This window comes from Erigeron canadensis, chromosome 8, assembly GCF_010389155.1.
Source record: "Erigeron canadensis isolate Cc75 chromosome 8, C_canadensis_v1, whole genome shotgun sequence".
In the NCBI taxonomy this organism is placed as follows: Eukaryota; Viridiplantae; Streptophyta; class Magnoliopsida; order Asterales; family Asteraceae; genus Erigeron; species Erigeron canadensis.
Genome location: NC_057768.1, coordinates 7583225 through 7727403, shown reverse-complemented (window position 1 = coordinate 7727403; position 144179 = coordinate 7583225). Strand labels below are relative to the sequence as shown.

The window sequence follows — 144179 nt, the reverse complement described above, 5'->3', positions numbered from 1 at the left end:
GAATTTTCCACCTTAGTCGGGGTGTTACAATCAAGTATGTAGTATAAAAAGGCCAAATTACGTTAATAACAACTAGCATATTACCCGCGCAATACGGCGGTGGTTGTGGTGATAATGGTGTGGTGGTGAAGTGGGCATCGAGTGGTGTAAATAATTGATATAAAAGGTAAATTGATATATTTTTAAATATAAAGGATTGATAGTGTAATTTATCATTAATGTCAAAGGAGTAATATATTTTGGGAAATGATAATTGTAACCCCTAGGGCTATGTATACCAAGTTATTACCAATTGTTTTTTAAAATATGTAATTTAATAACTAATTTTTATTTATGCAAAACACATGTTTCTTAACCTAGTCAAGTTCTATCTTCCGCATTACATGGAACAAATAATATGATTATCTCTTTCCAGCTCTATATTTCTTTCATCTCTCTCACATGAAATATTATCATATACCAATCAATACATTGCAGGTTCATCATATTAAATTAAAAAATACTTATAAAAAGACAATGGACACTCAGTCCAAACTATAAAAGTTCATGAACTACCCGATTGCATACACAATTTTACATGATCTCACAAAAAAGTAAAAATAATTAAATAAAAAAAATCGTCTGTAAAGAAAATATATAAGTAGTAATGGGCATCTTAATAACAAAATTAAATCTCCAATGGTGACCTTCGTTTACTTGCGATATTGTTGCATCATCTTTAATATTCTTTACCCATAACTCGATGATTTTAAACTGATAACAATGATTTCTGGAGTGATACATAAGTGACAAAGTGTTTATCGGAGGAATATGAATATAATAAAGATTTAGAGAGAGATGATAAGCTTTATTTTTTCCATATAATGTGGAAAGTTAGGGATGAATTTAGTTTTTAAGTTAAATAATTTTAAAGATTAATGGTAATAACTTGGTATCCATAGCCTCAGAGGCTACAATTATCATTTCCCATATATTTTTTATATAATAAAGTTGAATATGTTTCCTATACTTTTAAAAATATATATTTATTGTCTGTGACCCGGTCAATGACCGGATATTGATCTAGTTTTTTAATGTGAATGCCGATTTATTTTTAAATTTAGCATGAACTTTATGATACAAACACATTTTGTGCATGAGTATATAAAAAAAAAGTAATTGAGGGAATCCTAACGCCGTTGGATACTTATCGACTCACCTCGTATGAGTCCCATATGATGCTGGTACAATACCTCCAACTTAATCCACACACGATCTGGGCAACCCGAATGATCGAACCCGCTAATTAAACCTCACAAGTGGGTCTAGACTTCATTGGTAACGGGTACCTTAAAAGAAATTTTTTTTTTTTTTGCCAAGCGAAGATCGAACCTGAGACGTTAAGATCACCAAGTGTTTTTCTTACCATTAGGTTAACTCTTTGGATGTATGAGTATGTATGTACTGACATCGTCGTAAGAAGTACAGATCAAATCTGACTGTTTCTTTGTATTGTTGTATTCATAGCCACCTAGCAATTAGCATGCTTAGATGAGTAACCTTAACAATTAATCTAAGATTAGGTCCTCATAGTATATGACTTTTTGTCATTTCATCATAATACTAAATTTAAAGTTTTAAAAGTTTTTTACTTTCGTTTGATCATTAACATTACTGGATTGAGTTAAGTTGTATTGTCTTACAACGCCAATTTTAATTTATTTTACATGACAATTATTCTCTTCCTTCTCATGATACAATTAATCATGACTCATGAGGATTTTTTAAATGATACATGTGCCATTGAATTTATTATTCATTTATTTTTGTACACATTTTCTTTTACTGAAAAATTAACAAATAAATTCTTTATTAAATGTATCCTTGTAATTAAGAAGGCTACAAACGTACTTTGGTTAGTTGAAAATATTACGCGTCCTATATGAAACAATGTAGTAAATACATAATTGCTGAGTTAATGACGTGGAGTGAATGAACTACCGAGTAAATGGTAACTAGATTAATACCCAGTCGGTGATCAGGTAAAAAGATAAATTCATATATGAACCGATCGGGTAAAAAGATAAATTGATATATGCATCATACATTGCAAAAAATATACGTCAAATTATTAGAAAATGTATTGTGAAAGAGAAAAAAAAACATATAGTTTAATTTATTTGTAAAGATTGTTCTATTGATATTTTTATGAGTCTTATGATATTAGTATTTTTTTTTTTTGGATGCTTATTGATATATGAAGTTTAATATGATAAATTGAATATAAAGTTCAGATAAAATTTTACACACGTGTAATTTTGGGTATATCATGTTAAGGTTGTCAATAGTCAATCTAACCCGATGCTCAATTTGAAGAAAACGTTTTTAGGTCAAGTATCTCAACCTGCCAACCCGACAACTTGATTTTTTTCAGGTTAGTTCGGGTTGACTCTTTTGGTTGTCAGGTCCACCTAGTGTACAAAATGGTTTTTACTCAATTCGACCCGGTTTTTTGGTCAATGAGGCCAAAACCGGATTTGACCCAACCCGGTTTGATACCGGTTTTTGGTCAAACTTTGACTGGGTATTGATCAGGTTTTACCAAATTTTTGTGACCAAAACCCGTGCCAAACCCGATCTCAACCAGATATAAAATCGAAAACCCAACCGGTTAGTAACCGCCGGGTTGGGTCAGACCCGATTGTTGACCACTTTTGGGTTCAGGTTCGGGTTTCAACCAGGTTTTTTGTACACCTCTAAGTCCACCTCCCAACCTGAAATAGTTTTATATTAATTTGTTTATAATTAATACTGATCCGTTTGACAAAAAACCACACATTTGACATTTCAACCCGTGAACCAATTTGTCTCGAAAACAACTAATTTGACTAAATTGATCCAATAACAACCCATTTAACCTAATAACACACAAACCTACAGGTTGACGCAAGTTGGGTCTTGGTTTTAATTAAAGATATGAAACTTTAGTGGGTCTGATTAAGGTTAAAGATTTATAACCTGTCATCCCAATTGGGGTGGTTCCAATTGACAAACGTATATTATATATAAAGCTTTCGATGAATCTTTATGTAGGCTAAAAAAACTCTTATTGTTAAAAAAATTTGATTATTTTAAACGAACTTTAAAAAATCACATGTTTAAAAATATATAGTAATAATGTTGATAAGCTACTATTTCTCATTATGTTTAACAATTGTGTTCTAGTTATATAGACTGCAGTCAATTTACCAACCCAAATATTAATTTGGTTTTTATTATGTTCAAGTTAAATTAAAAATAAATCAAAACTTTTATATTTTTTTAAATAATTTGTTTGTATCAAGTATTAAGCATCTTCTTTAAATTCCAAATATAATTACTAATATATTTGTTTTATATTTAACTTCATTAATGAAAAGATCCTTCTATAAATAAATTTTAAATCATTTCTAAAAATAGACTCAACCAATCAAAACACAAGAAAATAAAACCAACAGCCAATCAGAAGCTAGAGAATTCAATCTTTTTTTCTCTCAGCTCTACCGGCAATATATATATATATATATATATATATATATATAATATCGAACAACTAATGGAAACAGGATGAATGTTATATACGGTCTCAAGTATCTACTTATGATGAATTTGAATGATATCAATTTGAACCTTCACTTACAAAAGAGGCCAAACTATAATTGTGTACTTAATAGTGTAAATGTCGGATATTTTAGTATATTTGGGTTAACTTGTTTAATCAATAACGTCATAATAATACATCATATCGGATTGGTTGGGGTCGATCTTGGGGGACCAAAGGTGGCAATTCGAAATACCTAGTAAATAACTGTTGTTTTGGCAGTTTCATGTTTATATGCATTCCGTAATCAATATCTGATCATTCTTCTTTTCTCTTTTTCTGGTTCTTCTCTCAAATATCAACACACAGAAAATTCTTAATTCTCTGAATTGTATCCGATTGAATAGTTTGGGTGAACCGATAAATTGGTTCAATCTGAAAGTGATTATACGCCTTCCAGAGTTTGATTAATTAAATCCGATTATCTGTTCGTTATTCACGAATTTCTCCAACAGTAAATTATGGAAGCAACATATGTACAAAATGATGAAACAAAAAACATTAGAATATAACAAATTAAGATCTTAAAACATCAAAATTTCAATCCATTGACAATGGAAGATAAAAAAAATTAAACTTTCAAAAATGTGAAATAAAAGAGTTATAAAAAACATCAAAGTAATGAATTAATCTTCATCTATTAACAAACCTATTACTGCTCTTGAGTTTCATTTGATTCATTTCCTTATTTTTGATCAGTGGGATGCCATCATCAACTTTCCTATAACACAAATACATAATTAGTATACATTTAAGAAGAATGGGGTTAAAGAGCAAATGAATATAGACATTTTACATGAAATGAAATAATATGAATATGATTCGAGAATATGAATGTAAAACACATCATTTTTTTCATCTTGCTGTATTCAAATTGTGATGTATATTGAAATCAATGAAATGGAACCTTTTGTGGTATTTATAATAGTGTAATACGATCTTCTTAATATTTATAAAGATTTGTTATTAACTATCTATTTTTTTGCATGTGGTGTCATATGTTTGTATGTATTTAGCTACTATACCTATGTTTATAAATAGGGATAACCGCAAAAAATAGAAAGCACCTTTCGACCAATTCACGAAAATAGTAGTGACCTTTAAAAGTTTTGTTTTTTAGAAATGAACTTTTATTTATTACCGAAAATAGCAACATTTGACATGTGGACATGGTGACGTGGACATCTCTTGATTACGTGACATTTTTGTTTATTATGTCTATAATAAACATAAAATTTAACTGAATGTATTAAATTTTTAATTATTAAGTCTATTAAGTAGAAATAAATAAGAGCTCAGTGTATTATATTGTAATGTCATTTAGTTGTTAGACAATTATAGTTAGTTTTTTAAGAAATCATATCATATTTTATAATAAAGGAAAAAAATTAAAAATTTACCTTTTATTTTATACATTTATTTTATGTTTTTTTTTTAACAATAACCTGCAACGATGACCGACAGACGACAACAAACGAATGCCACGTCACCACTATTTGCGGCGACGTCGCCGCAAATAGTGGGCCCCCACCAACTACTACAACGTGGAATGGTATGGGAGAAAGAAAACTTATATTACGTTCCATATTCTTTTAACTCATTCATTATTTATATTTATATAATCTTTATAAAGCTTATATACCTTATATAGTTTTATTAAAACAGTACTTTTCATTATAACTTAGTGGTTGAGCACCAATTTTAAATGTTAGAAGGTTTCAAATTTGATACATGAGAAAAAATTTCACAAATAAAGTCTTACATTGAAACATGTTTGAGTCCTGCAGAAGGGGCAAAGTTTTATACCATCATGTCTTCGGGCGGTTTAGTTAGAGGTTTCCCCTCCTACTAGGTATTGAGGGTAAGTGGACTCTCTATCGCGGACCCGGTTAAGACAACGTAAGCTAGATCTACGGTTAACACAAATATCCTTTATGTTCATTCATACCAAAATGCTTCCAACAAGAAACCATACCAAATCAATGCACGACATCATATACAATCATTTCTTTATTAGTTGAATGTGTGAATGGCTTGAGCGGAGAAATAAAAAGTCAAAAGAACACCTGTATCTATATATATACGGTATGATTTTTGCAAATCGTATAGAAAGTATTTAAAAACAAGCGTTTTGGTTAATCATATGATTAATAAGTTTTAAAAAAACAGACAAATAAAATATTTTTTATTTTAAAAGTAGTTTTTTATATATATAAAAAAAAGTTTTTGAGAATGATAAATGTATTGTGTATCTGGTTCATTACTTTTTATATAGAAGATAATTTATGATTTGTTGTATATATATCAACGTTCAAATATTTTTATTATAAGTGCAAACAACGTTCAAATATTTTTATTATAAGTGCAAACCAATGTTAGTTATCAAATAAACCAAGTTAGATAAACAACTATGTATGTTTGAATATAAGTATACTGAATCAATCATATACTCATGAAATTTAATAATCTTTACGTTCCACCGTTGTCTAAAATCATACCAATTCAATGTGTGGCATCCTACAAATATACTCAAGTTGATAGCATGATAAAGTCAAAGAACAATATACGAGTGTATATATATATACATACATAATTTACCAATAAACTAAAACAGAATTGATATATTCTTGAAACGACACGTGATGTAATTCTTGATTGACACGTGTCCTTTTAATTTATTTATTTTGTTAAATTAGCTTTTTTAGTTGTATATAACTTCAATTTCCTAATTAGAATTAGAATTAAATTTTAACTCTTGACTTACTAATATAAAAGACATTATAACCTTATTTGATTGATCGTTTTCTTATTAATAAGTTGTCTCTTTTTCTCAATTCTTCAACTCCTATTACTTATATTCATTATAATAAATTTTTAATATGAAGACTTCAAAATTTTGAGTTTACGGTCCAAAATCAGAAAGTTATTTGTCATCATCCACTATGCTTACAAGTTTCGATCTTGATGTAGTTCTAAAAATTTAAGGTAAATCTAAAACTTTAACTAAATATATATTATATTTATCATTACTGTTTGTTAAAATTTAGTTTCGATAAACGATTTATTTTAACCACAATTTATTTCATACTCACAAATCATGTATTAGGCATATTCGAATATGTTTATGATATAATTTATATAGCTATCGTACATCATACGGGTATTAGGGCTAGTAGAATAAATATATTAACGAAACGCATAGAATATAAAGGATTTAAATATTTAATTGATAGTTTTAATTAACAAGATGCTATAGGAGAAGGAGATACAGAGAGTCATGTTTATCATTACGAGAGTCATGTTTATCATATCTGGAGGGTCACTATTTGCGGCGACGTCGCCGCTAATAGTGGGGTTCACGTGATTCGCTCTTTAATGCTGCGGGTCCCACTATTTACGGTGACGTCACCGTTAATAGTGGGTGGTCGGGTTACTCGCTTTTGTCTGGTCGAGTTACGCGCTTCGTATTTAATTCCTCGTCTTATTATTTGTCCGTTCTGCCATTCGCTGCCTGAAATGAAGGCAGAGCAGCAGGAGCCATAGGAAAATCCACTGACAAGCAAAGGCCACAATATTTGAGCTTTCAAGTTAGAGCAATTAATTAATGATGAATTGGTGTAATGGTTTAAAGTTTCTCTTGATAACTTATAGGTCACAAGTTCGAATCTTCATTCCACCAACTTTGAGATTTAGGTAATCATTCTATAAGGGTTTCACTTGGGTGTACTCGGGTTTAAATATGAGAGGACAGAGTTTACCCATATTAATCGTCGTGTCTTCGGACGGATTAGTAGGGAGTTTTCCCCTATTGGGTATTTGAAATAGGCATTTCTAGTTTAAGAGAGCTCTCTAGCGCGGACCCGGTTAAGACAACGTATGTTAGACCTCTCGCTAATAAATTGCGACACGAAGTTTCAAACGAAATTTACCTTTAAAAAAAATAAAAATTGAGCAATTATATACTTACCCGCTTGCTACAACTTATTCCATTTCTCATTTTCCTCAAGATTTCAAATCTACTACTTTGTATTCGAGTAAATTCGGATAGTAATAATAATATTAGTTTCAATCAACCGACCAGAATAAATCAATTAAAGCTAGAGTTGCTCGATTCATTGACAAGTTCTGGTATCGACCCACCAAGAGAAATGGTGTTGCTAGTAGTCAGCATTTGAAAATTAAGCGATTAAGACCAGTTTCTCATCAAGTATTTTGTATTTCACTATTTGTGTAACTAGGCTATATTACATATGATGTTTTGAGATTGCTCATTAAAAATGCTTATTTAAGTTTATTTAAGTGTTTAATAAAGGATTATATATATTAGTTTATTCAAGTGTTCAATGGTTGTTTTCATCTAGATTTTGTCTAAATAGAGTGAAACTAACAAAATTTGTTTTCATCTAATTTACTTATCATCTAATTTGCCTTTCATGTTGTTGGATGGTAACGAGAAAACCTCACAAGCTTGTCCCATTTAAGGAGTCGAATTCATAATCTCGAGGGTAAAATCTTATACCTCACCGCTCATCTAGTATCAAAACTAGATTTAAGGTTTAATCACTGAATCATCAATATACTTTTACTTTTGTATATGGTTACATGTTTAACCTTTTATATATATTTCCTACAAACTTCTAAAATTTGTACATGATTCTTTTTTTTTCTTTTTGAACGACAAATTTATATTAAAATAATTGCTAGCAAGGCGCTAGAAATAAAAATGTACATTTACACATCTAGAATAACAACAAATACCTACATATTCTAGACTCATTCCGAAGCTTTGACTACAAAAATTACATGGAAGAAAAATTTGTTCTTGATTCTATCTTAATTTTTTTTTATTGATGTATATGTCTCACAAACTTCTAATATTTGTACTTGTTGCATACGTGATCAATAACTATTTTATTGGTCAACCACATGTATCAACCATTTATAAATATAGGTCAACCAAGTATGAATCGTGTATAAATATTAGAAATATGTTAGTGATTCGATGAAATCTTTTAATGCATATGAATTTTACAAGTTTAGTTAGTGGCCAAAATGACATGGCCATATTAGTAAAGGTTAAATGTATAAACAAAAAGCTTATATGAGTTAAAAACTCTCATATTCCTTGCCAAGATCATTGAATTGTTTGTAAACATTCTTAAACTCTTGATGGATTAGAACAACACAAAACATGAACATCATTGACTATTATGAAAATGATATGAGTATATGACTCCATGGTTGGTTCAAAATTAATTAATTATTTTGATTGACATTTTGAATCTGATGATAACTCAATAAAAGAACAATTCAAGTAAAGAACCCAAAATTCAGACTAAGTGTTAGCAAATTTAAGCCCTAAGTGAACAATTTGTCAAATGACACAAAATTCAGCCCAAAGAAAAGTGTTAGCCCAACAAATGACAGTTATAAAAGAATTAAATAAAAAATATAGTGATATGCGATACTATGATGATTAGTTTTTATTTTTTAATATTTATTATTATTTTTTTTAAGATTGACATTGTGTTAAAAGTCTTTTTAATTTATAATTTACACAAGATATTATTTAATTTCAGTATCTTGGGTTTTAAATTGATAAGTGTATAAATTTAAGTTTATAACAATTTTTATTACAAAAAGTATAAGTTTATGTAACTAAACAAGTTTAAGATATAAATTTAGTTTTGTTACAAATTTAAAGTTAAAAGCATTATAACTAAAATCGTGATTTTATATAGAACATTTATGATATCACATAATAAATATTTCTCGTATGCATTTTGTTTTATACCGTTAATATGTTAAAATATGTTAATAAATAAGACTAAACATTTAATAATTTCTAAAATAATGATAAAATTATTATTTTAAATTATTTTATCTAAATCTGTTAGTATTTGATATTACGAAAGAATAACATGTCAATAATTATATATGTTACGTGAGTTAATAATCTCCAACAAAACAAAAAAATAAAACTATTCTACAAATTGTAGAAAGACTCGTTGAAAAAGTAAAAAAAATTTGAAAATATAAACAAGAGAATAAGTACTTTAACAAAGAAAAGAATAGACTTGACAATGCATTAAAAAAATCTGTCACACAATTCACGTGACTACTATAGCACAACAGTTCTCACATACGCTATCTAGTACGAGTAGTATTTACTATGACAAGGACTACTCAACACTATTTTAAAACAATTTCGAATTATATATTAAAAAAAAACTACTCACGCATGTATAGTAAATGCTAGCTAATTCGAGATCCAAACAGCTAATACCCTAATACGCGTGACTGATAATCTACTTTCACTAGACATGCATAGACACACTACACAACAACAGTCTTTGTATATACATTATCTCCTTTCACCTGTAACTCTTCTCCACAACACAATATTAACTCACTCATAAAAATTTCTGCATCTACTCTCTCTTATCACTCCTTGAAAAATAACAATGTCTTTTCTGTTTTTTGAAAGTTTTGGTTGATTTCCGAAGTTGAGCTCGGTAAATGAGGGTATGGTTTTGAAAATGTTCCAAGTAATCCCAGTTCGGTAAATTGGTGTTTTGTTGACTTAGAGAAATGGATTTTTGGTGATTTCGGTAAATGGCGTTTTTGTCGATCTGGTAAATGGCGTTTTAGGCGACTTGGGGTATTTTCTGAAAATTGCGTTTTGGCTTTAAAGTGGCGATTTAAAATTGGGTATTTTCTGAAAACGAGTTTTGGCGATTTACCGAACTCAAGCTCGGCAAATGGCGTTTTGTCTTTAAAGTGAATTTTGAACCACTTGTTTTTGAACCCCAATAAAACAAGATTTCTGAACCCTTCCTTTTGAACACTTTCTATTCGAACCTCCTTTGTGACAAAGTATAGAAAATGAAATATTGAATTTTGTATTTATGATTTGTGATGATCGGTACATAAACGAGGAGCCCCTATTTATACATCAATTTGAAAGTCTAACTATAGAAACAAAATCAAGTTTGATCCTTTGTTTGTTGATGAAGACTAATCTCTTTAATTTGGGAACTGATGATTTGGTCTGATCCCTAATCTTTAATTCTAACACTCCCCCTCAAGTTGAATAGTGGGATCACCAAAATTCAACTTGCTCAAACATTTATGAAACATTGTTGTCCCTACTGCTTTCGTTAAGATATCAGCAACTTGATCTTCAGATTTGACGAATGGTAACTTGATAACCCCATCTTCAAGTTTTTCTTTTATGAAGTGACGATCAACTTCCACATGCTTGGTCCTATCATGCTGTACCGGATTTTCTGAGATTTGAATAGCAGCTTCATTATCACTCATTATCTGAATGCTTCCTTTGGGAGCGAATCCCAACTCTGTCATAAGTTTCTTCAGCCATAATGCTTCTGCCAAGCCTTTAGATATACCGCAAAATTCTGCTTCAGCACTTGATAAAGACACAACTTTTTGCTTTTTACTTTTCCACGTGACAAGATTTCCCCCAACTATAGAGAAATACCCTGATGTTGATCTTCTATTTCCTTTGTCTCCAGCCCAATCAACATCTGTATACATTTGAATATTAAGATGACCATTTGCTTTAAACAAAACTCCGTGACCAGTAGTTCCTTTGAGGTATCTGATAATTCTTACAACAGCATCCATATGTTCTTCTTGGGGCTGATGCATGAACTGACTTACTACTCCAACTGCATACGCGATATCTGGACGAGTATGAGCTAGATAGATTAGCTTCCAACCATCCATTGATACCTATTTTTTTCAGCAAGTTTACCATTTAACTTCATAAACAGCTTTTGATTGATAACCATGGGTGTATATGCCGGTTTGCAATCAATCATTCCAGTTTCTGCCAGAAAATCTAATATATACTTTTTCTGACAAATGAATCTTCCTTGTTGTGACCTCAATACCTCAATTCCGAGAAAGTATTTCAGATTCCCTAGGTCCTTCATTTCAAATTCTGCACATAGTTTTTCTTTTAGCTTCTTTATTTCACTTTCATCATTTCCGGTGATAATCATATCATCGACGTAGATAATTAAACACGTTATCCGGTTTCCTCTATGACTCAGAAACAAAGTATGATCTGAATTACTTTGTTTGTACCCATAACTCTTCATTGCCAGTGTGAACCTGCCAAACCATGCTCTTGGTGGTTGTTTCAGCCCATACAGTGACTTCTTTAACTTACAGACCTCTCCAGGTTTGAAACTTTGAGAGAAACCAGGTGGAGGATCCATATATACTTCTTCTTTTAATTCCCCGTGTAAGAAAGCATTCTTAACATCAAACTGATGTAAAGGCCACCCTTGATTTGCTGCTACAGAGAATAAGACTCTTATTGTATCTAGTTTTGCAACTAGAGAGAATGTTTCAGAATAGTCAATGCCATATGTTTGAGTGTATCCCTTGGCCACCAATCGAGCTTTATATCGTTCTACAGTACCATCTCGCTTAATTTTAATGGTATAGATCCACCGACACCCTACTGGTTTCTTTCCTTGAGGTAAAACACATTTGTCCCATGTTTCACTTTTCCTGAGTGCATCCATCTCAGTTTCCATAGCATCATTCCATTTCTTTATTTTCAATGCTTGCTCTGTATTTGATGGAATTTCTTCTGAATATAATTTTGCTGCGAATGCTTTTGCTTCTTCAGAAAGACTTCTCCTTACCATATTTGCCACTGGATATTTAGAACCACTAGAAAACTTTTCTGGGGAATATCGTTTTGCAGGAATTCCTCTGGTGGATCTTGCTGGAAGCACATATCGTTCTGGAACCTCAGTACTTATCTGTTCTTCACTTACCTGCACACTTTCACTTGAGAGATCTTCTATTCTTGTTTCAAGTGTATTACCAGGTGAAGAAGTACTTACCTCGGATATCAGGTTAGGACTTATATTGTCGGTGACACTTTGTTCTTGAGAGGACTGATCTAGAGGGATCTGTTCTTCTGGAGGTGTCTCCGAATCAACTGTGGAATCTGGTACGGTGGACAAATTCTCTGAATTTTCTGGAACTGTGGACGAATTCTCTGAATTTTCTGGAGTGTGAGAGTACCCCAGTTAACTCAGTGTGTCACACTGTTCCTCCCCCTGGCCACTGTGTGGCAGGGAATAAAAATACTCTGTTTCCAGAAAATCGCAGTTCATTGTGGTGAACATACGACGAGTCTTTGGATGATAGCACCTATACCCCTTTTGAGATAGCCCATATCCCACAAAAACACATTTTTCAGCACATGGATCAAGTTTATCACGATATGATTTTGGAATATGGACAAAGACAGTACATCCAAAAACTTTGGGCGGAAGAGTGAGTGCTGATGGAAGTGTGTGGTATGTAGTAAGAGTTTTAAGAGGAGTTTTCATTTTGAGAATTTTTGTTGGGAGTCGATTAATTAGGTAAGTGGCGGTTGCTACAGCTTCTGGCCAAAACTGTTTTGGAACACAGGATTCAATTACTAGAGCTCTAGTCATCTCTAATAAGAGTCTGTTTTTCCGTTCAGCTACACCATTCTGTTCAAGTGTATGCGGACATGTGGTTTGATGAATTATTCCTTTGGACTGAAAAAATTGTTTCATTTGTGAGTTGACATATTCTCCACCATTGTCAGACCTTACAATTTTGATAGACTGTTGAAACTGAGTTTGAATCATTGCATAAAAAACAGTGAACCTATCATAAACTTTGGCTTTATTTTTTAAAAAATAAATCCAAGTCATCCTGGTACAGTCATCGACAAATATCACATAATATCGGAAACCTTGACCACCAAGAACAGGAGCCGGACCCTACACATCAGAATGAATTAATGAAAAAGGAACTTGAACTCTAGTATTAAGGGGTTTATAGGTTTGTCTATGACTTTTGGCTAATATGCAAGTTTCACAAGACATTGATTTATTTAATGGAAAAAGTTTGGGAAACAAAGTATGTAAATAACTAACCGAAGGATGTCCAAGTCTTCTATGCCACAACCAAGCTTCTCTTTCATTTGTTCCATGAGCTAGCATCACATTTCCACTTCCACTTACTTCATCAACATAGTATAGTCCCTCTCTCTCAGTGCCACGCCCAATAATCTGTCTAGTCCTGATATCCTGTAAAACACAAAAGGTCGGAAACATGAGAACTGAGCAGTTTAACTCTTTTGTCACATGACTTATGGATAAGAGTTTATGTGACAAAGCGGGAACATAAAGACAATTAGACAACTTAATGTTTGGTGAAATTTTAATAGTTCCCCCATTTTTTACATCCATTTTCCCTTTATTTGCTGCTTCAATATGTGTTTTCCTGGAATTCGATATATCAGAGAAATCTGAAAAATCGTAGGTCATTGTGTCTGTGGCTCCACAATCAAAGATCCAAGGTCCATTGGACCTTTTATAATCATTTTGGGCCATTAAAACTGATCCTTGAGACTTTTCCTGGTGGACTATATTCAAATCTGGCCCACTCGGCCCACCTAAAATCCTTCCTTTTTTCTTAACCCTATTTTTATATATATATGAAAAAAGGGAAGTATTTTTAGAAAAGGAAACACAATCAGGAGAGAGATTTACACCTTCTCTCTCTCTGTTACCTTCCACCGAAAACACCCCCTCATCCTCCACACCGTCGGCCGTCGCTACTCCCGCAAATCCACCATCCTTTTTCTGGTTATCATTCTTGATTTCCTTTGTGGTGTTGGTGCTGGTGGTAGGAACCCGTGTGACACCTTTCTTGTTCTCTGTCCACCACGCCGGGTATCCAACTAATCGGAAACACTGTTCCTTTGTGTGTTGTTCCATGCCTCACTCGTCACAAGATAGATCGGATTTATCATCTTTGATCTTTTTCTTGCCGTCAAATCGCCAGTACCCTTTTGTAACAAACCCGCCGCCGTTGATTTCTCCGGCAATCAACCCGGCGGCGACACCTTGGGGTTCGATGTTAGTTGCTCCCAAAATCTTTTGGTGAGCGGCTTCCTTTCTTACGGTGGCATAAGCGGCTTCTGCGGTTGGAATGGGTTCGGTTTAAAGGATTTCTCTTTTTATTGAATCGAATTTCCGGTCTAAACCATTCAAAAATTGAAAGAGTTTTTGATCAGATCGGATCTTCGCATATGTTTGTATATCATATGCACATTTCATCGAATTGGGATCTATCCGATCTATCTCTCCCCATACGCCTTGGAGAGAGATCCAGAAATCTTCGAGGGTTTTTTCATGTTGTTTCAACTCGTTGGCTTTTACATGGAGGTTAAAGGCTTGCAGTTTATCTTTACCACTACTGTATGTAGTTACCAAGGCATCCCACAATTCTTTTGATGTGGAAAACTCAGTCAGATTTCCGGCTATGGTTGGCTCGATGTTTTGAATGAGCCAAGAAAAAACGATCAGGTCTTCTTATTCCCATATCTCGTATTTTTCTAATGATGCTTTTTCAGGTGGGTTTTCGGTAAGATGATTTAACAGGGTTTTGGATTTACCACCTATGGCTACTCGGATCATTCGAGTTCATAAGGCGTAATTTTGATTGTTTAATTTAAGGTTGATTTGAAGGTTGTCGGAAAGTTTCGGCTGTTGATGATGATTATTATTTTGTAGTAGGTTTGCAATCTGAAGTGCCAACTCGGAACCCGAGCTTGAGCCGCCGGTTTCATCGGCCATGGTGGCTGCTCGATGGTTTGTGAGTATAGCGAATAATTCGGTAAATGATGAGAACCGTGTTCACGGCTCTGATACCATGACAAAGTATAGAAAATGAAATATTGAATTTTGTATTTATGATTTGTGGTGATCGGTACATAAACAAGGAGCCCCTATTTATACATCAATTTGAAAGTCTAACTATAGAAACAAAATCAAGTTTGATCCTTTGTTTATTGATGAAGACAAATCTCTTTAATTTGGGAAATGATGATTTGGTTTGATCCCTAATCTTTAATTCTAACACTTTGAACTTTTGACCAAAATAGCCAACGACAACAAAAATTTGACTTTTCTCCTATTTGTGACTCGGTAAATCCAACTATTTTGCAGAATAGATGAACAGAAACAGCCCTCAAGTGGGGCTGATCGGCAGCAGGAGGAAGGAGGAGACCAGCCGTGAAATGGAGACCCTATAACACCCTCAATCTTGTTATTTTCGTCTTCAAAGGTTGATAATTTGAACCCTTTTGATTGTCACTTTCTTTACCTTTCATTTTATCACTAAATACACACAGATCTACACATGAATGCATATTTAAAAGGTTACTTTAAAAGAAATAATCATGAAAGAAGAGTCACACACATAAAAGATGATAAGTTGATCTTGCTTAAAAGTGTTAGTTCTTGATATGCATGTATAGATTTAAGTAGTGTTATAGATTTGAATATGGGATTTGAGATGGATGATTGATGATTTTGGATTTGTTATAATCAGTTTATTTAATGTTAATAGCCATATAAAAGAGGGGAATAATCTTGTGGTTAAAGGTAGTGTGAATAATAAGCAAACTAAAGCATTGTTATGTTTTTGGTTGATCAGATTCTGAGGGGGTTTTGAAATGGGTAAAACACACTGAAATCAGCAAAATAACGTGGTGTCAAAATGAAAGTTGAAGCCATGTAAGTCTAGTTTTAGGACCAACTGGAACCACGTAAAAAGGATGAACAGAACTCAAGTTATGAATTTTTAAGTACATAGAGGGCAAACTTATTTTTATTCATAAATATGAGTCATGTTCATAGATTTTTAATTTTCAATCCATAAAGGTTTAGTGCTTTTCAGTTTATGATAATATTTGATGTGTTGAGAAGCTAAAATAAAATCAAAAGATTTTTCAAAAGTTGTTTCGACCATGAACTTTTATAAAACATTTGATTGCGCAAACAGCGATGATTTTGAGTAGTCTGGTTTACGAAATTTTTAAAAATACTAAACGATGCCTAAAAGTTTACCAAAAAATTCTAAAAATCTCAAACACATTTTAGTTTTAGTAGTAAAAATACAAAAACTCAAGTAAGTTAGCTTGACCTCAATTCAACAGCCAACATTTAATGGAAATAAGAGCCAAAAAATAAAATCTAGAATCTAGAAGTGATTCATATAATGACTTAAAATCATCAAATTTCAACTTTGATCAAATTCAAAAACTTTGTAGGAAATCATATGATAAACTTACTGAGAATATGTTATATAAACAAAACCAAACTTGGTTGGGTCAAGAGTGGTCAAAACAAGCTCAAACCAACCTATTTGGGTCATAATATCACTAACCGAACGCCCAAAGTTTATTAAGATAAAAAAAAATGGATGATGGAATTTTAAAGAAAGTGACTGATATATTATGGAATTAATGAGCAAAACATAGTTTTATAAGACATAGCTTGGTAGAAGAAAATTAACTAGCTAACTTTTTACTGAATAAGTTATTCAAACACCACAAATTAATATGGTGAATGTTTATTTATTATCCTTTTTTGTGATACTCGACTTTTGGTGCATCTCGTTGACCCGCCTTAGTTGAGGTGTTACACAACTTACTGTAACATTTTCACTACTCTTTCTCGCATAAAAACCTCTATTCTTCAAACTTACTTTCACTTTTTCTTTCTATGTTCTTGCTTTTTCATCGGGTGTTGCATTAAAAACCCGTTCTCTTCATAATCATGAAAAAGGAAAACCTTTCTTCACACTCACATTAAACACCCTGTAAACTTCCAAGATTCTCTACAAGCATCAGATAAATAATCAAAGAAAAAAAGTAGCTAGATTATCAATGCTCATCAACAACCACCATTCATCCAATACAAATACCCTTGATTTTTCTTTGTATTGAAACCACAACTTTTTGCACAATCATACATATGTTGTTCATACTAGCAACTCCATTACTCATATAAAGAAAAAATAAAATGTATCCTTTGATTTCCTAGGAAGCATACAACATCCAATATGAAACTGGAGAACTCCTTAACCAGAAATATGAACCTATATGTTTACCAACTAGCTTTACCACCATGACTAAAACAGGTGAAAGTAGGAAGAGCACCGATTGGTCTTTAGCTATCCACATAGCTTAATAGACTATGTTAGTGATTTCTAGTGCCCCTATTTATGTAAAAGTGTCATTTGTGATCCAAGCGTTGTAATTGGAACAATCCAAAATTATTAGTACATTGGAATCAAAAGAGAGTTCCATGAAGGCGATCAAAGTGTATGAAACGGGCGGCCGTTATTGGTTGGATGACATCTAGATTCTTGAGGTTGACGAACAAGAGAATTATGATTGGTGGAACCTGACAACCACGAGGAATACAATTAAAGAAAGAATCTGTGATATGTTTAAAGTGGGAAAGCTATGCTACCCTTACGTGGTTTCAATGGAAATATACCACTGTGAGGGGTCGGACTTGCATTTGAAGTGGATTCTGGAAATGTTTCTTTTTTTGTCATGCCTCCGAGGATTTGGTGAACCCTATGTATACTAATGAAGATGAACATGACATGCTAGTTGTGGGGGTTGACACCATGTATAAAAAAAATATCTGATTTTATCCCGCTAAAACACAGTCGGGGAACCAAATGGGGAGTTCCGAAGCATTCAAGTATACCATTCGAGGTTATTATAAAGTGTTATATTACGAAGGATAGGCACACCCTGTAATACCCTCGAATAGTATCCTTGATTGTCCCAGAACTCTTTGGTTCCCCAACTGTTTTTTACTCAGACAAAATGTTCCCTCAAATTTTAAAATCATGGTGTCAACTCTCATAACTAGCATGGCGTGTTCTGCTTCACCAATATACATAGGGTTCACCAAATCTTCAAGGGTCAAGGGTGGGACGACAAAGAGGAACAGTTTTGGATTCCACATCAAATGCAAGTTTGACCTTTTCATAGCGGTACATTTCCATTGACATAACACAAGGGTAGCGTAACCCTCCCACTTTAAACATATCAGAAAGTCTTCCTTTAATTGTATTCCCTGTGGTTGTCAGGTTCTACCAATCATGATTCTCTTATTCGATGACCTCAAAAATCTAGATGTCATCCAATCAATAATGGTCCCCCGTTTGATATACCTTGACAATGTTGCCTTCATGAAACTCTCTTTTGATTCCAGTATACTAATAATTTTGGATTGTTTCAATGCCAAGGTTTGTATTACAAATGACATTTCTGCATGAGTAGGGGCATTGGAAATCAATGGCATATCTATTAGGATCTGTGGAGAAAGCTTAAGACGAATCGGTGCTCTTCCTACATTTAGTTGGTTTTGGTCATGGAGGTGAAGTTAGCTGGTAAACATAAAAGTCCATATTTCTGGTGAGTAAAAGCTTATAACTTACTAGTTTTTTACACATTTGATTATTAAATGGATATAAAAGGACGGGCTAAGATTGTAATGATATATGCGCTATATGAAATGGTCATTGTCTGGAGGTGCGTAATTCTAGTTATGGACTTTGGTTAAAAAGTCCCATGGATGGTTTTGGTATTTAATCCTGGCAAAAGTTCTTTCGTCAACAATAAATTGTCAAAAAGCATAATGTAATGCATCAATATACATCGAAAAGGATAGACAATAATCTAAAGCAAAACTAAACGAGAACAAAAAAAGAGACAGAGCTACATTAAGATTTTGACTGCCCATTGGTTCAAGGGAGGACTGTGTTCTCTATCATTAAAAAACAAAATTAGCATTTAGGTTTTCAAATGAGCTAAAATTCTCTCTTTTTGCCGTTTTGAATCTATGTTACATGCAAATTTGGTGTCACATTAAACCAACCTAAAGAAATTCTAAAAACCTTCTTTAATACATTTAACTTGTCTAAAAATGTTTAATAAACAATCATACCCGATCAAGAAACACACTTTCCTTTTTATTGGTCGTAAATAATGTGGACTGAAACTTTTCTAGCATGAGAGTCAGATAGTTAGAACCCCATGCCACAACTAGATAACCAAATATAATTCACTTAAAATTCTATCCTTCTATTATCTCTCCTAACCTTGAGAATTATCATTTGAAACCTATTGTTGATTCAAAACCCCAATATGACCCTCTTGTGGTGTTCCTAATTCCGATCCATTGTGGTGGCCTTCTTCTAAATAATTTAAACACAATAAGTATAGGTAAGTGATGTCCACATAATTCAAAATTGTAGCTAAACAGTTCATTTGAAATAATATAAACTTGTTTTTTCCTTGTTCAGTCTATCAGCTTCGTTAGTAGTGGCAATGTTTTTTCAAATTTGTTGTCTTTTAGCTAGCCCTGTGCCTTGTCCAGTGGGTGTTGATGCTGAAAATCAGAGCCATTTGCTTTTATTGTCCATAACGGGCCAATATATCAATGATTTCCGAGGTTTCTTCTTAGAAAGGGAGTCCGCTCACAATGCCAAGGGCCGTTTTGTTGTCTCTTGTCAAGGCGTTCACATTTCTGTCATGGAGAAGTAACAGGTCTTTTACTATCTGCAGTAGACACAAATTCAACCAATAATTACAAGACATTGATTATGAATGTAAATCACGCGATTAACTCATTTCTTCAATGTATTATACTATTTGTTTTCATCACTAGCTTGTAAAAGCAACAAAATGGCTAAAGTTGAAACAGTGAAATGGGTCATAAGTCGTCCAAAGTGTATCTTTGGCGAATAAAACCTCATTAATAAATAAAGTACACCACCAAATATGCATTAACATATCTCTATAAAGTGATCCAAGAAGTTGTATATGCATTAACATATGATGTTATAAAATGATGTTATATTCGAAAAAGAATGTGACACACTGTATCATTACAGAATATAAAATGCAATAGACTTTTGTATATTAATTCTTAGATAGACGTGTTCTTAGGTATGGCGTATGGGTACATAATACAGGTAGCAATTCTACTCCAATTTAGTTATAATGTATAAATGGGTTGATTCAATTCAAGGTATGTTTTCTTTTCAGTTGACCAAACAGGCTAATGTCATATAATGTTGTAAAATGTATAGTTTTTCACCTCTGACCCTTGTGTAGTGAAGTCGTACTTATTCTCTCTGTTGTTGCATATCTTACTTGGTTCAGCCCTGGTCAGGTGTCACCCATATATTAATTAAAGCTTTTGCATCATAATCTGCTTGTGTAATGTGTAGCTACAGAATTTAACCTAAAGAACTAAACTAAAAGAATGAAAGAGTTGATGACCTATGAATCGGTAAACTGTAGTCTGTAAAGTGCTGCATACCATCTTTGAACATGATATGTGTGAAAAAATAAGGGGATTCTTTCATTGTCAAAACACCACAAAGTAGCTGCAACAACGACACAAATTTACATTTACCAAATGTTTTCTTGTGTCAACATCAAAACGCTTGATGATGACAAATACGCTTTTAAAAAAAATCAATGAGAAACTATTAGCCGCTTTCCTTTAGCAACTGTGGCAACTGACTTGTTTCCATCCAAATGGCTTCAAACCATCCGTTCTAAATGATACTTCGGAAATTCAATAACCATAAATCTAAACAAAATGAAGTTATACCTCTTTGAGTTTGCCAATTGAGATGTTCTTGTCTGATCATTCGCTTGTCTTGAACCTCCTACAAACAGGAGAATAGAAAATGAAGTTGCAAGTTTATAGTCTCTTGGTTTCTACAAATCAAACCTAATATAATCAAACCTTTAGACAAAGTGAATTAAGATTTTAGCCTACTTGTCGAACACCATTCTTGTATAACAGAATAACCGCTCGGATTACTTTAAACTTTAACTAAGGGATGCACTATGATAATCTTTTTAGTAGAACATCACGTTGTTGAAAGATTTCAATCCTATATGACAGTAGAGGAACCAATAATTATGACTACAAATTACCATCATAATTCATTAGACATTTTTAATCATCATGTAAAACACAATACATACATCTTCCAACAAAGAACTACTTTTTCTTTTGAAGAATTTATAGCCATCTGACATGCACCTATCTTTATGTTGGCATTTGATTTGTTGGGCTTCACTCCCAGTTTTCGTCTACAGTCTAAAGCACCACAGTGACAGTCCTACAAGGACTTTGCAGCTTGCACCAAACTGCACAAACCTGCAAATTTTGTTAATTACCAGCAAAAAATGCGGGGTGTAACTTTGACCCATTTACTTAATAGCATTAGGATGCTTCAAGTTAATTTTTATTTCAAGCGAGATCAAAAAGGTAAAAATGGAATAAAGGTCAAAACAAAATGGAAGCAAACGGGTCAATGGGTTGAATGCTGCCAAAGTGCAACTTTAATGCACATATTTTCCAACCAGTTGGAAAATCCCTGATTTTAAACAAAATTACAAAATTAATATCATAAAAACCCTCCTAAAAACCTAAATTAAGACTAATGATAAGTGTTGACAATGTAGATAACCATTGTTGGCTTGAATTTGTCAGACATGATTTCCTATCTCTAAAATGCCAATGGTTACTAATTCACACCTTTAGTACGTAGCCATTGAAATCAGCGAGGAGAATCATTGATGTAGACAATGTTGTGAGATCGACCCAATTATTCGTAATATGATATCAAATCCAAATAAAGGTTGCATTGTTTACAAAGATCTCGTAATATAGATAACACTTTAAGAAAATTATAATAAAGGAGATACTAATTCAATCCAAAGTTCTATTTGTGGGGAAAAAACTAAAAGCAAAAATCTAATAAAAATACACAAATACATAGCTTGTTTGATACTTACAAATTTCAAGCACACATGATCAACTAATTAGAGTCACTACATGACTGGAATGTTTTATATGTATCACTTACACTTGCAAGACTCCTCTTTACTCTCCACACTCTTTTCCTCCAACGCTCCAACCCCACACTCTTAAATCCACCACTTTACTCTCACACACTCTTTTTCCTCTCTCTCTTCTAGTTTTCGGACTGCCACATTAAGTGCAGAAAAACTGCCCCAAAACACCACTTTAAAGCATCAAATCTACATCTTTGGGTCACCATCTACTAAGGGGACAATAGAAGGTCAAGCTGAAGGGTCTTGTAGGTCTCCAAGTGTGTGAAAACAGCCCTCAAGTGGGGCTGATCGGCAGCAACAGAAGGAAGGAAGAGAACAGCCCTATGTTTCTATTTTCTCTTGATTCTTGATCATCAAAGGTTAACCATCATGTTCCTTTGTTTACTCTTCACTTACCCTTCCATCTTGTGACCTTTTTACTCATTTCTTCAAGATTTTACAGCCGTGAAACACCTCAAGAGCAGCCGTGAAATGGAGACCCAACAACACCTTCAATTTTGTTATTTTCGTCTTCAAAGGTTGATAGCTTGAACCCTTTTGAATATCACTTTTTTTACCTTTTATTTTATCACTAAATACACATAGATCTACATATGAATGCATATTTAAAAGGTTGATCTAAAAGAAATAATCATGAAAGAATCACACATAAAAGATGATAAGTTGAACTTGACATGCATGTATATATTTAAGTAGTTTTGTTATAGTTTTGAATATGAGATTTGAGAGGGATGATTGATGATTTTGATTATGATATAATCAGTATATTTGATGTTAATAACTATATAAAAGAGGGGAATAATCTTGTGGTTAAAGGTAGTGTGAATAATAAGCACACTAAAGCATTGGTGGGTATAGTATTTGGTTGATCAGATTATGTGATCTGAACAGAATCTGACTTCAGTTTTGAAATGGATAAAACACACTCAAATCGACCAAATCATGTGTTGGTGTCAAAATGAAAGTTGAAGCTATGTAAGTCTAGTTTTAGGACCAACTGGAAACACATACAAAGAATGAACAAAACTCAAATTATGGACTGTTAAGTACAAAGAGGTCAAACTGATTTTTATTTTTAAAAATGAATCATGTTCATGGATTTTTAGTTTTCAATCCATAAAGATTCAAGACTTTTCACTTAATAACAACTATATTTGATGTGTTGAGAAGCTAAAATAAAATCAAGGGATTTTTTAAAACTTGTTTCCACCATGAACTCATACAAAACATTTGATTGCGCAAACAGCTATGATTTTGAGTAGTCGGGTTCACGGAAATTTTAAAAATAGTAAGAGATGCCTAAAAATTTATCAAAATTTTATAAAAATCTCTGATACATTGTAGTTTCAGTAGTAAAAATACAAAGACTCAAATAAGTCAACTTGACCTCAATTCACTACCCAACATTTTATAGAAATAAGAGCCAAAACATAAAATCTAGAAGAGACTTAAATAAGACTTTAAATCACCAAACTTCAACTTTGATCAAATCCAAAAACTTTGTACCAAAATATATGATAAACTTTCTGAGCATAAGTTATCAAACTTGGTAGGGTCAAAGGTGGTCATAACAAGCTTTAATCAACCTATTCCGGTCATAATATCACTAACACAACGTCCAAAGTTTATTAAGTGATCAAACAAGAAATGGATGATGGACTTTTGAAGAAAATGATTTGGACATATCATGGATTTAATGAGCAAAACATAGTTATATAAGATCTAGCTTGGTAGAAGGAAATTAATGGACTAAAAGACTAGCGATAACCAAATTCGGTAAAAAGTTCATAATAATGATTTTCGCTAAATGATTAAGAACCACTAAGACTGTACCAAACATGTTTAAGTAAGTTAAAATAACATATTTTATCACAAAATGGTGAGCCAAGTTCGGTTATAGCATCAAAAATGTTTTTTAGACATAAAAACTGTGTTTTCAGTAAAAATAAGGCTTATTAAATTATTCAAACACCACAAATTAATATGGTGAATATTTATTTACTATCATTTCTTGTGATATTCAATTTTCTATGCATTTAATCGTTCCGCCTTAGTTGAGGTGTTACACAACTTACTATAACTTTTTCATGTACTCTCTCTTGCAAAAAACTCTTTATTCTTCAAACTTACTTTCACTTTTTCCTTATCTGTTTTTGCTTCTTCATCATATCTTGCATTAAACACCCACTCTCTTCATAATCATGAAAAAGAAAAACCTTTCTTCACACTGTAACATTTTCATTACTCTTTCTCTCGCATAAGACTCTCTATTCTTCAAATTTACTTTCACTTTTTCTTTCTCCATTTTTGCTTCTTCATCATGTCTTGCTTTAAACACCCATTCTCTTCATAATCATGAAAAAGGAAAACCTTTCTTCACACTCACATACAACACCCCAATAAACTTCACCCGAATCTCTGCAAGAAATAAGCAAATACCAGAATTAGCTAGATCATCAATGCCTATCAACTATACCCCCATTCATCCAATACAAATACTCTTGATCTTTCTTTGTGTTGAAACCACAACTTTTTACACAATCATACATATATCGTTCATACTAGCAATTCCACTACTCATATAAAAAAAATGTATCCTTTGATTTCCTGGGAAGCATGCAGCATCCAGTATGAAACCAAAGTAGTCCTTAACCAGAAATATAAACTTTTATGTTTACCAACTAGCTTCACCACCATGACCGAAATCACACCGGCGAAAGTAAAAAGAACTACGATTGGTCTTCAACTTTCTCCATAGAGCCTAATAAACTATGCCAATGATATCCAGTGTCCCTATTTATGTAGAAGTGTCATTTGAATGGATATTTTTCTTCTACTCAAGTTCAAATGGGTCCATCAATCATTTCTTCTATTCAACTTACTGTAACTTTTTCATTACTCTCTCTCTCGCATTAAACTCTCTGTTCTTTAAACTTACTTTCACTTTTTCTTTCTCTATTCTTGCTTCTTCATCATATCTTGCATTAAACACCCTTTCTCTTCATAATCATGGAAAAGGAAAATCTTTCTTAACGCTCACATTCAACACCCTAATAAACTTAACCCGATTCACTGCAAGCATCGGGTAAATAATCAAAGAAAAGAAGTAGCTAGATCATCAATTCCCATCAACTACTCCTAATCATCAAATACAAATACCCTTGATATTTCTTTGTATTGAAACCACAACTTTTTACACAATCATACATATATCGTTCATACTAGCAACTCCACTACTGATATCAATATATATATATATATCCTTTGATTTCCAGGGAAGCATGCAACATCCGGTATGAAATGGGATAAGTCCTTAACCAGAAATATAAACCTATATGTTTACCATCTAGCTTCACCACCATGACAAAAACCACAGGTGAAACTAGGAAGAGCACCGATTGGTCTTAAATTTTCTCCACGGAGCCTAATAGACTATGCCAGTGATTTCCAGTGCCCCTATTTATGCAAGAATGTCATTTGTGATAAGCAATCCAAATTTATTAGTATACTGGAATCAAAAGAGAGTTCCATGAAGGCAACAAGTCAAAGTGTATCAAACGGGTGGCCGTTATTGGATGGATGACATCTAGATTCTTGAGGTCGATGAACAAGAGAATTAATTATGATTGTTGGAACCTGACAACCACGGGGAGTACAATTAAAGAAATACTTTGTGATATGTTTAAAATGGGGGGGTTATGCTACCCTTGTGTTGTGTCAGTGGAAATATACCACTGTAAGGAAGCCGAACTTGCATTTGATGTGAAATTCGGAATGGTTCCTCTTTATTTTCCTACCCTTGAAGATTTGGTAAACCCTGTGTATACTAATGAGGCAGAACACACGATGCTAGTTGTGGGGGTTGACACCATGTTTAAAAACCCGAGGGAACATTTTGTCTAGGTAAAAAACAATTGGGGAACCAAATAGGGAATTCCGAGGCATCAAAGTATACCATTACAGGCTATTCCAGAGTGTTATATCACCAAGGATAAACACATAACCTATTCATTAGGGAAGTACATATCTAGTAGATCTTTGGTTGACTATAACATCCTAAAATAGCCTTGAATGATATCCTAGAATGTCCCAGAACTCTTTAATTTCCCCAACTGTTTTTTACCTGGATAAAATGTTCTCTCGGATTTTTAAACATGGCATCAACCCCCATAACTAGCATGGCATGTTCTGCTTTACTAGTACATATAAGGTTCACCAAATCTTCGAGGGTGGGACGATAAAGAGGAACAGTTCTGGATTTCACATTAAATTCAAATTTGGCCTCTTCATAGCGGTAAATTTCCATTGAGACAACACAAGGGTAGCGTAGCCCTTCCACTTTAAACATATCATAAAGTCTTTGTTTAATTGTATTCCCCATGGTTGCCAGGTTCCACCAATCATGATTCTCTTTTTCGTCGACCTAAAGAATCTAGATGTCATCGAACCAATAACGATCGCCCGTTTAATACACTTGACCGTGTTGCCTTCATGAAACTTGACCGTGTTGCCTTCATGAAGCTCTCTTTTGATTCCAGTATACTAATAAATTTGGATTGTTTCAATATTAAGGTTTGGATCACAAATGACACTTCTGCATGAATAAGGGCATTGCAAATCACTGGCGTAGTCTATTAGGCTTAATGGAGAAAGTTGAAGACTAATTAGTGCTCTACCTACTTTCACCCATGTGGTTTCGGTCATGGTGGTGAAACTAGTTGGTAAACATACCGGTTCATACTTTTGGTTAAGGACTTCTCCGGTTTCATACCGGATGTTGCATGCTTTTGAAGAAATCAAAGGATACATTTTTTTTATATGAGTAGTGGAGTTGCTAGTATGAATGATATATGTATGATTGCTAAAACTTGTGGTTTTAACACAAAGAAAGATCAAAGGTATTTGTATTGGATGGATGGGGGGAAGTTGATGGCATTAATGATCTAGCTACTTCTTTTCTTTGATTATTGTAGAGTAGAGAATCGGGTGAAGTTTATCATGGTGTTGAGTGCGAAGAAAAAGTTTTCGTTTTCCATGTTTATGAAGTGAAAAATGTGTTCAATGCAAGACATGATGAGAAAGCAAGAACAAAGAAAGAAAAAGTGATAGTAAGTTCGAAGAAGAGAAAGTTTAATTTGAGAGAGAGTAGAAGAAAGGATCAATGAACTACTTTGAACTTGAGTAGAAGGAAATCACTTGCATAGTCTATTCGGCTTTGTGGAGAAAGCTGGAGACTAATTGTTCTCTTTCTACTTTCACCAGTGTGGTTTCGGGTGAAGCTAGTTGGTAAACATATAGGTTGTACGCTACTACAAATTGAAGCTAAGGTCACACCCATAAAGTGTTGCATTAAGCCTTAAAAGTGTTGCATTTTGCTTAACGCAACACTTTACCAAGTGCTACATTAGCCAACGTCGCCTTAGATCTAAAGCTACATTTTTTCAAAGTGTTACATATGTTTGGAAATTGCAAGACTAAGGGCCCATTTTTTTTTATCATTAAATGCTGAATATATTAATTGACTGAATGTATAAATAATGGATTAATGTGTAAGTGTATTAAGTAAATAGTAAGTAACTGACGATTATTTTTGTTTATTAAGTAAAAAAAAAGAATATGAAATTTGACGAAATGCATTAAGTTTTTAATTATTAAGTATATTAAGTAAAAAAACAGAGCCAAAGTGTAACACTTTTAGAATATAGTGTAACACTTTTTATAGTATAATGCAACACTTAGTATAATCAAATTTAATGTTTTTAAACGCAACATTTTTAATAACCAACTACAACACTTCCAACAAACTATGACAACACTTTCGTCTATCAAGTGCAACACATCAAATCTCATTGTGGAGTAACTTAATTAATTGATAACACTTTTGTCTCATGGAATTAAAATTTCTATTTCATTCCATCATAGCAACCACTATATATTAATTATCGAATTCCAGATTTCCACAAATAATGATCCTTGGTGAAAATCTTCACTTGTTGTCTTGGTTTTAAAAAGCGATAGGCGCACAAAAGCGATAGGGTCCATTTCGGAAGCGTAAAAGCGGTGAGCTTTTCGTACGCAAGTCCTACACTTAGAAAAAAAAATTATAAATTATTTATATAGTATTTATAATACATAAAACACCAAACCAACATCAGTAAGATACTTGTTCCGGCTTTGATTAAATTTGGTGTTTAAAAAGAAATTCTCAAAAGATTGTTGTTCTTGTTGAGGAAAAAGCAACAAGAGATCAATCTTTTTGAAAAAGTAGAGGTAAGATTTTTTTTTTTTTTACCTAATTCCTATAAAAACTCCTCTTGTGTACAAAAAAGCTCACGCTTTAATTTTTAGCTCCTAAGCTCACAAAAAGCCCAAAAAGCATGCGCTTTTTTACACCATGCGCCTTGGGTACCAAAAAGCTCTAAGGCTTGCGCCTAGGTGCTCCTAGTCTGAAGCACACCTTTTTTTAAAACCAAGCTTCCTGTATACATTAGAAATGGTTACGGATAACATTCATTGACAAGTTTCCGCATCGCCCACCAAGAGAAATGGTGTTGCTAATAGTCAGCGTTTGAGAATCAAACGATTAACACCGGTTTCTCATTAGGTATTTTGTATTTGACTGTTGGTGTAACTAAGTTGTATTACATTTGATGTTTTGAGATTGCTCATTGAAAATGCTTCTATAAGTTTATCTAAGTGTTTAATAAGGGATTATTTATATAAATTTTTTTTTTTTGTGAAAGGTGAATTTGATTGAAAACTTTGTGTCGTGATTTGACAGCGAGAGGTCTAATAAATTCTTTTAAGTGTTCAATAAGTGTTCAATGGTTGTTTTCATCTGGATTTTGTATACATACAATGAAACTAACAAAATTAACCTATTTTCATTTAATTTACTTATCATTTAATTTGCTTTTCTTGTTGTTAGGATGGTAATGAGAAACCTCACAAGCAGATGCCAAACCAGGTTCCTAATTTAGGAATGGCCAAATTTTTTTTCACTTGGACACTAGTAAAGGAATGAGTTAGCTACATTAGCTACATTAATCAACAATTGGTAATGAATGAGTTAATTACAAAATAAAATCATAGATTCATAAGACAAAAACATATGTCAAAATAATACCATAGATTCACACACTATGATGATATATTTTATACTACCGTAAAACTAACAAAATTGATAATAAAGTTGAACTATAATAATCTAGTTTTTACAATAGCAACAAAAAACTACTACTAAATAATAATAAAATTCAATGTAAAAGTGATAATACTATTATAAGCCAACCACTGTTAGTCTAATATAGCAAACAAATACGATTTGCAACCGGAGAGTCTTAAATTAAGTGATTAACAAGAAAAATAGGATGAGCCATTTTATTTCAATGGATCAATAATATAGGTCATACATAATACTCAATATGTTAGTGGTTTGGTATTGGCAGTGGCCCTTTTTAGGCCTAGAGTGGCTCCTCAACTGCTCACAAGCTTGTTCAATTTTAAGGAGTCAAACTCATAATCTTGAGGGTAAAATCTTATATCTCACCTAGCTCATCTAGTATCAAAATTAAATTAAGGATTTAATCACTAGATCATCAATCTACTTTTACTTACATATTTGCATATTTAACTTTTTGGGTTTAGTATCCGGGGGTGTAAGTAACTTTTACACTTTTTCTATTGTGTGAATGTAACTTTCATTTGGTTCATTGTATGTAACTATCTCGCTAAATTGAACGATTAATGTAAAACTGTATACGTGGCACACCATATGAGCTGCCACGTAGAAGTTTTTGATTGGTCAACATAAAAATTTTACATTAATCGTTTAAATTTAGCAGGTTGGTTACATACAATGAACCAAATGAAAGTTACATTCACACAATAAGAAAAATGTAAAAGTTACTTACACTTCTAGATACTTAACCCTAACTTTATATATATATATGTTCTACACACTTTTAAAGTTTTGTACATAGAACATGGTTCTACCTTAAACTTTTTTTTATTGGTGTATATGCCTTACAAACTTCTAACATTTGTACTTGTTGGCTTGTTGCACACGTGGTCAACCACATATTGGTCAACCACATGTATGAACCATTTATATATATTGGTCAATCAAGTATGAATTGTGTATAAATATTAAAAATATGTAAGTGATCTAGTGATTAAATATTTTAATGCATATGAAATTTACACCTTTAGTTAGTGGCCAATATGACATGGCCATATTGGTAAAGGTTAATGTATAAACAAAAAGCTTATACGAGTTAAGGCTTTTGATGAAACGTTTATTTGTTAATAGAAAAAATGTTCTACTTTCAATAATTCGCGGGTTGTAACCTTGACGTTATCTTAGGCTTTGAAATCAACAATTATCAGTGATTTTTTCTTCAATTATATGAACCACAAAGAAAATTTGATGGGTATTTGTATTAGATTGATTGTGGAGAATTATTATGCATAGGTAAACAAAGTAAAAAGAGGTGAACTTGTGGACTTTGCCCGAGTCATCCGAGTCGATGTAAGTCACGTTCCATGTCGACTCGAGTCACATCTGAGTCGTGGTTAAAAAAATAAATAATTTATTTTCAAGTTTCGAAACATAATTCATTTTTATGCTTTTCAATTTGATTTTCTTTAAATAGTAACTTTTTATTTCTAGCTCAAGATATAAGTTTATATCATATTTATATAATAGATATTTACATATTATTGTAAAAATATATAGTATCTAATATACTGACTATTGTGATTCGAAATACGAGTCAAAAATCATGTTTTCGAGTCGAGTAATAAACGAGTCAACGGACAAAAACCACATCTATAAAGTGAACTTACTTTGACTTATTCATTCCTTTACATTAAACGCATACACAGACTTTCTTCTTTATTCTTCATCATTTCCGACAATAAACACCCTCTCTTCATAATGTTCGAAAAGGAAAAACTCTATTCACATTAAGATCTCTCACATTAAACACCATGATACTTTTGGCTTTCATCTAGTCGTAAACTTCACCCAGTTCTTCCCCTCATGTCTGGAAAAGCGTCTCATTACTCTTGATATGGCTATCAATTTTCAAAAAAGAAATATATGGGAGAGAAAAGGAAATGGTTGGCAATACCCATGCTCCTTTTAATGAAAATAAGAAGGAAAAGCGTCAGGAGTGGTACCTAGTTAGATCATAAATATCCAAGAGCTTTAGCTCAATGGTCATCAGGAAGTGGGATAGAGCCCCTGAATGTGCATACATCACGGGTTCGAATCTTGCAAACAGGGGGTTTTTTCCCAATTATTTGGGTTTATTCCTCCTGAAAGGTATTTGAGGATGATCACGTGGCTGTCATTAATTGCAAAAAATGGTGTCGTGAGTGATCTTAATAGCATTTCAAAAAAAAAGCTAGATCATAAATGCATTTACAGCCCATCAATTACCTATTCATAATTCTCCACTTCCAATTCAATACAAATACTCATTAATCTTTCTTTGTGTTTCACCTGATTGAAACTACAACTTTTTACACAACTATACATATACCATTCATACTATTCATTGTGAAGAAACTCCACACATATAAACACAAAATGTATTGTGCTATTGACTTGGGAGAATCCAATTTTTAAGATGAAACCAACAATGTACTAAACCAAAAGGTGAACCCATACGTTTACGCATGACCCTCACGAACATGACTGAAACAACCCTAGTAAAAGCAGGGTTAGTATCAATTGGGCTTCAACTTTCTCCACATAGCATCATAGACTATGCCAATGGTTTCCACCGCGCCTTTCAATGCATAAGCGTCATTTATAATCAAAACCGTGGCATTGAAGCAACCCAAGGTTATCAATTTAATCGAATCAAAAGAGAGTTCCATAAAGGCTACGTGGTCGAAGTGTATCAAACGGGCAAGCATTATTGGTTGGTGACATCCAGATTCTTGAGGTCGAAGAAGAAGACAATCATGATTTGTGAAACCTGACAAACACAGGGCATACAATTAACGAAAGACTTTGCGATATATGTTTAAAGTATGCCACCCTTGCGTTGTGGCAATGAATATGTACCGCTATGGAGAGTCCCAACTTGCATTTGAAGTGGAATCCAGAATTCGTTATCTTTATCATTACACTGTTCAAGATTTGGCAAACCCTAAATATGATCCTAAAGCAAGACAAAAAAGAAAAAACTATCCAGATTTCATGCACATTCAGTAATATCACAAATCAAAAATGAAAAATTATCCGCTTTTTTTCTCTCTCAACACCTTCGTAAAAAGAAAAAACTCCGTGTTTGGAGAAACTCCACTAGTGTGAGGTAGTCGAAGAAAAAAATATAAAAGAAAAGAACAATGAAAAATAAACAACAAAAGCATCAATGTATGACGCATGCATATGAAATGTCAATATACTTCGAGATAGTAAATTTTGGTGGACTTTTTTTTCTTCTACTCAAGTTTAAGGGGGTTCATCGATCATTTCTTCTACTCAACTTACCGTAACTTTTTCATTACTTTCTTTCGCTTAAAATTCTCTATCTTCAAACTTACTAGCACTTTTTCGTTCCCTGTACTTGATTCTTCATCATGTCTTGCATTAAACACCCTTTCTCTTGATAATCATGGAAAAGGAAAAGCTTTCTCATACACACATTCAACACCCTAATAAACTTTGCCCCTATACTCTGCAAGTGTCGGGTAAATAATCAAAGAAAAGAAGTAACCAGATCATGAATGCCCATCTACCCTCATTCATCGCATAGAAATACCTTTGATCTTTATTTGTGTTGAAACTACAACTTCTTACACATTCATACATATATTGTTCATACTAGCAATAATTGGTTATCCTTTGATTTCCTGGGAAGCATGCAAAATTCAGTATGAAACCGAAGAAGTCCTTAACCAGAAATATGAACCTGTATGTTTACCAACTAGCTTCACCACCATGCCCGAAACCACACTGGTGAAAGTAGGAAGAGCACCGATTGGTCTTTAGCTCTCTTCATAAAGCCTAGTAGACTATGCCAATGATTTCCAGTGCCCTTATTCATGTATAAGTGTCAGTTGTAATCCAAACCTTGACATTGAAACAACCCAAAACTATCAGTATACTCGAATCTAAAGAGAGTTCCATGAAGGCAACACGGTCAAAGTCTATCAAACGGGAGACTGTTATTAGGTGGATAACATCTAGATTTTTGAGGTCGACAAACAAGAGAATCATGATTGGTGGAACCTGACAACCACATGGAATACAATTAAAAGAATGACTTTGTGATATGTTTATAGTGGGAGCGCTACGTTATCCTTGTGTTGTGTCAATGGAAATGTACCGTTATGAATATGTCGAACTTGCTTTTGATGTGGAATCCAGAACTATTCCTCTTTATCGTGCTACCCTTGAAGATTTGGTAAACCCTATGCATATTGATGAATCAGAACACACCATGCTAGTTGTAGGGGTTAACACCATGTTTAAAAATCCGGGGGAACATTTTGTCCGGGAAAAAAGAGTTTGGGAACCAAATGGGGAGTTCTAGGGCATTTAAGGATACTATTCGAGGTAATTCCATATTGTTATATTACCAAGGATACGCACGTATCATATCCATTAGAGAAGTACATATCTTGTAGATATTTGCTTGAGGATGGTAATTGAACACCCTTAAATAGCCTTGAATGGTATCCTTGAATGCCCGAGAACTCCCAATTTGGTTCCCTAACTATTTTTGACCCGAACAAAAAGATCTCTCGGATTTTTAAACCTCGTGTCAACCCCCAAAAATAGCATGGCGTGTTCAACTTCACCAGTATACATAGGTTTCACCAAATCTTGAGGGGTGGGACGATAAAGAGGAACATTTCGGATTCAACATAAAATGCAAGTTCGGCCTCTTCATAGCGTCACATTTCCATTAATATAACACAAGGGTAGCGTAGCCCTCCCACTTTAAACATATTACAACGTCTTTATTTAATTGTATTGCCCGTGGTTGTCAAGTTTCAACAATCATGATTCCCTTGTTTGTCGATCTCAAGAATCTGGAAGTCATCCAACCAATAACGGTCTCCCGTTTGATACACTTTGACTGTGTTGCCTTGATGGAACTCTCTTTTGATTCCAATATACTAATAATATTATATTGTTTCAATGCCAAGGTTTGGATCACAAATGACACTTCTGCATGAATAGGGGCACCAGAAATTACTGGTATAGTCTATTAGGCTCTATGGAGAAAGCCGAAAAACCAAATGGTACTCATCCAAATTTCACAAATGTAGTTTCGGTCATGGTGGTGAAGCTAGTAGGTAAATGATGTGGCTAATTTATATCCATTACCCACATCGTTATTGGCCATTTTACTATATGTTTTAAGTCGTTTTTGTATGCATTTGGCGCATTTATGGTGTTTGTTAGGGGGCGTTTGGTTCACGGAATGTTTTTTAAGGAATTGAAATTTGTTGAAGGAATTGGAATTTAAAGGAATTAGAATCTGAAAGTTTTAAAATATAACATATGTTTGATTGACAGAATTCAATGGAATTCAGTTAATTGAATTAGAATTTTAACTATAGCAGATGACACAATTACCCTTTCTGCAAGTTTTTTTTCTTTTTGATAACCATAATAATAAAGATAATAAAAGTAATGTTAATAAATAATAATAATAATAATAATAATATTAATAATTAATAGATCTTATGTATAGATGATAATTACAATAATTGAAAAAATGATATATAGATAGATCGATGTATGCCTACAAGGTATACCACCAAAAAGTCATGATATCATTTTTCCCTAAAACTCTTCACCTGCAACTTCTTTCATCCCTTTTTCAGTCAATTTTTCTTTCGACCAACTCTTCTTTAATCTTCTATTCTAACAAAATATCTTTTTTCCAATCCAACAATGATGACTAACATAACAAGCAGTCAAGCATATGATAGTTTAATACTGAAAACGTGATGGAGTTTGAATGGTGCTGCCGGGAATCATAAGCAGTGGCGGCCGGAAATCCTAAACGATGGTGGCAGGGAGATAACTGGTCAGTAGATCAGGTGGTTGGTGGTGGTAGAACAACGGACGTCCCCTGATTACAGGGCTCAAGAGGAAATAGGTTTGTATAATTTGTGGGGCTTTTTTGTCAAATTGTTTCAATTCCATTGGAATTGGAAACGTTCCATTTGTTTAGTGAAGGAATGTTGAACTCTATATTTTAAGGAATTTGTAGGAAAATTTTCAATTCCAATTCCATCTTTTTTTCAACCAAACAACCTAAGTAATGGAATTTGAATTCCAATTCCTTTGAATTCCTATGAATTCCATTGAACCAAACATGCCCTTAGTGTTTACAGGCTCTAAACATACGCGTTCATTTGGTACATTTTCGGATGATTATTGGCCAGGAAGTACGTTATGATGATGAGAGTTGATTTGAGTGAAAGAAACGACGGAGTTTGGCAAGTAATCGAGAACGATATTAGATGGTTCTGTACAAGCAATGACTGCGCCGCAGTGGGGATGCACGTAGCCCACTGCGCCGCGACCAATATCCTCGGAAACAAATGAAGATTTCCCCACTGCGCCGCAGTGGGGGTCATAAGTGAATGACTGCGCCGCAGTCAAGAAAGGAAGTAAGGAGGCCGTGGATTCATACTGCGCCGCAGTGGTGGTCACACAAGCCACTGCGCCGCAGTCAGCCGAAGTCAAAGTCAAATAATACCTTACTGCGCCGCAGTGAGGGAAGTCTCAACCCCACTGTGTTGCAGTGGGTGCACGAGAGAATCAGACTTGCCTTGTTTCTGCATCAGATTTTGGAGGAGTATAAATAGAAAAACCCTAGGTCGAAAATTATCATCAAAAAATCTTTCTAGGAGCTGTTCTACAAGGGTTCTTCTTCCTCCAATCAAGATTATTTCTTAGGCGGATTCGTTGAAGATTCACGGGCACCCATCTAGATCGTATCTACTTATTGTCTTGCATTATATTTTCTTCGAGCGATTGGTAAATCATGTTTCTCTTCTATTTTATTTATTATTGTGAATTGATCATGAGTGGCTAAACGTTTAATCATCCACCTTGATGAAACTAGACGGATAATGTGATTGCAATATTTTTAACTCAAAAGGGTATATTTAATTATCGTTGTTCTGTGATCTTGATGATGTTAACTCTTTTCATTAATTAATTTTGATATTGGTTGCATATGATTCTTCGTTGGTGGTACCAGTTGAATGTGTATGTGATTTTAAAACGGTTACTTGTCTATGAGTAATTATCATTAGTTCATGGTATGATAGTGAATATCATTTTAAGAAAAGATTAATTTTGTCAACGTGATTGATATCGGTTGGTGGTACCACGCTATTGTCACATAGGTTCAATTGATAATTTGATAGTCAATAAAACTGATTGTTAGAAGAATTGTCTTAGTTTTAGTGGTACCGGCTTGGGTAATTCGACTAGTAGTTAGGTGATTCGATAATTTGTTCACGGTTGGTGGTACCACGTGAGTAGCTTAATCTTGTCACGATTATCTTTAAACTCTAGAGAATTTGTTCTTCATTAAATGTAATCACATTTGAAGTCGAGGGAAGTCAAGGTGGATGACTTTTAATTATATTGTCTGAAGTGTTCTTTTAAATTTATGCAATTATTTTGCAAACCCATTTATTTTATTTGTCAAGAGGATTTTCGAAGCAACACCCGTTTTCCAAACCATTTCATAGGCAACTAATCATTTCCAATCCCTGAGAGCGAACTCAGACTTATCTCTTAACTATATTACAAACGATCGGGTCCACTGCCCGTGAGTGCATAGTAGTGAGTTTTTGGGTAGTTTTAGTTTTATAAATTTAAAGCTCGATTTTGCACATCAAGTTTTTGGCGCCGCTGCCGGGGATTGTGTGCCGATTTAGTTGTGAATTTAGTGGTTTGATCCTCCCTCACGCGTGAGGGAGTTATTTGCTTTATTAGTTTAGAATTGTTTTCTTGAATTATCACAGGTGCATTTGACGTGTGGTGTTAGTTGTGTTTTGCAGGATTCTTTAATAGTTGATGATTTTGCGTTCTTCGGGGAGACCGCTTTTTAGTCCATTGAAAACTCCACCTAGACGCAGGATCAACTTCACAGCACCACTGGATTCGGACGAAGAAGGCTTCTATCTAGAGGAATTCTTTGAGCTTGCACTTGTGAAAGAAGAAATGGGTGACAATCCACCAAGAGATCCAAACGACATCCGGTATGGTGACCGAACCCGAACCATTCCTACGGCTCGTGGGTCCGCCATTAGACCACCGGGTGTTGATCAAAATTTCAACTTAAAGCCCAACCATCTTAAGAGCATTGAAGAGCAAAAATTTGATGGTAAGAAGAAATGGGATCCTTATAAGCATTTGGAGAGGTTTGAGAAGTTAGCTAGGCTTTATCAATATGGACAAAACCAAATGAGTGGAGTCAAACTTGAAACCTTTCCTATCACTCTCACCGGAGATGCCGAAGATTGGTTCAATGACCTTCCCGAGAATTCAATCACTACTTGGGATCAACTCAAAGAGGCTTTTATTGGAGAGTTTTATTCTGTTAGAACTCAGAGACAATTGGAGAACTTGATAAGATCCTTTGTGCAAGAAGATGGGGAAGATGTTGTTGATGCATGGATCCGATTCAAGGAGATGTTAAGAAATTGTCCGGGACATGAGTTGACTAAGAAGAAGTATGTTGAGCTATTCTTTGATGGATTGAATAAGGGTTCCAAAAGAGAGATGGGATATGCTTTCGGTGGAAGTTTTAGCAAGATCACTCCAAAGGAAGGTTATGACATTTTGGAGCGTATGGTGAAGGATAATGCGGCCATGGATGATAAGAAGTTTTTGAAGAATGAGAGCCGATTCAAGCAAAGTAAGGTTGCAAGAGCAGATGGAAGCAACAGTTCTAGTGTCATTGATGAGATTCAAGCTTTGTCGGCAAGAATGGATAAAGGATTTGTAAATCAAGAATCATGGTTTGGATATCAAGAACGAGATGTGAAGGTGCTTGCTGATGGGTGTGATCATTGTGGAGAGACACACTATTCAGAAGAATGTCCCAACCGGGGACCTGAAGATGTTAGTTTTGTTCAGAATCAGCAAGGAGGTTTTCAGAGAAGCACCGGTTTTCAGAACCGGTTATCAGGTAACAATTCTTATAACTCTTATTTTCCTGCTAATACTTCTCGTTTTTCTGGTAACAGGTGGCAAAGGAGCAATTATCAAAGTCAGCCACAGCAGCAGGAGACTCAACAAAACCAAGGATCGGGTTCTGCCTCTTCTACTACCGATCCTAATGCCGAGTTGAGAGAAATGATGAAGCAGATGATAAGCAATCAGATTGAGACAAACACAAGTATCCAGAATATAAGGGAGGATACTAGGGAGTTGAGTGAGAGGCTAGACAAGATTAATTGTAAGGTGGAGATGAATGCCAAAAATCAGGATATTAATTTTAAGGTTCTCGAAAGTAGGATGGCTGCTCTCACTAGGCCCCAGGGTGCTTTTCCTAGTAACACTCAACGGAATCCAAAGCAGAATCAAGGGTCTAACAGCGGGCAGAAGTACACTCCACCGCCTGTTCGTCAGGAGCAAGCGAAGGCCATTACTACTCGTACAGGTAGATCCTATGCCCCTCCTCCAAATCCTAATGTTATTGTTTCAGATGTGCAGTATACAGGAAATGAAGAAGCTGAAGATGTTGATGAGGAGATTGTGATGGAAGATCAACCGACTGTGAAGACTCCGGTTACTCCACCGAAACCGGCCGTGACACCCGAGGCTAAGCCATATAAGCCTAAGGTTCCATTTCCACAGCGGTTCAGGAAAGCTAAGCTGTAGGAACAGTATGATAAGTTTGTTAATATGATTAAAAATGTTCATATTAATGTTCCTTTAGTTGATTTGATACAGGGATTTTGAGACCTACTCGCATGAGTATTCGTTTAGCTGACCATTCTTTTCAGTATCCCATTGGGATTGCTGAAAACATGACTGTCCAAGTAGGTCATATAGTTTTTCTAGTTGATTTTGTGATCCTCAAGATGGAGGAAAATACTAAGTTGCCCTTGATTTTAGGTAGACCATTCCTTAATACCGCGGATGCTATCATCCGGGTGAAAGATAAGGAAATTTCTTTGGGGTACTGATAGAATTGTGTTTAATGTTGAAAGATCTATTAAGTATTCTTACTCTACTGATGAGACTTGTTTCAGGATTGATGTTATTGATGATGCTTTAGATCAAGAATTTCAGGAATTCATGGAAACAGAAGTTGATAGTGAGCTTGTTTGCTTAGGAGCTAGGGATATTGATGATGATGATTTGTTTGCAGAGGTGATGGCACTTAGTATGGATGAGACACCTCCAGAAGATGAGAGTTTTGAGAAGGTAGTTGCTGATGGAAGCTCAAGGATACCGAATTCGGTTGATGTACCACCTACTGATCTGGAGCTTAAGCCGTTGCCTTCACATTTGGAGTATGCGTACTTAGCAGGTAAATCATCTTTGCCCGTTGTTATCTCGTCCGCACTTTCGAGTGATGAGAAAAATCTTCTTTTGGTCGTGCTCAAAGCTCATAAGCGGGCTTTTGCTTGGAAGACTACCGACATTCCAGGTATTAGTCTTGATTTTTGCATGCATAAGATAGATTTTGTTGATGATGTAAAGCCCGTTGTCCAGAGACAAAGGAGGCTTAATCCAAATATAAAAGAGATAGTTAAGAAAGAAGTGATTAAACTGTTAGATGTCGGGATCATTTTCCCGATTGCCAATAGTTCTTGGGTAAGTCCCGTCCACTGTGTTCCCAAAAAGGGGGGCATGACGATAATTGAAAATGAAAACAATGAACTTTTGGCTACTAGGACTGTCACGGGTTGGCGGGTTTGCATAAATTACCGTAAGTTGAATGATGCCACCCGTAAGGATCATTTTCCCCTCTCATTTATTGATCAAATGTTGGAAAGACTTGCAGGTAATGAATATTTTTGTTTCTTGGATGGGTTCTCCGGGTACTTCCAAATACCCATCGACCCGAAAGACCAAGAAAAGACTGTAGATGCAATTTCTGAGCACCTTTTATTGTCCGTCGCAATGCAATTCTATGGGCTGATTATGAAGAAGAAAAGATGTCTTCAAGGTCGTGATGACGTCAGCATGAAGTTGCTAGTTCGTGTGAAGGAGCTTAAAGCCCACGAACGAGATTGAAGCCCAGCCCCTTTTGTACAACCTATATATACTAGAATTAGGTTACAATTTGAGGTTAACGATCTTAGTTGCAACAGATTTCGTTCATAGCGCACGAGGTAGAGATCTATACCTCGTGCCGGTCAGATGTATACTGATTTGGTGTAATATCCATATGATTAATGATATTCACGAGTTTTACATCTGTTCTTATCTCTTATTCTTCATGTAATTCGTGTTTATATGTTCGTAATTTTACAGAAACTTCAAGGACAAATCTAAGTGGATTCCGCACACTTAGATGTTGTTAGATCGTGATTTAATCGGTCCAAACCGCACTATCAAAGACCACTTTTACATGTACATTTGGTACTTTCGCCTACCGGCGAATGCCTTTTGGCTTGTATAATGCCCCGGGCACCCTCCAAAGGTGCATGATAGCTATTTTCCAAGACATGCTTGAAACCTCAATAGAGGTTTTCATGGATGATCTCTCGGTATTCGGGGATTCTTTTAGGTCTTGCCTGCATAATCTAGATAAGATGCTGACTAGGTGTGAAAGGGCCCGTCTAGTTTTGAATTGGGAGAAGTGTCACTTCATGGTGACCGAGGGGATTGTTCTAGGTCATAAGGTGTCTAGGGCTGGGATAGAAGTTGATAGGGCCAAAATTGATGTAATAGCTAAGTTACCCCCGCCTTCCAATGTGAAAGGGGTACGTAGTTTCCTTGGCCATGTCGGTTTCTACCGGATATTCGTTAAGGATTTCTCTAAGATTACTCGTCCGATGACCCACTTCTTGGAGAAGGACGTCCCTTTTGTTTTTGATGAATCTTGTTTAAGTGCTTTTCAGGTATTGAAGGAGAAGTTGACTAATTCTCCCATTATGGTTGGACCGGATTGAAATTTACCTTTTGAGTTGATGTGTGATGCAAGTGACTATGCTGTTGGAGCCGTGCTTGGGCAAAGGGATGATAAGCATTTCAAGCCAATTTACTATGCTAGTAAAACCTTGAATCTCGCCCAACAAAATTACACTACTACAGAGAAGGAGTTGCTTGCGGTAGTCTTTGCATTTGATAAGTTTAGGTCATATCTAGTACTAAGTAAAACTGTTGTTTTCACTGACCATTCTGCTTTGAAGTATTTGTTTTCTAAGCAAGATGCAAAGCCTAGACTTATCCGATGGATTTTGTTGTTGCAAGAATTTGATATTGAAATCAAAGATAAAAAAGGTGCCGAGAATTTAGCAGCTGATCACTTGAGCCGGTTGGAGGACCCAAACCGGGAGGAGCTTCAGGATGGGGAGATTAAGGATAACTTCCCCGATGAATATTTAAATGTCATTTCTAACTCTGATGAAGGTCCTTGGTTTGCTGACATTGCTAATTACGTGGTTGCAGGTGAAATACCAAATGATTTCTCGGGTCAACAGAAGAAGAAGCTCATATCGGATGCTAAGCACTATTTCTGGGATAACCCATATCTGTTTCGTATTTGTGCAGATGATATGGTAAGAAGATGTGTCGCAGGAGCTGAAACTAGGGAGATATTGGATGCTTGCCATTACGGGCCAACCGGAGGTCACTATGGTCCATCGGTTACAGGTAAAAAGGTTTTTGATGCAGGTTTCTAATGGCCTACAATTTTCAAAGAGGCTCAAACGTTGGTCGAAACCTATGACATTTGCCAACGACAAGGAAGCATCACAAGACAGGATGAAATGCCACAGCAAGGAATTCAGGTATGTGAAGTTTTCGATGTTTGGGGCATAGACTTCATGGGACCATTCCCACCGTCTAACAAGTTTTAGTATATTTTAGTTGTTGTTGACTACGTGTCTAAGTGGGCTAAAGCCAAGGCTTTGCCTACAAACGACGTGAGGGTAGTCATTAAGTTTTTGAAACAGTTGTTTAGTAGGTTTGGTTGCCCTAGAGCCTTAATTAGTGATCATGGAACACATTTTGCTAATCATCAACTAGATAAGGTTCTTAAGAAGTATGGTGTTTCTCATTTTATTTCAACTTCTTATCACCCATAGACCAGTGGTCAAGTGGAAAACACCAATAGGGCATTGAAAAGAGTTCTAGAGAAAAAAGTCGGGGATAACCCCAAGGTTTGGTCGAAATAGTTAGATGACGCCTTGTGGGCATTTAGGATCGCCTTTAAGACGCCTATTGGCACTACGCCGTACAAGTTGCTCTATGGCAAGACTTGTCATTTACCGATTGAATTAGAGCATAAGGCGTATTGGGCGTTGAGAAATTTGAACCTAGACATGATGGAGGCCGGTGAACTTAGGTTATTGCAACTTCATGAGGTCGATGAGCTTAGATTAGGTGCATATGAAAACTCAAGACTTTATAAAGAGAAAACCAAAGTTTACCATGATAAAAGGATCCGTAGAAAGGAGTTTAAGGTTGGAGCAAAAGTTTTGCTATTTTTATCGAAATTTAAAATTAAACAACCAAAGTTAACTTCTAGGTGGATAGGTTCTTTTGTGATTAAACATGTGTATCCGTCCGGTTATGTTGAACTTTTTAAAAGGGATGGAAATGGGTCTTTCATTGTCAATGGTCATAGGCTCAAGTTGTATTTGGAAGAAGAGCAGGAGGAGGGGATGGTTGAAGAAATCCCCATTTTTGATTCACAAACTTGAATATGGTGATCGAGTCTAGCTCACGACTCGTAAATAAATTAAGCGCTTCTCGGGAGGCAACCCGTGTTTAATTTTGTTTTGTCAATTTGATTTTCATTTCGTTAGATAGGTTTAATTTGTTTTGTCAAGAATGTGCAGGTTCGAATGTGGTGAGAAGCGGTTGGAGGTAAGTTGTGTTTAAAACCCAAAAAAAAAAAAAATTCTGGAAAAGTTCCCCACTGCGGCGCAGTGGGGGTGGTAACACCGACTGCGCCGCAGTCCATTTCCACGGCTTATATTGACCATCACCCCACTGCGCCGTAGTGGAGGTGTGAGGAGACCACTGCGCCGCAGTCCAAAAGCTTGGCATGAGTTGTAATAAGCCTCACTGCGCCGCAGTGAGGGAATGCCATAGCCCACTGCGCCGCAGTGGGCGTGTTGACTGGTCAGAGGAGATCGGGTGTTTAAAGTAAAAAAGGAAAGAGGGTAAGGTTTTCACCACATATATAACATTCAAAAACTTCTTATCTTCTTTCTCTAAGAGGCAAAAAACGAACTCCCCTCCAAGAACACCTTTGAGTCCTGAAATTACCCTCTAATCCACCAACATCTTGCACTTTTCTTTCTCTATTCTTTTAGCTTTTCATCTCTCAATCACTACCATGGGAAAGAATGCAAGTTTTTCTTGTTTATTTTCCTTTTAATCTTGCAAATTTGGTTTCTTGATTTTTAGGGTGTAATTGTTAAATTTGTTGGTGGGTTTTGTCAATTAAGGGGTATAGATGATAATGTAGTGTTCAATTTCACGAATCTAACACTTGTTCATCCAGATTTGAGTCTAAATCAAACCTAGGGTTTTGAAAAAAAAAATTGGGACTTTTTGATGAACAAGTGGGGGGGGGGGTTAATGGAAGAATTTGTAGTGCTAAATTTTGGAAAGATTGCTATTTAGTTGGATTAATGTACCCTTTTTTCTGGAAATTCGTGACGAACATCAAGAACTTGCCCAGAACTTCAAGAGACTGCACCGCAGTGGTGGTGGGTTTGATCCACTACGCCGCAGTCCAATGTCTTGTGACCCGCACGTGTTTAGAACCCCACTGCGTCGCAGTGAGGGTAGCTTCAGACCACTGCGCCGCAGTGGTAATCCTCAACCAAATTTTGACTTAGCCTCACTGTGCCGCAGTGAGGGGGTGTTGATGCCTACTGCGCCGTAGTGGGGCACTTTCCTACATAGATTTTCTTCGGTTTTAATACGGTTCCTGGTTTGTATTCCGCATTTAACATGTTTGTTTGACCGAATATGGACATTGAGGGCATTGTCCATCTTAAGTGTGGGGGGTTGGCAAATAGGTTTAAGCTACCGGGTTTATCATTTTTGTTGTTTTGCCATTGAGATTGTTATCAGTTTTGTTGATATGTCCCTCTCGTAGGCTTTTGGATTCTATCTAGGGGTTTGAGTCTCTCTTTTGAGCTCTTAACTGTGATGTGCATGTTTGAAACTGGTGCTATCAATTTAGCGGAATAACAGAAGTTGATATTGATTTTTAAACTTGAGTTGAACTTGTCCTTGTGGTAAATTGCTTTTGACACTTAATTGATTACTTATTAAGCAATTTTACTACAAAATGTTTCCTTGACAAAAATTTTTAATTGGCGAAGTGTGTCCTGAACGGTTATTTGGCTAGTCCTTCGAGATTAATAACATTACTTGCATACTCACATATATCCAAAACACCCAATTGTGAGATTTCATCATTTCATATATAGTGTGTCAGGTGACGGTTTTGGTTTGTTTGCTTCATAAATACGTCCTTCTCTTAGGCTCTTGGATTTATTCAGGAGTAAGGGTTTTCATTTTGATGCCCTGCACTAAGATGTGCGTGTTTGAGGTATTTCTAAGCCATTTCCGGGTTCTTTTCTTGATAAGAGTATACCGGTGATGTGTTGATTCTAGAACTTGGCCTGGTGATCGTGACGAGTACATTGGATGACGAATTGGCATTTAGGTTTGACCATATATATTTTATTTCCTTCTTTTCATTTTTCTTTTGTATATCCATATCCCTAGTATACAACCTTATACATATACTTGTTTATATTCACACAATTTTCTTTTCTTTTATACCTTAGCAATTTATACACATATACATCACTATAACTTACCTTTCATTTGTATAAATCCACTTATTCATGTAAACTTTACCTAATTATACCGTTAGTCTAATCTGGGGGGCCATTGATTGTCATTGGTTTGTTTGGATGGTTTGGGAGAGTTTCAATGGGTTGATTTGTGGAATATTCTTGTCTATGAGAATATGTTAATGGGTTAAGTTATTAAAGATTGACTTGGATTGTTCAAACAAAGAAAGTGAAGTGTTATAGGCATGTTTATCATTGTAAGAGAGTATCTACTAGTAGAGTAAAAATGGTTCAAAAAGAATAAATAGAATTGAAAAACAGAAATAAAAAAAAAAAAAAAAGAAAAGAAAGAACTTGGGCTACTAGTAGGTATTTCTCAACTTTAAATGTCTAGGAAGTTGTTGTATCATTAATTTTGGAAGATTTGGTTGATTATAAGTTGTTTGAAGTTGATGCACCACAATGGTGTCGGGCTTACTTGGTACTTTGGAGGTGTTCTCGGGATAACATCTTATGGGTTAGTGGTTTGTTGGCAATCAATGGTATGGGGTGATTAGACTAATTTGTTAATATTCAATTTATACTATAAACTCTTCCCTTTCACTTTCAACCAATAAATTTCCCATATCCTATTGCACATATTCCTTATACATAGTTTAACTAAACAACCACCCTTAATGCCTATTTTGACGATGTACTTGATCCTTGTGCCTTAATGGTGGAGTGACGATCCTGGTTCAAGCCTATGGTAAAAAAGTATACATCACGACTGAGCTATGAGTGATTCTTCATATATTCAACCCCGAAAGTAAGTTTGTTGGAGTATAATGATATTCATAGGATCGTTTGTTTTCATTTAAGCTTAGTTGATTATCGTGGCTTGCGGATTGTTTAGGTATTGTCAAACATTTCGAGTTTTCATTTAAGATTAAAACTGCTTCACCCGTTTTCTGTCATTTGACATGCTTGGTGTTGCTTCTTTTTGATACTTGTCACTTGTTTGATAGTTTGATTATCAAGGATTACTTTTTCTTAAATTCTGGATTTGCTTGAGGACAAGCAATGCTCAAGTGTGGGGGGATTTGATGTAACTAATTTATACCCATTACCCACATCGTTATTGGCTATTTTACTATATGTTTTAAGTCGTTTTTGTATGCATTTGGCACGTTTATGGTGTTTGTTAGTGTTTACAGGCTCTAAACAAGATACGCGTTCATTTGGTACATTTTCGGATGATTATTGGCCAGGAAGTACGTTATGATGATGAGAGTTGATTTGAGTGGAAGAAACGACGGAGTTTGGCAAGTAATCGAGATCGAAATTAGATGGTTCTGTACAAGCAATGACTGCGCCCTAGTGGGGATGCACGTAGCCCACTGCGCCGCGGCCAATATCCTCGGAAACAAATGAAGATTGCCCCACTGCGCCGCAGTGGGGGTCGTAAGTGAATGACTGCGCCGCAGTCAATAAAGGAAGAAAGGAGGTCATGGATTCATACTGCGCCGCAGTGGTGGTCACACAAGTCACTGCGCCGCAGTCAGCCGAAGTCAAAGTCAAATAATACCTCACTGCGCCGCAGTGGGTGCACGGGAGAATCAGACTTGCCTTGTTTCTGCATCAGATTTTGGAGGAGTATAATTAGGAAACCCTAGGTTGAAAATTAGCTATCAAAAATCTTTTTAGGAGCTGTTCTACAAGGGTTCTTCTTCCTCCTATTAAGATTATTTCTTAGGCGGTCCCGTTGAAGATTCACGGGCAACCATCTAGATCGTATCTACTTATTGTCTTGCATTTTTATTTTCTTCAAACGATTGGTACATCATGTTTCTCTTCTATTTTATTTATTATTGTAAATTGATCATGAGTGGCTAAACGTTTAATCATCCACCTTGATGAAACTAGACGGATAATGTGATTGCAATAATTTTTTTTATTAAAAAGGGTTGATTTGATTATCGTTGTTCTGTGATCTTGATGATGTTAACTCTTTTCATTAATTAATTTTGATATTGGTTGCATATGATTCTTCGTTGGTGGTACCAGTTGAATGTGTATGTGATTTTAAAACGGTTACTTGTCTATGAGTAATTATCATTAGTTCATGGTATGATAGTGAATATCATTTTAAGAAAAGATTAATTTTGTCAACGTGATTGACATCGATTGGTGGTACCACGCTATTGTCACATAGGTTCAATTGATAATTTGATAGTCAATAAAACTGATTGTTAGAAGAATTGTCTTAGTTTTAGTGGTACCGGCTTGGGTAATTCGACTAGTAGTTAGGTGATTCGATAATTTGTTCACGGTTGGTGGTACCACGTGAGTAGCTTAATCTTGTCACGATTATCTTTAAACTCTAGAGAATTTGTTCTTCATTAAATGCAATCACATTTGAAGTCGAGGGAAGTCAAGGTGGATGACTTTTAATTATATTGTCTGAAGTGTTCTTTTAAATTTATGCAATTATTTTGCAAACCCATTTATTTTATTTGTCAAGAGGATTTTTGAAGCAACACCCGTTTTCCAAACCATTTCATAGGCAACTAATCATTTCCAATCCCTGAGAGCGAACTCAGACTTATCTCTTAACTATATTACAAACGATCGGGTCCACTGCCCGTGAGTGCGTAGTAGTGAGTTTTTGGGTAGTTTTAGTTTTATAAATTTAAAGCTCGATTTTGCACATCACTAAACATACAGGTTCATATATTTGGTTTAGGACTTCTCCGGTTTCATACTGGATGTTGCATGCTTCCTTGGAAATCAAGGATATATTTTTTTTTTATGTGAGTAGTGGAGTTGCTAGTATGAACGATATATGTATGATTGTGTAAAAAGTTGTGGTTTGTTTGGGGAACATAAAGAAAGATCAAGGGTTTTTGTATTTTGATGAATTTGGGGGCGGGGGGGGGGGGGGGGGGGGGGGGTTAGTTGATGGGCATCGATGATCTAGCTACTTCTTTCTTTGATAATTTATATGATTGCATAGAATCGGGTGAAGTTTATCAAGGTGTTGAATGTGAGTGTGAGGAAAGGTTTCCCTTTTCCATGATTATGAAGACAAAGAGTGTTTAATGCGAGAGATGATGAAGAAGCAAGAACAGAGAAAGAATGTGAAGTCCCTCACTCGATGGTTTAACCCACAAATGTAGAATAACAAGGTCAAGTATGCACTAGATTGGACTAGTATTACCTATAATATAAATGCAAGTATATAAATAAAGCAATAAATAAGTAACAAGTATGTAAATGGTAGAACACAAATATAATTTTCAAGTGTATTTTTTTTATTGATGTTAAATAAAATACAAGGTTGTTGCGGAACCAAGATATTACAAAGTAAGTATCTAAACAACCTTATGAACTACAAGTGATCTATAATTTGCTAAATAAACTCCTTGATCGAAATACTTAAAGTTGTAAAGTATAACTGTTAAGATCAAGAGTATTTAGGAAAACACACCAAATTGCAAAAGTAATTTAGACGAGGGAAATGACTTGGTATTTATAGGCAAAAAGAACTAATATTTAATTCTTTTTGCCGTACAAATAAGGTTTCATGCATTTAAGGAATATAATATTTATTCCTTAAAAGAATTGGTTAAAGTACATGAATAAAGTCAATATGATGTGACTTGTAATACTTTAACCAACCACCTTTACACGCGTGTAAGAACGTTTAACAAAGGAAAAAAGGATTGTCCGGATAAAAGAGTGCAAAGGCAAATAAGTCAATTCCTCGTAACTAGTGTTCAGACTTGTAAGGTCTAGAATACTGACAAGGACTCCAGTCAGGAGATCTGGTAAGATTACCAGTAGGCTCCGCCATTTGTTCTTTTGTCTTCAGACTTCAGTCTTCGACTTTAGTGAGAATGTCTTCAGTGGAAAGGTTTTGACTGGAGTGAAGTCCAGTGAACCAATCTGGTAGAATCCAGATTCCTGTACAAGTAAATAGTTCACTGGGCTTCTCATAATTTCTGGACAAATCTTCAAGGGCTCTAGTCTTCAAGTCTGGAGCGAGTCAAGTAAATCTAGACCTAACAAATTCCCCTATTTATTTAGAAATTATGCAAGGATTTTCAAGCTTCTATCTATACAAGTTTGTACTTGAAAACACTTTATAGATCATTAGTGTTTCCAGTTTATACATTTTAATTTATGCTAGACTTAAACTGATCAAATACTTATGGAAATAAAGTTTGCAACTTATATATACAGACATTAACTGAAGAAAAGTTACAACTTTATACAATGAAATTACAAATACAAGTAAATAAGAACAAGAGTTAGGCCCTTCTCTTATCAACATGTCCAGAAGCTTCTTCAGTGGCCTTTCTCTTTGCAGATGGAGAAGATGGTGATGAATCTGAAACTCTTAAACCCAAAGTAACCTCCATCTATTGCTTATTAACCCATTCTTTCTCTATTCTCTTCAGAAAATACTTTGCATCTGGAGACACATCAGTCCTACCTCAAAAAGACAACCCAACTTCTTTCAGTTTACTCCAACCAAAGGCTTTGACTTATGTGTTATTTCTTTCATCTGTGAAGTTCCCATCTCTGAAGAGCTTGATATTAAACTTGGAGAAGTTTCCATGGTTTTTTGCAAGGTTGATCTCAGCACTGATGATTTTCCTTGCATTGGCTCTGAAGGACATCAATTCATTGTACTTGTCCTTTGTTTTAGCAGCCTGAATCATCTCTTCAGTTTCCCTTGACACTCTCCTTTGCTCTGCAGCCTTTTGTACATCTTTGTTTATTCTTTTAGAGAGGTCCAGAAGAATGAAGGTACTGAGATCAGCATCTCTGCCAGCTTTTGTTTTCCGGGCTGGAGGCTTTGGCAGACCCTTGATTTTCTTTCTGCACTCATTTTCAAAGGCTGCAGCATTCTTCCTTACTTTAGTCTAAAGTTCCTCCAGTGCTGCTCTAGGTCCAATATACTTACTCCATATGTTTCTGAATCAAACATTTGTTCTTCCTGAGAGTATATGGACCTCAAGTACACATCATCTAGAGTATCAAGGCATTGATGGACTCTGGGATCTTCCTTCATCTTTTTGTAGACTTCAATTTGCATTCCCAGACGTCCAGCATTATAAGAATCAAGAGTGTTCATTTTTGCCATATCTAATCTGTGGAAAACCATCTCTTTTCTTAAATTCTTTTTGAAAATATCAATGATAATGCCTTGTTGCCCCAGTCTATTAGCAGTTTCATCATCAGCAGAAGGAAACTCCTCTTCCATATTTTATCTACTCATCTCCAGATACCACATGTTTCTTTCTCTTTACCAGTTGTAGTTCAGTGGGCATATCTGGAAATGCTTCAAAAACTGGCTCACTGGCATCAGTACCAGTAGCCTCTTCTTCTTGTTCCTGGGCAATGGCTTTAGTACCAAGTGCCTCTTGAGCTTGTTGTGCACTGGCATCAGTACCAGTCACTTCTTGTTCTAATTCTTGAGCACTGGCATCAGTACCAAGCTTCTTCTTCTTAAACATTTTTCTTCGTACTTCTACCTTTTTCCATACCAGGCTTCAAGTATGAACTAGATTGGACTAGTATTGCTTATAATATAAATGCAAGTATATAAATAAAGCAATAAAGACTTAAGTAATAAATAAGTAAACAAGTATGTAAATGGTGGAACACAAATGTAATTTTCAAGTGTATTTTATTTATTGATGTTAAATAAATTAAAATACAAGGTTGTTGCGGAACCAAGATATTACAAAGTAAGTATCTAAAAAACTTTATGAATTACGAGTGATCTATAATTTGCTAAATAAACTCCTTGATCGAAATATTTAAAGTTGTGAAGTATAACTGTTAAGATCGAGAGTATTTAGGCAAACACACCAAATTGCAAAAGTAATTTGGATGAGGGAAATGACTTGGTATTTATAGGCAAAAAGAATTAACATTTACAAATAAGGTTTCATGCATTTAAGGAATATAATATTTATTCTTAAGAATTGGTTAAAGTACATGAATAAAGTCAATATGATGTGACTTGTAATACTTTAACCAACCACCTTTACACGCGTGTAAGAACTTTTAACAAAAGACAAAAGGATTGTCCGGATAAAAGTGTGCAAAGACAAATAAGTCAATTCCTCGTAATCAGTGTTCTAAGTGTTCAGACTTGTAAGGTCTAGAACACTGACAAGGACTCCAGTCAGGAGATCTGGTAAGATTACCAGTAGGCTCCACCATTTGTCAGTCTTCTGTCTTCGGACTTCAGTTTTCGACATTAGTGAGAATGTCTTCAGTGGAAAGATCTTGACGGGAGTGAAGTCCAGTGAACCAATCTGGTGGAATCCAGATTCTTGTACAAATAAATAGTTCACTAGGCTTCTCATAAATTCTGGACAAATCTTCAGAGGGCTCCAGTCTTCGAGTCTGAAGCGAGTCCAGTAAATCTGGACCTAACAAAGAAAAGGTAAAAGTACGTTTCAAGAACAAAGAGTTTAATGGCAGACAGAGTAATGGAAAAGTTACAGTAGGTTGAGTAGAAGGAATGGTCGATTAACCCCTTTGAACTCGAGTAGAAGAAAAAAAGCCCAGCAAATTCACTATCTCTAAGTATATTGACACTTCATATGCATATGTGATACAATGATAATTCTTTTCTTTTTCATTTTTTCTCCCACCATCTCACACTTCATATGCTTATGTAATACAATGATCGATTAACCCCTTTGACAATTTTTGTTGCCAACTCATCTTGACTTATAGTTTCAGACAATCAAAAATATATGTTATATATCTTTTTCATACTGATTTTCAGTTTTACATAATTAAAAATATATGTTATATTACTTATATCTTTTATGTCACCTGTAATATAAGGAGCAAGCAACTAAATCAACACATTAAATTGTGATTGTGTAAAGCTTCTATTTTATTAATAATTAATAATATATACTTTTATAACCCCTTATAAAACATATTGATCTTTAATATTTTAAGAAATTAAACACTTTTTTATACCTAAAATACGTTTATTTCTTAATCATAATTCCCTGATATACCTAACTTATACTTTTATACTATTTAATAAATAAAACAATTATCTCTTTAAAAGTTATGAAGTAATTATCTAAAACACCATTAAATATCATTCATTTATCCAAAATATTCTCATTAACCTTTTACATCAATTACCTTTACATCAATAATCTACAAAACTCGACGCCGCCTCCACCACCAAAAGTCACCTCACCACCACACCGTTACCACCACAACCATCGCCGCATTGCGCGGATACCGTGCTAATACATTATAAAAAGAATAACACTTTATTTTTGGAAGTGTTGGAAAATATGTAATATTTTCACTTAGCACCAATGTTTTAAAAACTGGCATTTTTGTCGGTATGGAAAATTTTTCCGGTATTACCAGAATTATCGGTATTGCCGTAGATACTGGCCGGTACGACTATTTTTAATATATTTTATTGTTTTATAAAAATTCTACAAAAATTGTTAGAAATTTAATGAAAATAGTCAAAATACAATTATAATACACTCAAAAATAATACTAAATAGGTATTTAATAACAAATGAAAAATTTAAAAACGCGTTTTAATTAGAAAACATGTTAGGGTTGTGAGAGGAAGGGGGGATGTAAAATGAAAATGGAAAATAGAAAACAAGAAAAAAATGTTTTCAAGTTTTCCATTGAAAAGTGGAAAATATTTTTTTTTATTTTCTTGGAAAATATCTTTAGAAAACTATGATTAGAACGCGTTTTCTGTTTTCTATGTTTTCTTGGAAAACAAAAATGAAAAACAAGGGTTGGTTGTAGAAAATGTTTTCAAATTTTTCATTTTTAATTTTCTAGAAAATGAAAGGAATTTTTATTTCTTAGAAAACAAATAAAAATTTTGAAAACGCGTGCTAATTAGAAAACTAGAAAAATGTTAGAGATGTAAGGGGGGGGATGAAATAGAAAATGAGAATGAAAAATGGGGGAAAAAAAAGAAAAAAGATGTTTTCAAGTTATCTATGGAAAAATGGAAAACATTAATTTTGATTTTTTTTTTTGGAAAACATTCTTAGAAAACTATGATTAGAACACGTTTTCTGTTTTTTATGTTTTCTTAGAAAACGGAAATGGAAAACAAGGGGTGTTTTCTGCAACCAAACGCTCGGATTTACGAAGCTCTCAAATATAGTAAAGAATTTGCATGCTATGAATTCCACTGAAAACTCCAAACACTTATTGTAAATAAAAATTAACTATACTTTAAGAAGGTATCCACAAAAGAATTGTGGCACTATTTATACAATAGAAAAGGCCGGTTGTCTTAAAATTTAAAGAAATAATTAAGGTGTTCTTAAAAATAACGTGTCGCGGACTACATTACTACGGGTAGCCGCTAGTGTTTTAACTATATCTCGGCTATCGTCGAGTAGCACCTTTAGAAAATATCTCAAAGTGTCCCTTCATAACCTTGAGGGTTTGGTCTCAAAATTAAATTAAATAATAAATCACTAGATCAACTATGTATTTTCACTTTTATATATGGTTACACGGTTAACTTTTTTATTGATACATATACCTTACAAAGTTCTAAAATTTGTGCATAGTTCTATATTAAATTTTTTTTGTTGGTGTATATGTTTACAAACTTCTAATATACGTACTTGGTTCATACGTGATCAACCAACTACACGTATTTTTTTTATTGGTGTATATGTTAAACAAACTTCTAATATTTGTACTTGGTTCATACGTGATCAACCATTATTTTATTGGTCAACCAACTACACGTATGAACCATGTACACATATTGGTCAACCAAGTATGAATTGTGCATATGGAATTTACTTATTTAATTAGCCGCCAATATGACATGGCCCTATGGATAAAGGTTGAATGTATAAACAAACGCTTACACGAGTTAAGACTTTTAATAAATTGTTTATTAGTTAAGAGAAAATCACATGATTATATGACATGGCCATATCAGAATCGCATTGCGATTATGAGAATTACGTTGCTATATATTATGCACAATCTCGTTGCGATTTTGAAGTTCTTGTTGCGATTTTGAAGATCTCATTGCGACTTTGTTGGTTATTTTGTGAAAATCTAAAAATACATGACTAATTTAGTATAATCGTAATAAAATTTGGCTAATAACGCGAATTTGTCATTTGTTAATTGCAAAATGTTCTACTTTCAATAACGTGTCATCTTGCGAGTTGCAACCTTGATATTATTTTAGACTCTGAAATCAATCATTATCACTAATCTTATTCTTCAACTATGTAAATTACCAAGAAAAATGAATAGGTATTTTTATTGGATTAGTTGTGAAGAACTAATTATTAATGGGTAGTTGACGGACAATAAATACATTGATGCTCTAGCTAGGTTGATAGGACTCACAACTAATTACCTATCTTTTACAATTAAGAGGTATGAAATTAAATGTATCAAAATAAGCAAGTAAACTTATAGGTTATAAAATGTTTATATACTATTTAGAACAACAAGGATGCCATGAACTAATAACAAGATTGAAACGTATACATTTAAAGAAAATATTAGCCAATAATAAGAGATGCAATAGAAACTTACAAATTATACATACATTTTTAATGGAGGTTTTATGGGTTTAGTATCCCAGAATGTAAGTAACTTTGTAATATATCTTATTGTATGTAAGTATTAAAAATTTTGTATATTGTATGTAAGTATTTCGCTAAGAAGAAAACTTAATGTAAAATTTTTACTTTGACCAATCAAAAACTTTTACGTGGGCAGATCATATGGTTGCCACGTATACATGTTTACATTAAGCGTTCAATTTAGCGAAATACTTACATACAATGTTCAAATTTTTTGATGCATACACGAAAAGTTGCAAAGTTACTTACACTCCGAAATACTTAATTCGGTTTTTATAAATCTTTTTATAAAGTTTTTTACTATTTTATCAAGCTTTTGCCCATGCTTTTTACCATTAAGTCTTTGAAAGAATTTTACATTCTCTTTTTCCTTTGTTTCATAATTAAAAGTATTTAAAAGACTTTTTGTTTAAAGTTTAAATTGATAAAAAGTTTTTAAAAAAAAGTTTTTTTTTTAACGAATAACTTGATCATCAGAAGTGGTGCTCATATACATTTACGTATACACAGGCAAAGCAAATATATTGCTTATACATCAACATTTTTATAAAAGTTATAATGTATAAAAATTTGAATTCTAATTTATAAAATATGGCACATTTAAAGTATGGGAGATAATTAATCATCTTAACTAAATAGTGTAAAGATTCTCCTAATCACGAGATGATGACATGTGGGAAAATCAGGGGGTAAGATTAAGAAAGAGAATTAGTGGATAGCACATGTAATGATTTGAAGATTTTAGGAGGATTTTTAGGAGGATCTTTAGGAGATCGATCATTTTCCTTAAAGTACGAGAGATAATGTCGCGCGTTGCGGCGGTGAGATGGTGGAGGTGATAGGCAAATTATAGAGTATGATAGCCAAATGCCTTAGTCGTATGGGTTCAGCCCTCGGATTTAAAAATTCGTCGAAAATATATTGAATGACATCTCTAATGAAAGAGCATGAAATTTTAAGAACACCATGCAATTTTTATAATTTATCGATATACGGTTTTTGAGATAAAAGATTTGAATGAATTAGAGGAAAAATTGATTTATGGAGAAGAGAGATCAAAATGAGTAGTTGAGATTGAAGGGTATTATAGGTATATTAGGTAAAGATATTTAAATTAATGAATAAATAAGAGAGGTAATTTAGATAGTTCAAATCCTTAATTGAGAATTAAAAAAAAAAGCAAAATGATTTATAAGATAGTATTATATATTAGATATAACACCTCCTTCGTACACAACTTCCCTTACACCTTTTTACACCGAAGCGTGTAACACGACCAGGTCAAACAGGGTACCCCCACCACCACTATTAGCGGCTACGTCGCCGCAAATAGTGGGTCCCAACTGACAAACTGCAGAGATTCAACGCGACCGTTTCACGTGCCATGGACCCCACTATTTGCGGCGACGTCGCCACTAATAGTGGACCCCACTGACAGACTACATAGATTTAAACGCGCAGATCTTTCTTTCCTTTCATCTATCTCTTCTTCTTCACACCACTCGACCTTCGGGAAAAAAAAATCCGGCTATCCAAAAAAAACCTCCGGGCCATCTATCCCCTCACCTTCTATATCAACAATCCGGCCACCCCCGGCTTCCGGGCTCCTTTTCCGGCTATTTTTGAGGCAATATATTGATGGAAAAAAATGTAATAAAACGTACTAACCGCGCTGCATGTACTCGGCAATCTTGCAGGCACATGGTAGCCCGCAACTAGACTGAACCTTGCACCCGCATTTTTTTACGTGTCTTTTAAGGACTTTGTCTAAGCGTACGATTTCACCAGCCATGATGTCCAAAGCTTTATGTGAAACCTTTCCCAACAGGTCCTTCATACAGTTGTAGTTATGACTCCCCTTCCAGGTCCCATTGCTGTACTCCAGTTGACCCCTTATTTCTGTCTCTTGACCGATCAGGACGGAATCAACACATTGCAGGATTCTAGTAAATGTGCATTTCCCCCTCAACTCTTCCTTCAGCAGGTGGTGCTCGGCCTCGACTCTGTTTATGGTGTGGTTCTGGTAGTTGAGGTGTTCATCGACCCAACATGACACAAACTGCTCTCGGTACGGGGACAACCAATTATCGGTCAGGTACTTGTAAACGCCTGGGAAAGCTGCCAGTTTATTCTTTAACTCCTTCTCGTATGACTTAAACTCGTCAAAAGTCCGAGATTGATAGACTTTTTTCCACCAAACGTTAAGCCTGTCAATGTTAACATCTTTCTTCATCCATAGTGCCAGTTCGCAGTGTTTGATTATGTTTTGCCATATGTGGTACCTACACAGCAGGTGTTTCGCTTCCGGCATAACAACCTTCAAAGCTCTCATCAGGGCCAGCTCCCTGTCAGTAAGAACGACACGAACGGCAAAGCTTTCAACAAGGGTGGACTTGAGACATCGTAACACCCATTGATAATTCGCCTCCTACTCGTTTACGATAAACGCATACGCTAAACCAAAGGTCTTGCCCGTTGAAGTCACGCCGATGATCTCAACTAGCGGCATGTTGTAGATGTTGGTTTTGTACGTGGAGTCTATTTCAATAACCCAGGGAAATGCGCGCCATAGGGTCATTGATGTTGGATGCATGAAAAACAGGTTCTCCAAACGTCCATTTTTGATATTTATGGTGAACTGGTAAAAATAGTTTTTCTCCTGCAACATTGAGAACATAACATGTGAAAAGTGAACATGATATAGTAAATAAGTCACTTCCAACAACGTAGTACATAATCACTAATTTGATGTTTGTACCTGCATTGGAGTACGCCGTGCTTGGCCCGACCTCTGTCTCGATTTCAGGAAGTTGGTAACGTCTCCTCTCCGAGTCAGGTTTCCCGGAAATTCAAGTTTGAGGTTTACCAGGATCTGACGTGGGTACAAACCGCGATCCGATTGGTTTCCTAAATATTCCTTTTCTTCATCCGTCATCCGTCTCGCGTACGCATTCCCTTGCAGATCGGTAGTTGGATCATGATCGTGTCTCCCATCCTTGACAGTTACCCTCCAACCACCATCACGCCCAGGGCGGCCTATTAAAGTGAAGGGACAACCTATCTTGGTGGACCGTTTGGGTGGCCCAATTAACCTTGCATCGCGCGCTCCACCGTGGTGACATATAAGTGTCACTTTATTGACCACCTCTTTTGAGTTTTTGTTCGTCCGCCGTATGACTAGAACATAACCCAACTCCATTGCTATTTTTTGAGCCCACTCCGTCAATTCTTCAACGGAACCGAACACCTCATCGGTTTCTAAGTCCCCAGCTTCGCATTCAAATTCACCGTCTGCATCAGGTTGCTCAAACACATTATCCGGCACTTCAATACGTACGTTTTCTGGGTCTGCCCAAATATCCTCCAAACTATCCATCTGAAACAATTCAAGTAAACATCTAGTTCATTAACTATTCATAATATACACATATGTATAATATCTATATTTATATTCATAATATATATATATACGTCAATATACTTGTGCTAAATATAATTGGAATATGGCTTTGAAAACGAAATTTGTGAATGAAAACGACTGAAAACGAAAGTTATGCCTTTGAAAACTAAAAGATTGAAAACGAAAGTTATGCGTATGAAAACTAAAAGATTGAAAACGAAAGTTATGCGTATGAAAACTAAAAGTTATGCGAATGAAAACGACCGCTACGAAATATACAATTTATACTGCAGAATCAAGATGGGCTTTTCTTATCCTGAATGGTGGGCTGACATACTCTGGCCAATAACGAATTTCAGAAAGGGCTGCCATACTCTTATCCTATCCGTGGCGAATAAGGATTCCCGAGACTTCCTAAACGTGAATTGTCAGAGGGGGCCCCACTATTAGCGGCGACGTCGCCGCTAATACCTCTGACGCGGCGACTCGTAAACGTGCTTTTGTCAGTCAATGTTGCAGGTGTCGGGAGACCGACTATTTGCAGTGATGTTGCCGCTAATAGTCTGGTGGTGTTACCCTGTGACTTTTACACACAACAGCCAATTAAAGAAGAAGCATGATGACGTTCTCTACATTTACATCACACTCCTCATTTACATTCTCAACGCTTTCTTCCCTCTTTTATCTCTCAGACTTTTCTGTTCTCCTCCTCTCTTTTTGCTCGTGAATAGCAGCCTCAAAACCAAGAAAAACAAAAACCAATAGCAACCCCAAAATCATCTTAAACAATCAACTAACAAATAACAATAATAATTTAACTTGTAAAGGAGCAAAGGATAAACAATACTTGGAGTTTTTGGAGGTTAAAGGCCACGGATCTCAGCCCTCAAAAGTCATATATTTGAGCCATTATAGGTTGTATACAAACCCTTTTTTCATTTCATAAACATGTTACTTATATGTAGATTTAATTGCTGAAAATGTTTTTATAAACATGTTGGTAGAACCCACCTCCAAAGGCAAATACATGTCTAGATCTATGAGATGGTTCAAAGATCCAACCCATATCAAAGAGATAAATTAAGTGGCCTCTATGAAATCATAAAAAGAAGCATAAATATTCTGTGATTTTTCAAAGAAAAGTGGTTTCCAAAAGATATACAAAAGATGGTTAAGTGCTTATGTGAAAAATAGTTAGATCTACACTTGTATTATGTATAGGTTTTGTATAGTTTGACTTGCTTAATTCGAACTTGGTTTTGATATGGAACATGAGATGGATCTTTATATGATAAATGAGTATATTAAAACAAGCTTAATATTCTGGATTTGTAAGAGTTATATGGGAAACTATGGATTTTTTTTATAAGACTAGCAATATATTGTTAGAATAATGAACCAAAAGTACATATAAGCACATGTATATTAATCCACCATTTTAATCCAAAAATTTGGTCTATAGAAAGTGTTATATATTCAGTAAAAACATAAAAATTGAATCATATCAAGACAAATATTATAGTGTTAGACTTGACAAACTAAGTAGTTGGAATACTAATTAATCTAGTTAAAAGTGAATTGGTGTTACAAAAAAAAAACTAACCAGAAAATTTATTCAACTTACTAAGGCAATAACTCGATAATCGGAATGGATTTTTGAACCATTCTTTTAACTAATATCAAGTTCAAGATGTCTAAATTTGAATGGCCACTAGTTTGAGGTCAAAATTTAACAAAAATGTAATTAAAAAACATATAAACATTGGTGTACTTTAAAAACTATTTGTCAAAATGGTGTATTTGTGTTTGAATTCTTTTTCATTCCTTTTATCTTTATCATTCATCCAACTCAATACATCCGACTCATTATATGAGTGTGAACTATGTCTAACAAATATCTGAGATTCGTAAAAGATACATTGAATGGCAAAGTCTTGGCTTTCTTTTGTTCGGTATAGAAATGGGAACAATAACTTTGTTTCTTATTGTGCATTAAAGAATCACAAACAACTTTGTTGTTCCTTAAATAATTAAAATGTTGGATAATGAGTTGGATGTATTAAGGTGAGTCATTTTTTAAGAAAGATATTGAGGTGTATATAAATAAAAATAAAAGAACAAAAAAGTGTTAAAAAATATAGAAACATAATTACACCTTTTTAGTAAATAGTTTCAAAATACACTATTTTATTAAATATATATTTTTTTAACCTCACTGTTTTGGTTGAAAACTCCAAAATTTTAAAAAAAAAGTTTGGTCAAATGTAGTTTTAAAGTTATGGTTGCAAAGCTGGATTTATGTTCTTAAAATAAGTCAACTTGGATGAATTTAATTCTCTCCATATTAAGCTTTTAATTTGGTGGGTAACAAGTTAAATATGTTGTAACTTTAAAATAAAATAAAAAGTTGGTATTTTCCTAAAGCTTGAGACAGAATGATCTTTTATCTACACTATATAATAAAAGAAATAGCCCCCATGTGAAAGTTACATAGAGGAAATGTCTAAACTACCCTCTCCATGAAAAACAACCCTATATCTAAAACATGGCAGCCATGAAAATTCTCTTTTTCACATACGCCGACTCCCTTACATGATTTCACACACGCCGTTCACACACAAGCTTGTACTATGATATCCGTTGTAATGCGCGGGTACCATGCTAGTAAAGAAACAACGTTTAGTGAATTTTTAAAAATAGTATACATTTCATTGAATTATGAGAAAAATCCAGTAAATACTAGACGTATTGAACTCAAGGGCGTAGCTACCATAGTGTGGGGAGGGGCACCCGACCCCCTGAAATTTTTTTTACGATGTAAGGGGTATATATGTTTCGTGTAGAAATTTTTTGATATATTCGGTTTCGACCCCTATTTTAATTGTGAAAATATTTTTATATACCAAGCAATATAATTGATCTATTACATTTTACATAAGCCCATTCAAAATTATTTAGCCCAAACTAAAACCCATAACCTAATTACTTACTTAGCCCATAACTTCATTGAATCAAACCAAGTACCAACTGTTTGTCTCTTTTTTAATGTTTATCTTTGTCTTGGACAAGTGTTTAGTTTTTGGTGATTGAAACATTTATTTTTATGATAATAGTATTTAATTTTTGACCCGGCCCGAATCGAATCACCGACCCGAACATATTACCCGAAAAATAGCGTTAGGAAAAAAAAAAAATTTAGATCCCGACCCCCCACTCAAAAATTTCTAGCTTCGTCACTGATTGAACTTATACTATGGTAAAAGATTGAATTCGACCATGAACAATTAATCAACATTAATATATATATTAAAAGCAAAAGGTACGGAAATGCGTGCAAAGAATAGTAACAGGCCATTTTATTTCTTTGGGCCCGTTTTCATTTTTTAATGGGCCACTTGATTTTCTTATGTTTTGGGCTTAATAAATTATGTTTTGATCTTTTAAATTGCTTTCAATTTGTTTACAAAAGATCACTTATTTTAATTGCATATTATTATTTTTTAAGTTTGTAACATTTTTAAGATTATCCCATCTTATTACAAGTGAACTATTACATAGTATATATACACATAACAATAGGGTGTATGTTTTGAATATATACACCTAACCATCTCCGAAAAATTTGTTTGCAATACTTATTAGTTTCAACGTTTATTTCGGTTGATGTTTTATTATTATGGATTATTTTTGTTTCACTTTTAATTTTCAATGATTTGGGAAATTAGCTTTAATTATGTTTGTATTATTATTATTTTTTATTTTAAATATTTTACGTTCATACTTATTATCTTTTAGAATTTATATAATATATTAATCTGTTATAAAATTATACTGTCGATTTTTTCTAATTTATAATTGCTTATTCATTAAAAAATCAATATCAACTCAGGTTTTGAGCTATATAATGTTTCTAAAAGCATGTAATAATTTTTACATAGCATGGAATACAATAAATATAATGTCTCCCGGGTGCCCGGATAACGTATCTCGTTTATTTAATAATAATATATACGAGTATATAGCAAAACAGAAAACCCAAGAACTAAAATATATTTCGTTTGAACGGCAAGAACTAAAACATTTTAAGTGCGCAAATGGCTAAAAATGTAAAAAAAAGTAAGTAACTGCTCAGTGCCTCCTTTCGTGGGTTTTGAGCCCCAATACCTCGACGGTGTATGGGAGAGGTTAAGATGTAGGCAGATTTTACCTCTACCTAAGTAGAGAGGCTGCTTTCAGTGTCTACCTAAATGGTAGAAATGGCTAAAAATGTAAATAAGTGAATATAGAACAACAAAAGCCTCAACCAAGTAATAAAACTTATATTTTTAGATGACTAGTATAATATTAATAAGAGTGATAAAATAAAGTATAAGTATAACCAAATAATATAAACGATATTATTTGAACATAAAACTTAGTAAATCACCAAGTTTAATTAAAAAGAAACATTTTTTGCATATAACTCTTAAGCCAACCATATAAACTAAGGTGACATTTTTTTTTTATGATGACATAGCTTAAGCGTAAGAATTTATATTCTTTGGTTAATGCTTAGTATATATCAACGGGCTGCTCCTTTATTAGGAGTATAGATAATTTATTATTTTGGAAGGTAAATTAGATATAGATGTACAACTACTCCAACTAAATATGATGAAAAAACTATAGTTAAACTCATCCGATTTTCGAGTGGAGTCAAAAACAACCAGCGTAAAAGAACATATCTAAAATGTGAACTTACTTAAACTTAATCATTACACAATCTCTCACATTAAACGCATACAAAGACTCTATTATCCATTCTTCATTATTTCTGGCATTAATCAAAGACCCGTTTACTTGCGACCCTTATTTAATCGTAAACTTCATCCGCATTTGTTCGTCATGTCTGATGTCTCGGTAAACATCTCACTAATCGCAATCTAATTATTAAAGTTTTTTTTTTTAAATAAAAAGGCAAAAAAGGAAGTCGTTCGTAGTAGCCATGCAACTTTCAACCAAAAAAAGAAAAAAAAAGGTATCATGCTATCAACCTAGCTCGATCATCAATGCATTTACCCTCTATGAACTACTTATTCATAGTTCTTCACAACCAATCCAAAACAAATACCCATTAATCTTTCTCTGGTTTCACATAGCAATACATATACCATTCATACCATTCATTGTGACACATTTCAGCAAAAATGTAACCTTCTATTGACTTGAGAGAATGCAATATTCAAGAAGAAACCGATGATGTACTAAACCAGAAGGTGGAACCTATAAGTTTACCCACGACCCTCACCAACATGACCGAAACAACCCTAGTGAAAGCATGTTTAGCACTAATTGGGCTTGAGCTTTCTCCACGGAGCATCATAGATTATGCCAATGATTTCCAGCGCACCCTTTAATGAAGAAGCGTCATATGTAATCCTTACCATGACATTGAAACAACCTAAAGTTATCAGTTTAATCTAATCAAAAGACAGTTCTGTCAAGGCTACACGATTAAAGTGTATCAAAGGAGCGAACATTATTGGTTGGATGACATCTAGATTCTTGAGGTCGAAGAAGAAGACAATCATGATTGGTGGAACCTGACAAGCATGAGACATACAATTAAAGAAAGACTTTGCGATATATGTTTAAAGTGGGAGGGCTATGCTACCCTTGCGTTGTGGCAATGCATATGTACCGCTATGGAGCGTCCCATTTGCATTTGAAGTGGTCCAGAATTCGTTCTCTTTGTCGTTCCACTGTTCAAGGTTTGGCGAATCCTAAATATGATCATAAAGCAAGACACTCATGCTAGTTGTGGGGATTGACACCACATCTTAAAATCTCTTTGAACATTTTTTCGGGTAAAACAGTTGGGGCATCAAATGGAGAGTTGTAGGGCATTCAAGGATTCCATTCGAGGCTATTCTAGAGTGTTATATATATATATATATATATTTTCATCCTCAACCAAAGGTCTACAAGATACATACTTATTTGATGGATGTGATATGTGCATACTCTTGGCTTGCAATGCAATGCATTGCAAAGCAAGGATGCATTGCAAGCCAAGAGTATGCACATATCATATCCATTAAGGAAGTACATATCTTATAGATCTTTGATTGAGGATGGGAATATAACACCCTAAAATAGCCTCAAATGGTCTCCTTAATGCCCAGAATTCCCCATTTGTTGCCCAATTGTTTTTTACCCGGAAAAGATGTTCCCTCGTATTTTTAAAGATGGTGGCAACCCCCATAACTAGCATGGCGTGTTCTGCAGTATACATACGGTTCACCAAATCTTCAGGGGGATGGGACTGCAGTATACATACGGTTCACCAAATCTTCAAGAGTGGGACGATAAAGAGGAGCAGTTTCGGATTCCACATCAAATGCACGTTCGGCCTCTTCATAGCAGTATATCTCCATTGACACAACACAAGGGTAGTGTAGCCCTCCCATTTTAAAAGTATATCTCCATTGACACAACACAAGGGTAGTGTAGCCCTCCCATTTTAAAAGTATCACAAAGTCTTTTTTTTAATTGTATTCCCGTGGTTGTCGGCTTTCACCGATCATGATTCTCTTGTTCGTCGACCTCAAGAATCTAGATGTTATCCAACCAATAACGGTTGTCTGTTTGATACACTTTGACCGTGTGGCCTTCATGGAACTCTCTTTAAATTTTAGTATGCTAATATATTTGGATTATTTAAATGTCAAGGTCTGGATCACAAATGACACCTCTGCATGAATATGGGCACTGAAATTCATTGGCATAGTCTATTAGGCTTTGTGGAGAAAGCTGAAGACCAATCGATGCTCTTCCTTCTTTCACCAGTGGTTTGGTTTTGGTCATTGTAGTGAAGCTAGTTAGTAAACATGTCGGTTCATATGGTTTAGCACTTTCCAGGTTCATACGGGATGTTGCATGCTTCCCAGGAAATGAAAGGATACTTTTTTTTTTTTTTTGAGTAGTGTAGTTGCTAGTGTGAACAATATAGGTATGATTGTGGAAAAAAGTTGTGGTTTCAACACAAAGAAAGATCAAGGGTATTTATATTAGATGAATTGGGGAGGGGGGGGGGGGGGGGGGGGGTTAGTAGTTGATGGGCATTGATGATCTAACTATGTCTTTTCTTTGATTATTTACTCGACACTTGCAGGTAATTGAATTAAGTTTATTACGGTGGTGAATGTGAGAATGAAGAAAAGTTTTCCTTTTTCATGATTATGAAGATAAAGGGTGTTTAATGCAAGACATGATGAAGAAGCAAGAACAGAGAAAGAAAAAGTTAAAGTGAAAGTTTGAAGAACAGAGAGAGTTTATTGGGAGAGAGAGTAATGGAAAAGTTAGAGTAAGTTGAGCAGAAGAAATGATCGATGAACCGAACCCCCTTGAACTTGTTTCTTCTTCATTGTTCTTTTCTTTTTTATTTTTTTCTTCCACCACTTCACACCGAGTTTCTCCAAACAGGGGTGTTTTCCTTTTAAGGTGTAGAGCGAGAGAAAAAAACGAATAGTTTTTCCATTTTGATTTGTAATGTTACCGAATGTGCATGAATTTGTTAAATGTGTGTAAGAAAAGCCCAATAAAACAATAACTTACTTTGATTAAAAAACCAAAACAAAAACCTCGCATATGGTTCTTAATAGTTTGATTGCTTTTTTCAGTTGTCTTCTATGATTTTTGATAAATTGATAAGAGGTTTCATGATTTAAGATTTTTTGTTTAAGCTCTTTTGAATATTTGGATTTATGGGTGATGAATATAACATCTTAACTTGAAGTTGCAGGGTGGTGGGTGGAATGTGGTTAATGTGGCGTGTTGCTTGGATGGACAATGGATGTATATGATCTCTATGTTTCGACCAATTGTAATTATGTTTATTGATGGAGTTACTTTTAGAGGAGTTAATGATCTTGCCTTTTTGTGTTCTTTGCTTTTCTTCTTGTTGGATGGTATCTTTGGGCATTTACGGTTTCAAAAACCTTATTAAATCGTAGGCAGTATCTTCGTGGTCGATTTTTACATTGATGGTATTCTAAGACTCTTTTTGCATGAAGATTTGGTATACCAATTGTTGTTTTCATCTAGATTGTGTAAATATAGTGGAACTTAGAAGTAATTCAAATAAAGATTTGCTAGACGCCTAGACTGATTATATTAGGATGAACAACTTATTAAAATGTACAATTCTATTCATTAACAACTTATAACATTCGTTCAAGGACGCGACATTTTTTATAGCATCGATCTTGTAATAATTAGTTCTATCGATGGCCGGATTATGATAAAAATAAATATAAGTATATATAGTAAAATTTGTAGTTTTTTTTTTTTAATTTTCAAATTTAGTTAAAATTGGGTATGGGCTTTTATTAGATGAAGATATGATGCATTTAAAATCATTAGTTACGATTTAACCTAATCCCAAAAAGAAAGGAGCATAAAGGGATCCTCTAAAACAAACCTAATTGAATATTTTATTTTACAAAAAATACACAAATATTACCTAATTTTATTGAGATTAAGAAAATGGGTGATGCAGGACAAGTGATCACTTGCCACACTGTTGATGCATGGAATCAACATATCCAGAAGGACAAGACAAAATTGGTACGTGTGATTATATATTTATTCTTTTATAAACTATAATAATAATAACAATTGTGATTTGATGCATTTATTCGATAATATTTTTTCCTTGATTTAATGTGTTTTATGATGTCAATGTCATACATATTGCAATATCGGTTGATCATACATACATGTACTTTATGAAGATTGTGATTAAAATCGATTTGTTTTTTTTTTTTTTTTATTATTATTGATTGATTTGGTTTTAACCTCATAATTAAGTTATGTGATTTTCTCTTGGCAGCCTGCTTTTAGGATCGTAACGGAACCAAAAACTTGTAATTTGTAAATCGTTTTGGACTTTTGGCTTATTACTAAAAGAATAATTAAATACACAAGAAAAATATTAATTGTTTGTTTGATTAGATATTTAGAGGTACGAACATAAATGGATCGAGGTTTCGTTTGTTCATTTTTGTCCTAAAAGGCTAAAATGGCATACAATATATGGTTAAAGCTTATGTATGTTTAGTTATGTTCAAAAATTCTCACATCAAATATGATATGTATTTTAATAAAACTCTTAATATAGTGTAAAACCATCGTCAATGTGGCCTAGTGGTCAGATGTCATAAAGTAGTGGTTCCAGGTTAGCATGAGTATATCAAGGGCTTAAGGCACGTGAATAACTTGAACCTCCCCTGACGTCATTTTTTCTAACAAAAGGTCTTGTTCAAAACCTTTCTTAGTAAACATCTTAGGGTTGCCAAGGAATGGTTGGAAACGATCACCTGATAACCTAATTAGGTGATGTATATCTAAGTCAAAAAACTCATCTATCAGGGGGAAAACTTATGTCGTGTTTGATTCACAGATTCGTATAGAATTTGATAGAATTAGAATTAAATTTCATTCCTTAGTGCGTTTGGTTGCTCAATGGCGAAGGAATATCATTCCGTTGGAATGTCAACATTCCTTCATTTGATAGAATCTCCATTCCATGGGGATGAAGGAATTCCTTCTCACTTAAACCTTAAAAAAATGAAAAACATTCCGTCAAATTCCATTCCATCAGATTTCAATTCCTTCAAAAGATTCTATTCCTTCTAAAAACATTCTGTAAACCAAACGCGCCCTTAATGCATCTACCCATTTTATTTTAGTGCAAATATTAGAAACTAAAAGATATTTTATTAAACTCGTCATTTAAAACATATTACGGATGAACGGAACTTGTTTGAATTTAAGATTTTAAATAGTGATCTGTGCTCAAGTCTAAACATAAAAAGTTAATTTTAGGCTTGTGTGTTGATTTACATGTTGGTTTATTCTTGTATATATAGTATCTTAAAATACAAAACTAAAAGTACAGATACAAATTTATTTATTTTTTTACCAAAGATGAAGGCAGAATGTTGTTTTTTTTTTACTAGTAAATGATCGAGCACAACATCTTTTGTTAATCTAACTTTGTTTTTGGAAAAAAAAGAGAGTGAACTAGATTATGATGTTTTAATTTCTGAATCAATCAGTTTGATGAAGATGTGATATTATAAGCTAGGTTATGAGTTTATAGAGAAAGATGTTTATTTTTGAAGTGGATCTAAAGGTGGTTTGTAATAGTACAGGTAGTGGTAGACTTTGCTGCTTCATGGTGTGGACCTTGTCGAGCTATTGCTCCATTTGTTGCAGAATTGGCTAAAAAGATGCCCCATGTTACCTTCCTCAAAGTTGATGTGGATGAGTTAAAGGTAAAAACATTTCTCTTTTACTTTTCAGAAAGACAAAATAAGAAAGGTCCTACTTTTGATCTTTAAGACCCATGTATATCTTTTTTTTCTCAATGAAAAATGTTAATCGTTAATAGTTAGTTAACCTCAAACTATTCTTTAAACGTCAATGCCCTTGGATGCTCAGACCAAACTAAGCTCGTTGGCCATAGTATATATCTTTTATTGGGATTAGTGCCCGGTAATCTATGTAACTAGAACCGAAAAATTATATTGTACACGAACTTTTAGAAACCTTTATTGTATGGACGAACTTTGTAAAAATTTTCAAATCATGTAACGTAGCACCTTATATGAGCTGCCACGTGCAAGTTTTTAATTGGTCGGTCATAGTGAGTTACATGATTTGAACAATTTTATAAAGTTCGTGCATACAATAGAGGTTTTCAAAAGTTCTTGGACACTATAACTTTTCGATCTTAGTTATCTACATTTTTACGCATTTATCCCATCTTTTATTTTGCTTGTTGAAAATGTTTCTATTGTGATGTGTTATACATTGTTAAGGAAAAAAAAAAAAAAAATCATTTTACCTTCATTGTAAACAAAGCAATATTTTTACAAGATGCGGATTGTAAAGGCTACTTTTTGTACGAATGTGTGATCATGAAATAGAAACATTTAGATGTATACAATTTGTCCTAGAATCTCATTGACCTACTTGCCTACTTATCTGATCTCTTCTTGTCTAGCAAATGAAAAGGGTCTAAAACAGTAGTGCTCGTAAAATGAAATAGAAACATTTAGATGTATACAATTTGTCCTTTTGTTTGTATTAGAGCCGTTAGGTCTTTGATTCTTGGCGAAAAGTAAAATGAAATTGTTTACAAAAGCGAATGCTTGTAAAACAAAAACAACAAATGACATTTGAAGCATTTGAATAGTTTTGAATTCATGATACATGAAAGTTTTCACATTACAGGAAATTGCAGCAGATTGGGGGGTAGAAGCAATGCCAACTTTCTTGTTTCTGAAAGATGGAAAGAAGGTTGACAAGGTCGTCGGAGCCAAGAAAGAAGAACTTCAACAGACGATCGTCAAACACTCTGGCTCGAGTTCAAGCGCATGAGTTCAAGTGCTTAATTTTTGTCATTCCATTTAGAATAGTAAGACTTTTTTGGGAAGATGCATAAGCAATTGATCCTTATGCATGATTTCAGTTGCCTTTCATGTGTTTCTTTTAAACCTTCGTCATTGATTGTGTGACATTGTTTATCAAAATATCTTTATAAATAAAGTTTGTGGTATCGGCAGCATTTACATTGGTTTCCTTGTTCGTCGACAAAAATGGCTTTCATTTCGTCTTAATCTATCTTTTTTTTTTTTTTTTTTGAAAACATGGCGTTATTGCTAGCGTACTATGAAGCTACATCTTTTTGTGAGATAAATGCACATCTGCAACTAGACTACCAAAAGTATTCAAACGTTATTCAAAATTGTCCCTTACAACAATTTCTGGGCTGGAATTACTTAAATAAAGTTCATTATATAATCACTGGCAACTGCATACAACAGTTGATGTTCAATCTGACCTTAGGATCAACTTCTAAACAATAACCTAATTTCTGGGGTTCCTCCTTTTGCCCCCATAATAACACAAAAAACTTACAGCAACTAGAACGACTGCACTATTTTGTGCCTCTCACATTCTAGCTCACATTATTAACCCTCTCCCTCACTTGGAGAAAAAGAAAACAAAAAATACCTTCACTCATCTATAGGAACACACTTGTAAGTTGTAACTTAGAATTTGAATTAAACATAAAAAGGTGTTCTGTTTCCTGTACCTTCACCACAAATGGGGTTCAGCCGATAACTGTCTTGTTTGGACACGATCTGGACCAATCTGTTTGCTACGGTCACTGCACCATTGATCTCTTAACTATTGAAACCTTAGTGGGGTCTCCTCCAAGTTCTTCAAATAGCACCAACAGGTTATTTGTCGGTTTTAACCAAGATCTAGGCACATGGTACCATCTTTGGGTTGGTTGACCACAACCAAGTTGACAAGTCAATGGACGATAGGTTCCTGCGTAATGGCACCCTTGGCAATCACCATTGGCATAAGTTGTCCAATATCTTCCAATGCTTTGACCATTGACCCATGCTTCACCCTTTCCCATACTATTCATGTCCAGCGCCAATGGCTCACCGCCATTAGGTGCATTGAAGTAAGCCTGCAAAGATTTTAAAATCCATATGGCTCATGAGCTTCAACCTTCACATAGAGGTTTTCTTTTCTGCTACTTTTTAAAGTACAATATGATTATAAAATATTAACATGAATAAAAGCTAACAACCTTGTGCCATGTTAATGGTTGCTGTTTCTGAGACATCAAAATATTTTGAGTCCATTTGATGGAAGATGTAGGATTCGAGGATATAGCATTCATAGCCTCTCCCCTTAGACCGACCTGTTCAAAAAAGACAAGCCCATAAGAAAATTTTGTTCCAAATGCTACATGTAGAACATGCCATTGTTTTGCTACAAGACCAATGGGTCAAGCTGGTTTGGATGGAGTCAAATACTTTTGACCAGTTGTTAAACTTTATAAGTAAATAACTCATTCAATAGAATTACAAAAACCACCTTTATTTCCAACAAAGTGATTCAGTTGGTTGTATCACTTGTATGCATACTATTTTTATTTTTCCCATTTGAACCTATAGAAATAACACATAACCGGGTCTTCCTTTTCCACAACTCAATGGGCTGAAATTGCAACCTCTACTAAATGCTGGAGCAAGTTGAGTATATAAACAAAGTAATCCGTACCTGGTAAGTCCAGCTAACCCATGACAAATCACGTTTCCCTTGGTCAAGACCATACAGAGCTACTGGACCTAAGACTCCAGTCTCCCATGCTTCATAATGTCCTCCCATGTTCTTCAAAAAAACAAAATATCAATTTTCTGTTGATTCTAGTATACAGAGAAGTAATAAGCATACTAACCGGCAATCCCATGGCCACACTAAGTAGTGCGATTTTGTTGCTTCCAGCACGCAGATTGATATTTTCTTTGTATGTAACTTTTCTATGTTTTCTTGAACCAAAAACAGAACCTACAAATGCTTCAATTACTTTATGACTCTTGATATAAACCATGCGTCTTAACTACAAAAATGATGTCTGAAAAATATACCCGAGTGTTCTCCGTTTATGAATACATGAAGAGCATGACCACTTGACTGTACCAGAAGCTTTGGGAGTTCTCCTCCACGTAAAAACGATTCAGATGAACCAATATCAACACTGTAAAAAGAAAGAGAAAAACATATTTATTGTTCAACTCATTAATGCTCATCTGACAACTTAAAAACAATACTTACCTAGTTGTATACCAAAGATAATCACTAATATCTCTTGTGATATTGATTTGCTCCAAGAGACCTGTTGCAGTGAACATAGAGCTTTCGCCACTTACTGTTAGATCTTCAGTATATGTCTCCCAAGAAAACATCTTGGCATCGCTCACTAACATTTCCATTTGTGTAGACTGAACTCCAACCTGTGTCAGTTCCACAAGAATTACAAAAAAAAAAAAAAAAACAAGAAACCGTCTAAAAGTACTTGCGTGGGCGAACATTATGAAAATTACATACCTGGGCTGTATTGAAAGCAACATTTTCGCAGTCAGGAAGGATACTGATGGACCAAGGAGGTAAAGTGTAATGCTTGTTATTGAATATCACTTTTGCAGCATTATTCGGGTCATAGTTTGAGAGAAAAGCTGCACAGGGCAGTGTGGTGGGAGAATACACATGGGCCTGGAACATGTCAGTTGGTTAGTAAGATAACTGTTCGGTTTATCGGGAAAATAGTTACATAATGAAGATATAACCTGTTGGAGGCTTCCTAAGGAGGTGACAACGGGATCTGCTGAAACTAAAGCAGGCTCACATTGCTTGATAGCCTTGTGAAGCTCCTTCAAATGATCATATTTTGGTTGCCTAATCAAGCCTATATGAGTTCAGAACAAAGTATAAACATTTAGATATCTGAGATGAAAATGGCAAATTGACCTATGTAACTAGTGGGTCAATTAGGGTTAAAATTTATCTCCAACGAGTCATATGGGTATGATTAAAATGTTTTCTAAACTGAGACAGGGCAAACGAATTGAAACATAACAACATTAAGATCAAATGCTAGCAACCTCTTACATCGGTTAATTCGACAAACATAAAACAAGAATCATAGAAACAAATTACTTACAACAATTTTCTAATACTATAGATTTGAGATTAGATTTAGTACAGTAAATAAGAAAAACAAAGTGCAGAAATTGTGGACACAACATAACAACAACACGTCTTTTTTCCAACCTAACCCGATCTAATCTATTACCCAATCAACCTGTTTTGTCACCTCCACATTAAGGACCTGGAATCAAGTCTTCAAAATGGACAACTCACACATTCAGTTTTAATTTACAAAACTAATAAATTTGACCTTAAAAGTCAAGGTACATATATTTAGTTTTAACCTACCATATTCATCAATTGGAGCATCATAGTCATAACTAGTAGTGATGAACGGGCCACCAGAGGAGCGACCAAAGTTTGTGCCTCCATGGTACTGTTTTGTTTCCATCCACGAAGATTTCAAATGTTACTTAAAAGTGATAGTATATGCTTATTAGTTATTACAGTAACAACTTTGCAGCCATTACACATACGATTGCATTATTAAACCATACCATGTAGTAATTGAAGAATGATCCACCCTTTTGTACAAATCGAGCAACACCAAATGCCAAATCTTGAACGGGCCTCTGGTAGACTGGCCCACCAAATTCGGTAAACCTGAAAAAAATTGGCGAGAAGGATGTTTCATCAATTAAGCACAATCTTTACTAATAATTAACAAAACTATATACCATCCACTCCAAGCCTCAGTCCAAAGTGTGGGTTTGTAAGGCTTGTTGGGCGAAAACTCATCACAGTAAAAGCCATTGCAAGTGTTTATCTGCCACCAATGCAAAGAAGTTTATCACAAATATATCATTTTACTCTCAAATGCAATAAAATCTGTCAGGCAGGGGGGCTTACAATAGGGTCAGGAGCATCATCTTGCTTGCACATGACCCATGGGACACCGGTCCCCAATCCTACAGCCATTTTTGCAGCCCAAGTCATGTAATTATGGCCATCGCCTCCATATGTCTTGCCAACCGATCCATACTCATTTTCAACCTGAACCAAACATTTAATCGCTCATTCAAACAATCTGTCATCAACCTAAACGACCCCATAAATTTATCATTTATCAACCTTTTCATAAGAAGTTTCGAAATGAAGATTAACAATCACTAAATCCTTGACTAAAGGCCGAATTACTCAAAACGAGATACAGTATACTTATACCTGAGACATTATAATCGGGCCTCCTTGCGATTCATACAACTTTTCACTTTTCATTAAATTCACAATTTTCTCAGTGAATCCTTTCATGGCCCTCTACAAAAAGCATATAGAAAACTAAGCTTTTGCATATAGAATTTCTTTTGTCATTCCTAAAAATTTTGTTCATACCCAATATTTAAGGAAAAAAGAAAAAGAGTATAGAATAATAACCTTAAATGGCTCATTATCAGTTCTAAAACTAATGCCGGGAACGTACTTCAACCAAACTGGAAATCCTCTGCATAAAATGATAACAATTTGACGTCTTAGTAACTTCGATTATTTACAAGTAAATCATATTATTTTCCTGATTCAACATTGTCCACATTCAGTCATTCCTCAACATCTTAATGCATGCAACTCTAAAATGGTTTAATTTTATATTACTAAAACTACCAAATGCAATTGCAGTTTCCATTTTTGCTTCCACCAATGCACACTTTATTAAACTTGATACTTTAAAAAAAAACTTTTTAAACCTTTGTAAAAACTACAACTAAATAATCAAGTGTTTTCAGAACAAAACAAAGAAAAGTATAGAAAATTACCCAAAATTCCATTCTGCACAAACATAAGGTCCAACTCTTAGATGAACATACATTCCTGCTTTTTGCACTGTCTTCAAAAACCTCACCAAATCATATCTCCCTTCAAAATTATACTGCAAAATTTCAACCAAATTTTTTAAAAAAAAAAAAAAAACTTTTTTGAATCATAAATCATCTAACTTACACAAACATACACACACAAAGTAAGTAGTGATAATCAAAGTACATTGCCAGGAGAAGGCTCATGAACATTCCAAAACACATAAGTATCAATCACATCTAGCCCTCCATCTTTAGCCTTCTTTACAAGATCTTCCCACATCTACAAAAAGTTCACAACATTTTCATCAACAAAAAAAAACGCATTTTCACTATAAAAAATATATGTATATATAAAACTACCATATATGAAAAAAGTTCACTTTTTCATCAAAATAATTAAAAAACCCACATTTTTCAAGTATAAAATACTAATCATATTTCCAAAAAATGTGATCTTTTTTAAAAAGTACCTCAGGGGTGCTTCTGGGGTAATGTATAGAACCAGAAATCAAGATTCTTCTTACACCATTGATAACAATGGCTTTACTATCATAAGTAACACTACAATGGATTTTTTGAAAACTACCCATTTGAGTTAACATCAAAAAAAACAAAACCCATTTTTTAAATTCCATGATTTTTGATTCTAAGTGGAGGGAATGTAAAAAAAAAAAGAATTCAACTTTTTAAAGAAAAATAAAAAACTGTCTTGAAAGAGAGAGAAAATGTGTGTTTTTGAAGAAGCCGCAAAAAGGGCCAATTTTTACTCGACAGGACACCATTGTCACTGAGATCTAGAGTGTGTGTATATATAAAGAGAGAGTGTGTGTGTGTGTATATATGTATGGTGTGAATGTATAGGTGTACATGAAAATGTTATGTATATATTTGTCACAACGTATACATACAGGATTTTATTTACATGTGTTGAGCGTGTCTTGACTGCAATGTGGGGTATACCCATTTGTAAAACAGTAAAAGCAACTTTTAATATCAATTTTTTAATGGTCAGGTAATTTAAATTAATCTTTTAAAAACCAGTATTTTAGTTATACCGGTATGGAAAAATTTTCTGATAGTATCGGTAATACCGGATGGTACGACTATTTTTAATTTATTATATTTTTTGTGTAAAAATCCTACAAAACTTATTACAATTTAACAAAAATAGTCAAATGCATTTATAATTTACTCAAAAATAATACCAAATATGTATTTCATAACAAAATATAGGTTTTAAAGTTCACAAATAACAAAAAATAACATTAAAGTATCATAAAAATAAATTTTTTAAAAAATCTAAATTTATTTTTTGAAAATACCGGAAATAACGGTATGGTAATAACGAAAAATACCGGGAATACCGGAAATACCGGCTAGTATTGAATAGTGAAAATACCGAAAAAATACCGGACTTAAAATACCGGCGTGGTCTCCGGTACCGGTAATACCGGACGGTATTTACTGGTATTTAAAACATTGATTTAAATATGTATATTACATTTTTCGTTATAGAATCGTGATATGAAACTTTAACCAAAATTCACCTGTAAAAGATCATACCAAACCGATTTATACTCACTCCAAATTTATAATCCGTAACATCTACTCGTATATTTCTGATTTTCTTTATGTCGAGAAAATGATATATTATGTTAGCATTGGAAATATGCATTATGCAATAAGCCAACAATATCAAACCAAAATTGAGTGTCGGTTAATTTGTTTATATTTTTTAGTCATCAAGTATTTGTTTTTACAAATCATATTCGCTCAATGTGCGTTCATAGTTGACTTTTTAACTTTTGAGATATTTGTAAGTTTCAAGAATAACAATATTTATAAGTGGTTATCGAACGGAGACAGGTGAGTCCGACTTTGAATTATCTAAAGAGAGTATTTACTTCGAATTGTCATTTGTATATATGAAACTTTAATCTTATACATTGTATGTAACACATTTTCAAATCTTGTATGTATATGAGTATATGTGGCAATTACATAAGATGCACTTGTACGTTTTTTTATTGCTCGAATACATACAATACACAAAATTTGAAAATTTATTACATACAATGCATAAGACTAAAGTTCGATACGCACTATAACAATTCGTATAAAGTTGTTTACATTTTGAAGTACTAATCCCTTGTCTAAAACATAAAAATTTAAGTTGTGTTTATTGTTTATTGGTGGAATATTTAAACATATATATGATTAAGTAAATTTAATAAAAATAAACAGTATAATCATGAAAAAGTTAAATATTTCAAAAGTTCTATATTCCAAATAAAAAAAATGTGATATGTGTTTTGTGTATTGAGATAGACGATACATGAGACGTGAGAATTATCACTTAATTACTTTTTTTTTAATGTGAATTACCATAAGTTTGGATTTAGAGAATGGAAATAACTTTCTCTACCCACTATCTTTTGAGGGTTTAAACCATATCTTTTAATGAGATTGGAAATCTCTAATCACCTATTTATAAATTTTTATAAAAATTATTCACCATTTATAAATAGAAAGTGTTACTTAAATGTTATATACGAAAGTACTAAATTGCAATTAATAAACACCTACTATGAAAGGAGTTTTTATAAATTACTAAATTTGCACTTAATGAATTAATTTTCACCTTAAACTTTTATTTTAATAATTAACACTTTAAGCTCTCCTTTCTTTAAATATTTCACTATCACATTTACATCAACCTACACCACTTGACACCGCCGCCACCACCACCACCACCAATAATACCGTCACCAACACCACTAGACCGTCGTCCCTTCTACTGCCGCCGCATAGTGCGTGTACCATGCCCATACTTTCTTATAAAAAGAAAGAGCCCACTTGTTAAAAGTTACGTGAGAAAAAAATATCTAAAATACCCTTAATAGCTAAATTACATTATCAGTCATTTATCTTTTAAATATATTCATTAACCATTTACATTAGTTACTTTTACATCACACCACTTAACGTCTCCTTTACTACTAACAGTCGTCCACAACATCATACTGTCACAAACACCGCCACATTATACAAGTATTGTGCTAGTGTTTGATTAATTAATTTGATATCTCTATGAGAATAAAAGTCATTCATTTATTCCCTTTCTATAAACCAAAGTACCAAACACCTTTCAAACATTTGTACACAATATTCCCTTTCTATAAACCAAAGTACCAAACACCTTTCAAACATTTGTACACAATATACACATTATGTCCAAAGGGATAACCACAACAAAATGTATGTAACTTAAACCGAAAAGTTATAGTGTGTATGAAATATCAGAACCTTATTCTATGCACGACCTTAGTAAAAATGTTCAAATCATGTAACATGGTATAAGTGGCAACCTTGCCACGTGCAATTTTTGATTGTTTGGTCATGATTACGTTATTCAACATTTTTACAAATTTCGCATACAATAGAGTTTCTGATGGGACGTTTACACTATAACATTTCGATCTTAATTATCTACATTTTGACGCATTTATTCTCAAACAAATGGGTATAATTCATCATAAAAAATATAATGTTTGACTATTTTGTCAAATACATCTACCGGGATCTATTCAATGCTTTCATCTTGGGGTCACAATGATTGGTAACTTCCGTCTTGTCTTAACAGTCGGAAAATACACAATTTGATCTTCTTCAGCAACCCAAGTGTAAGTCGTGACGAAATGGTGAATGAAAATACTGATTTCGAGCCTTGAGAATTCCAAACCAGGACACAACCGTTGTCCACCACCAAACGGTGTAAACTTGCTATTAACACTCGCTCCAGATTTCTACAAAGAGTTATGAGTTTTGTTAAAATGCAGGAAATGTATAGGATGATCATTTGAACACATTTACCTAAGCATGTTTCGATTTGGTCTAACGGAAGAAAGCAGCGAATAATAAGGTATGTTAGGTCGAGCCAACCTGTTTGACCCGCATTAGAAATTACCCAAATTGATCCTGTACCTAACCCGTTAAACTATACCACCCCTAGTATGAGAACTTTGAAAATACATAAACCATTAGTTATTTACCTCCCATCTCCAAGGATCAAAAACATCAGGATTTTCGTAGTTTTCTTCATCCATATGAACGGAAGTTAATGATGCCAAAACGCACCACCCTTTTGGGATCAAGTAGCCTTTGATTTCTACGTCTTCAAGAGCTTTTCTCCAGATGGCATTAATTATATTCGCCAACCGAAGTGTTTCACTAATTACCTAAAAGGTAAAATTGAGTGTAAGAAAACCAACACAACCTCCATTTACCGGGGTAAAACCCTTTACCCAAAAAAACAGAATACTAACATAACCTTAAGCCTTTGAAAACTATATTTGGTTATTTGGATATAGATCAAACTTACCCCTTGAGTAAATTGCAAGGACACATAATCAGTCCAAGCATACTCTTCACACGATTCATCCTTTCGCTTCTTCAATTCATCGTTTTCCTCCTGTCAGTTAAAAGGAACTCTCAAATCAAAGTCATAAGTCTTGAAAACACGTTTATTTGATAGAGTTGGCAATATCGATTAATTTACACATGAATGGGTCTGCCCGGGTAATGTTTATCCACCTCTAGTGGTTAGAAAGAAAATAGGTCAAAACGGAACCAACATGTACTAATTGTTGTTGGAAATAATGTTTTTAAATCATATATGACACACCAAGTATTTAAAGTTTTAAAACTTACAGGCTGTAGGTGTTTACCCAACCTAACCCACCCATTTTGCCACCTTAGTAGTCGCGACAAGTTACATACCACAAGACAAGCAAGAGCCACAGGATTATCACTTAGGTATTTGATCGCTAGTGTCATGATCATGGGCACCGAGTCCTCACCAGGGATCATCATCTCAATGATGTTCCCACTGATGAAATCCAACGGTAGCCGTTGTTGTGGCCCATCTGATTCACCTGTATCTCGTAACAACACATCAATGGCATCATTTGGCAAACATGAAGCTTTTGCTTCATTTTTCTCCATATCTGTTTTCCTATCATCTACAATCTTTCTCACCATCTTTAACATTCTCTCTTTAGCCTGCAAAACGATGATTTATAATAGATTACAAAGATTCAGAACTGCGTTATTTTATTTCATGATTTACCTGGAGTGATTTATACATTCTAAATCCAGGAAGTTTGATGGGTAAACAAATCAAGCCTTTGATGACTTCCATAAATTCTCTCTTGAGGAACTCCATATCTTCACCAGGTTCCACACTCATCAACAACCTCACAAGAATTTCAAAAGTGATCTGTGCATAAATAAATAAATTCACTCGTTAACTGGATAAACGTGCTCATATTTTCATGATTAAATCTTAAAAAAATTTAAAAGGAGATGTATATGTATGCAGATATTCATTATCCACATTAGACAACGTAACAATCGATTGAGATATTAACAGAAGTCTATTTTGTTTGTGGGATGATAAGGGCGTATTTAGTACAGCTAGGCCAAAGGCCTTATAATATAATCATATGTTTTAAGAACAATTTTTTGTGATATTGATGGAAGTCAAATGTTTTATCTATTTAGCTTCATCTTCCGTAGAAAGATCATTGTGGTGTTCTTTGAATCAATAAGATATACAATCACCAGAAAGATTGTAGGTTGTACCTTTTTGGTTTCATCTTGGAGGTAAAGAGGGTGGCGAGAGTTCCGACCCATCCAAGATGACAATGTGAGTTTGACAGAGTTCTCGATATCTTTGGTGATACGAGCTTTGAATTGTGGAGACCTCAAAAAGCCACCAATTATTGCGTGTAGTCTCTTTTGTAGGCCCCCGTTCATTTGTAGTATTGAGGATTCACCAAGCAACTCAATAACTGACTTAGGATAGCTTGGTATGAAAACATTGCCCTGGTTCTGTAAAACGACTTTGTTCACTTCTGGGTCAGTTGATACAAAGATCGGTCTACCCAGAATGTGTGTCTTGAACACTTTCCCATATCTATTATAAGGTAAAACACTTATGTTTTAGAACTAAAAATTAAAATTTCTGTTGAATATAGTAATCTTCAAGCATATCTAGCAAAAATGTAATAGGTATGGGACTTCTTAAGGACAATCTTAACAAAAAAACAAGTCGATCTAAATTTAAAAAAGTCAGAAGTGACTAAAACTTTTTCAAAAAGGAAAAATTTTACCCACCAAACTAGTTCAAGGGGCAATCTAAAACTTCCCAAAGCTGGAAAGGTACCAGATCCTATAAATAATCTCCATACAGTGTCCCACATGACAAACACAAAACTAAACATTAAAATGAAATATCTATAAACTGTTAAAAATATATATATATATAAAGAGTCAAGTCTTATCACATGTTTACATATACATTAGATCTAGATTCAGGAATTGAAAGTTATGTAAATAAATTCTCATAGTTTAGGCAAGAAAAAGTTTGCGTTCTCGAATCATTTAAGCCATTGTATAACTTTCAATATATAGATTAAAACTTTTTTTTAACAGACATAGATTAAAACTTAGTATAACAAGATTTGAGAATTATAGTTTTGGAGAAAACATAGGAGAACATAATAGAAGCATATGAATCATGATTCATGATTTTGTTTGGCACTCTTGTTAGTACTTTGTACACCCACAAGTTTCTACCTATGTCTAAACTCCAAAGTTTTGTGGGGAACTCCAAACTTAGCATAATATAAAAGGGAAGGAATTGTTTACAAGTCTTTATTTGATTTAAAAGTGATCCAGGTAATGTGATAACATAATCATAGTTATGAAGATGTAAGGATGATCAGATTCACTTAGTATCATTATTTTTTACTTATTTTGTTTTATAATAACATAATGTTCCTTTTCCCATGTTTATTTTATTTTGATTCTTTATACTTTTAAAGTAAAATAATACCTATCCTTCACTTGCTTTATACGGAGTATTATATTTGACCACTTTAATTTTTGAACCCATTAATATTATTGATTATCATTCCATAAGATGGCCTAAGGATCAATAAAATGTTATTTTATCATCACAATTTATACCAAGGTCAAGTGTCCAAAGTTCAAAATATATATTAGACTTATTTATACTATTGTATTATTTTGTTTTGTTTTTTTGAAGCAGTCTAACTACAATAATACACTAATTATATAATGCTATGACTACAATGAGGTTTGAACCCATGACCACTAAAACTGCGAGGTGTTGCTCATACCACTAGACCCAAGGCATGTGGTCATACTAGTGTATATTATCCATGTCTATACTTATAAAAGTTTTACTTCACTACTTAATCACTTGATATTTAAGACTTGATATTATATATATGCCCTAATTTATTTTTCATAAAAAAGTAATTAACTTTCATTTAGCCATTATAGTTAGGAAATACTTCAATTTGTTAATACAAATTTAATTCTAACAAATTTTAAATAAGTAATTGAGTATCTATTTTTAAGATACATTCTCATGTTTCAACACAAAGTTGAAGCTAATAGTTTGTAATATTTTATAAGCATACAAATTTCACGCATAGTCAATATTGAGTTCCAACATATCAAGAAATCACCAGAAACTATTAGACGTCGTCACCTTGCATGGGTACAATGCTAGTAATTTTATGTTAAACAATTGTCTCCTATACCAAGTCTACCTACAAATGTATCATCATTTTCTTACACCATACACGGAAAAACCGATTATCGTTTTTTCCATGGATATAAGGAGATTATTCATACAATTAAGCATATATGTATATTTATATTTCCTTGAACATGTAAGATACAACAAAAATAAGTAAATTGCATACACCATATTTTGATAAATAAATTTGGTTTATTTCTTTTGTTGAGTAAGTGAGTAACCAAAAGTCCAAAATAGCTTTCAACAAACAAACAAAGAAGCATGGCAACTTATTGACAAAAATATTAAAATGCAAAACAAAGTACAATTCAAAATGCAACAAGTCCAAGCAAGCATGCAAAAAGACTAAAACAAAGATATTATTAGAAGCAGCCGGGGTGTTAACAAATCAAGAATTTTAGGCTCGACTCATTTGATAATTACAAACTCGAACTCAAATAACTTTTAAAAAATGTTAAAAATTGAGCTCGAATATATAGTTATTGTTAACAAATGTACAGATAACTTACATAGACTTTCTTTTCTCCATGAAAGTGACCGGACGAGAAGTGTATCCGGCAGCAATGAACTCTATTGTTTCTCCGATCAACGGCCAACCTGAGCTTCCTCTCGGCGGTTTAACCCCGCCACTCTTTTCTTCTTCTTTTTCTTTTTCCTGTTTATTATATATAATTTTTTCAAATATCATCATCATATACTTGTATAATAACCATCCAAGAATCATAACTATGCAAATTATTTCCCATTTTCCAAATACCCATTTCATTTTTAATCCTATATGTATATATAATATAAGTTTTGTTTTGTTTTGTTTTTTTGGGGATGGAAGATGTGTATTTTTTTTTTTTTTATTTGTTAAATGCAAATGAAGCAGAGAAAGATTTGAAGACTTCCTTTGATACAATAAATAAGTGAGAGAGGGAGAACAGACAGTTGTGTCACTCATGCCTTTGGTTGTAAATTATGTCTTTATTTAATTTAATTTCTTTTTGCACTTGATTCATTCATTCATAATTTTTCCTTTTCTTACACATAAATCTTCGAAAGGTAAGTTATTGAATAAGGAAAGATTACATTATACGAGTAATATATTTTGGATTTTGTTAGCTACATGATATAATTCTTTATAGTTTAGTTATAAAATTAACAAATATTGCACATTTATCCTTGTTTTTTTATAGATATGATAGGGGTACCCGCGCAACGCGGCGGCGGGTGATGGCGGCGTTAACGTAAGGAAAAAAACAGTCGATGTTAGTAAAGGGTAATAGGTTTTTCATGGTGTGGGTTATAAGGATAGTTATAGAAATAAATGTATTTTTGTCTTTTTAAATACAGAAATTTTTAAGCAGAAAAAAAAGGATTTGCTTTATAAGATATATAGATATAGATAAAGATAGTATGATGTAAAAATTTAAAGATGATGTCGATTAACCAGTGATCTCTTCATGAAATGATAATTATAGGCATATTGTATAGTGTATATATAATTCTGGTTCCGGTCAAGTACGATGTGGTCTAGGTAAAAATTATGAACTTAATCCATTAGCCTACTTGTTCAAAGAAAAAAATTCAATTGATTAGCCTCCTTGGAACATTAAGGAAAAATTTAGCCTTAGGCCTCTCCTTATAAGGAACTACTTCTAACCCACTTCTAACACTATTCATCACTTCTAAACACACCAAGAACACCCTTCTTTATAACCCCCACTTCTAACCCACTTCTTTTCCTATTCTTCCCCTCTAGACACACCAAAAACGAACTTCTAATATTAGAAGTAACCCTCTAGACGCGGGCTAGACGCAGCCGGTGCTAATAGCGTCGACTGCGTCTGGTGCATTGGAAGCGGGTTAGACGTGGCGTAGAAGAGCTACAAGGAGCGGCCTTATGGGGTCAAAACCCACTTCAAACAACCTCACCATATACCAACTTATACATCAATACATTTTTAATACATCAATACATGTTTTAGATCGGCCAAGGGATACGCTATATAATTTTACTATTTGTGTGCAGTAATATTAAAGTGTAGCATGGATTCGATTAGATTAGGTTATGGCCTATACCATCCCAAAATCAAATGTAAGACACGAGTATAAAGCTTTATTTTGTAGTATTACATATTAAAAAGGAGATTTAATAAGTCTCAAATGATAAATTGATTGGTTAACTTGTTACAAAAGTGACTTTTAAGAAAAACAAATCAAACTCCGTCTCCAGTGAATCACAAACAACAAGACCCTACATGCGAGGAAATGAATCACAAACACGAACCTGAACCTATAGAAAGTATGAACTTGAACCTAGCTAGTAACACGAACCTGAGCCTAATGATATGAGCATTAACCATTTTAAACTGCCTCATTTATTTTCAAAATGAAAAACAAAATTCATAAAATTCTCTATACACAAGAAAGTTGAAGACTTGAAGGGATACTAAGTGAGGAAGTGGCCAAGTGGTTCAGTTTGATAAAAATTTCACACACGATACAACTTGATAACACTAGGCTAAATGCATGTCTAGTTGCCGGTTTGGGTTTCATGTGTAATTCTTTTTTAAGTTAGGCGTACAATCTATCGAGTGACCTTTAGAAGTCAATTCAATGTGGTCCCTGGGCACACATCATCAACCTATTCTTTCGTAAACAAATACCGACTCATAATTGTTATATACCATGACTTGAAGTAGAGAGACGACGCGAGTTTCAGACGCTTTCAGTAAAAGGGATTTGTCCACAAGAATACACATACTTCTGGCAAACCCTGGGGCCCGGACACCTCAAAAGTTGTATGTGATTGCTCATGGCCTTGCAAACATCCTTACATATCTTTTAACTTCAACTAAAAACAAAAATAGGTAAAGACAAATAAGGGCATGCCTTTAGGTAAAGGCGTTCTTCAAAAAAATTTTAATTATGGACAAACTTCAACGTCAAAGGATATCATCTTTAATTTTGGACAAGCTTCAACGTCAAAGAATATCCAAGGACACCTAAGAGAACCCAAAGAAAACCCCATTGGAGATAACCTTAAAAACTCATCTATGTGTGCCATTGTTTTGGCTGGTTCGAATGATTCGTATGAATTGTGGGGTTTCTCCCCTCACGCAGGTAAACAATTATTACCCTCACCAGAAGAGTCTAGTTTAAAAAACTTAACGACGTCAGTCAGTATCACAGGCTAATTATTCCGTAGACAAAAATCGTGAGGAAACACATCCAAACCAAGATCCAATTACAGGTATGTAATTAAAACCAAATACTAAGCCCAAGAAACTCGACAGGAGAAAATGTAGAAAAAGAAGTTGATACCAGACAGCAGATACTGACAACTAACAAGCAACCAGCAATTGAGATTTGTTAGAATAGAAATGCATTGCCAATGCATGCCAAAGGTCTAAATCTAAAACCAACTCAGTAGAATGTACACCCAACCCAACAAAGATTTAAGATTCACATATGAAACCCAAAGCATCAAGCCAACAAGTCCAATGCTTACCCCTAAACATCTATCTTTCAATCAGGAACTACAGAGCACGTGTGCACGCACACACACACAAAATTACTCTGCAACATGTCGGCTATCCTTTTATTATAAACAAAACACATCTTCTGTGAGTTCTGTCAAACTCATGTTTCCAACCTAGCACATGGACAACATAGGGTGGCCGGGTGGGTACACTAATAATCTGAAGTAAAAGAATTTACATAGCAAATACGCTGCTTTGAACTATAATTCGTACAGAGAGTTTTTTTTGGTAGCTCGTTGTGCAAACCTCATACTAAAACTGGCAAAACGACATGGTATATAAAGGCTATTTCACGATCGATTCACCCAAAACGATGTAACTTACAAAGATGCAACAGCTTCTTGTTGTGCAACATTGTAAAATGAGCTCATTGTGGTTATACCAAGTGCAGCTCCAAATAGTGATGCTCTTGAAGATTTCAATATTCTAACTTCTACGTAATCACCAACTTTTGGAATTCTATCACCATCAGTATCCACCCAATTGGGAACTGGCAAACTAGAGAAAATTACCCTATGGCCCCTATCACTCTTTCCAATAAGCTCGGTTTCAGGAGCTCTTTTATTGGGTCCTTCAACTAACACAAGCTGAACACTGCCAATTTGGGAGTCAAAACACTGGCCTGTACTTTCACGGAATGCTTCAATAAGTTCTGTTAGTCGTCTCTGCTTTACATCTTCTGGAACGTTATCAGAATAATTTCTATGAGCATGTGTTTTCTCCCTCATGCTATATGCGAACATGTATGCCATATCATAACCAACAGCCCTAACTAGACTCAAAGTGTCTTGATGTTCCTCCTCTGTTTCATCACAAAAGCCTGTAGAAATATAATTACAGAAGTTCAACATAATAGCATAAACTGATCGATAACTTATTTGTATACAAGTTTCTGAAAAACATTTGTTTCCTACAAAACATTTTGCAGAAAACTATCAACTTTGTTGCAGCAGGTATAAAACTGATTACTGAGAACTGATCATCTGATCTCTAAAAAGCAACATAGTAATAATAATCCTGAATATCTTTATCCAAATACTAAGAAATGATTATTAGTAGATGTCACAATAGTCAGATAATTAGATTCATAAAGTGCATCCTAACAACTAGTAACGCAATATAAACCATGAGTCTGAGGATTCTTACCACATATGAAATCACTGGTTAACCCGACATCTGGAACTATTCTCCGTATCTTTTGCACAAGTTCCAGGTATGCTTCACGTGTGTACCCTCGTCTCATTCTTTCAAGCATGTTACTATTGCCTGACTGTGCAGGCAAATGAATATTCTTGCAAATATTGTGTCTATCGCGCATTATATATAACAGTTCATCTGGGAAATCTTTAGGGTGTGGAGAGGTGTACCTAAACCGTATTTCTGGAAACTCAAGTGAAACTCTATCCAAGAGATCAGCAAAACGTAACCCCACCTTCTTAACTTTGCATTTGCTTGAAAATCCATCACTTAATTTCCAATCAACATTTGGTTCAACTTCCTCATCACATGCATCATTGTAGCTATTGACATTTTGACCAAGAAGTGTGACCTCTTTGACTCCTTCCTTTTGAAGTTCTGCAACCTCTTTGACTATGGATTCAACAGGCCGGGACCTCTCCCTGCCTCTAGTGAATGGAACTATGCAAAAAGAGCACATATTATTACAACCCCGCATCACTGACACAAAAGCAGAAATAGAAGTTTTGGAGATCCGAACAGGGCTAATGTCAGCATAAGTTTCTTCAAGAGAAAGAAGAGTATTGATCCCTTTTTGCCCATTGTCTACTTCTTCTAGTAAACGTGGTAAATCTCGATAAGCATCAGGCCCACAAACAACATCAACCATTTTATCCGAATCTAATATCTTATCTTTTAACCTCTCGGCCATGCAGCCGAGTACAACTACTTTTGGAGGACGGAATGAGTTTGACCTTCCAGTGGCAACATTACTCTTCCAGTGTCTCTTTAAGAACCAAAAATAATTAAGCCGTTGCCATACTTTTTGCTCTGCATTGTCCCTAATAGCACAAGTATTGATGAAAATAATCTCGGCACTTTCAGGCTCACTCACAATTTCATTATATCCGGCTGTTTTCATAACAGACAAAACGATCTCCATATCGTTGACATTCATCTGGCATCCATAGGTTTCTTGATAGATACGTCCTCTTGGGAGAACTTCAGAGGACGGAACATCACTAAATATAGTATATGACAAGAATATAAGTTGTAATAAATGACAGAGTCACCAAATGAACATTTTCTCTAAATTGTGCATTACAATACCGGCCATGAAATGCATTAAAACGAGGCTATGGACGACATCGTTAAGTGAACACAAAAATGCATTGAGGTAAACAACACATGCATCTAGCATCAACTATGTTTGTTGAAGAAATGACAGTAAGTCTTAACTTGTCATTCATTAGGATCAAAATAACAACATTTCAAGAAACTGCTATCATCACAACACTAACTATTGATTCAAATGTAATTGTAAAATGAGTAAACTATTTGTAAAAGGGTGTTCAGGTTAGCTTATTTGATAGGCTTGTTTGCTTATGAAGCCATTATTAGCTCAACTTATTGGATATGCTTATATACTTATTTAAGTACATTTTCATAAGCCTCATTTCTCTAGCTCACCCAAAGTTCCAAACCATAAAAAACAACTTGCTAGCCTAGAAATATAAGTCATAAGTTGCTTATTGTATATATGGGTATGTATTTCAGTTTAAAATCACAAAAAGCCCAAAAAAAAGAGACTTACTTAAGATTATAAGGAACAGCAGGTAGAGTGGTATCGGAAGCAGTAGACTGAGCTTGAGCAAGAAAATGGTGAAAGCTTGGGGGATTATTGTTTTTGTTTTTGTTATCAAAAAAAGAAATGGGGGTGGATTTTGAAGAGAAATAACAAGTGGGGATAGTTTTTCTGATGAAATGTTGATGGGGTGGTGTCAATTGTGGTTTTGATAATAATAAAAAGGAGGGGATGATAATAAGAGGGGACCTGTTATTAAAAGAATGTATTTTGGGATGGAGTTTGATGGTGAACATCGATGAAGCCGCCATCGGAGAAACAAAACAAGTTTGGTTTGTGTGTGTTTGTTACTACTGTGTTTTTCTTATCGATCCCCTCAGGTTTGGATAGACCACATACACACCGAGATCTTGGACTGCTTCAATGACCCGACCCAATACAACTTCCCTTTGTACAAACTAGCCAATTGTTACGTCGAAAAAGTAACATTATTCTGATACGATTGCGTTGAACTCTTTAACAGCCTAATTAAAAATGATTATGTTATTGATAAATTTGTTTATATATAATTATGTTACTTTTACGCATTATGGAATTCCAATTATTGTAGTTAGACTTTGTTATTGATGATTTATCGCTATAAATGTTAGTTAAAAAAATTAACATATGAAGTACATATTTGCTCAAAGTCAAAACCACAAACGATTACAAAAGTTTATATTAACTACATATATTTTATATGTACAATAACCCAAAAAACAAAAATGAAAGAAAAAAAAAATTTAAATGAAAGTTTTTACTCGTAATATATTAGTTAAAAACACCAAATAAACAAAAAAAAAAGTGTGAGACAGACTAAATAGTGGTCCATAATGGTTCGTAATATCACGAAGAAAAAGTAGTTAGCAAACCCAAAAGGAAAAAAGTGTGAAGAAAACCAATATGCAACCCATATTTAAACACCCAAACGAAATGCAGTATGGTAAAAAACCTTTAAAAAAAATAAGCAAGCTAGCAGACAGCTGCGCAGCTACCTGTCAGCTGCTTTACTGTTCATCACTCCAATTCTCTTAATAGAGTATATAATATTTTATTCGAATTTTACAAGTTTTGATCCCTAATTTTATAAATTATAGTTTTGATCTCTGATTTTAGACCCATCAATAATTTTAGTCAAAAAAAAACATAGACTTTTTGACAAAAATGTTAGACCTTTTAACAAGAATGTATTGAATTTTGGATCAAATGTATGGACTTTGGTCAAAAAAGATTTTTAACAAACCGTAAAGGCGATATTTGTAACTAACTCTTTTATTTTTAAATAATCTATGAGTATATTATTTAAAATGTCAAGGTATCCGATAAAAAACGACAAATCAATGAAATACATAACGGGTCTAATAATATGATGATATCATGTGGCATAATTAAAGACACGAGTTCGGGAGAGAATTTAATAGATTATACTTGTCATGTGTCAAAGCATTCTTTTAAATTGGTTTATCATTACCTCACCTAAAATTTATTAAACTCTACAATTTAAAATAAGATATTATAATATTTATGTTATAAATGTAAATAGACTTACAATCTATTTGAAATAATACTAAACAGATACAAATCTAAAAAAATATATATTTTTCACTTCACAAGGTTGGTGGCGAAATATCGGTCAAGATACGTCGTGCTGAAGAGCTCTTCCAAACATATAACAAATAATCAAAATCATTACACTATCTTCATATCAATTAAAAATGACATTTCAATGTATTAGAAGAGAACCCTTTCTCTAGTATAATTTTGGTACTAGTCAATCAAACACGTAAAAGATAGACACATGTAAAACACCTCCACAACCCACACATGCTAAGGCCATCTCCAATGGACAATTTGCTTGTTGGTTTGTTTGATTGAGAAAACTGTAGTTTGGTCCCTTATTATTACCAGTTTGCTTGCTAGTTTGTCGTATCGATTTGCTTCCAAACAAACTGAAGGCAATTGAGTTTGAGGCCAGCTTCAAAACTTTTTTTTAGAGTATGTGTATATGATAATGTAACATCTGAGTTTTGGTATGTTTGATTGGAGGTAAAATTAATTCAATGTGTTAATTTAATGTCCTGGAACAATTTGCTAAGGTGTTACTAAAATAACCGATTTGCTTTAACATTTTGTATGTATATGCAATCGAAGATAGCCTAAGGATAGAACTCACATGTTCTACATGGCACATACTTCACATGTATGCTTATGCTCCACACTTTAAAGGTAACGATGGTCACTTAGTCTATGACCAAATGATTTAATAATCATGGTTGGAAGATTCATTACATTCATCCTTCTATTCAAATATACCAAACACGATGTATTGATAGTTTATTTTATTCCAATATAATTACCAAACACGGCAATGGAATGATAATAATTTATTCAATTACCATGTTCAATGCATTACATTACACCGTCCATTCAAGTTTATCGTTATTTCATTCAGGTCAATCATAGACCCCAAAGTTAACCCATTAACATTCATGGTTTTTGCCGACACCCATTAACATTCGAAGGCCGGCATGGAGTCCGGCGACTTATGCTTGTTACAAAAATCAACCTAGGGAAGGAAACACTTTGGAAAGCAGAAACAAAAATATATTATATATATCCTTAAATATAGTATCCCAGTATCTTATAATAAGTCCAAACTCCAAATCTATACTAGTGGGAGAAGCTAAAAAAATATAATAATAAAAAAATTAATATGAAAAAACTAAACTTTAAAGTATTAGAAATGTTCCTTTGACCAAGATAAGCAAATTCAGCCTTTTCTTGATCAAAGTATTCTAAGCACAAACCTGTCCTAAAACAAACCTTAACACTAAGGCAAAAAGAGATGGAATCGGTGAAGAAAATAGGTGATATAATTCACCATAGAATCAAAACCAATGGAATATATATGCATGTAGTAGAGAAAAAGGGCCAAGGAGGAGGACCATGTGTGCTTCTCCTACATGGCTTCCCAGAAACATGGTTTTCATGGCGCCATCAGATCACTCACTTGGCTAGCCATGGTTACCATGTTCTGGCTCCTGATCTCCGAGGCTATGGCGAATCTGACTCACCACCCTCTCCAAATTCCTACACTATGTTCCACATAGTAGGTGATCTCATTGGTCTTCTTGATCACTTTGAGCAGCAACAGGTCCTCTCTTGTCAATAAATTTTTTCTGTCAGTTAATTAGTTTGTGTTTTTAATGTTGGTTGACATCCGATGATCAGGTGTTTGTGGTCGGGCATGATTGGGGTGCAGCAGCTGCTTGGCATCTTAGTCTTTTCAGACCAGATAGAGTCAAAGGAATGATTTCTATTTCGGTTCCTTTCTTTCCTAGGAACCCAGATATCAAGCCCACTCAATTCTATAAATCATTTGGAGATGATTTTTATATTTCCCAATTCCAGGTTCTATCTCTCACAGTCTCACTATGAGTGTGTATGTGTGATTGTTTTCGATTTCTAATTAATGTACAACAATTGAACTAAAGCAAATTAGTAATACAGGAAGTAGGAAGAGCAGAGAGGTCTTTTGCAAAGTACGATCACCTTACCGTAATGAAGAAGATCTTGTTAATGGATGTCGATTTAATGGCAGCACCTGCCGGCGTGGAGAGTATTGATTACTTGGAAGCACCTGAAGTGTTACCATCATGGATTACTGAAGAGGAACTTCAAGTATATGCAGACATATTTCAAAAGTCTGGATTCATTGGCGGGTTAAACTATTATCGTGCTATAGACCTGTAAGACTCGAGCTATCCCTACACTATAATTTCGAAATCTAAACATAGTACATGCCTACAAGAGTTTATACTTGATTACTTGCATAGAGGCTAGCTAAATATAGTCTGATTCAAGAAAATTGACTAAAGATAATCCAACTAGTCCATAAGTTTTGACCATGTTTGTTTATTTTTTTTATCTAACACGACTGACATGAGGCACGTAAGATCTTGTCCAGGAATCATTGATGTCATATTGCCAACCCATAACCAAATACTTTTATTTACTAGATTTGAATTAGATGCAATCTGTTATGATTGTCCATATCTATATATATATATATATATATATCGTGTAAAGTTCATGTAAGAACTATTCACATATGAACATCAGAACATAGGTAATTATAAGTTTAACTTGATAGTTCATATGTGAACGAATATGTTCACATATACTATACACATATGAACATTAAGTTATTATACAGAAGTTCTCATGGTTATTCCAATTCAAATGGATCTCACATGAACCTTTTCCTATATATATATATATATATATATGGGTTGGGTATTGTAAAATAAGTATTATAATAAAACAAATAGGACCATTGATTTTCGTAAGTTACACACTACCATCATGATCTACTACGATATACAAGACTTTTTGTAAAAACACTAAGACTTTTCAACGACGGACCTACAGAAAAATCATGTGTAAGTTAACTTACACGTGTAAGTTACAAGACTTTTTTGTACAAACACTAAGACTTTCCAGCGACGGACTCACAGAAAAATCATGTGCAAGTTAACTTACACATGTGTAAGTTACACATGTGTAAGTAACTTACACATGATTTTCTGGTGGGCCCATCGCCGGAAAGTCTTAGTGTTTTTACAAAAAAGTCTTGTATATCGTAGTAGATGATGATGGTGTACAAAAATCAATGGTCCTAGTTGGTCCTAGTTGGTCCTAAAATAATAGGTGGTCTTAAAATTTCTCACCCCTATATATATATATATAGGGGTGGGTTATTTGTAGTACATGTACTTTTTATAGTACATGTGTAACATGTGTAACTTAACTTACACACTTCTTCTTCCTTCTTCCTTCCAACTCCGACCACCACCATGATCATCTCCGACCACCACCATGATACTCCGGCGACGGCGACCATCTCCGGCGAAACTTACACATGTGTAAGTACAACTTACACATGCGTAAGTTAACTTTCCGGCGAGAATCAGGTTCGTTTTCGGGTGTTTACGGTACGGGCCAGAGGCCCTTATCCGTTCTAAACTTAACCGTCAAGGGACACTTTGGATTTGATGGGCGGCGATCCAAGAGATGGTGGCGGTGTGCTACGGTACGGGCTCCGCCCTTGCTGCCGACGCCGGCGCCGTCGCTGGGGTGGTCGGAGATGATGGTGGCTGGTGGTGGTTGTCTCGCGAAGGAAAAAACCTAGAAATTTTAAACGCTAAAATACTAAAAAAAAAGTTGTACTTACACATGTGTAAGTTAGTTACACATGTGTAAGTCTCGCCGGAGATGGTCGCCGGAGGATCATGGTGGTGGTCGGAGATGCTCATGGTGGTGGTGGTGGTGGTCGGAGATGGAAGGAAGAAGAAAGAAGAAGTGTGTAAGTTAAGTTACACATGTAGTTACACATGTACTATAAAAAGTACATGTACTACAAATAACTTTCCTCTCTCTCTCTCTCTCTATATATATATATATATATATGCTACATTACAAAATATTTGTTCCCTCAAATTTTTTCAACTAAATAGTTAGATAAACCTAAAATCCCCCTCTATTTTGTTCACTATATATATTTAGCATTTTCACATAAAAAACCTATAATATCTATTTGAAATACCTATCATACCCTTAATGGAATAAATTTACAGCATCTATATTTAACTATTAAATAACTACGTTACCTCATTTGCATCAATAACATACACTACTTGCTACCGCTGACGCCGCTATCGCCGCCGCCACTATACCGCCGCATCACGTGGGCATATGACTATTGACTAGTATATATACATATATAACCTTCATGTTCGACATGACCTTCTAAACAGCAGTTCTAGGTTTATAAACTACATATTCGAACCTTCTAACTTAACACGATTACATAATAGACTTAAAAATACATACTTAAGTCTATATACAATGTTTGACACATTAAACAGTCAAACTCGGGTTGAGCAATTAAGGGCAACATAAGACCAGCTATCTTAGGCAAATGATCTTAAATAGAAGTCATATCGAAGTAGGTTAACTGGAACAGAATTCAGACCAAAGTTGGTTCAATTTTTTTGCGATTTTCCTTAAAAAACAAAACCCAAGTTCTATAAGCAGGGGATACATGTATATCATCTGCTTCCTACATTTCACTAACCACATAAACTAATTTGCAGATCCTGGGAGCAGGAAGCACCATGGCAAGGGTCAAAGATAACCGTTGCATCAAAGCTAATTGTTGGAAACAAAGATATTGGATTCGAAAGTTTTATAAAGGCTTACATTGAGGGAGACGTTCAGAAAGCATTAGTTCCTGATATTGAAGTGGTCATACTCGACCAAGGCCACCATTTTATCCAGCAAGAGAAACCACAAGAAGTTACTGATCAGATCTTATCTTTCCTACAGAAACTAGCCATTGATTAGGCAGGCTATGTTGTTTTTTATTATCACTTACTTTTCAAATCGCCGAAATTGCTTGTAAACATACCAGTGATGATTATGTCATGCTTCTTTGAATAAATACAAGCGTTCAACTTTTATCTTCTCTATTCTGATTATACATTTGTGTTTATACCTGCAAACTACACATTTCTGATCCAACGTCAGAGCTTCTGTTGTGATCTTGGTGTATCTCTAATTGGAACCCAAGTCTGCCCTAAAAGACACGTCAAACCTTCCCCCTCCAAATCTTTCCTTTTCATTGTCCTGTATTAACCACCAGAAACCTACAATACTTCGAGGATTTAAAAAGAGGCGATTATGGACGCCCACGGGCTGTGGGATGCGATTTAGTCATCTGCCTGACTGGTAGTCGATGAAAAGAAGAGCAGAAAAGCCAAGGCCTTTATTTTTTAATTGATATCAGAAGAGATCTTGTCACTGGCTGCAAGAAAAAGGCAGCCAAAAAGGTATGAGACTCTTTAAAAATCTCGTTATGTTGGGGCTGACCGAGTCAGGAAGATGATACTAAGGATCTTGAAAAGTGAATTTAAATCATTGACTCGTGGAGAATGAAAGATAGAGAGACCATTTATAAATATGCAACAACTTGTTCGAAAGTTGTTTGGCGCCGTACCAGAAAGATTCATTAATTCAGTAGCGTCTATCAAGCAATATTTGGACGTGGATGACATGCCATTCAGAGATGCAGTAGCACACTTAAAAGTGTAACAGGTGAAAACACACTGTTACTTACCAAATCGTTCTCGGTTGGGAGGCAAGCAACATGTACAGGATGATTGTGGCCGGGAAGGTTATAATCATAGTAGAGGCAGGAGTGGCCATTGGGATAGTGGGACACTACGCCTCGGAATGTAAGCAAAGAAAGATATAGAGGTAAATGAACCCAAAAAAAGGAGAAGAGGCTACATTGCTATTAACTGTTTGTGGTGAAAAAGAGTCCATAATGTACTGTTAAATGAGGAGAATGTGCTGCCGAACAAGTATGATGAACTGGATAGTATAGCATAATATAGGGGTTACTTAGTGTAAAACAAGTATTAAAGGAAAACAAATATGATAAGAATTTGACCATTGGATCATGATAATATAGATGCACGAAAATTCATAAAACACAAGTATATAATTTATGCACGAAGATTTTCATGATGTACGACGATCTTAAGTTTTGAAACAAATGATTGTTTTATTTTTTTAAATTAATAAGTGTTTTATCTGAACCAGAACTATATAATATAGTAAAAAAAAAAATTAACAATCACCCAATCTCGTCTTTTACGAGGTACGGTGGAGGTAAGATGTAAATAGTCTTACCACTACCCAAAGATAGAGATACTGCTTAGCCATTTTATTGGAAATGAGAATCGAACCCTTGACCTCTATTTCCAAAAGCTAAGGGTTTTCTGAATGATCCAACACATGTTATAACATAAAGAGAAAAAACTACAAAAGAGAGGGAAGCTATAAAGATAAGAAAATAATAAACATAAATAATAACTAAACTTGAAAGTATTGGAAATGTTCCGTTGACCATTATAAGCAAATTCAGACTTTTCTTGATCAAAATTCTAAGCAAAAACCTGTCCTAAAAAAAACCTTAACACAAGGCCAAGAGATGGAATCAGTGAAGAAAATAGGTGATATAATTCACCATAGAATCAAAACCAACGGAATATATATGCATGTAGTAGAGAAAAAAAGCGAAGGAGGAGGACCATTTGTGCTTCTCCTACATGGCTTCCCAGAAACATGGTTTTCATGGCGCCATCAGATCACTCACTTGGCTAGCCATGGTTACCATGTTCTTGCTCCCGATCTCCGAGGCTATGGCGAATCTGACTCACCACCCTCTCCCAATTCCTACACTATGTTCCACGTAGTTGGTGATCTCATCGGTCTTCTTGATCACTTTGATCAGCAACAGGTCATCTCTTATCCATAAATTTTCATTGTCTATTAGTTTTCGTTTTAATGTTAGTTGATATCGGGTAATCAGGTGTTTGTGGTGGGACATGATTGGGGTGCAACAGCTGCTTGGCATCTTAGTCTTTTCAGACCAGACAGAATCAAAGGAATAGTTGCTATCTCTGTTCCATTCTTTCCTAGAAACCCAGATGTTAAGCCTAGTGAATTCTTTAAATCATTTGGAGATGGTTTTTGTATTTCTCAATACCAGGTTCTATCTCTCACACTCTCACTATGTGTGCATGTGATTGTTTTCGATTTTTAATTTATATACAAGTATCAAACTGAAGCAAATTAGTAATACAGGAAACAGGAAGAGCAGAGAGGGCTTTTGCAAAGTACGATCACCTTACTGTAATGAAAAAGTTCTTGTTAATCGATAATATCGATTTAATGGTAGCACCTGCCGGCATGGAGATAATTGATTACTTGGAAGCACCTGAAGTGTTACCATCGTGGATTACTGAAGAGGAACTAAAAGTATATGCAGACACATTTCAAAAGTCTGGATTCATAGGCGGGTTAAACTACTATCGTGCTATGGACCTGTAAGATTCAAGCTATCCCTACACTTTAACTTCCAAATATAAACATCAAATACGGCTATAAGAATTTATACTTAATTACTTGCATAGAGGCTAGCTAAATTTAGTCTATTTGAAGAAAATAGACTTAAGTTAACCCAACTAGTCTGTAAATTTTGGCCATGTTTGCTTCTTTTTTTCTTTCTCCTAGCATGACTGTCATGAGACACGTAAAACCAGCTAATTTAGGCAAATGACCTTTAATAGAACTGCTCATATCGAAGTTGATTACCTGGAACAGAAATCAGACCAAAGTCGATTAAGTTTAAATGCAATTTACCTTAAAAAATAATACCAGGTTCGATGAGTGTAGTATACATGTCTATCATCTGCTTCCTACATTTCTGTAACTACATATACTGAATTGCAGATCCTGGGAGCTGGAAGCACCATGGCAAGGGTCAAAGATAACAGTTCCATCAAAGTTAATTGTCGGGAACAAAGATATTGGATTCGAAAGTTTTATAAAGGCTTACATTGAGGGATATTTTCACAAAGCATTAGTTCCTGATATTGAAGTGGTCATACTTGAAGAAGGCCACCATTATATCCAACAAGAGAAACCTCAAAAAGTTTCTGATCAGATATTATCTTTCCTACAGAAACTAGCTATTAATTAGGCTACACGGCTCTATCTTTGTTTTTTTTTCTAAAATCAATTTATGTAATATATATTACGACGTTTCAAATTTCAATTTCACAAATCATACTCTACTTTGAAGCAAGATGATAGATATAAACGGTAAGGATACGTATCACTCTTACACTTGGTTTTCTTTTGCATATTGACCTGTGGTGTTACTATCCAACAATAGTTCCATGTAGGATACAGTCTTGCAGCATTATTATTTATACTAAAGACGAGCTAGCAGTACTCAAATTATATATATGTGGTGTCCCTATCCAAGTGGTTAAGAGTTCAAGTCTAGTTTGTAACAGCTATATATAGGATGTGTGGGTTTGCTATTAACAGAAAAAAGAAAAAAAAAAAAAAAAAAAAAAAAAGAAAACACAATGCTCAATTTCACCATGGATGTAATAGTGTACTTTTCAGATTCTTATTAATTGAGATAAGTATTAAGTTATGTACATGGTTAATGAAGCTAAAGTCATATACTCATATAATGCTAAATGAAGCCCTCTTAAAGTGCATAAAATGTTTGTACCTTTAAGCCGACCCTCTGAATTTTATGGTAAGTGTACAACTATTTAATGCACCTTAACAAAAGTCCTTAAGGCTTCGTTTAACAAAACCCATATATTAATACTCGGATGCATTATGCGATAAGATACTAGAGGTGTCTGTAAATCATTTTCTAAACTCTTAACACAAGGAATTCAAGCCCATTAATGTTCCATCCTTTAGGGGAGCTTTACATGGTTCAAGTTTGTGTAAAGATGAAATCCCATATCAGTAAACTATTTGGCCGAACATCAGAGCATTAGTACGTGCACCGAAACTAAAATAAGCTGAAATAAAATAAGGTAAAATGACAACAATAATACTGAATCCCGTTGAGACGGATATGGGATGTAAACCAACAAAATGGTTATATTATATACTACTAAAAATGTGTGGTTGAAATTAAGTCAAACGCATGCTTATAGCATACAATATATTTGTGAGTTGGTAAACTCTCATGACTATAAAATAAAGTTGTCATCTAGAAGTCAGTCAAGATCTAAAGTCTCTACACCTGTTGATAACTTGGAGGCCACTTTTGACTAACTATAAAATAGGCAAAGTAACTGAGGGTTTCAGTGTGAAACAGAAAGACAGGCTGGTACAATAACTGAAACTAAAAGTGCACCAATTTAAAGCCAGTATTGGGAAAGACTCGAGGTATAGTTCTATCTCTTCATGTAATATATGCATATACAGTTTATAGGATAGATTAAAGATATAGATATAGATCACAAGCATGCTTTGGAAATATATAAAAATATGGATACACATTTTCAATCTTTATCAAAGATGATGATGCTAGGACTTTGATGACTAAATAAAGATCCAAAAAAGTATTTATGTTATCTATAGTTACACTCAAAATCAATCTAATTCATCCCTAGGCTGGAAATAAACTAAAGGGTGTGAATACTGAACTTTAATAAATTGAAAGCTAGCCCCTTTTACTAAGCAAGATCATGATCTAAAGCAAAGATCTCACAGGGTATACAGATGGAATTAATGATGAAGATGGGTGATGTAAATCACCATAGAATCAAAACCAATGGAATATGGATGCATGTAGCAGAGAAAAAAGGCCAAGGACCGTTCGTGCTTCTCCTACATGGCTTCCCTGAAACATGGTTTTCATGGCGTCATCAGATCGCTCACTTAGCTAGCCATGGTTACCATGTGATTGCACCTGACCTCCGAGGCTGTGGTGACTCTGACTGCCCACTCTCCCCTTCTTCCTACACTATGTTCCAGATAGTAGGCGATCTCATTGGCATTCTTGATCACTTCAATCAACAGGAGGTCCTATCTAACACTATTTTTTTCTCTCCAACCTTACATGTATGTATGTGTCTTAGTGTGTGTGTGTGTGTGTGTGTGTGTCTTAGTGTGTGTTTCAACGTTGGTTGAATTTGGGTGATATATGAATCAGGTGTTTGTGGTGGGACATGATTGGGGGGCAACAGCTGCTTGGCATCTTAGTCTTTTCAGACCAGAAAGAGTCAAAGGAATGGTTGCTATCTCTGTTCCATTCTTTCCTAGAAACCCAGACGTTAAGCCTAGTGATTTCTGCAAATCATTTGGAGATGATTTTTATATGTGCCAGTTCCAGGTTCTTTCTCTCACAGTCTCACTGTGTGTGTATGTGTTTTTATTCTTAAACTTTATGCAGGTTTGAACTTACGCAAAATAATACAGGAAGCAGGAAGAGCAGAGAGAGCTTTTGCAAAATACGATTCGCTGACAGTTATCAAGAAGTTTTTGTCGCTCAATAAGACCGATATACTGATAGCACCTCCCGGAATGGAGATTATTGATTACCTTGAAACACCTTCACATTTACCATCGTGGATTACTGAAGAGGAGCTCCAAGTATATGCAGACAAGTTTCAAGAGTCTGGATTCACTGGGGGACTAAACTATTATCGTGCTGTGGACCAGTAAGACTTCATACTTGGGTTTTTCCTTTATACTGTATCTTCCAAATTTGAACATAAAACATGCCTAAATATTAAAGTAGGAAAGGTTACATAAGTAACTTTAATACTAGGCATAAAAACTGATCAAAGGTAACCGAATATCAAAATCTTTAGTTCTAAGGTAATCTGGCCTGGCAAAAAAACATGATATGGCAGCTGGCTTATTATAAGTATTGACAAAGTTGACTTGTATCTCACATAACCCATGCCATGGGACCTAAATTCCAGCTAACTTAACTACTTACCTCATATAGAAGTCCAAGCAAGGTTGGTTATTATTGATACAATTTGTTTCAGAGACTAGAGAGTAATTCTAATTAATATCTACTTCCTTCCATGAATCTAATGTTTATCATCTGCTACCTATTCTTTTTGTTACCAATCAAACTGATTTGCAGGTCCTGGGAGCTGGAAGCGCCATGGCAAGGGTCAAAGATAACAGTACCATCAAAGCTAATTGTTGGAGATAAAGATACTGGATTTGAAAGTTTTACGAAGGTTTACATTGATGGAGATATTCAGAAAGCATTGGTACCTGATATCGAAGTTGTCATACTTGACGGCCACCATTTTATTCATCAAGAGAAATCTCAAGAAGTTTCTGATCAAATCTTGTCTTTCTTTCAAAAACTAGCTTAATTAGGCTCTAAAGTTGTGTCTTTTATGTATTCTTGTGATATCATACATATAACATTTCTCAACGTTTCCATTTACAATTTTCACAAATAAAACACTATCCTTTGAAGCAAATGTGATCTATAGAGGGCTAGAGATGTGTCACTCCTTCACCCTTCTTAACTGTAGTGTGTTAAGAATAGTCTCATACACAACGAAAGTCAGTGAAGCAGAAGGAAGGTTTTTCACAAGATTTGCAGTTATGCCTTTGTAAAAACCACGGAGACCTTCCAACCTACAAGCCAAATAATGGGTATGAAACGGAACTAAAGATCATAGCATGTCCTTGCAGTTATTTTAATTTTCATTAAGTTCAAACTACAGAGCCAATAAGCCTACTTATCCTTATTTCACCAAGGAAACAAATGAGTATTTCAATAGAATACACACTCACCGAGCAGTTTTCTTCATGGCATGCCAGCTATCCATATATCTTGGAACTCCATCAATACCCGGTCGTTGCTATAGCGTGGACATAAAAAATATTATTAGGAAACTTTTCTGGATCCAAAAATATAACTTTTTAAATAAATTTCAACTAGAGTAACAATCAAAAGCACACAGAGAGATAAAGAGGCTCATTTACCTGCAAGCGAGCACGAATAACCTGAAATCATTACCACGTAAAGGAGAAACAAGCACAATCAGAAATGTAGTAAGCATATATAGTAAACTAGATCATGAATACATTTACCTGGAATGGATATGTCACCAGAATGGCAGCCAATTTAGAAGAAGCTCCTAAAGTTGCATAATCAATTGTCGTCTGCAGGAAAATCACAGAAAATATTAAAAACGCCATATCACATGAATATGATTGATGTCTTCCATTTATCTTGTATATATTTAGACTTTCAGGATTACGAGTAGTTAAGGAAGAAAAAAACATAAATTAAGCATGGGTAAATATACATAACCAAATTCACAAAATTAAATGATTACTAATAATCCTTAAGTTTGAAATGATTCATCAGATGCACTTACCAAGAGCTCAGCACCACCAGAAATCAACACGCTTCGTTCAGACCTGAAGTTGACTAGAACTTTACGAAGCTCCTCATATGCTGTAAACTGAATAGCTCCATGAGTTACTTGCTGCATAACAATCAAACTTTTTATTGTTTTGTTCTTCAATGGAGCAGTAACCATGAAACCATCCATCAAAAAAGATCATGCTCATGCATTAACCAACTAACAATTTCTCGGTATACATAAGAAACACTTGAAAAAAATAACAATACCAAATCTAACCAGATAAAGACCAGGTACAAGCCCTTTGTATAATGCCTTCCATCCTTCATCTTTCACTACAGTTTTTAATGCATCTGAAATCAATTCAAATAACAGCATTAAAATCAAATATTTTCAACACCTTTCAATTATGAATTAATACTTCAATATTTCATACATTCGTTCTATGTTATAAGACCCATTTCATTTTTGTGCTGCTTTTTGATCTGTTGTTTGTTGTTTAGCTGATAGTATTGACATCTTTATTAAAAATGAAATTGATCAACTTTGATACCGGGAGTAGTATAAATGATCTCAGAAGTTGTATATAGCTTTAATAAATAATGAGGGAAGATAACTAGATAAGTAAAACTTCCAAGCCTAATGTTAAATAATGTAATCGACTTTTTACAACAGAAACAGAGAAGACACCAAAGAGATTCAAAAAGGGGATATTTATCTGACAGAATTATAGTATTCGTCACCACTTGCCCCTTCCATAAATAATCATAAACCCTTAATACATTAACACAGATGTTCTTTTTGTATAGGACCAGAAATCCATGTACATCTGTATTTTAGTCTTGTACTACTAGAGCACCCACTTTGGTTAACTTAATACGTAAGCATTTCTCACTGAGTATGTTTCAGGGTGCCTATGTTGTTACCACCAGAGCAGGCTATATGCATCATAAGGTGCAGGTATATTGTCAAAAGATTTCATCTCAGAAAATGCTTATAAGATTTTGTACTGCACTTCTGATAATTTCACTGATAATTAATACATATAGACACTATGTTTCAATTTTAGTTTATTGGGGTGACACGATATCAAACTGCATCCAATTAATAACTAAGAGTCTAAGACTAGGTGAATCGTTAGCAGAATTAGAAAGTTTCTATGTTTGCATCAATGTTGACCAAACATTAATAATTATAAATAAACTTCAAAATAAAGATGGGTGATTCACTAGAGGGAAAAAGAAAATGTTAATTCATTAAAAAGCACATAGTTTGTAATTCAATGTAAGTTGTAGAGCAGACCATGGAAACCAGAATATGGCCGAGACTGATGCCCAGGAGTCTGAAGTTGTAATCTTGTTTTAACAAGCCAAACAGGATTGGTAATAAGACACACCTGGAAAAGTAACAATATATAATAATCAAGATGCTGGTAATAAGGATAACGACGGCTTCCAGAATTAACCTACCTAACATGAAAAATGTAAGAGTTTCAGACATACTCACCAAACCTCCTGCTTCTGCAGCTGAAGCAAGGTGAAGACCTGGGGTCAGCTCGTTTCTATTGCTCAAATACCTTTGTTTAGCTTTGCTATAACTATAATAAAATGATAAAACCATGTCAAGAGGTTGAATATGCATCAAAGCAACCCCATCAATCTGATGCAGAATAGGCGAGAATCTAAGATAGCCTCTAGTTAATAAAGGTACGAAAGGGTATCTATTTATGCAGGCTATGTAAGTCCGTACTAAAATCATGAAAATAACAACTGGCCAAACAATATGCAGCTCATATAAAAGCTAGAAATGTTTTAGTTTTAAGCTCAACATACATATTTGATAAACTTAAGTATGTGTTTTCAACTTGAAGTAGGAAGAGAATATCCAGAATGAATGCCACAGGCGACTAGGCGTGTGTCTTATTGTAGATCATTAGCATAACCGAGTATCAAGTGTATAGCAAAAAGAAAGTCAAAACATTTTCTACTTACAAGTAAAAGTATAAACCCCAAGAGATAGTCGAGCCAAGCACAGCAGGATAAAATCCAGCATAAAGCCCTCTGAGTCCCTAAAACAATAATAACCATAAACTTCATATGGATTAAATAAATATTTTTTTTGCCATTAATAGTATATGAAATTCTGAGCAAACATCATAAAACCAACTTAAGAGATATGTTATATGTGGAAAAGATCAAAAAGAAATTGAAGTGAACAAAGATGCAGCTAAACTCCAATGCATTGCCTGGTTTTGTGTTACATATTACTCCCTCGGTTTCAGTATTAAACATCTCAAAGGTAAACTAGTGGTAAGGCGGCTTAAACGTCTCAAGAGAGTCTCGGGTTCAAAACCAACACTTGGGGCTTGAATAAAGATTCCTCTCTGATTTACCAGTAAAGTCTCGAAACACTTACTTACCAAGCAAAAATACAAAAAAAAAAAAAGTTTCACTATAAAGGAAACCCAGTGGTTATGCGTCAATCGTCGGTCATAATGTTCTAACACGACGTCTCCTGTTCAAATCTCCAATCTCCCTAATATCAATAGTTCAGGGTTTACATTTTTATTTTAAAAAAATAGAAGGCAAACAGGCAACAAAAGGTTGCACCTCTAATCCTTTTTGTATCGAAAAACCAAAACGTTTAAAAACTACATTCATAGATTTCTAATACTAATAACTTATATTAAATTAAAAAAAAAAAAAATAGACAAAAGAAAGAGAACCTCTGATCGAGCAATAGTGAAGAGAGCCTGAGGAGTGTTCTTGTAGTTTGGGAGATGATGACTTTGACCATCGTTGACTATATATATTCATGTAATTTAAATTTATATTAAAAAATCTAAATAAAAAAAGAATTAATAATGCAAGTAAGTACCTTGGAATCTGGTACGGACGACGTCGAGTGGATGTGAAAAGATGACGGTGGCAAGACCGGCGGCAGATCCCGCAACAGCGTTCTCCCATTGCCAGTTCACCTTCGGAGACGCCGCCGCCATTTTTATTATTTTATATTACTTTTCCGGTTACGGTTACAGGGAGGGAAGGAATAACGGGAAAATAGGAGTTGGCTGGCTGGGTATCTTATGTACGTAATACTCATACTAATAAAGTCATCAACATTCGTTACCTTAATTCTACGCAAATTCAACAACATTCTTTCTATCACTTTGTTTTTAGTTTTTTACTATCATTTATCAACGGTTTTTATCTATATCTATATACTGTATTATAAAACAGATTTTTCTTAGAATTTTAACATTTAATTTGAAATTTTTAATATTGATTTTAAGTACTTTTCCAAAATGTCCCTCCTATCTATTCTATATTTATCTAAAATAACTATAATACTTTTTCTCTTTCCTCAAATCTCAACCAATCATTTTTTTCTCTCTCCTTCATAAATCATTTATTCATCCAATTCATTTAAAATCTTTTATCTCAAAAACCGTAAATCAATAAATTATAAAAATTGTATGGGTGTTCTTAAAATTTCATGCTCTTTCATTAGAGATGTCATTCGATATACTTTCGACAAATTTTTAAATCCGAGGACGGAGCCCGTACGGCTAAGGCATTTAACTATCATACTCTATGACATATCAACTCCTATAACCTATCATACTCTATGACCTAGGTATCACCCCTATAACCTATCATACTCTATGACCTAGGTATCACCCCACCATCCGAGTACTTGCTCTCGTATTAATAAAAACAACAAAATTGATCATGTGTTATCTAACAATTTAAAAGGAAAAAAAAAAAAAAGTTTTCTACCAAACTTTCTAGGTAGGATATTTCAGTCGAAAAACCATGTAAAAACCGGTTCAAGCCCGATTTCATTTTTGTTGACTTTAACCGGTTTTGGTCCGAGTTGGGGTCCGGTATAACCCGACATTTCACGGCTACATATATAATTACATCTTAACTTAAATTTGAAGCCAAAAAAGCATTTTTTTTAAACTGTTCTAAATTCTAATAATAGTGTAAACAACATTTTAGATATCTACCAATTATTCAATTGTTAGGCACTTTTGCCCCAAATTGGGTAATTTGTGGTTTGTTTATTGGATAGTTGATAGCTCTTGACTCTTGAGTCTTGAGTCTCCTTACATCCTGGATGGATTTGACTCATTTCCTTATTCTCTTGACCAAATCAAAAGAAAAATACTCTGCTCATTGTAGGTTAACACTCATTAAAAATTTACAACTAAATGTTTGAAAACAAATCTATATTCCAAAGTATTACTATAAGTTTCCGTCATAGGGTACAACTTTCATCATATAAAAATATAAAATACAACTTAAAAATACAAATTATGTTCAACAACATAGAATCAAATGAAAAAGCACAACATAGCACAAATAGTTTCTAAAACTTGATAATGACATATACCCCAACCCCACCTTTTTAACTGTTGACTTTCCTGCATATCTTTCTGATTTGACCACTTTTACCGGTCAACGGTGTAATATTTCCCATTTTAACCATTGACTTTGCAAACTGCTGGAAGAAAAGCTCTTGGTTTGCAGCATACTGCTTCACATACTGCATTGTTTGTTGGTTTTGTGTGAACAATATTTCATCAGAACTTAGAAGTCCCTTTGAAGCTATTAAGTTCTTGTAGTAATTGTTATCGAACTTTGTAGGTGAGAGGGGATCCATGACAAAAAGGTTCTGATCACCACCAGATCTCGGGCAGTTCTGACGAAGCTTGGCAGCGTATGACTGGTCTAACGAAAAGTCGGGCCTCCCGTTTCCTGTGTTGTTGTATAGCCTTTGCCTGAAACTAGTGCACCTAGCATTTCCAATGGTATGGCTTCCTAAAATTTCAAAACATCAAAAAGACATTAAGGAACATTTTTTATCTTTTTGAACACAGTTTTCTGGAGTTCATTAAAATTAGCAAAAATTACTAAAAAAGTTTTCATTGTTCTGTTTTGAAAAGTTTAATCATCTTTTCAAGATTTTCTTGAACTTCCAAGATTATATTAAAAGTTAAGCCAAATTTCCAAAAATATTTTAAACTTAAACACAATGTTAGTTTTTTTCCATCAAAAAATAGTAAAATCTTACCAGAAAGTGTAACGAAATCAACAATGTCAAGACCCTTGAGCTTAAATTTGGTGAGAATGGTCTGAAAAGTGTTGTTAGGAGCAGGAATGTTTTGGTTAGAACCACTCAAGCTTGCACCTAATGAGTCCCTTCTGCCCAATGGAACTTCCCAGCTTGGCCCACCAGTCTGCACAAGTTCATCAAAATATGCATGCAATATAATTAATTAGACAAAAAAAGTATATATGGACACTCTAAAGGTTGTATGAGTAATTATGTCAAGATTGTTGCTATATCTGATATATGGTACCAGAACAGTTGAGTCTCTAGCGGCAAGAGCCATAACATCTGCACATGAGACGGTTTGAGGGCACGCCTTCTCTAGTGCCTCTTTTATCTGATCAATGACTTCAAAACCACGAGCTGAGTTGCGGTTTGGCACTGATCCTTTCTCGCTAATTATGGTTCCACTATTGTCAAGTAGTATTGAAGCATCACACCCCTAGATTATAATTTCATCACAAAAATAATTGGTTTACAATCAATGTAGCAACTAACAATACATATAAATAGTTGATGTCACATTTAGTTAACACGTAACATATTTAAAAATAGCATTCTATAGTACCGAAAATATATTTCAAACCTTGACGAAGCAATCGTGGAAATGGAGCCTGAGCAAAGAAGCAGCCATACGGGCCTCTTTCGCAACAGCTTGCGCAACAACAGACCTTACGATATTTTTAGCTTGTGGACAAGTGTGGTCATAAAACTGAGGGTAGAGGTTAGACCCATTGGCTAGAGACATGATAGAGATTAGAACCATGACCAAGGTGATTGATCGAGCCATTTTGTTATAATGGGCTGGCTAGCTAGCTAGCTAGGTAGTAGTTTTTTCTAATGAACAAATACGTACACTATATATGGTTAATGAACTAAAAGGTTTGTGTAATTGTGATTTGTGATGGAAGTGGAAAACCGGATTTGAAGTATATATATAGGCAAGATTTGTGGGGTATGGGTGAAGGGTGGTTACACGTACAAAAGCTACTTCAATTCCCTTCCAATAGTTTATGATTTATTATATTGTAAGTAACACTTATTTTATAACTAAATGTGGTAATTATACTGTACAGGTAGTAAATGTAATGGTTAAAATGTTCAATCATATAGATTTAGTGAAGTTGAAGTTTTTTACGGAGTATTTTATTATTGTGTATATGCATGCAAGTAATAAATGATCTTTGCTAAACTAATTAGCTATTTATATCTTTATTTACTATATTTTATTAGGAAAATGTTAAACAAAGCACTTAGGGCTTCATTTAACGTGTATAAAAAATTATACATTTTCATATTAAAAGTCCACATCCCTAAATTTTATGGTAAGTATACAACTAATTAATGCACTTTAACAAAAGCTCTCAGAGCTTCGTTTAGCAAAACCCATTTTATTATTGTGAATTTGCATGCTAAGTAATAAATGATCTTTGCTAAACTAATTAGCTATTTATATCTTTATTTACTGTTATTTGATTTGCATAATAAGTAGATTTGATATGTTATAAATACTTGTAGTATACATTTTGCGCATACTAATTATAGATCAGATATATAAACCAAAAGTAGTCTTTATTTCCGTATTGACGGAACTAAGATTGCAAATGACCCATGATACAAACTTTTTAACGTTAATTTGGTAACCATTTATAATCTCTTATAGTATAAATTGACCTCTCTATATGAGGAAAATTAGCATTTTCTTTTATATCCTCAAACTACCCCTAAGTAACCCTAACAAGTATATTTGAAATGATTAATTTTTGTATCTAATCCTCGACTTATATCTAAAATGATAACCACAATTAAATGTCTCGTCACCGCATCTCATGAAAGTAACCTAAACAACTTGTATTATCGTTACGGCATCTCACGTGTTATAAATCGTTGCCGCTGCAACGCGCGGACAACCTTCTAGTACAAAGTAATGATAAAGACTAAATTGAATGTTTTTAACAATTTTCAAAGACTTTTAACTATCTGTAACAGTTTTTAAGAGTTTTTAACAATTTTTCAGAGTTTTTATTTACCATTCAATTATCGAGATACAACTTTATAAGTTTTTTATGAAATTATTTAAAAATTTTATTGTTAACTATATTGAGTGACATCCGGCCCATATTGATTTGACTTATATCACAAGTAGTAAAACACACAATATTATGTTTTTTAGATATCGTCTCACTAGCATGACAAATGTTTTACGCTGACCGTTAAACAAATGTATTCCCATGGACTAAAAAAACACAAAACTTATCTAAAACATATGTAAAATCCGTGTTCCCATGGACCATTTGATTGTCATGTAAGTTTTTTGTTCTTCATTTTATTGTTATTAAAACTCACATTTCATCTTTATTACGACATATTGTGTTATGAAGCTAATTTTTTTTTGAACAGTGTTATGAAGCTAATTAATTACAGTTATATACAAAGTATATACTATATCTTTGTATCAACTGTGCCTTTTAGTATTTGATTGAATTAGTTATAATGTGCCAACGTGGTACGTAATGCGCTAAGAAAATAATACTAGCTAATAAAGCAATAAATCAAAAGAAAGAGGCTAAAAACTACGTTATCAGGTTAAAGTAGAAGCTAATCGATACAATCATGTGATGATGGACACGAGTTGGTCAACCAAGACTTCAAATCGAATTTTTGTTGAATAAGAAGTGATGAAAATGGAGTAGAGCTACCAACTATGTTGACAAAATGACCATCAGACCATAATTAAGTATTCCCTTGAATGAGTTACGTGGTCGTATGTATAGTACATTCGATATTTGGCATCGCAAGTACAATAACCAAATGATAAGAGTACTTTTTGTTTCTTAAGTGTTCCCTTTCTATCACTTAATTATCTACATTCGCTTTTATTTCAAAGTTAAAATTAAAATGTTGTAAGATAATTAGTTTTGCAATTATTGAGGTAAAACCTCAGTCAGTCCTCTCATGAGGGTCTTGGGCCTGGGGAAACCCAAGTTCGAATCCTGAGGGGGCAAGATTTATTCTTATTTATCGTCGTGTCACTTGGCGGATCAATAGGAGGTTTTCTTCCCTCCGTGGTTCCCTGAAATTCGAATGTCATCCTGCTCGAAGGACGTAGGGGCCAATAAGTGGGACGAATATGTTCTGACCATTCGAATGTTCAATAAAAAAAATTTGTTTTGCATTTTTGAGATTAGCATAAAGAGGCGGGACAAACATGTTGGTAATGCTTAATTGTTATAGTCAATATATTAGTCTAGTGGTTCAAGTGAGAGGTGGAAGACTTTTTGCCTCTCTAGAAATTTCGGATTCAAATTCAGTAATCGACATTTAATTACTAACTTGTGAAAAACTTACAATTTAAGTAACGAACATTTGTTGTTAAAAGATGCTTAATTATAGATGTAGGGGGTTGAACCCGACACAAAATTTATAGCAAAATTGGCTTTGAAAAAAATTTGCTTAATTATGATGATCATCTATACTTAATTATAGATGGGGGATTTGCTTATTTTGTTGTCAATGCACATATTACTTACTAGCCTAATGGTGTTTGAGCTTTAATTCAATGGTTGGAAGATTATTCCCGTTACCTGAACCTGAAGTCTTGTGTTCAAACTTTAGAGATGACATAGGAATTAAGTCCCTTTATGAGGGTTTGACTTGGGTAAATCTAGGTTTAAGTCTGAGGGGTTAGGGTTTACTCCTATTAATCGTCGTGCCTTCGGGCGGATTAGTAGGAGGTTTTCCCCCCATCGGATATTTAAAATAAACATTTCTACTTCGAGAGAGCTCTTTAGCGCGGACCTGGTTAAGACAACGTAATTTAGACTTCTCGCTGTCGAATCGCGACACGAAATTTCTAGCGAAATTCACCTTTCAAAAAACTTACGAGCCTAATGCACGTATTATGCGGTGAGGTAACAATTATACATTAACATTCTTTACGGTGATTGTGATTGTTGCATCATGTGCTATATAGTGATGAACATTATATGATTTGTCTGGCTCGCAACCGATCAAACGGGCGGAGGCTCTCTATTTGCTTGCAATGCCGGCTCTTCGCCTTTAGTTAGAAGTAGAAGTAGAGGGCGCCGTTTGCCCCACATTTAGTTTTCTGGAGGAAAAAAAAAATAATTCAAAAATACATTATTTAACCGAAAATGTAGTACAAAATTAAATCAATACATTACTTAAAAGCCCATGTCGTAGAAATGAATGGTTACTCATAGGACAAACCATGGATTTACTTCGTTATAGCACGATGCTAATTCTTCTAATAAAATAATTAACTTGAAAGCACAAATTAACTAACAAAACTCATAAATACTCTGTATTTGATTACGGTTACAAAGAATATGTCTCGGACGATAACAATTCTTCTACAAACAACTATATGTAATTTCCGATTTTTAATTTGTAAATCCGCTGTTTTCAGTTAACTATATTATTGGATAGCTGTGTAACAATAATACTGCTCTAAAATTGGGCCAACCACATCAACAGGTTAGTTAAACTGCTACTTTTCTGTTATTATAGTATCTATTTGACCTTTCCTTTGATGCATACTTGGCACCTTTTGATATATATATATATATATATATATATATATTTATTAACTAAAAGTCTATAATAACTATAATAAATCATGTTAGTAATCACTTTTTAAGCTGCATTACTTTCGGTTATCCAAATTAAAGTTGACATCACATGACAATATGCCAATACGGTATATCTTTTTAATACACATATATACTATCATGTATCATATTATAGTATAAACAAAGTTGTTGACCAATACCATTATTATACTTATACACAGACAATAGTAGTTTAGCTAAACTTTCCTGGTGCTTCCTTTATCCCAAAGAATGAATTACAAACATGAAAAGTATATAAGTTGACCTTTTTAAGTCAACCTCACTTGTTTTTAGTGATTTATAATCTTTAGAGGTCAGGTATCTTGTAACTCGGGTTGACAAGGTTATGACTTATGATAGGAGTTTGTTGGGAGTCTTAAGATTTTTTTTTTTAAAGGTGAATTTCGTTGGAAAATTCGTGTCGTGATTCGACAGCAAGAGGTCTAGCATACGTTGTTTTAACCGGGTTTGCGCTAGAGAGCTCCTTTGAAGTAGAAATGCTTATTTTAAATACCCGATGGGAAAAGACATGACGATTAATAGGGGTAAATCTGTCTTTTCAGACTTGAACTTGGTATACTAAGTCAAGCCCACAACTAACATTGATCGTCGTCAAGTTAATTCTAGATTTGGTGCCAATACTATCACCAACTAACATTGATCGTCGTCAATTAATGTTTCCTAGCATGTGGCTCTTACCATAAACAGGCACTACAATATCACTTCTACGCTACGTTTGGACCAATATTTTATAATTGGTATTTTAGCTGAACGATAGGATGTCGAATTTATTGAACGGGATTGATTAGTAAACAAGTATTTTCTTAAAAATGCTACTAAAATTGTTAAAATTTAACAAAAAGTACACGTTTAATCCACTAAAACAAAACCAAAATTGTCACAATCCAATTAAAATAGGTTTAAACTTCACAAAAAAAACCTAAAATTTTTTGAAAGGTGAATTTTGCTTGAAACTTCATGTTGCGATTCAACAGCGGGGGGTGTAACATACGTTGTCTTAACCAGGTCTGCGCTAGAGAGCTCTCTCGAAGTATAAATGTCTATTTTAAATACCTGATGAGGGAGAAACCCGTACTAATCCACCCGAAAGCACGCTGATTAATAGAGGTAAACCATGTCCGACTTAAACCTAGGTATACCCAAGTGAATGCCCGTTTAAGGAATGTGTCGAAGACTTGGCTTATTGGGACCAATACACAAGCGAATATATTGTCGTTAAAGATGGTCTAACGGGAAGGATGACTCAATGGAATGGGTGTTACAGATAATTTATCGTGAATTCGAGTATTCAACAATGAGATATTTATTTTTCCGGTACAACCTTTATTTAAAAATGCAAAGCTTTACGCAATGACAAACTCAACTCGATGAAAGCGAGCGGAGTAGTTTACAACCCAAAGTCGTTGGATATAAAATGGGACACCATATGGAAATCTGTATATGGATATATCGTCAATCATGTTCAAATATAGCAAATACTACAATTTTATCATCAAAATTACTTGTTTATAGGTATTAAACGCCCACATCATGTAGGAGGCTACGGGGATCAAGCAGTCATAAGTTCCGGTACATGTGTAATCGATAGCTTCAGTAGTTAACCAGAAGTTATAGAGTTTTAGCTCAGTGGTCATCAAAAAGTGAGATAAAGCCCCTAGATGTGTATATATTACGAGTTTAAGTCTTGCAAGCAGCAGGTTTTTCCCAATTATTTGGAATTTTTCCTGAAAGATATTTGGGGATGATTGCATGACTGACAATAATTACAAAAGGCGATGACGAGAGTCATCCAAATTGTATTTCAAATAAAAACATACCACAAAATTATAAAAACACCTAAGAAAGTAACCACTATGTCTCTTTCACTAAAAATCAATATACTTTCCATAAATTTACTTGAACTACTATAAAAAAAAACCTAAACTCTAAATATCATTTCGGTATATTTTCTTTCATTTTAAATGGAAATCAAACAAAAATAAAACCAATTTTTTAAAAGATCACATACTCATTTCCCCTTATCAACCAAACTGTGGAAATAATTCAATTTTTTTTTATATTTTTCTATTCTCTCAATCAAACCCACTCAAATTTGTAAAACACACATAAAACTAATAAACTTAAGTAATTTAGGTGGTGTTTGGTTTGCAAATAGTAATCAATAACTATAAGGAGTTCACTGAACACTCGAAAAGTCAAAATACATTCTTGTAATCTCAAATCAACATCCATCACTGAAGCTAAACTACTGAAGAACCAACATCAAGAACTATATTATCATTAAAATGTCAAAATATTTTTCAATTTGTACACACTTATATCATGAACTTTTTTATTACACTGGTTTACTAACGAACATTTAAAATTTGTCCCATATAGTAAGTAACGCCCAATGCTGTCTTCTATGGATTTTGGGTCCCAATACCTCGACGGTGTATGGGGGAGGTTAAGATGTAGACAGCCTTACCCTACCACGACGGTGTAGAGAGCCTGCTTCCAGGTTCTATCTAGAGATAGAAAAGGACCTCCGGCCTTGCAATTGATGAGGATAAAACCCATAACCTCAGTCTCCAGAGGTAAAGGTGTTACCACTTGATCCAACCTTGATGATTTAAAATTTGTCCCATATACACACGATATATTAATATTACCATGAAACTTTCCAAATTTGCTTAAAAATGATCATGAACTTATAAACTTTGTTCACATATGATTATCTAGTTTTAAATTTTCTAATGAGCTACGAACTTTGAAAGTGTAATACTATATATATGGATAATTATAAAACTTTGATGCTAATAAAATGATATGCATATGTAAAAAATATTGAAATTTCGTTAGCAAACTTAATATAATGCAACTCTATATGAAGTGAAAAATACGTCGACATTTCAGTGATTAAACCATAAATATTACTTTAGAAAAAATGGAGTCTTAATGTATTATACGCAATTCACTCCTTGTATACACGAGGGGTGAACATTGTGATCGACATATACATATCCTACATAAACAACGAGTGTAAGCAAATTACTCATTGTATGCATGTATATACAATAGTTAAAATTCTTCTTACTTGAATCAAGTGAGAGATCTCTTTGACCTAGACTCACTTAAAACAATATAGTGTAACTTTTTTATGATATTTGAAAAGCAGTATGATAGGATCAGTAGTAAACATACTTGCTTCGTAAAGGTTGAAGGACCTTTTATATCATTTAGGTAAAAACTAGACTTTTTCTATCATTTAGGTAGAAACTAGAAGCATCCTCTCTATTTATTTATTTTTTTTTATGATATTCGACCGCATCAAGAGAAAAAAATTAAAAAAATAAATAAATAAAAGGGTAGATTGCATCAATTAAATTTGGGTGAGGTTGTTTCAAGTCCAGAACACAAGACCGCAACCCAAAGCTAAAACCTGGTATTCATTACCCATAAAAATAAATCACCACCAACACAAAATTTAATTTCTTCAAATCCCACCACCACTGGTACACACACCTCCATTCCATTCCAATTTCCAAACAATACTACAATACATACAAGTGGCAATATATATAATTTATATATCTATAGGCATATATAGCCCTGATCAAATCAAATGCACCCACAAACCCTAACTAAAACCCACACTATAAATCAATGCCAAAATCTTGTTCATCCCCATCAACAATAATAACAAAAAATTTTTCAAGTCATCAGCCATGGCAAAACCACAATCATCATCAATTTACTTGCAAAAAAAGAAAAGATCTTTTTTAGTAGTATTTTTAGCACTTTTATCAGTCACTACTGCAGTCATTTTTATTATCCGAGCCACTTCTTCTTCTTCTTCTTCATGTGATTGTGATGTCATAAAAGTCAAACCTTCCAAGACTTCTTCACCTTCACCGCCATTGATGATGAAAGTCAAAGTAACAAATCCCTTAAGTTTCATGAAGTCTAAACTTGTTCTTCTTGTTTCACATGAGCTCTCTCTTTCTGGTAATTCCCATATTTTTGAGTTGTTATTTATTTATTTGCTACAATATTTATATGTTGAAATAATAATATTTTGTATGGGGGGTTTTAGGTGGGCCATTGTTGTTAATGGAATTAGCATTTTTATTAAGAGGTGTTGGTTCTGAAGTTTGTTGGATTACAATTCAAAAGCCTTCAGGAAAAGATGAAGTTATTTATAGTTTGGAAAAAAAGATGTTAGACCGTGGTGTTCAGGTACATATCTGTCTTATACTCTTACTGTAAATGTTTTATTTATGTCGGTTCATTCTTTTATGGTGTTCGTTACAGTTAATCTTTCTTAAATGGATATATATTCTTTTATAACATTTTGTGATGTCTTGGTATGTGTAAATTGGGTTTATGTATCAAGTGTTTGTAACCGAGATGTTTATCACATAATGATTCTAAATTGTCTAGCTCTATAAAATGACATCCCCATTAGCCATTGTTCATTAAGGGTATCGCAGAAGCTTAAATGATGCTGGTTCTGTTAAGTATCTCTTCAAGTTTAGAACTTTGAGGGCTGGATGTGCTATATTATATTATGTTGCCTTGAAAAGTTAAGGTGTTATATAGACGTTGAATGTCTTCCCGTAAAGTCAAGTTAGGGGAAGATCTTAAGCTTACGGAATTCATAAGCTTTGTTTGGTACACAAAGACTTTAAAAGCTTTTGAACATAAGATCCATAAACTATAAGCTTCTTGAAATAACTTTAGGAAAAGAGCTCGGGTTTATGTAGTAAGAAATTCCTCAAATACCCCTTTATTAGTCGTAATCTATATTTTGGATTTTTTTTTTTTTGTGTTTTTATGTCAATTTACATCCATAAGCTCCAGCTCCATGTTTCTAGCTATCCAACCATACTTGTACAAACAACAAGCTGCAAATGAAAGCTCCAACTAGTTTTACCGAACATTCACTAAATTTATGGGCTGTAGTTTCATAAGCTTTTATCATCATGAGTTAAGAATTTTCTACTTTTTTTACTGGATGCAAGCTGGTAAAAGTTTTTTGTATTGTACCTTTTTTTAAAGACAAAGACTCTCTTTAACCACCATATATTTACTTTAATTGCTTGAGCGAGACTTGGATCCACAACCTCTTGCTTGATGGGCCTTATCCGATGCCGCTAGGCCAAAAGCCTTTTGGTTATGTATAGTACTTGAAGTATTAATTTGTGTACTAATTATTGATTACTATTAAATCATTACCAAATCATGCGAAATGACATTTGGATTATATATAATTCATACATAACACGTAGAGAGAAGCTTAGATGATGTTGATGCCATAACATACTAGTTTAGCGTATTGTAAAACTTATGAGTATTGGCATTGTTTAGTATTTTGTAAAAATTTATTCTGTTACATATGAGTCTCCTTGTGTTTTTCTTTAAGAAAGCTTAATGGTCTTATTTGATATTGTTCATATATCTTTAGGTGTTCTCTGCTAGGGGTAAAGAAGCTATAGATACAGCCATGAAAGCTGATTTGGTTGTTTTGAACACTGCTGTTGCTGGAAAATGGCTTGATGCCGTTCTTAATAAAGATGTCCCTCGAGTACTGCCAAAGGTTTTGTGGTGGATTCATGAAATGAGAGGTCATTACTTTAGATTGGATTATGTTAAGCACCTGCCAATGGTTGCTGGCTCTATGATTGATTCGTACGTAACAGCTGAATATTGGAAGAATAGGACTCAAGAACGCTTGAAGTACGTTTTTCTTTACCAAAATACATTGCTAATAGATTGAACTTATTGGAAAAATCAATGATTTAAAGTTTACTGTTTCTCCTTGTTTGAATTGTAGGATTCGGATGCCAAAGACGTATGTTGTTCACCTTGGAAACAGCAAAGAACTTATGGATGTAGCTGAAAATAGTGTGGCAAAAAGGGTTCTGAGGGAGCATGTTAGGGAGTCCCTTGGAGTTCGTAATGACGATATACTTTTTGCTGCCATAAATAGTAAGTTTTTTCTTTCAATGTGATCATCAGGAGGTTGTTGGATGTGCTCGCTTGAATGATTTTATGATATTCAATAATCAAAGTCAGACAGTAAGGTCAAACAAACGTGTCGTAGCCTCGTAGTAAATAATTCGTGGATGTGCTTTTGCATCATGAATCTGTAAAACCCAGATAAGCAGGTGTCAGTTTGGCAAATTATGATTATTGAGGATTCTGCAGAAAAATGACCACATGTCCGAATAAATTATAGACTTTTGGTGGAATTGAACTGAAAGTCTTTCAAAGTAGGTTTACTGAAAAAGTAAACAAGTAATCTTGGTTTACGCCTCCATAATCAGTTTTGTTGAACCAAGTATTCAACTGGCTAATTGTTTTGTCTAATTTAGACAAGATACAAAATTTGTTGATGTGAACATTAAAAACTTAAGTTGCAATAATCAAATAATCCAATTCTAATATGCATATCTAAACAACACTTTGAACATTCTCATAAGTACTTTTTTTGGGTAAAGTGTTTTACCCCAGTTAACTTTTTATTAATGAAATATAAATGTTACAATGATATATGGGACTCCCATATTATTGGTTTAATTATGAGACATGCCTCATACACCCAGAGAAGTATATCATTACCCTAGTAAACAAAGAAAAGTACAACCAAGCGACTAAAAATACAAATCTAGCTATATAAACACAAATCTAGCTATATCTTATATATTTGCTTCCTTCATCGTATTAGGAGACTAGGAGTGGACTTGAACTTTAAAGCAGTTTCAATTGTACTGTCTACTGTGACTTCAATTTGTAGCCACTCTTTTGGCCATTTTTAATCCCTTCCCTCGATTATGTCGGACAACTTTGTGGTATGGTTTAATTCCACTGACTTAATCTGCCCTGTAGGTACAAGCCAAGTGGTGGATTTACATCCCATCTATCATACCAAGCTGATATCTTTCTTGCATCACCTATACAATAACATATATATGGCCATAATTTGATCCATACTGCTGCTATCATGAATAGAGTGAAGTAGTGAACATCACTTTCAAATAAGGAAATAGTATTTCCAAGGAGTATAAGACCTAGCTATGATTTGCCTAGGGAGTAGACACTTTAGTAATAGTTTTCAATTTGTAAATAACTCTTCTGAAGCATGAAAATGACTGCAGGTGTTTCTCGTGGCAAAGGGCAAGATCTATATCTGCGGTCATTTTATGAGAGCTTACAATTGATTCAAGAAAAGAAGTTGCAGGTTCCATCAATACATGCCGTAATAGTAGGCAGTGACATGAGTGTCCAAACTAAGTTTGAAACAGAACTACGCAACTTTGTGGCACAGAAGAAAATCCAACATCGGGTTCATTTTGTGAACAAGACTCTAACTGTAGCCCCATATTTAGCTGCAATCGATGTTCTAGTCCAGAATTCTCAGGTTGGTAGCTATAGATTAAAATTTTGAATTAAAACATGTGATGATTGATTGGCGATATGTATTGAAACCCGAGAATAACATAGATCTCTGTCTCCTATTTGTAGGGCCGAGGAGAGTGCTTTGGGAGAATAACAATCGAAGCCATGGCGTTCCAGCTTCCTGTACTGGTAAAAGTTCTTGTTTCCTTGTAAATGGGCAGGTTGGGTTGCTGTGGGATAACGCCTATCATAGTCTGTTTTTCTTTCTTGTGGTAATAGTTAATGTATTGATTATGATCTAAATAACACTATTTAGAAGGCTATATATGCCTTCAAATTGGACCGTGGCCGGTTTTTAAATGTTTTATCCAGCTACCTGGGCTGATGTTATTTAGTTGACTCATTTGAGATAAAACATTATCAAGATCAACTCAGGCACAAGTATATGTCATAACTTATATTTCAATGGCAGGGAACATCAGCTGGAGGTACTGCAGAAATTGTGGTGAATGGATCAACAGGGTTGCTGCATCCTGCCGGAAAAGAAGGCGTGAGTCCTCTTGCCAAAAACATGGTGAAACTGGCAACACATGTTGAAAGAAGATTAACAATGGGGAAGAGAGGTTATCAGAGGGTGAAAGAAAGGTTTTTAGAAAATCATATGGCGGATAGAATAGCTGGTGTTCTGAAAGAAGTACTTCACAAGCCAAAGGGTCCTCATTTAAGGTAGAATTTCTGTATATTGAACATGATGATTATATTTATAGCGTAGCCGTGTAGGTTTGGTTTGATTTTTAGAAAGTAATGGGTTATATTTATGGGACATGGGTTTTCTTGTTAGGCGGAAATGGTATATGAAATTACAGGTTCGTTGCCTGTCAGATGATTTAGGTTTTTTTTTCTTTTAGATTGATCTGTTGTATTTGCATATAGTTTGTCGGGCTGATGATGAATTTATGCTTAGTTTTATAGTTGTTTCAGATGAAGAGTTATAGTTTTAGTGTGGATTACCTGCGCGTCGTGTTCATCTATGTTTCTTTCTTCCTCTCTATTTATCAATATCAATGTTAATAGACTACTTAGGGTGATACTCTTTCCTAATAGAATGTTAATTGATGTTCTAGGTCTTTCATATTCTCTATGAAATGGTAATTGATAAGGGTGTGTTTGCTTATGGGTGGGCAAACTATAGAACCCCGTCGAACATTAATATAAAACTCATTTTCTCTCCTCCAAAATAAAATCCCACTCTCTGTCTTTATCTATCTTTTTTACTTCAATCCAAGACTTCAATGCAACATTTTTTATTTTTACCACAATTTCCATTCTAATTGAATCCTTAATCTATTCTTCACGATACATTAAGGTTTGCGATATTAGGCTAAACGGAATGGAGCGATAAAGAAGGGCGATCTTCCGGATTTCGCAGACAAGTCGACGGATGGATACCTACAAATTGCCAATTTGTTCTCCTTTTTTTGTCCTTTTCCCCATGTTTTCTTTTTTCTTTTGTCTTTTTGTCAATTAAAAATGTATTTAATTGACGAGAAAAAATAGCTCCGTGTTGCGGAGATAAAATGATGGGGTGATAGGTCATTGAGTGTGATATGTCATAAGAGGTGATAGGATATGTCATAGAGTGTAATACCAAATGCCTTAGCTGTACGGGTTCCGCCTTTGGATTTAAAATTCGTTGAAAGTATATCAAATGACCTCTCTAATAAAAGAATATGAAATTTTAAGAACACCCTTATAATTTTTATAATATATCGATGTACGGTTTTTGATATAAAAGATTTTAAATGAATTGGTGGAACAAAATGGTTTATGAAAGAGAAGAAAAAAAAATGAGTGGTTGAGATTTAAGAATAGATGAAAATGAATAGCTGAGATTTTTTCTAAGGGTATTATAGTTGAAAAGTTGAAAAATTTGATAGAAATAAATGTTTTATAATAATAAAATGATAAATGATAAAAATAAAAAAGGAAAAACAAAATAAAATCAATCATTAATCTACCCTAGGCAACCCTTAGCAACCCGGGATGCCATATGACGCGGTAAAAATAATCCAACTCCCGACAATTCCATTCCGGATAGTCTTAATCTCAAACATTAACAATCCCCCTTTGACGTGGTAAGTGACAAGTGGTAAAGTATTGTTTTTTAACTTTCACGTTATTTTTATGTAACGATCCATTTACAGAGGTGGAACACCATAGCAATCGACAAAGTTAAAAACTCTTTAGTTGAAATAAAGTAAGTCGATACTTTTCTTAGTCTCGTCAAGTTAAAATTAAATTCTTTTTATCTTCAAAGACTTTTTATTCAATTTTTTTTTCTTTTTTGAACAGCGAGCTAGTAGTTAGCAGTATGACACCACAGTGACATTCAGTTGGGCAGTATACAATGCTCGAACCACGTATACTTGGGATGAAACTCAGGACTCTCGAAAAAACCCTCCTGCGGTGCTCGAACCATGCATACATGAGATGAAACCAGGACTCTTGAAAACCCTCTTAATAATCCACTCCTACAAATGTTGAAACTGAGATTCGAACCCGGTTGAATTTATTCGAGATCAAAGACCTTATCAATGAGCCATCAATGGATTGATTTTGAAAATTAGGTTAAAAGTGTTCAATGACATGTTTGAGACTCTTGTTTGTCATCTTGATTAGTATGTAGTATTCTACATCCTATGAGTTTTTTTTTTTGTTTTGTTCTCATCAAACTTCTATTTTTTTTTTTATAAATTCAAAGGGAGTTGGTGTACCCACTTGGCCAACAAATTACACCCCATGTGTTGATAAATTACCTCTAGGAATTTATAGAAGGAATACATAACCATACAAAGTAATTAACTATTCTTCAATTCACTCCTAAATTAACATAGTTATTTAACTAAATTTTTAATTAAAAGTATCATATAATTCAGTTTTTTGAAAACATAAGTTTATAATCTACAAAGATATATTATACTTACTTTTATAATAAAGTTTGTTACATCTTTTAAATTAGTTTTGATATTATTATGTTTTTCAAAAAAGATTGAAATAATCTTACTTTTTTTTTCATAAAAAAAGATATATTATACTTATTTTTACTATAAAGTTTGTTACATCTTTTAAATTATTGAAATAATCTTACTTATTCTTCTTGTTCAAATAGATTTACTTTCCTCTTGATTAAAAAATCTGCTATATGAAATTTGCCCCATCTTTAAAGGCATGTGGAATGAATACGAATATTTATTTGATAAAATGAAAAACAGGAATATGGATATAAAGTTACAAACCCAAATCATAATTACAAAAGTGGTAATCCAAAATCATATTCCATAAACCACAAACACAACTACACAACAAAAAACAGGAAAAATAAAAAAGAGAATACCCAAATCAAAATCACACATGATCATAGATCGACCAAACAATCAACTCCAAACTTGCTTTGGCAATACCCATGAACATGCATATATGGGCAAACCAAAGCAAGCAAAGCTGCTTATTATGTTGTTTTTGTACGTCTTCATTGTACGTTATTATGCATGTAAGTATAAACTAAACTGGAGTATGATCATACATGCATCCTCAAAGACAATAATATATATACAATGATCAATGATGTCCTGGCAACTTGTCTTTGATCTTCTCAATTATCCCTTTCTTTTCATGCGGCGTTTCCCCATAAACACCACCATCGGTAGTTGTTGTGGTCGTCGTCGGCTCGGTTTTATGACCACCAGGAAGCTTCTCTTTAATCTTCTCCATCGTACTAATTTTATGCTCGGTTTCAGTACCTTGGCCTTGATGACCCGTGGTATCATAACTTCGGCCTGTGTTGCCATACCCGGTTCCAGTATCCGACCCCTGGTGACCGGTTGTATAATGACCATCGCTTGTTATCCCAGTGGCTTCACCCGACTCTTGGCGACCGGTTGTATGATGCCCACCGGTTGTTATCCCAGTGGCTTCACCCAAAGTTTGGTGGCCTGTGTTACCATACTCGGTTTCAGTACCCGACCCTTGGTGACCGGTTCCTAACCCAGTCGCTTCACCAATTTTACTACCCATACCCTGGTGACCAGTTGTACCATACTCGGTTCCGGTGCCCAACCCCTGATGACCGGTGGAACCATATTCTTTATCGGTCCCCTGGTGACCGGTTTTATGATGACCACCGAATCCTAGCCCAGTGGCTTCACCAGTCTTACTACCCAAACCCTGGTGACCTGTGGTACCATGCTCGGTTTCAGTACCCGATCCCTGATGACCGGTGGAACCATACCCGGTTCCAGTGCCCGATCCCTGGCGACCGGTTGTCTGTTGATGACCACCAGTTCCTAGCCCAGTGGCTTCACCTATTTTACTACCCAAACTTTGGTGACCATATTCGGTTTCAGTACCCGACCCTTGATGACCGGTTGTATGATGACCACCGGTTCCTAACCCAGTGGCTTCACCAATTTTACTACCCAACCCCTGGTGACCGGTTCCTCCGGTGGTGGTGTGATCTGGGTTTCCATACTCATCAGTTTGCTTAATGGGATTGCCATACTCGTCGGTCTGGCGACCATACTGCTTATCTCCTCCATATTCTGCCATTTTTATAATTTACTAAAATGGATTCAGAAAAAGTTACACTTAAAAACGTTTGATTAGAACTTGTATTTGATTTTGTTGTTGATATGGTATTATGTTTTGATGAATTTGATGAGCAATTTGATGCCATATATATAAGAGAAACTGAGAAAGATCATAAATAGATGAGAGGGACACGCGGCGAATAGAAAATGTATTTGTTAATATCTATTTTAAAAAAATAAAATAGAAATAGATATGATGTCGATGAAGTTTACTGTTATTAAATCAATAGATGTCGATAGAAGTTTGTTGTATAAAGAAAATAAAATAACTAAATAGATGTCGGCTGATCGATTGATAGTTTCTAACGGACAACATTTTCTTCATATCCTATCTATCGTCATTCATGGATATTTGAACTTTAACTTTTTTTTTTTTACTTAACAGCATATTCTGTTTTTGTGTGCTTTTTCATATATTTTCAATTTCGTAAAAAACTTATCTATATCTAGCGAAACCTTTTTCGTTAACCTATGGAACATTTTGTTCAAATCTAATTTTAAATCCAAAACCAAATACAATAAAATCAACTGATTTGGAGTTCCCTTGTTACCTATAGTCTCAGGTTTGAATCTCCAATTCACCAACGTTGAGATATAAGTAGTCCTTCTATGAAGGCTTGTCTTGGGTATATTCAGGTTCAAGTCTGAAGAAACGGAGTTTACCCCTATTAATTGTTATGCCTTCGGGCGGATTAGTAGGGGGTTTTTCCCCGTTGGGTATTTGAAATAGGCATTTCTACTTCGATGAAGCTCTCTAGCGCGGACCCGGTTAAGACAAAGTATATTAGACCTCTCGCTGTCGAATTGCGACACAAAGTTTCAATCGAAATTCACCTTTAAAAAAAAATACAATAAATAAAGAAGCTGCAATTGGCTAGGATTCAAAAACTTTCATAAATAGATGTGATAATATACCAACCGTATTTATTGATAGTTTTCGTCGACTTAAGTAAGTTGTATGTAATGTATAGTATGGACAAATGTCATTTCCATATTATTAGGATGATTGTTAGGGAAAAATTTAGGATGATTAATCAATCTTCTTAGATTTAAGCGTACTTGTCAAAAGCATTTGGTTAATGGTTAAGGATGTCAGGTTTTTGTTTAAGCATTTGGTTAGGTATTTGTCAAACAATAAGAATGATTAAAGCATTTGTCAAAAGCATTTTCATCGAGACATTTTTTTTTATTAACTCATTAAGTTAAAACAGTTATATTAACTCTTAGTCTTATATAAAAGTAACCAAAAGTTCAAGTTTTTTGGTTAGCATTATTTGTACTTTCAATTTAACAATGAAGGAAGACCGGCGTGATTTTTGTCACCGGTTTGATCCCAAGGCGTCCGAATTTTACCACTAATGTGCCTTCGGGGTTTTCCTCGGAACATGAAGTGACCTAGGAGCTTCGTGCATATGAGTTTGTCAATACGTACGTACTTTTTGCCATTGGGGCGTCGCGTACGAAATATCCAACGTTTCTTATTTGACACTTGAAAAAAGAAAAAATTAAAAACATATTGATCATGAACTACTATTTTTTTGGCCCCGTTATTTTACAACTAATTAGTTATTTACAAGTTCGTACAAATTTAAACGTACGTTGACTTATGAAAGTGTAAAAATAAGGCTTTCACACTGTGACAACTCGTAATTTATTAACGGCGGGTTAGTCTTAATCTCAATCATCATTATAATTCGTCTAATTTAGAGATTATGACGTGGAAATTAATAGATAATTGAACATTTGATATAGTTTAGTTAGACGTATCCTGATGACGTAGACTATTAGCTACTTAGAGAACTGCCGAGTCTTGAAAATAACTTTAAATAAATATTTAAATGTTATGTATTGAACACAGTAAATAGACTATCTAAACTTAATATTTCTAAAGTTTACTTTGACTAAATTTTATTGACTCGTCTTAACTAAAATGAGAGAGGGAAAATACCTTTACTTTAAATTATAACCTTTTAGTCAAACGGTATTTAATCGTAAGCATTTTACCAAATTAAGGGTACAAAATATCCTAAAAAGGAGCCACATAGGCCGGCCCCTTTGTTTGTGGTGGGAATTAGAACACCAAACACCCCTTCCCTCTTTCTTTCTTTGCCTCGACACAAACACACACACATAACTGAAACAACACCAAACTCGGTTAATAGAAAGTAATTTTTTTTTTGAGAGATATCCCACTGCGCCGAAGTGGGAGGGTGCATTCCCTACTGCGCCCAGTGGAAACAAAGCATCACCCGGACCGTATATTCCCACTGCGCCGCAGTTGGAGTCCTGTACAACAACAACACCAAAATTTATTTTTGACTCTCGATCAACTTACAATTTCCAACCCAAAACCAAACTTCATAATACAACATTTCTAATTTCAAATAAGTTTTAGACTCGGAAATAAGCATAACAAAAGTATCCGTTTGACCAAGCATTCATTTTACAACCAAATGTGTCATCTACCCATTTTGCCAAATAACCAAAGTCAAACTATAAAATTAGAAATTTCGGCATGACCCATTCGTAAAATCATCATCCACACCTGTTACGGATTATGAATTTTACCAAAAGACATTTAATCATGATCCATACATCACTACTACAAAACGATCCATTGAAAAATACCCAAAAACTCGGGTCTACGCTAGACATCATAATATATATATATATATATATATATATTTTCCAAAAAGACATAACAAGGGTACAATAAGCCGATAGTTCAAAGGGGGTCATTAAGGGTCCTAATACCAATACCATTATCCGCATTTAGCTAAAGCAAGCATATCCATTAAGCAACTTTAACTTCAATCTTTAGATTACTTAACTTTCTTCCACATCCGGGATAACCTATAAAAAGGGTAAACAACTAAAAAGTAAGCAAAGCTTAGTGAATAATCTTACATACGTTTATACATACGAAGGAGGGCAATACTCAAGGGACTGTTGCATATGGACTGTGAGACTGTCGTGTCATATCCATAATACTCACCCTTGGGCTAGGCATTACATGGATCCATATAAGCAAATGATTACCATCACAATCAAATATATCAATAACAAATGCTCCACATGAGCCTATGGCCACCAATTAGGCCTGTAATCAAACTCAACCATAAACATGGGACTTAACGCCAAATCAATTACCACCATGGACTCACTCAACATGAATGGTAATTGACCCAAGGCATATATAAAAGTATGCAAGAAAACTCACCTCCTCCGCGACAACTAAAATCATAAATCAACAAGACCGCAAGTACACAATACGTATGCATCAACCTAGCAAGGATTCACAAATAAATAGAATGTCATCAATCACATACAAGGTCGCTTAGCCACATTCGATAGTATCTTAGCACCAAACCCATCATTTACAATCTTATATTAATCTTGGGTTAGTTCACATAACATGTATCTCTTATATATTTTCATATGGCCAAACTCACTTTCATACAAAAAATACCATTTTCATATTTGACCAAGCTGCCTTCAAACAAGCGTAACTCAAGTTCTACTTACTCTTTTTACTTGATTCCAGTGTCCAAATTTATAAGACACATATATCTACATTTTATCTTTAGTGACCAACATGTGAATTGTCTTTCAAAGATGACTTCTGGTCGTTTTAAAAACCAACACTGCTGCTGTTTTCATTAACAAAACAATTTTGACCTCACTGACTTCAAATGACCATAACTTGAGTTCTAAACCCTATATTGACCTCATTCCAGTGGCCACTTCTTCTTAAAACATTTAGGTACATTTTATATTCAGTGACCAAGATATGAATTAACTTGCAAGAATGTGTTTTACCCGTTTTAATGACAGACATAGAATCAGTTTTGCTGAAAAATCAGCATTGTGCCTCTGAATTCAAAAATTCATATCTAGAGTTCTACTTCGTATTTTTAACCCATTCCAGTGGCAAAATTTACTTAACACAATAACCTACATTTTCTTTTTAGAACTCGACAAGTGAAAATTCTGTCATGGGGGTGTTTAACTCGTTTCAAACTCAGGGACAGAATCTGTCCAACTTTGTTCTTACTAACATTCAACAAAATCTATCATGCAACCCAACTAAAAACCCCTAAATTGGTTAAATTAAAGAACCCTAACTTGTATTATATAAATTAACTCATTTTTATGAAAACTCCCAAATTTCCCAATTCAATTTAATAGCAAGAACCCTAATTTTCTAAAGGAAATCAAGAATTAGGTTAAATGAAAATTCATTACCTTCAAGATTAGGAATTGGAATTTAGAATGAAATCATAATTGTCTTCTTCTTTCTTCTTCCTAATTTCAGCCCCATCACTACACTTAACCCTCACATTTCAATTTCTTAGATGATGAAAGATTATTATTATGATCAAGCTTTGAAGAATTTCTTGAATTACTTGTAGAATTAGAATTAAGGTAAAGATGGAATGAAGAAAAGATGAATAATGAAAAGGGTTGGTGGTAGAATTGTGATTCAACAAAAAAAAAAGAAGTGTTTGGCAACTTTTCTAAGTGCCACGACCCAAATGAGTTTTTGTGGGTATTTTACCCGCTATCCGCTAAAGTTCCAACTAAAACAATCCCGTATTCAAAAATAAAATACTAGAAAACTATTTTAATGTTAAATTTATAATAGAGGTTAATTTTCATTGGCTTAATAATTTAGGATGTTACAATAACACACAACATAAAACACTTTATGCTCTAGATCATTTCGGCAAGGAGAAATCAAAGGGGATTTAAGGGAAATAATCATTTTTCAATAATAATTAAGGTTTTGGCATCATCATCTTCATCTTTTCTTCAAATTTTTCAAGAACACAAATTGGTAAGTAAACTTTTCTTAAACTTTGACTTGTCTAAATTAATTCAAGGGTTTGTTTTAGTTTTGTTAATGGAATTAGAAGCCTTTAAATTAAATGTAAATTTAGGATTTTGATGATAAATAGAAATTTGATTTGAAATGGGTCTTGAAATCAAATTGGTTGAATGGGTGAAATGGTTAGCGATATGGGTTGTTCCCAGGTCTATTGAACATGTTTATACTTGTTATAATGAAAGGAATTGAGTTAAAAACGATTTGGTTACGGAAAATGGTCAAAAACTGCACTTAAAACCCGTTTTCACGAACAGCAAGAGCACGACCTTTGTGCCAAAGCACGGCCCTTGTTGGGAGCATGGCCTTTGACAAGAGCCGCCCTCATCAGCAAAGGCCGTCCTCCTCCTTGAATTTTTGGAACTTTTCCGTTTGGTTAGCAGTCGACTTCTAATGATCCAAAACTTATTTACTAGTCTTATATCATCATAAAAAGAGTATCAAACTTGTTAAAACCCACATTTAAACACTTTGATTTTCCATCCAAATTTAGTGACAAAAGATGAACTTGAGTTATGATATAATTAACTTGTAAGGTGTATATTATGGACATTTTGTAATGACAATGTCAATGACGTTAGTAACTTGAGTCAAATATATATTGAACATTAAATCACATTCTTGGTCGTGGCATTCTAGGGTCTATAGCTAAGTAGGATACTTGTCGTCGTGAGATTTGATCCTCACCATTGGTGCTCATATCCTAGGTTTTGGATAGACGTGGAGACTAGACTGCTCATTTTCTCGGACTACTCATACTTTTAGCTCTTTGATCGCTAAGGTGAGTTTATGACGTCCTTTTTCATTTTTACTTTGGGCTTGAAAAACATGTACTGTATACACGACTACTTTATAAATGATTTGTCTTTGTCTATGCCATGAGATTTGGTAAATGAAATCATTTGTCTTATGTCTTGCCATGTTGACGGCTGTCTGAAAATGTGTATACATGTCTTATGAAAATTGATCAATATGTCTTGACTTGCCATGTTGTCGGCTGACTGAACTGTTCCTTGTGTTTGACGAACTAAAATGATCCCCCTTATGTAGTTTTACTATTATGAGATCTTAATAGTAGTCTCGTCAGCTTTCATATCTGACTGTCATTATATTATGGTCGGACTTCGATTTGGACTGTCTTGGCTTTATATTATGGTCGGGCTTCGGTCTGGACTATCTTGTCTACATATTATGGTCGGACTTCGGTTTGGACTGTCTTATCTTAAATAACTACATGTCATTGGGTGCTCCCAATGACGACTGATCTTTTAGTCAAACACACTGTAAACTCACTAACTATTTCGATAGTTGATCCTCTCAAATTTCATGCTTTTCAGGGAACCAACAGTAAGTATTGGAAGCGTATATGGCATTTTAGAAGCCATCTTTTGAACTTTGGACGTATAATTAGCGCCAGACATCTGAGGACTATCGTATTGGGGTCCACGTTATTATTATATCTAGTGGGCCCTTTTTCAATTGAGGATAGTTTGTATTTGTGTATTGGGGTCCATGTCTGAACAATTATACTTGTAATAAGCTCGTATTTGGATTAATGGATGAAATCTCTATTTACCTTCTGATTAGTACGCAATTATTTATTAACCCTGTATTTCCGCTACAACGGGGTGTGACACACCCTACCTATTATATATTCGTACTAAAATGTGTAGAGTATTAATATTTTCATTCATTTTCTTAAATATAAAACTTTTAAATTATGAAAAAAAAAAAAAACCATGACTACCTCAAAGGCTGCAAATAAGGAAAATACATAGTAAATGATCGATTATCAGTTAGTAATACATCACTCGTATGTTTTAGCTTGCCTGGTAAAGTTTTAAAAATGTTATCTGTTAAAATCTCTTGGTCGATAAAGATGTGAATTACAGTATTATATGCATATTGCTAATATATATTTGTACTCAGAAGGAAAAAAGAGTAGTAAAGATGACGATTTTTTAACTAAAACAAGAAGTTATTGATACAACTCAAAACTTGCTTTAATTTGGCTACCCATCAACATATGCTTAGACAACCAATTAAATCAAAGCCAAGAAGCTTATAATTTTTCTGTCTTCATTATTATTACATGCATCCTCCAATTAAACACACAATATACAATTTAGTGATGTCCTGGCAACTTCTCTTTGATCTTCTCCACCACTCCTTTCTTTTGATGCGTTCCTCCATAAGCACCACCACCGCTTGTTGTGGTACTATGACCGACACCGGGAAGCTTTTCTTTAATCTTCTGTACAACACCACCTTGGTGACCGGTGGTAGCATGCCCGGTTCCAGTGTGACCGGTTGTAGTATGATGACCACCGGTTCCTAGCCCAGCGGCTTTAGCTATTTTGGTACCCACACCTTGGTGACCGGTGGTAGTTGTAGTATGATGACCACCGGTTCCTAGCCCAACGGCGTTACCTATTTTAGTACCCACACTTTGGTGACCGGTTGTACCGGTTGTGTGATGACCACCGGTTCCTACCCCAGCACCATTAGCTATTTTAGTACCAATGCCTTGGTGACCGGTGGTTCCGGTACCCTGGTGACCAGTGGTATGGTGACCACCGGTTCCTAGCCCAACAGCTTCACCTAGTTTGGAACCCACTTGACCGATGTGTCCTGCCATTTTTAAGATCACTAAAAAAGATTATGAAAAAGTATAACTTGTATTTGATTTTTCTTGTTGAAATGACACTATGGTTTGATTTTGATGAATTTGATGAGTAAATGAGGCCATATATATAAGAAAAACTGACAACGAGTATAAAAAGAAGGAAGGACACGCGGCGAAATGAGAAATGCATTGTAAATATCTATCTTCTATTTAAATAATAAAAAGTAGATGTCGATGAAGTTTAGTTTGCTATTAAACTCAATAGATGTCGATAGAAGTTCGCTGTAAGAAATGCATAATTGAGAAATCAATAGATACCATGTCGACGGATTGATATTCCTTTAATACATCTATTTATCTATTTCTAACCGACAACATCTCATTCTTATCTAAACTATCGTCAGGCACATTTGAACAGAACTTGAGATATCTCCAAATGCTACCTTTTTAGGCGTTTTTAACCAAATGGGACCTGTGTGTTTTATTTCACTCGAATGAGTTTATTGATATTTTAAACTCCTTTGTTATTTCATGTGAACCTTATAAACTTAATATAATTTTCAATTAATCACGGGCCTAACTAAAGGTGAGAAAAAAACCCGATTTTTTCAAAACTAGGTAAAAGAAGCAAAAAAATGAACCCAGTCAAAACCGGGTCAGATAATATATATATATATATATACCGATTCAAGCTTTTAAAAAACCTACAACTTGAATCGGTTTCGGTTTTCGGGTCAAGCTTGGATCGGGTTCGATTTTCGGGAAAAAAATCCGTAAAAAGAATCCGGTCAACTCAGAGACGAAACTTAAACATCATTAAAGGGGGTCAAATTTTTTCTAAATCGGATATATATATATATATATATATATATATATATATATATATTTCTTTAACTTTTTGGAAGGGTAAAACACATTATTATTATTATTATTATTATTATTATTATTATTATTATTATTATTATTATTATTATTATTATTATTATTATTATTATTATTATTAGTATTTACCATAACATATTAAATACTTGCTAAGAGTACCTCAAAATTATAGAGGGACCAGAACCTCTTTTGGTACTACTGATCTTTCGTCAATGGTCAACCTTTGACTAAAATCGGCTTCATAACTGTATGGATATGGTTAAATTTGGTTTTTTAATCCCGTTGACTAAACCCAGTTCAGGTTTGGGTCGGAACCCACTTTTGAGGACTATTAGGCCTAACGGGTCAGGTATATATATATGTCTAATCATTTGGGCTCATTGGGCCAAAATATGTTCATTACTCGTATAAATGGGTCAAATGAGTTGTATATGTTCGTCTGTCACTCGAACGGCTCTATTGGCCCTTCAAACTCATTTGTTATCTTATGTTGAGCCATATGTATATATATGGATATGTGTATGTCTTATAATTCAAAAGCGTCTTTCTAATGTTCGTTTAATCAGTGGGCCTATTGGGCTAGATATGTTCACGACTTGCCTAAATGGGCCGTGTGTGTGTTCGTCTTTCAATTTATTTGGCCTGTTGAGCCTTAAAAGTAGCTTGTTACCTCATATAGACCAAATAGACACGATATGTTTTTTAATAATTCGTTTGGGTCTAACAGATAGGTGAATTATGTATCTATGCCTAATCACATGAAACACGTGAACCACTTTTACCACTTCCCACCAAACTCCTTATATACGGAGTATTATTATATACGTGTTGTATTACTAGACAAATGTCTAAAGATTATTTCATCAAACAATACAGGTGAGTATTATTATATTGTCGAGACGATTACTCCCATTTTATTTAATACGATACGTTTTTCTAAGAATAAATTTTTTACCTTTCAAACTATATAGTCCTAGTATTGTGTAATAGGGGGTGTATTAGAGATGCGCAAGGTGTTTTATTAGTGTTTTCGATATAATAATCACTTTTTATAAATTAGTAAAAAGACAAACATACTTAATTTTTTTTTTTTGGAAAAAATGTCCTTGCAAAAGCCACCCAATATTCTTTTTTAGGAATGGAAACTTTAAAAGAATGAGACAAAAACAGTTTGGCATTTTAAAAAAATAAAATTTAGCGAAGAAAAACGAATAAACTGAAAATTTATTTATTTGGCGAGAATTGAATTTTAGAAGAGTACAAAAACAAATTCATTTTTAATTTTATTTTTTTCGTAAAGGGCAGACTTGCAAAAAGATAAACGGGGAATTTTTAATTATTTGTTGAGAATTGAAATTTTAGAAGAATACAAAAGCACTTTAGGTTTTTCAGAAAAACTTTAACGAGGAAAGTTTTTACAAAAAAAAAAGAGAAAAAATCATAAACAAAAATAATTTGGGTTTTGTTAGTGATAGCCCTTAGGGTTGTCAGTAAAAACTAATTGGGTGCATTAAAATTTGTACCTTGCTGTTAGAAAAATCAAAGGGGATATTAGAAAAATCAGGAGGCGATTTTTAATATATAATGTATAAGTTTTTAAGCATGTAATATGTTGTTAGTGACTGCCATTTATCATTTTTTAAGTTTTAATGAGCATTGTCTTCGGAAAAACATTTGTAAAAAACAAATGTAGCTCCCATAATATTTGTTGTCTTTTAGTGACTTTTAACAAGGACATTTCCTTAAAAATTTAAAATTTTTGTCATATTTGCTCGTTTTTTTAGTATTGTCAAAGCTCAAGTTTATTTGTTTCTTTTAGTTTGATTTGATTATTTGCTCTTTTCTCTGATCTTATTTAAAAATTTATATTTAAATTACAAGTCTCTTTACGTGAACAAACTATATATCATTTAGCGTCTGTTAGATGTGTTTTGTTTGTAGCTTTACTACAAGTATGGTTTTAATATAATGGAAGAATGAAAATAGAATGAAATCAAAACCTAACCATTTTGTTGAGTTTGTAAGAAATCAAGTAGACTTGTATTGTTTTATGCCCAATATATACAAACTAGTTGCCAACAATCACTTTTGAGTTTCATAGTTTCATTTTTCATTAATTCTTACCCATTTTCACAAACCAAACCATATATACTATACTACCGACTACCGAGTATTTAGAACTTGCCATCTACTGATCCAGCTGTGTGACCATACAAGCCCAAAAAGCCCACTTTTACAAAATTTGCCCAATCTCTAAACACATGCAAATAAGAATATTATCGCCTTATCGGTCCAAATGAAATACAGGCATTTGACTGACTTCTATAAACACAAACACATTGGCAAAGATGTCTTGATTTTTACAAGCCTTCTAGCTACAAAAGTGGCAATAAAACCACATTCCATAAACCACAAACACAAATACACAAGAAACATTAAAGAAAAAAAAAAAAAAAACAAACCAAATCCAAATCAGACATGAAGACCCCAAACCAAACAACCTAAACTTGCGTTGGCTATTGGCTACCCATCAACAAGCATCAGGCAAAACCAAAATTCCAAGCAGCTTATAATGTTTCCGCCTTCATTATTATTATTATCATATATAGATATACACTGAACTATATACATATACTGATCAGTGATGTCCTGGCAGCTTCTCTTTGATCTTCTCCATCATCCCTTTCTTTTCATGCGTCTCTCCATAAACACCACCACTTGCGGTCGTCTGCTGCTCGGTACTATGACCACCAGGAAGCTTTTCTTTGATCTTCTGCATCACTCCTTTCTTCTTCCTCCTTCCTCCCATTCCATCATCTTCAGACTACATGCACATTTATAATCGATTAGGAACTCAAAGTTAATAAGAAAAAAAAAATGTCAAAAAAAATAATAATTGAGAAATATAAATTGGGCTTTATAGACTTACTGAGCTTGAGCTGCCACTCCCTGAACGATGCAAAACTGCGGTAGCGCCCGTTCCTGTTCCAAAACCAGCACCACCCATAGGGGTGGCACTAGGTTGGTTTTGGTAACGGCCGAACTCATCAGCAGTTCGGCCTGGTTCTGTACCCAGGCCTTGATGGCCCGTGGTACCATAGCTTCGTCCAGCGGTACCATACTCGGTACCCGTCCCTTGGTGACGGGTTGTATGTTGACCACCGGTTCCAAGCCCGGTTGCTTCACCTATTTTACTACCCAAACTTTGGTGACCGGTTGTATGATGACCGGTTCCTAACCCAGTGGCTTCACCTATTTTACTACCCAAACTCTGGTGACCGGTTGTACCATACTCTGTTCCGGTACCCATCCCTTGATGGCCGGTTCCTAGCCCTGTTGCTTCACCTATTCTACTACCCAAACTTTGGTGACCGGTTGTACCGTACTCGGTACCAGTTCCCAGCCCTTGATGACCGGTTGTATGATGACCACCGGTTCCTAACCCAACAGCTTCACCTATTTTGGAACCTAGTCCTTGGTGACCGGTGGAACCATAGTCACCCATGGTTACTCCGGTTGTGGTGTGAACCGGGTTTCCATACTCATCAGTTTGCCTAATAGGATTCCCATATTCATCCGTTTGCCTAATAGGATTCCCATACTCGTCGGTCTGGCGTCCATACTGTCTATCTCCTCCATATTGTGCCATTTTTTCAAAACACTGCAAAAGATTTAGAAAAAGTAAAATTAATACTTCAAATAAAGATGATATATTACAACTTATATCTGATTTTGTTGTATGTTTTGTATATTGTATATTTTATGTTTTGATTTGGTGAATTTGATGAGTTAGTTGAGGTCATATATATACGAGAAACCGAGAATGATAATGAAAAGAAGAGAGGACACGCGGCGAAATGAAAATGCGTTGCATGTGATATAACTATACACGTGTCATGCAAACATCTTATCTAATCTAATATTATGTAACTCACTTTGATACCTTTCAAATCAATAGATATTGGCTGATTGATAAATTAACATCTACTCTTATTTATTTAGTTTCTAACCGATAACTTCTCATTTATATTTATATTGTATGACGGATATTTTAACAAATTAAACTTATATGTTTTTAGGAAAAGACCATTTATCAAGTTGCAATTGTCTGGGTTTGAAAGGTTCTATAAATGGATGTATTGATCCAAGTTTTACATGTATATTATGTTATGTAATGTAATATAAGTTTTATAGTATGATAAAACGAGTATATCAATAGTTGTAATAGGTATTAATTATTTCTATAATAAACTTGTTTTTTAATTAGTCATTTTGATTCATACATATAAAATGTCTTACAAAATTTTCCATTGCTAAAATGGATATGTATGCTCACCCGAATGGCCGAATTCTTGTTGTGACTGTTTTGTAAGACAATTGCATTCTTGTTTTTTACTTATTTTATATAATCAATAAATATATGCATTCTTGTTTTTTACTTATTTTATATAATCAATAAATATATGCATTCTTGTTTTTTGATTTATAATATATAATCAATATGTTTTTTTGATTGGCAGCGATCAAAACACTATATGCATGGAAATTATTACATACGAACATGGTATCTGCATGTTGCGGTGGATACTATGGACGGCGATGACCGGGGTGTTAGTGATGACGGACGACGACAGTGGTTATTTACGAAAATAAAGGGGTGTGTGGTGTTTTGGTATATAAAAAGACAGAATATTTTGTGTGTGTGGTTTTGACAGAGATAATGAGGATATTTGTGCGTTTTGTTTTAAAGAGAATGGTAAGTTGATAATTTTCAATGCCCAAAAAATCTAAACTTTCAACGTACACCACCCCTATAATTTTTATAAGGGAGTACAAGCATGTTACCCGCATGTTACGGCGGATATCATGGACGACGGTAGTCAGGGTGTTGGTGATGATGGACGATGACGGTGGTTACACTACTACAGAAAAAGAGAATAGAGACCGGTCAAAATGACTATAGAGACCGGTTAAACAACCGGTCTCTATGTCTTGAGAATAGAGACCGGTTGACAACCGGTCTCTATTCTTATAATAGAGACCGGTTGCTTACAAAATAACAGGTCTCTATTCTTTGTTCCCGCTCGTTTAATATCCTTCCGCCAAACACATAGAGACCAGTTTGTTTATATCTAACCGGTCTCTATTCAATTTTTTCAAGACCTGTTTTTTTTTACTCAACCGGTCTCTATTAATTTTCATAAATTAAAAAAAAACCTGCTGCTGCATGCATTTCAAACCTGCCATGGCACCTGCTATACCAATGCTCTTACAATTTAACATTCATACCAAAACACACAAAACATAAACAAACCTCTCTACATATTCTCAAGTCTCAACAATCATATACCAAAACATCCAAAACAAACTTGGTACTCATTAAAAAAATATACCAAATCCAAACTACTAGTACCTAATGCAAAATCTACATAATGGGCAATTAAACTACTAGAATATATAATCAAACTACTAACTAGAATATATAGTTCACAATTAAATATCTCCATAAACTAAACAAAGTTAAAGTTCCTAAAGTCATATAAAACTTCTAATAATAAAGTCAAAGTTCAATGCAAAGTCCATACTTTAGTCCTTTGGAACCGGAATTGCTTTTGTCCAAAATTTAACCATGTCATCTAGTTGTGAGAGCTCGTATGATCTTGTATCATTCCAAGGTATCTACAAATATAAGAAAAAAAATCAACATTATTATTGCTTGTGTATAAAAGAAAACAAATTGCAAAAACCAAATTAAATAATATAATACATATCAAATTACTTACATAAGCCGGGAAAGAATATTGTTGATACTTTACAAAATCATATAGCCAATTCATCACGTAATATCCGCATTCCCAATTAGACTGTTGTTGTTGGACCTAATTTTAGTGACAATCATATATATAATAAACATCAAGCATACAAATAGAAAACATGCGTAAAATTTCTATATCAGCTCCTGCACATGACTTAATTTTATCCTTTATGTTTATTTCCAGTGACATGAATACTCAATATCACATGACTATACAATCAGACTTCAATCTCGTTAGTCTGTTACTTATTTAAGACCCGAAAACTATCGTTTTATTAATATTAATAGTTATCCTGCTAATGAAGTTATCTTCTAAATGACAACTAACAACAATAAAACGGGGACTCGTTAAGACTAATGATTAACACAAGAATAGATTTATTTACACCTATGAAAACAAAAACATATCGTAAGGCCAGGTTGGTGCCATTAATATTGTACCTCTTGTTAGAATGCTAAGTAGTAATTGTTTTGTTATAAGTTGATTATAATTGTAGAAGATAAAAGTTTACCTTGGGAAAGATCCAACGAAAACCTTTAAAAAGCCTAAAATCATATAAATATAATTTTGTGTTAATACTTTGTCAAACAAATCAATTGTAAATTCTATACAAATATAACATAAAATCTTACTTTTTTACAAAGCTTGGTAACCGATAGTGGTCTTCGGTCTTTCCTTTACCTATGGAGTCTAGAATGTACCCGGTTAATTCATTAGGACGCAATATAAAAAGCGACCAGTGACCCCTGCTAATGTAAGAAAGTGTTAACCGGTTAGTCTACACAAAGATAACACAAATCAAATATACAGTTTATGGGTAGCACAAATTGAGCATTGATTGATGGTACATACCCTTGATGATACGGCAATAGATAATTTCTTATGTTAGGTTGACATAAGAACTCCCTTAAATAATTTTCAACCACCATCGGCTGCCATTGACACATTGAACCATTAACTGAAAAAGGGTTTAAGAAAGCACATCCATTTCGCTCTAAGTCTGTATCAATACTGTTATGTAAAGCCCTGAGTAAGAAAAAGACAATATATTTATAATGTAAATTAATACAAAAAAAAGTCATATTGACAATAATAATAAGTTAAGACATATTAGTGTACTTACGATACAAAGAGTGCTAAAATAGTCATCTCAAGTTCTTGTCTTGTAAGCAAAGTCATAACCTCCATGGGAGTGACATCTATAGACACAGGGGAAAGTGATGAAAAAGTCTCAACCCGAATCTCACGAGACATCGTGAGTCCAGGGTTACTTCTGCTCATCAAACTCAGATAGTACGCTTGAATAAACTCCGGCCTCCTCATGATTCTAGTACTATAGCTATGCAGCTCTAAATCGTGATTTTCAAGATCATATGTCGGCGATGGAGCAGAAGATGGCTACGAATAAGTATTAATAGTAACGCAAACAAATATTACTACAATATATATTTTCATGCTTAATATATATTAAGTTTAGGGTTCTTATGTTTACCGATGCATCACCACAAGTCCTAGTTGCTGGTATTCTTGAAGTAGAATTTTTAGAGGAAGAAGATCTAACATCTCTTTGGTCGGGTGTTGAAGATGGTTGACCACATGGCTATTAACAAAAACCACTAGTTACAAACTTCACTAAAAGACTACTATAGAGGACAGACTTGTAGTTTTGTATAAGTAGTACCTTGATTCGTGATTTGGGCCACTGAATGAAGCTGCCAATAGCATCCGCAAGTTTAAAATGTTCATCACTAGGCACCGGTAGATCAAGAGAAGTATAGTCCTTATCAACAGTGTCCAATTGCACCTTAGCATACCCATCCAACATTCGTGACCCATGTAACATGTCTGACCCCGTCCATAAGACCCCTTGTGCACAAATAACTTCTCTAGTAACTACATGGGGTACCAACAAGTAACAATTTTTGCGTTCCTATAAAACAGTTGACATGTAAGTATATTTGGGGTAAAAATGATCAAAAAGCATAATTTTAGAAAGGAGTAACAGTTTCGTTCTACAAACGTACAGTAGTCTATATATATATATATACTTTATAATAAATAGATAAAGAGATGAACAAGATTATTGTTAATACCCTTTCAGAAAATGGGAAACAGATGTACAAAAATATATGCTATATTGTTATTGGTGGTCTTATTATACATAGTTCTAATTTTAATATATAGTTGGACTATATATACATATCAGCAAATGGTTTATAATATGTGCACTAACTTGTATAGCATCACAAAACCAATTTAAAATTTGACAACTTTTACAAGGACAACAAATTTTTTCTCTACAATTTTTCTTCCGATTCTCTTCAGCAACTTTCATAAATTCAGTCAATCCATTATCAAACTCTTCAGAATGCCTTGTTATCTCATACATCCATCTACGTCTACGCTCCATCTGTATAAATATAAAGTAACATGTTTTAATAAAATGCATGTATGATATGATACGTGTAACGTACGGTTGGATTATTGTAGGTAGTCATCCTAACCCACTTTTTGAATACTTTGTCTCATATGTGAGTGACATGTTAACAAATTGAGTGTTTAAGGAAAAATTGACAGCATTTCCCCTTAACTCCCCAAGTAAGCGTATAAAACGCCAACCCGAAGGAGCAAGGGAAAATGGTGCCAATTTTTCCTTAAACACACAATTTGTTAACACGTCATTCACATCCTAAATGAGACAAAGTATTCAAAAAGCAGTCCCAAATGGGGACAATCCAAAGTTAACCTCTAATAGGTTAACTTCGGACGGGTATAAACTTAGAGGTTAACTTCGGACGGGTATAAACCTAAGGCATACGGTGTGGACCCTATACTATATGAATGCATGACATGATAAATTAATTAACATAAATAAATAATTATTCGTAAGTTATATAGGCTGTGATATAAATATACCTCTTGCGAATCCACTAGCTAAATTTATACTGCAACAATCTTCAAATGAACCTATAAATTTGAAAAACCACCTAATTAAAATAAAAATACAATTTTATATCACACAATACAAATAATATATGTAAAAGATAATATATTCATAGAGAATTATATAAGATTGATTTATAACTATATATAATAATATACCTTTGACATCAAAATAACACTAGAGGTTATTATAATTATTGAAGTATAATAAATTTTGTTGTTTGTGATAATTATGGTTGGTATTGGGTGTAGTTATATTGAATTTTTGAAAGAGATTAAAAAGAAAAAAGAAGAATTATGAGGAATGAGGAAGAAGAAATTAAGAAGGCTTCATAAAAAAAAAAAGTTGCAGCACGATATATGGTCTTCTGTTGAGAATTTGAGGAAGAAGTAGTCAAAATAGATGAATAGAGACCGGTTAATTACAAACAAACCGGTCTTTATTCTTTTTGGCGAAAAAGACGTTGTGGGTATGGCTGCATGTTAGGTGCATGCCTTTTATATGAGGAATAGAGACCGTTTGGGTAGAGAACAACCGGTCTCTATTCTTTTTAAAGTTTACAGACCACCTGTTTTATACTCATCCGGTCTCTATACTTTTCATAACCGGTCTCTATTCCTACCTGCCAATAGAGACCGGTTGTTAATGTTTATAGACCACTCTTTTAGAGAAACACCGGTCTCTATTCTTTTAACCGGTCTCTATTCCTCAAAATTTGTAGTAGTGTTATTGATGGAAATAAAGGGTGTGTCTTGTTTTGGTAATATAGAAAAAACGAATATTTTGTGTGCGTGTGTTGTTTTGACATAGAGAAAGAAAGAATATGGATATTTGTGTTTTGTTTTAAGGAGAATGATAAGTTGATAATTTTCCATATCGTAAAAATTTTAAACTTTCAAAATCACTCTATAATTTTTATAAAGGAATATAAATATAGATAGATAGTTCTAATATTTGGACTAAAATGATAATGATGGCTAGCCTTAATATTTGTCATGAGTAGCTTATTATATACATAAAAGCTAATATAATTTTTAAATATCAAAAACAAAATCTTGAATTTTCACTGCACATAACAAAATACGAGTATTCAAATAATTTATGACAGCTAAAGGTTCAACAAGTTATACATTACAAATTTACAACAAATGTAAGCGGTGTAAAACATGGATGGTGTTCCAAGTCTATCCGTGTATGTGAAGTACAAAGCTATATCTTGTTTTTGTAGATAAGGTTTGTATAACGTGACACTTACTAGCTAGTCAATGTGTGTACGTAGTCAGGATGTGGTCGGCAAGATTTGATTCGTGGACTTTTTCCGAAACACACGACTCCCAAGGGTGCAAGATGAATGATATTTAACAGATATGTTAATTTTTCTTAGCTTATATATATAGATAAATGGAAAATAATAAGATTAGATTATAATTTATAAGCAGAGGCTCTATAGCTGGTAAATAATGAAGAAGATCGAATTGAAGTAACTTTGAATGTTCAATAAATTTACGAAATGGTCCAAAAATGTGTTTGATTTTGTATCTAAGAGACCGAAGTGTTTAAGTTAAGTAAATTGACCGAGTTTTTTCTGAAAATGAATGTCGAACTTGATTTGTTAGGCTTTGCCTATAATATAAAGAAAATGATAATGATAATGATAGTCATAAGTTTTGTCATTAACAGCTTATTACATTCATAAAAAAGTAATACTTTATATATCAATAACTGCTCTGAATTTTCTCAAAACAAAATACAAATTTTAATCCATCAAATTAACTAATATTGACAGCCCTTAAATATTTGTTATGGCCTCAAGGCAACGGATCTAACATAATACTGAGTCAATTTTTAATGACCTTTTCTTTTATAGTTCTTTAGATATTTAATGTATTCCTTTAAACTTTTTTAAGGTTTTACGAGTAGTACTATGTATGGTCTTAGAGGTTGTAGTTAATGTGCATAAGATAGTTGTATACGTAGCATAAAATTCAGAAGTGTATATTTGATATTAAAATTACAACTTTTTATACACGTTACGTTTTCATTTTTTAAATATATATTATTAAAGCTTCAATCACGAATGTTAAAAATCTATAGTTAATTAAACGTTTTGGACATGATCTAAGCATTAATTTCAACACACAAAGGTAATTGCTGAATCATAATTCGTACTTGTTTGAGCCGTATGATTTGTTTGACTTAGCTTAAGTTAAGTATGTTAAGAGTAACGTTTAACCCCCTACAAAACAAGTACTCGACCTGTTATCATAGAAACAAGTTTAAACAATGTTAGGTTCGCAAATTGTCCAGAAGCTTTTAAATTTGCTGAAAATTGGACACATTCTTTTTTAGAAAAAGAAAATACATTCCTCCAATTAGGGAGTTAACCGGGCCATTATAAAAGGCATTCAAGTTCCATCAGTTTTTAATGCAATTGAAAAACTTGCAGGCTTGCAGCCCAGGTATTGCAGTCAATCGAAAGACGGTCGCCAGTTCTAGGGACTGTCTGGACAGCGGGTCAATAGAGACAAGTATATTTCGGCTAGTGAAGTTAGCCCGAGTAAGGATCATTGGAGGTGATCCAAAGCTTTCCTCCAAAAGTTGATTTTAACCTAATTGGGATCAGTTTTATCATCGGATTTAACCATGATGGGATCAGTTTAATAAC

At 34.1% G+C, this 144179-nt stretch overlaps 14 protein-coding genes and 1 long non-coding RNA gene across 19 annotated transcripts; 6 read left to right on the top strand and 9 right to left on the bottom strand.

The window, feature by feature from the left end:
* The first annotated feature begins 59091 nt into the window (after nt 1-59091).
* LOC122579555 lies at nt 59092-66093 on the top strand. Its single transcript, XR_006320664.1, has 2 exons — nt 59092-59366; nt 65605-66093. It is a non-coding gene; the product is annotated as an uncharacterized LOC122579555 (long non-coding RNA).
* A 761-nt stretch (nt 66094-66854) lies between these two features.
* On the top strand, nt 66855-70059 carry LOC122579554 (thioredoxin H-type 2). Its single transcript, XM_043751744.1, has 3 exons — nt 66855-67058; nt 68648-68770; nt 69732-70059. The coding sequence occupies exons 1-3, from the start codon at nt 66978-66980 to the stop codon at nt 69876-69878; spliced, it is 351 nt and encodes a 116-aa protein (XP_043607679.1). The 5' UTR covers nt 66855-66977; the 3' UTR covers nt 69879-70059.
* Nucleotides 70060-70275: 216 nt separating this feature from the next.
* On the bottom strand, nt 70276-75641 carry LOC122579552 (beta-galactosidase 3-like). The gene is made up of 17 exons (XM_043751741.1): nt 75277-75641; nt 74991-75086; nt 74765-74877; nt 74388-74454; nt 74178-74270; nt 73863-74006; nt 73691-73779; nt 73511-73616; nt 73302-73389; nt 72653-72771; nt 72414-72578; nt 72141-72319; nt 71954-72063; nt 71764-71873; nt 71586-71696; nt 71110-71223; nt 70276-70986 (listed from the first exon to the last, which is right to left on the bottom strand). The coding sequence occupies exons 1-17, from the start codon at nt 75439-75441 to the stop codon at nt 70669-70671; spliced, it is 2187 nt and encodes a 728-aa protein (XP_043607676.1). The 5' UTR covers nt 75442-75641; the 3' UTR covers nt 70276-70668.
* Nucleotides 75642-77985: 2344 nt separating this feature from the next.
* On the bottom strand, nt 77986-83284 carry LOC122579553 (3-epi-6-deoxocathasterone 23-monooxygenase CYP90C1). Its single transcript, XM_043751743.1, has 7 exons — nt 82949-83284; nt 80450-80783; nt 79935-80084; nt 79586-79867; nt 79188-79277; nt 78859-79044; nt 77986-78612 (listed from the first exon to the last, which is right to left on the bottom strand). The coding sequence occupies exons 1-7, from the start codon at nt 83203-83205 to the stop codon at nt 78403-78405; spliced, it is 1509 nt and encodes a 502-aa protein (XP_043607678.1). The 5' UTR covers nt 83206-83284; the 3' UTR covers nt 77986-78402.
* A 2717-nt stretch (nt 83285-86001) lies between these two features.
* LOC122579434 (CDK5RAP1-like protein) lies at nt 86002-89128 on the bottom strand. Its single transcript, XM_043751610.1, has 3 exons — nt 88740-89128; nt 87116-88167; nt 86002-86789 (listed from the first exon to the last, which is right to left on the bottom strand). The coding sequence occupies exons 1-3, from the start codon at nt 89039-89041 to the stop codon at nt 86290-86292; spliced, it is 1854 nt and encodes a 617-aa protein (XP_043607545.1). The 5' UTR covers nt 89042-89128; the 3' UTR covers nt 86002-86289.
* Nucleotides 89129-91501: 2373 nt separating this feature from the next.
* LOC122579575 (epoxide hydrolase A-like) lies at nt 91502-95292 on the top strand. Its single transcript, XM_043751764.1, has 4 exons — nt 91502-91923; nt 92001-92180; nt 92280-92518; nt 94925-95292. The coding sequence occupies exons 1-4, from the start codon at nt 91615-91617 to the stop codon at nt 95172-95174; spliced, it is 978 nt and encodes a 325-aa protein (XP_043607699.1). The 5' UTR covers nt 91502-91614; the 3' UTR covers nt 95175-95292.
* Nucleotides 95293-96715: 1423 nt separating this feature from the next.
* LOC122579320 (epoxide hydrolase A-like) lies at nt 96716-98484 on the top strand. The gene is made up of 4 exons (XM_043751472.1): nt 96716-97134; nt 97207-97386; nt 97482-97723; nt 98130-98484. Exons 1-4 carry the CDS (start codon nt 96826-96828, stop codon nt 98377-98379), a joined length of 981 nt encoding a protein of 326 aa, XP_043607407.1. The 5' UTR covers nt 96716-96825; the 3' UTR covers nt 98380-98484.
* A 951-nt stretch (nt 98485-99435) lies between these two features.
* On the top strand, nt 99436-101668 carry LOC122580428 (epoxide hydrolase A-like). Of its 2 annotated transcripts, none has more exons than XM_043752698.1 (5): nt 99436-99602; nt 99930-100280; nt 100372-100551; nt 100638-100879; nt 101317-101668. In XM_043752698.1, the coding sequence occupies exons 2-5, from the start codon at nt 99939-99941 to the stop codon at nt 101555-101557; spliced, it is 1005 nt and encodes a 334-aa protein (XP_043608633.1). In that variant the 5' UTR covers nt 99436-99602; nt 99930-99938; the 3' UTR covers nt 101558-101668. The 2 variants fall into 2 exon arrangements, with proteins under 2 accessions (XP_043608633.1, XP_043608634.1); XM_043752699.1 differs by having other exon boundaries at nt 99437-99602; nt 99930-100241.
* Nucleotides 101517-105657, bottom strand: LOC122580429 (folate transporter 1, chloroplastic-like). The gene is made up of 11 exons (XM_043752700.1): nt 105443-105657; nt 105291-105367; nt 104557-104633; nt 104072-104162; nt 103868-103961; nt 102845-102918; nt 102578-102688; nt 102288-102359; nt 102180-102200; nt 101988-102055; nt 101517-101828 (listed from the first exon to the last, which is right to left on the bottom strand). The coding sequence occupies exons 1-11, from the start codon at nt 105561-105563 to the stop codon at nt 101696-101698; spliced, it is 939 nt and encodes a 312-aa protein (XP_043608635.1). The 5' UTR covers nt 105564-105657; the 3' UTR covers nt 101517-101695.
* A 1318-nt stretch (nt 105658-106975) lies between these two features.
* On the bottom strand, nt 106976-108483 carry LOC122579955 (peroxidase 72). Its single transcript, XM_043752222.1, has 4 exons — nt 108270-108483; nt 107934-108125; nt 107645-107810; nt 106976-107391 (listed from the first exon to the last, which is right to left on the bottom strand). The coding sequence occupies exons 1-4, from the start codon at nt 108471-108473 to the stop codon at nt 106979-106981; spliced, it is 975 nt and encodes a 324-aa protein (XP_043608157.1). The 5' UTR covers nt 108474-108483; the 3' UTR covers nt 106976-106978.
* Nucleotides 108484-115719: 7236 nt separating this feature from the next.
* LOC122610044 lies at nt 115720-122427 on the top strand. Of its 4 annotated transcripts, XM_043783025.1 has the most exons (9): nt 115720-116322; nt 116411-116553; nt 117782-118053; nt 118151-118305; nt 119475-119737; nt 119842-119904; nt 120188-120441; nt 121920-121972; nt 122068-122427. In XM_043783025.1, the coding sequence occupies exons 1-8, from the start codon at nt 116043-116045 to the stop codon at nt 121933-121935; spliced, it is 1446 nt and encodes a 481-aa protein (XP_043638960.1). In that variant the 5' UTR covers nt 115720-116042; the 3' UTR covers nt 121936-121972; nt 122068-122427. The 4 variants fall into 4 exon arrangements, with proteins under 4 accessions (XP_043638960.1, XP_043638957.1, XP_043638958.1 ...); XM_043783022.1 differs by lacking the exon at nt 121920-121972; XM_043783023.1 differs by lacking the exons at nt 121920-121972; nt 122068-122427 and adding an exon at nt 121096-121417.
* A 592-nt stretch (nt 122428-123019) lies between these two features.
* Nucleotides 123020-124429, bottom strand: LOC122610045 (cold shock protein CS66-like). The gene has a single exon (XM_043783027.1). It carries the CDS (start codon nt 124318-124320, stop codon nt 123334-123336), a length of 987 nt encoding a protein of 328 aa, XP_043638962.1. The 5' UTR covers nt 124321-124429; the 3' UTR covers nt 123020-123333.
* Nucleotides 124430-131244: 6815 nt separating this feature from the next.
* Nucleotides 131245-131954, bottom strand: LOC122610047 (cold-shock protein CS120-like). Its single transcript, XM_043783029.1, has one exon. It carries the CDS (start codon nt 131882-131884, stop codon nt 131372-131374), a length of 513 nt encoding a protein of 170 aa, XP_043638964.1. The 5' UTR covers nt 131885-131954; the 3' UTR covers nt 131245-131371.
* A 3273-nt stretch (nt 131955-135227) lies between these two features.
* On the bottom strand, nt 135228-136508 carry LOC122610046 (embryogenic cell protein 40-like). Its single transcript, XM_043783028.1, has 2 exons — nt 135684-136508; nt 135228-135578 (listed from the first exon to the last, which is right to left on the bottom strand). The coding sequence occupies exons 1-2, from the start codon at nt 136401-136403 to the stop codon at nt 135393-135395; spliced, it is 906 nt and encodes a 301-aa protein (XP_043638963.1). The 5' UTR covers nt 136404-136508; the 3' UTR covers nt 135228-135392.
* Nucleotides 136509-138340: 1832 nt separating this feature from the next.
* LOC122610198 lies at nt 138341-140980 on the bottom strand. The gene is made up of 9 exons (XM_043783190.1): nt 140804-140980; nt 140252-140500; nt 140063-140170; nt 139694-139968; nt 139497-139596; nt 139203-139348; nt 139082-139115; nt 138538-138633; nt 138341-138433 (listed from the first exon to the last, which is right to left on the bottom strand). Exons 1-9 carry the CDS (start codon nt 140978-140980, stop codon nt 138341-138343), a joined length of 1278 nt encoding a protein of 425 aa, XP_043639125.1.
* Nucleotides 140981-144179: the final 3199 nt, after the last annotated feature.

Coding starts and splice junctions, on each gene's coding strand:
- LOC122579554 (XM_043751744.1), top strand. CDS start 66,978: ATGGGTGATGCAGGACAAGTGATCACTTGCCACACTGTTGATGCATGG. Junction 67,059..68,647: donor AGAAGGACAAGACAAAATTG/GTACGTGTGATT, acceptor GTAATAGTACAG/GTAGTGGTAGACTTTGCTGC. Junction 68,771..69,731: donor TTGATGTGGATGAGTTAAAG/GTAAAAACATTT, acceptor TTCACATTACAG/GAAATTGCAGCAGATTGGGG.
- LOC122579552 (XM_043751741.1), bottom strand. CDS start 75,441: ATGGAATTTAAAAAATGGGTTTTGTTTTTTTTGATGTTAACTCAAATG. Junction 74,007..74,177: donor GCCCGATTATAATGTCTCAG/GTATAAGTATAC, acceptor TGTTTGGTTCAG/GTTGAAAATGAGTATGGATC. Junction 72,320..72,413: donor TTGCTTTCAATACAGCCCAG/GTATGTAATTTT, acceptor GAACTGACACAG/GTTGGAGTTCAGTCTACACA.
- LOC122579553 (XM_043751743.1), bottom strand. CDS start 83,205: ATGAAATGGGTATTTGGAAAATGGGAAATAATTTGCATAGTTATGATT. Junction 79,868..79,934: donor GAATGTATAAATCACTCCAG/GTAAATCATGAA, acceptor ATCGTTTTGCAG/GCTAAAGAGAGAATGTTAAA. Junction 79,045..79,187: donor CCTTGCAATTTACTCAAGGG/GTAAGTTTGATC, acceptor TTTACCTTTTAG/GTAATTAGTGAAACACTTCG.
- LOC122579434 (XM_043751610.1), bottom strand. CDS start 89,041: ATGGCGGCTTCATCGATGTTCACCATCAAACTCCATCCCAAAATACAT. Junction 88,168..88,739: donor GCTGTTCCTTATAATCTTAA/GTAAGTCTCTTT, acceptor TACTATATTTAG/TGATGTTCCGTCCTCTGAAG. Junction 86,790..87,115: donor AACCAGTGATTTCATATGTG/GTAAGAATCCTC, acceptor ATATTTCTACAG/GCTTTTGTGATGAAACAGAG.
- LOC122579575 (XM_043751764.1), top strand. CDS start 91,615: ATGGAATCGGTGAAGAAAATAGGTGATATAATTCACCATAGAATCAAA. Junction 91,924..92,000: donor ATCACTTTGAGCAGCAACAG/GTCCTCTCTTGT, acceptor TCCGATGATCAG/GTGTTTGTGGTCGGGCATGA. Junction 92,181..92,279: donor TTTATATTTCCCAATTCCAG/GTTCTATCTCTC, acceptor TTAGTAATACAG/GAAGTAGGAAGAGCAGAGAG.
- LOC122579320 (XM_043751472.1), top strand. CDS start 96,826: ATGGAATCAGTGAAGAAAATAGGTGATATAATTCACCATAGAATCAAA. Junction 97,135..97,206: donor ATCACTTTGATCAGCAACAG/GTCATCTCTTAT, acceptor TCGGGTAATCAG/GTGTTTGTGGTGGGACATGA. Junction 97,724..98,129: donor TACTATCGTGCTATGGACCT/GTAAGATTCAAG, acceptor ACTGAATTGCAG/ATCCTGGGAGCTGGAAGCAC.
- LOC122580428 (XM_043752698.1), top strand. CDS start 99,939: ATGGAATTAATGATGAAGATGGGTGATGTAAATCACCATAGAATCAAA. Junction 100,281..100,371: donor TTTTCTCTCCAACCTTACAT/GTATGTATGTGT, acceptor TATATGAATCAG/GTGTTTGTGGTGGGACATGA. Junction 100,880..101,316: donor TATTATCGTGCTGTGGACCA/GTAAGACTTCAT, acceptor ACTGATTTGCAG/GTCCTGGGAGCTGGAAGCGC.
- LOC122580429 (XM_043752700.1), bottom strand. CDS start 105,563: ATGGCGGCGGCGTCTCCGAAGGTGAACTGGCAATGGGAGAACGCTGTT. Junction 105,368..105,442: donor CGTCCGTACCAGATTCCAAG/GTACTTACTTGC, acceptor GAATATATATAG/TCAACGATGGTCAAAGTCAT. Junction 103,962..104,071: donor CTGCAGAAGCAGGAGGTTTG/GTGAGTATGTCT, acceptor TTACTTTTCCAG/GTGTGTCTTATTACCAATCC.
- LOC122579955 (XM_043752222.1), bottom strand. CDS start 108,473: ATGGCTCGATCAATCACCTTGGTCATGGTTCTAATCTCTATCATGTCT. Junction 108,126..108,269: donor TCCACGATTGCTTCGTCAAG/GTTTGAAATATA, acceptor ATTATAATCTAG/GGGTGTGATGCTTCAATACT. Junction 107,811..107,933: donor CTAGAGACTCAACTGTTCTG/GTACCATATATC, acceptor GAACTTGTGCAG/ACTGGTGGGCCAAGCTGGGA.
- LOC122610044 (XM_043783022.1), top strand. CDS start 116,043: ATGGCAAAACCACAATCATCATCAATTTACTTGCAAAAAAAGAAAAGA. Junction 118,054..118,150: donor AGGACTCAAGAACGCTTGAA/GTACGTTTTTCT, acceptor TTTGAATTGTAG/GATTCGGATGCCAAAGACGT. Junction 119,905..120,187: donor CGTTCCAGCTTCCTGTACTG/GTAAAAGTTCTT, acceptor TTTCAATGGCAG/GGAACATCAGCTGGAGGTAC.
- LOC122610045 (XM_043783027.1), bottom strand. CDS start 124,320: ATGGCAGAATATGGAGGAGATAAGCAGTATGGTCGCCAGACCGACGAG.
- LOC122610047 (XM_043783029.1), bottom strand. CDS start 131,884: ATGGCAGGACACATCGGTCAAGTGGGTTCCAAACTAGGTGAAGCTGTT.
- LOC122610046 (XM_043783028.1), bottom strand. CDS start 136,403: ATGGCACAATATGGAGGAGATAGACAGTATGGACGCCAGACCGACGAG. Junction 135,579..135,683: donor GGAGTGGCAGCTCAAGCTCA/GTAAGTCTATAA, acceptor ATGTGCATGTAG/TCTGAAGATGATGGAATGGG.
- LOC122610198 (XM_043783190.1), bottom strand. CDS start 140,980: ATGGAGCGTAGACGTAGATGGATGTATGAGATAACAAGGCATTCTGAA. Junction 139,969..140,062: donor GGACTTGTGGTGATGCATCG/GTAAACATAAGA, acceptor ACTTATTCGTAG/CCATCTTCTGCTCCATCGCC. Junction 139,116..139,202: donor TTACCAAGCTTTGTAAAAAA/GTAAGATTTTAT, acceptor ATATGATTTTAG/GCTTTTTAAAGGTTTTCGTT.